The sequence below is a fragment of the Rhinolophus ferrumequinum genome, chromosome 16 (assembly GCF_004115265.2).
Source record: "Rhinolophus ferrumequinum isolate MPI-CBG mRhiFer1 chromosome 16, mRhiFer1_v1.p, whole genome shotgun sequence".
Taxonomy (NCBI): domain Eukaryota; kingdom Metazoa; phylum Chordata; class Mammalia; order Chiroptera; family Rhinolophidae; genus Rhinolophus; species Rhinolophus ferrumequinum.
The window spans coordinates 15,478,640-15,622,818 of NC_046299.1; the positions used below are offsets into that span (position 1 = coordinate 15,478,640).

The 144,179-nt window shown below is 43.1% G+C and overlaps 1 protein-coding gene across 6 annotated transcripts; it reads left to right on the top strand.

Annotated features, from left to right (window-relative positions):
• The first annotated feature begins 5,142 nt into the window (after nucleotides 1-5,142).
• Nucleotides 5,143-66,576, top strand: GPAM (glycerol-3-phosphate acyltransferase, mitochondrial). Of its 6 annotated transcripts, none has more exons than XM_033130244.1 (22): nucleotides 33,951-34,077; nucleotides 34,982-35,122; nucleotides 35,961-36,091; nucleotides 37,248-37,370; nucleotides 39,475-39,548; nucleotides 42,139-42,252; nucleotides 43,842-43,988; nucleotides 44,577-44,673; nucleotides 45,317-45,453; nucleotides 48,057-48,156; nucleotides 48,451-48,663; nucleotides 50,635-50,748; nucleotides 52,172-52,257; nucleotides 53,308-53,423; nucleotides 55,389-55,459; nucleotides 56,219-56,483; nucleotides 57,061-57,203; nucleotides 58,356-58,433; nucleotides 59,075-59,215; nucleotides 60,588-60,777; nucleotides 62,014-62,072; nucleotides 62,755-66,576. In XM_033130244.1, the coding sequence occupies exons 3-22, from the start codon at nucleotides 35,990-35,992 to the stop codon at nucleotides 62,869-62,871; spliced, it is 2,487 nt and encodes an 828-aa protein (XP_032986135.1). In that variant the 5' UTR covers nucleotides 33,951-34,077; nucleotides 34,982-35,122; nucleotides 35,961-35,989; the 3' UTR covers nucleotides 62,872-66,576. The 6 variants fall into 6 exon arrangements, with proteins under 6 accessions (XP_032986138.1, XP_032986137.1, XP_032986135.1 ...); XM_033130245.1 differs by lacking the exon at nucleotides 33,951-34,077 and adding an exon at nucleotides 34,162-34,482; XM_033130247.1 differs by lacking the exons at nucleotides 33,951-34,077; nucleotides 34,982-35,122 and adding an exon at nucleotides 5,143-5,362.
• Nucleotides 66,577-144,179: the final 77,603 nt, after the last annotated feature.

A 144,179-nucleotide genomic window follows, 5' to 3' on the forward strand; every position in this document is an offset into this window, starting at 1 on the left:
CTGTCATGATGACAATACTAATATAGCTATTCAGATATGCCAGGAGCTATTCTAAGAACTTCATGTATGTTAATTCACTTGATCCTCACAATAACTCTATGAGCAATATTATTATCCCATTTTACAGATGATAAAGCTGAGGCTCAGACGTCGAGTAATGTGACCATGGTCATACAGCCTGTAATTGGCAGAGCTGGGATTTGAAGACAGGTCATCTAGCTCCGGACTCTGGTTTCAGGGACCTGTTCCCAGTACCAGGACAAACAGGAGGCATGAAAAGTTCATATTAAAGGCAGGACCATTTGATTGATTCTTGAAATGAGAAGAGGCTAAAATCACAGTATAAACTCCTTGGTGGGAACAAACACCTTCACAAGGAGTTGTTTGGATCACACCTCCAGATGGATTCCTTGAGAAGAAGGGAGTCAGGACTTGCAGCTCAGTGGGTAAGAGACTTGCCAGGCATCCCCGGTGGGTGCTGAGTCTCAGAGGATATACTGCTAACATTTAATGTAAGCTTAGCACATGCCGTGCTCTGTTCTAAGAATTTGTATATCTTAGTCAATACTCAGAGTAACCCTATGCAGCAGACACTTTTCTCGTCTTTGGTTTAAAGATAAAGAAGTAAGGGGAGTGCTTAAACGACCAGTCCGAGGTCACACAGCTCACAGTGGCACAGGAAAGCACCATATCTGAGCCAGATTGTTGGAGTTTTAACCCCTTTCTGTAAAATAGAGTTGATGATTGGTGGCCCTGGAAGGTTTGTCTATAGAGAAAATAAATATGAAAGGACTTTGGAAAGCAGCTGGACCCACCCAGATGTGAAACGGTGTTTGTCTTTTGCTGCCTCCAGGCTTAGCTGGAAGTCCCAGAATCCTCTGGTCTCCTCTCACGTTTTGAAAATTCAGTTTTTGAGAACCTCAAGCCTGAGTGTCAGGTTCCAAGACCCTTAGGAATGCCCCCAGATGGTACAGGAAATATTTAGGCTGTTCATGGACAGTTATTTGGTCCAGGCTGGGCTCCAGGGGAAACTGACAGGTGGGCTGTGACTCAGGACAGCTGGGGCTGGGGCCAGAATCTCACACACCAACAGGTAGCCCCATTTCACCCCCACACATCCTCTGCCGTTGCTTAAGATGGTCATTTCATAAGGTTTCAAGGGCAGTGGGAAGGGGATAGGGAGAGGTGTGGCAGATACCTTCCCTACATCATAACTCACCCCTTCTCTTCCTTGCCCACCTCCATATTGAGGCTGGAAAAGTGAGGCACTCGTTGTGGCCAGCCTCCTCTCCAGCCATGGGGGGGTCATGCCATAGACTTACGGCTAATGAGATATAAGCAGAAATCTGCAGGCGGTGGTGGTGGTTGCGGTTGCTTTTGCTGATAAAAAAGACAGAAGCCTGGCACTGACTCTATTTACTCCTTTCCCCCCTTCCCCTGTTTTCCTTGAACGTGGCCGTGCTGTGTCAAAGGGTGGCAGCCATCGTGCAAGCATGAGGCAATGTAGGAGTCATTAGGGCTCGTTGCCAAATGCTTCCAATGGTCCTTCGTGAGAGCACATACTCGGGGTAGAATTGCCTTTTCCCACCCTTTCCCCACCCCCTTTGAAAACAGGCTTGGTCCTGTGATCTACTTTAGCTCAAAACTTTGTGTATCTGTTACGGGCAAAAGTCACATCCTTTTTTGTGCATCATTCACAAACTTTTCTCCCTGCCTCAGTAACTGTGGAACGTGACAAGCTGGGGCCTGCATCAGTCTAGATCTCTGAATAACTATTAATGAGCAGAGTTCTCTTCCATATCTGTGATGGATAAGTGGCATGTATGGGATCTTTCTTTAAACCTCTGAGATTTGGGTTATTACTGCAGCAAAACCTAGCTTGCCCTGACTATAAAGCAACACATCTGAGGACAGCAAGTCATCATACTAAGGACAGAAATTCAGAAAGTTGTTGGGTAACTAATCCAATGCCACTAATTGCTTCTAGACTGCCTGTTATGTGAAAAAAAATAACTCCATAATTATTTAAGCCAGTCATAGAAAGTGCTCACAAGTACGAATATTCTTCAATGATATGAAGGCCACTAAAAGGAAACTCTTATTTTCTCTCTACTCTCAATGCTTCAGTCACTAGATGTGTGTGTGTGTGTGTGTGTGTGTGTACGTGCTGTCCTCGGGGCAATGCAGATCAAGCCCAAATCAAAGAGAAAATATGATGGGCACCAGCAAATGTATCCAGCACTTGGCCTGTGGTAGGTGCCAATAGATATTATTTCTTGTCACGAAGCTGAACCGACTGAGAGGTACTTGCCTTGCTCTGCTTCCTGTTCCCAACACTCTTGGTGCTCTGAAGTGGGAGCAGGTGTGACCTACCCTTTCATTTTCCAGAAGTGGATCTTATAGATAGCTCAGCGATCCGAGGGACCTGGAACTAGCTTGGCAGTTCTTAGAGAGCTTTTTCTAACCAACTCTTCGGACAGTGGTTTGCCTGGTGTGCATTGAATTCTACAAATCATGGGCCCAACGAAACCACATGAATGAAGCTGGCATGCTATCAGTACAGTGAGTCAAGACCCAGGAGCCAAGAGGGGCCTGGCAGATTCCAGGGTACTCCCACGCCCCTGCTGTCCATCCTGTGATGCCGACTCCCAGGTGGGAAGCACTTTGCACTGGACTCTGCATCTCAGAGGTGAGCTGTGGCTGTATGTATCACCTTGGCTCACCTGGCCAGCTCCACCTCGTCTCTCCCTATGGAGAGCTTTGCCCTCCTGCTTCCAGGAGGATCCCTCTCGGTGCTGCTCCACCAAGGCTGTGCTCGTTGCTCGGGGCTGGACAGGTGATGAGAGGCTGGATGGACTTCCTAGCTCTGTCACCACACTTGTACCACCCTGGCTGATGTTTTTTCCACACCGTTCCACCCAGAACATCTGTTGCTATTGTTTATCAAGTAACCTCAAGGACTTGGGTGAAACATTCCTGGCCATGGGACAAACTGGGACCTTGGCCAGCCTTTCAATGGAACTCTCCCCACATTCTGTTTTCTTTCCTGCTCTTCTTCTCTTCGTGGTCATCTTTTCTGTGCCTCTTTAGACTTTCATGTTCCCTAATCTTCTTCCACAAACCCTGCTATACATGGTGTCTTCTTCATCCAGACCTACCTTTACCTGCAGTCTCCCCTCCAAAGTGACTCCCCTCTGAACAACCAAGATCTCTACTGCTCGTGGTTAGAGATCAGGAAGAAAGCAAGCTGATCTAGCCTGTGTTTGGGAATCACATATTATCTGCCTTTAAATCATCAATGGCTGCTTTACTAGCTCTATTCCTATAGATAAGGTATTTAATCTTTCTGAGCCTTGAATATAAATTTTTTAAACACAGGCAATAACAACTATGTGTTGCTCTCATGGCCGTTTTCTCCATAAATAATGACGAAGCTCTTTTTTATTTCTTGATTCTTTTCTCTCCTTGAACTACACATTCTAGAAGCTAAGACTGCGTATGTAAGAGAAGAATAAAGAGCTGTTTTGTGTGTGAGGAGCTGGAGTAGAAAGAACATAAGGCTTCATAATTCTGGCTTCAATTCTTGGTTGAGTGACTTCTGGCAAGTTACTCAAACTTTCTTATTCCTTGTGATCTCATCTTTCAAATGGCAATAAAAATAATATGTCTCTCATGCCTAGGGTCATGGGAGGATTACATGGAGTGAATGTATGATGGTGCTTTATGAATTCTGGAAGTCTGCGGACACCATGCTTAGCTACTGCTAGGATATTCTAACTTCTGGTGGAGAGAAGCACTTCAGAGGCTAGTTTTCTCATCTGCTTTGTTTCCTTCTTGTTTCTCTGCTATGGGGTTGTGAATCTGGATAAAAGGGAGTGGACACTTGTACACAAATGTCCGTAGCAGCATTATTTATAACAGCAAAAAAATGGAAATGATCCAAATGTTCAACAATGGATGAACAAATTGGAGTATATTCATACAATGGAATATTACTTAGCAATAAAAAGAAATGAAGTGAAACTTGAAAACATCCTAAGTGAAAGAAGCCACTCACAAAGATCACATACTATATAACTTCATTTGTATGAAATGTCCAGATTTGGCAAATTCATGGGAAACACAGAGCAGATTGTTGGTTGCCTAGAGCTGGGGAATGTGGGGATGATGGGGAATGGGGAATGACTACTGATGAGAAGGGCTTACTTTCTGGGGTAATGAAATGTCCTAAAATTGATTCTGCTGAGGGCTAGATTATTATTCTCATAACCAAGGGGATCCCCTCAATTTCCTTTAAGCATCGAGCTATAATATATCGATGCCATTTAAGGGTTTATTTATATCTCCTCAGGGCCTATAAGAACCTTATAGGAACCTAGCAGAGTTCTCCCATTTAATCATTGCAGCAACTTGGCAAGGAAGGGGCTAAGTGACATGTTCAAAGTCACAGAGCTGGAAATACGTCGGGCCATTATTCACTCCCGGACCTGTAGAGTCCCCAGAACCCACCCTCTACATGATACCTCTGTGGCCTAACAGAGCACTGATAACATTGGAAGGGGAGGGTGGCTAGAAAGGATGACAAACATAGAGAAGCTCCAAGTCACTGCTGATTAACGACCCATAGGAAATGCATGTTGAGCAGCTCCAACCTGTGAGAGCAAGACTAGGGTCTCCATAACCCCTTCGGGGACACATTCGATGAGTTGCACATCTGGTGTCAAATGTGTTCACCCCCTGGTGACCCAGTGCTGCTCAGCTCTGCTCAGGCCTGGTTTCCTGGTGGCAGCAGCAAGAACTCTGGACAATGTGGAAGCATCCAGGCGAGGAGCTGGGTGCCCCCTGTGATCACTCAGGATACTCAGCTATAGCCTCTGGGCCAGGCACCTCCCTTGAGAAGGAGGTTCCTGAGCTCAGAGCTCCACTCCCCTGTTAGAAACTCCCCATCAGGCACAGCTAAGAAGACACCATCGCAGCATCATTAAATTATAACAAGCCCTGAAACTCACTCCAGAAGCCTGGGTCTGTTTGTCCTTGCAGTTGGAAGGAAGCATGTGATTGGCTGGCCGAGCTCAGCCTAGCAGGCCTTATCTCTAGCTGGTTATTATTTGATTAAAGAGGCTTCCTCCTCCTAGAGTGTTTCAAAACTGTGCTGGGAGAGTTTGCTGCTGCCTGGGGAATTTTCTGGGGTTACTGCCGAGCACCCAAAGTCCTTCAGACTCTGGCCATACAAACAGGAACCCACTGGAACATTTTATTCACTCCCACGAAGGCTGGGACTGGCTTCTCCAGAGTCTTGATCAGCTTTGTTCATCAAGTGGTTGGAAATACTTCCTCAGACACTACAGAGTCAAGGATACAGGTATTAAAAAAAAAAAAAATTATTTTGGGGGAAACTAATTTCTTAGAATGTCATGACATTAGAAATAGGGATAACGTCGGGGGTGGCTGGGACAGCAAAGTGAAAAGCAGAGAGGCGGAGAAAGTGGAGGAAGGAAGTAGAAGAAAAGAGAATTCAGAATCTTGGAATTCTGCAGAAAGGCCAAGCCGAGACATGAGTTGTTTTCCACTGGAGCGAGGCATGAGCTCAGATTATGCTGTACCATTCATGTCTGCATGTTTTGCTGCCCATGTTTTGCTAATCCTTCCTGCGATCTAGCTCCTCTCTTGGCTTCCTCGTCACCTTTCCCTCTGGCTCAGAACCCCAAAGTCCTCAAAAGGGTTTGGACACTTTATGAGAAATCCAATTGCTTTAGCTTGAAACATCAAGTCTGATTTGCCAATGGGACACGGCCTTCAACGGCTCTGCGTGGTGGTACCAATCCTTGTGATGTTGGCTACAGAGAAAGAGGAGTAAGGCCGAGCACCTCATATCTGAGAGTTTGTTTCCCACTCTGAGATCTGGGTTTGGTGTGTGTCGTCCATTTTCGTTCCCATCAAACTCCCAACTCTGTGGTGTTTTCTGAGCTTGAGTCGGGCAGACAGAGCTTTATGTCGGAGGACTTTCTTGCTCTGGACGAAAGCTCGACTCCTTGTGGCACCAGCAGGAATTTGACCACCAGGAATTTAGATGAGAGACAGATGAAAGGGTGGCCTTCGTCCTCTCTAATTGTGAGGTTTGGCTGGAGGTGGCCGAGGAGGGGAGGATATGATACAAAACCAAGGAAAACAATGATTTTATTTTGGCATTATGGGGAAAATAATGTTTTTATGGCATTCTTTTCCACGTAATGCCAAAATAAATTTGTCATTCTGAAATTTATTTTAAAACTGATATTTTAAAAATAAGTTGTCTTAAAATTGATTTTTTAAAAATAAGTTTTTCTAAAACTGATTTCCCCCCCTATGCATTTAGGTTAAGAAATAACTATGCCGATTGCCTTTTCTTTCTCTAGTTTTGGTGGCTATCTTAATTCTCGAATGTTTCCATTCTTGTTGTCTTAATCCTAAAGTGTTTGTGGTTCCTGCCTTGTTAGCTGGGGGGGCAGGTGGGGAGCTGTTATCAAGGCTTTGTCCCACAGAGCTTCTCCACAGCAAAGAGGGTTCTTCTTCCTGCTGACCACTTTGTGGTTCCCCAGGGAGTTTTCTCTGCTGAGGCCCCACTGGATTTAGCTGAGACTAGTCAGAGTACTTGCTCTGAGAACTTCATTAAATCGAATCCTGCTTCCCCGCCATAATTTTAAGGGAAAAGTCAAGACGTGAGGGACAAGCCCCGTGCAGGGAGTTATACCTCCTCAACCCCACTCTTCTCTGCTCTTTATCCCTTCATCCCTCCCTTTACCATCATCTGGATGAATGGTCTGGGTCCTGCTTGTCTTTCCGGCCTCTTCTCTCATCACTCTCCCTCTCTGAACTGCCCTGTGGACACTCTTACCATGGTTGACCTTATTGCATGTTGTCCTTTCTGCCTGGAGCACTCTCCACCGTACGCTGCCCCCTGGTCTGGCCAAGTCAACAGATTCGGCAGGTCTCTGAGTAAAGCCACTTTCTCTGGTACTAAGTGAGGGATCCCTGGAATTCACCTTATTAGATCACTGATCATGTTGTCGTATTATCCTTGTTTCCAGCTCCATTGCCTCTACTAGACTTGCAGCTCTGTGTAGGCAGAGACCTTGCTCCCAGCCAGGTCCCCAGAGCCTAGCAATGTCTGGTGATCAGCAGACTATGACTGGTGATAACAGCTAACACTGATAGAGTGACTTCTACCTGCCTGGTACTGTTCTACGTGCTTCACAGTTATTCACTCAGTCCTCACAACAAGGCTGTGAGGTGAGTGACAACCCATTTAACAGCTGAGAAAACTGTACAATAACAATAACTGGTGGACTTCAGAGCCCGTGCTTTCACTCCTAGGCCGCCATGCCTCTTTGGTGCTGAATGAGTCAATGAAAAACAAATGAATGATATCAGGCTAACGGTCAGAATATGGCAACTCTCCCACCTGGTCTGTTGGACGCGTTCACTCGGCTGAGCCTATGGCACACGCACCACACTGCAGGTTGTGAGAAAGACGTTGACAACAGACTTAAGCAGGCACATACACTGGCTGGAGATGCTTTCGGTTCTGAGCTCCATCCTCTCCACCAGGACCTGCTTTCTCCATCGGCCTCTTGCCTACCTTTGTTGCCAGGTTTCCCATCTAAAGCCCGAAAGGGGCTCCAAATCAAGAACTTGGTTCAGCCTTGAAGGAAGTGCTTGAGGAGACTAACATTGGCTGGAAGCTCACAGTAGACCAGGCGCTTGCTAAGGGCTTTCCCTGGCATCTCATTTATCCTCCTAGTGGGGTAGTGGGGTTAGCATCATCGTGCTTTAGAGGAACAAACTAAGGCTTAGAGAACAGAACTAATCTGCCCAGCTGGTAAATGTGCGAGCTGAGACTCAATTGTTGACGTATCTAGGCTCAGAGCCTGCCCTTCCCACATATCAGGGCTTTCACAGACCCGTAGCTTTGCACTCACTGCCTCTTGGTGATTGGTCTTCTCTAATATTCCTGCTAGGCAGATATTCCTCTTTTGCTGTCTGTCTCCCCAGTTGCCGAGTGGGGGTCTCCTCACTGCTATGCAGTCCTCAGCTTCATCCTCCCTGTCTGGACCCGGTTCCAGCATCTGGCTTGACAAGACTGGGCACCTGCTTGAGAACCCGGGCTCTCAGCTGCCCTCAGTCCCTCTCCTCCTCTCTCGATGGGTGGTCTTGGGGTATCTATTCCTGGAACATCCTAGCCAGAAAAGCCTAAACCAAGGCCCCCGGCTTAAGGGAATCTCCCAAGTCTGATAATCTTCATTAGAACAGTAGTATAACATGGGAGAGAGTCATTCAGATCCTTTGCTGAATTTTGCATTTCCTACTTGTTATTTAAATTGTCTAAGTGCCAGTTTTCTCATCTCTAAAATGGGCATAAAACTTCTCTTACAGGATTACTTTGAGAATAGAGATTCTGAGTTTACTAAATCTCAGCATGTGCATACTGTGTGCCAGGCACTGGGATATAGCAAAGAATGAGGCAGAGAAATCTCCCTGCCCTCCTGCAAGTTATAGTTGAATGGGGATGGGGAGCAATAGGCATTTTAAAAAAATCACACAAATAAATAGGTCATTCTCATCTATGATGAGAAAAAGAACAAAGGACCTAATTTAGATGGGGGTGAGGAGCTAGTCAAGAAAGGCGTCTCCGAGGAAGCCAGCGCTTCTGAGCACCTAACGTGCCGCCTTGAGCAGAACGCAGTAGGTGCTCCGTACGTGTGACCCAAGCCAAGCGCCTGCCATTCCCTGGGACTCAGAGTCTGTGAGTATAAAGTGAGGGAGTGGACTGAATGATTCCTAGGACTGAGTTGCCCATCTCTGGCATTTAGGATTCTCTTGGCTTACAACAAGATAGAGCCAGATTAAACAAGGGCCTCCTGACTCCCTCTCCATTGCTCTTCTTCCCCAGCTGTCTCTGCTGCTGGCGAGAGGCTGGGTCCAACGTCAAAGATGTCAAGAGAAAGAATTGGCCAATTCTGTCTCCTAGAATCCCCTTTCTCTTGGCACCTCCTTCCTAGTCTTCAGCTGGAGGCCAGCATCCTCACTCCCCTGGGGTCATTCCTCCCAGATAAAAATCTCTAAGCCCCTTTCTAGGGACTTCGGACAGAAAATAGGTTCTGTGTGTCCTTCTCCCCTTCTTCCTACATGTCCAGCCTGGATGACTAATCCACCTGGGGCAGTCATCGGTTGTGAAATTTCAAGCACAGGCCAGCTGGGAGGGGCGCAAGGAGCTGAGGATCTGGGATGGACCCAATGTCTCCTTTGGCTGCCCATGAGTCTCCCACGGCTGCCCTCCTCCTCGCCCATTTGCCCCCTCCCCCCCCGCCAGGAGCACCATGTTCCTTGCTCACCATACACAGTCTTTTGTGAGCTCTCTGGCCAGGTCTTTAGTGACAGCTCTTGTGAAGCTGGCTAGCATTTTCCCTAGACAAAGCCAGACATTCTGGGAGGCAATGACAAGGCTAAGCTTTCAGAGACTGATGAAAGACAATGACTGACTTGAGAGAATGGTGATGTCAGCATCTTTAATTCTCTCCCATCTTCCCCTGTGGGCGACCCTGTCCCCTGGACCTCCAGAGGCAATACTCATTGTGTCTCCATCTCCTCTTCCTTCCCTGGGCTTGCTCTTGCCTTCAGCTGTCTGTTAGGCAATCCCCACCTATTGTTTGCTGGCCATGGCGCTTAGCAGAACCTCCCTGGGACATCAGTGCTTTAACCAATGATAACTGAAGGGAGCAATCGTGGTGGGAAGACAGGCAGTAGGATTACTTCGAGACACACAACTGTCTTCACTGGTATGCAGGATTTGAAAACCTGTTTGGTGGGGGAGTCATAGAGGATTGGATGCTGACAAAGGAACAGAGATGCCATGCAATAAATAATACACTAGACCAAGAGCATTTCCAAAGAGATTTTGAATAGCAAGTTGTAATCCAAGGCAAATGCTCCCCAAAAGGTCATAAGAGGAAAAAGGCAGGATATTTGCTATGGGAAACTCACCCTCACCATTCAGTTCCTAGAATTCAGTTCCAAGAACCAGCGCCTTGCTAATCCCACCAATGTAGGAGGAGCCAAGTGGCAGGAGCATTTCAGACATATAATGATGGCAAATAAAAGGCGCCATCATCACTCCTGGGCTCTTAAGCGGTGGGGGATGGGGGCAGGAACCCTCTCCCTGCCTGTCCCACCCCTGCCTCACTGCACTTGCTTAGTGAGTGCCCCATTGGGCGGGTGGAAAGTTTAGCTGAGGCTGGTTCTGTGCATTGGGCTTCAACATCCTGCCAGAAGTCGAGTTGGCTAAAAAACCACCCAAAATGAGTCTTGAAGGAAAGCAATATCTATTTCCCTGTGGGCTGGGCTTTCTCTACGGGAAAGGGGTAGTTGCTGTGGAGCTTAACCCTGGCGGCTGCTGCTAACAGTGTGGATGACGTTTTCTTTGAGTCGATTCCAGAAAGTGACTATGAGGAACGAGGGCCTGGGACAACTGAAAAACTTGGGATTGAGAGCTCTTCTTCAACTTGGCTGTGAGAAAACCAGGGGGACCAAGCCACTGGCAGGCCGGAGGTTGGCTGCTCCCCACCCATCCCTGCTCCTGCCCAGACGGCCATAGGGACCTTGGGAAAGGAGCTGAGCTTTTGCTCAATGGTCCCCTGGCACCTGCTTGGGGCAGCAGTAGTCCTGACCCCAATCATACTCTCCTTTGGGCACATTTTAGTTGTCTAGTGGGATGATGCTCAGGTAGGATGGAGGGGGGACCTCTTCCACTGCCCCAGTCAGAAATGGTACACATAATCGGGTAATAGAAAAGGTGCCCTCTCTTCCTCAGATGTTATGGGTCCGTGAAGCAGCACTGTGTGTCCCTGGCTTTGCCGTCACTCCTTCCACTGTCTGCTTCCTACCCCACCACCACTTCCCCACATCTAATTAGCTCCGTGACTCAGGGCAACAAGGTAGTCGCTACTCTCAAGGAACTCAAAGCCCAGTGGAAGAGACGGGTAATTAAACAAGCAAGTTAATGGAGCATTAGAGCGTGGAAAGCGCCACCAGAGAGCAGAGTGGCTTATTCTCAGGGCAGTTCCTGTCCCTCATGTTCCACCCCCACACCCATCCCTGTCCTTGCCCTGGGATACCTTCTGGGTCTCAATCCTAATTCTTTTCCAGGAGACTCCAGTGGTTACTCACAGCACTCACCTTCCTGACTGGAAAAAAGTGCTGGTCTATGACATTTTTTCCAGTCTAGGGTAATGTAAGAAGTAAGGACAAAGTAGCAAGTCTTTGTTTGTTTGTTTGTTTCAAGTGTACAAAGCAACATAGTGATTAGACATATACCCCACAAAGTGATAACCCCAATAAGTCTATTACCTATTTGATATTGTATATAGTTATTACAATATATTGACTACATTCCCTAAGCTGTACTTTATATCCCGTGACTATTTTTTAAATTATAGTTGACATTCAATAAAATTTTATATTAGTTTCAGATGTACAGCATAGTGGATAGACATTTATATAATAGCAAAGATACGGAAACAACCAAAATGCCCCTCAATAGACAATTGGATGAAGAAATTGTGGTACGTATATACAATGGATTATTACTCAGCCACAAAAAAGAATGAAATCTTACCATTTGCAACAGCATAGTCAAAAGTAGCAAGTCTTTAATACAGTTATCTGTATTAAGTCTGAGGAATTTCTCTTTGTTCTGAGAGTCTGTCCTTCCTGCTTGTTGAAATGTTCAAACATTCTTTTATCTAATGATGGTGTTTTTAGATAGTCAATTAATGTTTAGTTTGCATTCAACATCATGGCTGGGCAGAATTAAAAAGTTAGCATCCCTTAGTTTACTGCACTGTGATAGCTCAGAGTACGGGAAGCATTGCCCAACAAGTTGCTTGTCACGAGGTTAACACCCATGTCCAAACCAAGGGGGAGCCCCTGGGGTGTCTTTCTTGGTGTCTGATTTCCCAGTCTGTAGCAGAGTGGCAGAGCTGATATATTTAAATTCCACTCACTTCCCCAAGACACTTAGCTGACTGTGGCAGCCAAACCCTTAAATAGACACTACTGTTTTCTTGGCGTCCCAGGCTCCTGTATGTTTAATGCCTTGAGTATCTGATTTCTGGGCCAAACTCATGAAAATCTAAAGGGGAATTATCCGTCTCAGAAAGAAGTTGCAATGGAAATAAAAGCCATTAGTACCCAGTGTTATCAGGATGTTTAATTTTTCATTGAAATTTCAAGATAAAAGTCAATCTTCAGAGTTGTGTTAACCCAGATCTCCAGCTTCTACTTAGATGCACCTTAGAGACTGCTGGAAAAGACGCCAGTCCTCTCGTTTGGGATAGACTTTTTTGGGCCCTCCATCTGCCTGCTTCAGTTAGGGGATTTGGGGGTCAAAGGATCTGCTATAGTTCAATGAAGTCCCATATTGCATCTGGCTATCTTGTCATTTTAGATATGGTCCCGCTCACTGATGGATAGAAAAAAATGCCCATCAGGTGAGCCAAATCCCAACAACATAAGTGGTAAAGTCCAAAGTCTTGGGCTCTAGTTGAATGTTTCTGTGCTGACAGTTTTTTTAAAAAATAAGCAAGTTGTGCTAGGCTTAGCTATTTAGCTGTAAGGAGGGTTTTGTTTTACCGATTTCGCAGTGTTGGCTTTGCGCTGTGATGACGATTGCAAAGGAGGCTTTCATGTTTGGACTGAGTGCTTCTTGAGGTCAAGGGTTGGCCTTGCGTGTGATATCGATGGACACCTTCTTCTCCTGTCCATCTCTCCCCTGGGACCCAACACACCTCTTGGCACTTAGGAAGCCCAAGGGTTGTCATTAGTGACAATGATGGTGCAAATGACTGAAATGTCTTGGAGAGCATCAGTTGCTATCTTGACTTAATATGATCACATAATCATTCATATTTTTAACTTCACATATAATTATTAAAGGAACATTCTTCCTTTGACTTGATAATTGTGTGCTGATTTGCAACCCTGAGAAAAGGAAGGAGTGGGAGTTCAGTGAAGCTGGTGGGCACCCAAGGCCTCTAGATGAGCACTCTGTTCCTGGGCTTGGTCTCCTCGTTCTCTGGAACCTCCCCTGGCTGCTTGCAGAGATGATCCAGACTGCGGAACAGCAGGCTACATCTACTGTACTTTATCTAATTGTGTTTGGTTTGTCTGGGCTCTCAGGCCAACACAGCATTTCCCACTGAACCATTCTTCTCGTGGAGGCAGCCCTCTGGCTGGTCAGCAGCTTGAGGTCTGGCAAGAACATTGTAGAAAGCTTCCAGGGATATTTCTCATCACGGCTTTGCCATCAACCAGTTGTATGGGCCTGGGCAAGTCTCTTTATCTCTCTGGGTCATGGTTGCCTCATCTGTAGGACATGTTGGACCATATAGGAATTTCTCAACCTCAGAACTATTAACATTATGGGTGAGACCATTTTGTTGTGACACTGTCCTGTGCACTGTAGGATGTTTAGCAGGATCCTGGCCTAACCCACTAGATGCCACCATATTCCTCTCTTCTTTTATGATAACCAAAAATATCTCCAGACATTTCCAATGTCCCCAAAAGAGCAAAGTCACCCCCAGTTGGAAACTATTGGATCAGATGATACCAACCTCAGTTTGAGAAACCACATTAATAGTTGTTAATTCATCCTATTTTATTGAGCTCCTACTGTGTGCTAGACACTGTATTAAGTTTAGCGGTCTAAATATTTCTTCGATATTCTATTGAGAAATTGCCATCTACTTCATGGAATTAGAGTAGGTTGGTTTCTACACAGGCATTGAGGTAGAGTGAAAAAAAGATAGCATTTCTGTTTAGATTTTTACTAGCCTCATCTGTAAAAATGTCAACTTTTACATACTGTTTGCAGGACCTAATGCTCAGTGTGTGTAAAAGCACCTAGGTCATCGTAGGCATTCAACAGTTAAACTCATTCCCCCTCTCTCTTCCTCCACTCCAAAAGATCTGCACAAAACATTAACTTTACCAGTCTTGCTCTGCTATCTCTAGGAATCTACTCTTACCCCACTAAGTGTCCCCAGCCCCTTCCCTGGTCAGGCCAATACCGAGGTTTTCTTAAAAATCTCTGTTTCCTGGAGAGCCCCCACATCTCTTGTTATCACCAGATTGTTGACTTGGTCTGTCCTGAAAGGGATTGTCCCTCCCTAGCAAAGAAAAAGCTTCTCCAATAACCAGAGGTTTGCAGACATCATCGTTTCATGTTTGCTTGTAAACCAAAATGACAAGACGGCATCCAAGATGAGAGGAGCCTACGTACGTGAACCCTCAGCACTGCTCCTCCCGGGGCACTGATTGGGCCATGGGTTTGATCATCACTCCTGGGTTCTCAAGGGCAAAGACCATGCGTTGGACGTCCATGGCAGCTCCTGCACCATCTCCTCCAGGGAAAGTGTCTTGATATTTGGTAGCCTGACATGGTGAAAGGCATCATGGATTCAGGGCAAGGCATTTTCCTCTTGGGTCAGACATGGACCAGGGGCTACAGGGCACATGAAGACAGTGTAGTTCTGAAAAAGACAGAAAGAGAAAGAAGGAAAGGAAGAAAGAAAAGAAAGAAAGAAGGAAAGAAGGAAGGAAGGAAGGAAGGAAGGAAGGAAGGAAGGAAGGAAGGAAGGAAGGATGGAAGGAAGGAAGGAGAGAAAGAAAGAGAGAGAGAGAGAGATATAGAGAGAGAGATAGATAGAGATAGAGAAAGACTATCAATAAAGACATAAATAAAGAACAGAAAGAAGAAAGAAAGAAAGAAAGAAAGAAAGAAAGAAAAATAGTTTCAGGCTCAAATCCCAGCTCTGCCGCTTGATCTGCTTGACTCTGGGAGATTTATGTCACCTCCCTGAACCTCAGCTGTATGCAAAGTCAGTGATCACAGGGGTGCCTCCTCATAGGGAGATTGTGAGAATTAAATAATGGAACACATGGAAAGCATATGGCACAATCCTGGTAGATACTAAATGCTCAGTATAAATCCATTTTTATTAATACTATGAATCATGTAAAATAGTAGCTATAAACAATAATAAATATAGCAAATATTAAATAAACAACAAAGAGATCAATGTTTGGGTGGATGAAAAGGTATGAGATTGACTCATTCTGTTACTGATAAGAAAGAAGGCTCAGAAAGGGAAATGAGGGGAAGGGGTACCCAGGACGTCCCTGCTGGTTAATAGTGGTGCTGGGGCAGATCTTCCATCTCTAGATTCCCCTTCAGATGCTGGCTCTCCCATGCTGGGGCTGCTTTCCGTGTTGGAGAAAACAACAAAAACTTCAGCAATGCTTGTTAAATATGGTAAGGCAGACTATATACAGGATCCTTGAGATAGGTGTAGGGACCACCACCGTGGGATTGTACAGTGGGGGAGAGAGATTGGGCTCAATCTTAACAGAGCCCACGCCAGTGGGAATTTATGGCCAAGGAACAGGGGGGGTGGGGGGTCAGTGGATGGAAAATTACGAAGAGGAAAGAAACATCAAGGGTCAGTGGGATTTGGGCTGAACTGACTTACCAGGATTCTTTGCTGCAGACAGACCAGGGGGATCAGACATTCCCTGGGACTGGGGAGAGGATGAGGAACCTGATTAAATATCAAAGGTGGGACTTCTGGCTACACTGACTTAGCAGGGTTCTTGTTAAAACTGGATTTTACAAGTGCATAGTCCAAGCGCATAGATGGGCCTAGGAGAAGGGTGAGGAGCCTGACGAAAGTTAGAATCTTTGTCACCTGCTCAAACATTTAAAGCCTATGTTTAGAAAATTACATACAAATGAGAAAAATGCACCTTTTTGTGTACGAGCCACGTGCACAGAGGGAATCTTTCCTCAAGGTATGAGAGAAATAAATGTTTTGTCTAACGTATTTATAATCACCTAGGAGAGAAAAAGAGCGCTGACCCCTCATTCCTCAAGGCTCCAGCTCACACCAGCCTGTCACTTATGCACAGACAAGGGGTTTTTTATAGAAACCATCTCCTTTGTCCCTTGTCTTCCACTTTCTAAAGTTCAGACTTTGCCTCCCACCTCAGACCCAAGGGACTGGTGAGTTGATCTTTTGTTTTAGTGCTGATCTGCGGTCTGGGCAGATAACCTGAATGATGACACAGCGAACACCAATAAGGTTCACCTCCCAATGAGGCGGCAAGAGGTTGGTCCCTCTGGCTCAGACCTGGGATTCATATCTTGTCTTTCACCTCTTGCCAATAACTCATACACTTGCTTGAGAAGTAAAGACTGCACTTTTTAGGCTCACAGTTGGAGAGAGGAAGAGGTTGAATGGTCCGAGTGACCTGGAGTACTTTGTCCTTTGCGGACTGTTCTGGGCCTGCATGGGATGGAACTTTGTGTGGATCTATTCGGGTGTTGGCATGTGAAATCATGTATAATTACAATATGAATGGGACCTTGTTTAAAATGGAATACCTTATTTGAATTAAACTCTGTCATCTTAAGTGATGGTTATCATTCAATCGCGAAGCTGAATCAGTAGAGTCATAATTCCTACCAGAACTCTATTGCTGATTTTGCCTTTTTTAACCTAGTTTATGCACCTTCTGTCTTTATTTGAAGAGGGCTCACCATGCACTGAACTCACATTTTAATGCTTTTCTTTTCTTCTTCTTCTTCTTCTTCTCCTTCTCCTCCTCCTCCTCCTTCTTCTTCTTAAAAAAAACCCCTTATAGCATCATGTATAGCATAATGATGTAAAGGAGGGATCTGCAAATTACGGCCCCTGGGCCAAATCCTGCTCATCACTTGTTTTGTAAATAAAGTTTGATTGGCACACAACCACATCCATTTATTTATGTATTGTTTACAGTTGCTTTCCTAGTACAAGTGAGTTGAATATTTCTAACAGAGACCCTATGGCCTGAAAAGCCTTAAATATTTACTATCTAGCCCTTTACAGAAAAAGTGTGCTGACTCCTGATTTAGAGTATGAGTGGTGGAATCAAACATACCTAATTAGGTCTTGGTTACTTGCTAGCTTACAACAAGCTAGCTTTGACATTGGAAAAGCTGTATAATCCCTCTGCAACCTACTCTGTACCGTGGGGATAATAGATAAATACCTACGTTGGAGGGTCACTGTGAGAATTCAGTGAGATAGTATTTATAAAAACCTGCAGCCCTCTCCCTGGAACAGAGTAAGTGTTCCATAAATGGTAGCTATTATGCTGATCATTCATTCCTTTATCCAATAAATGTGTATCAGGTGCATTTTCTGTGCTAAGCCTGAGGGCTACAGCAGTGATCCAAATGTAGAAGGTGCCTGCTCCCATGAAGCTCACATTCTAATGAGGAAGATCGACAATATGAAGAAAACAAATGAGTAGATTCTTTTCAGATAATGATAAGTGCTATAAATAAAATAGGATGATACAGAAAAAAATGACAAGGCAGAGAACAGAAAGTTGATAACTGCTTTAGGACTGGAGCATAAGAATGAGTCAGCCATGCAAATGTCTAGAGAAAGAACGTTCCTGGCAGAGGGAACAATTACTACAGATCCTGTGCCAGGGATGCGCTTGGGATGATCTAAGATCAGAGAGATGGCCTTGGAGACTGGGGCAGAGTGAGGGACGGGAGATGGGAGAGGACGAGGGAGCAGAGGTCAGCATGGGGAAAAGCACGTGGACACTTGCAGACCCCTGAGAAGGTGTTTGGCTTTTAGAGGAAGGAGTGACATGTGAGACCATAATGGGGCAGAAATGTAACTGGGTCCTTGGCCTCTCTCTATGGCCTTTGTTGTACATATATTATTCTTCCTCTTTGGTCTCTGGCATTGGTTACTGTTGGAAACAGGAAATGAGTGGGGGCCTCGTGTGCCCTCGTGAAATGACAGCTTTGGTTGCGGCACGCTCATCACACTGCCCCGGCTGGACACGGCCACCTCACTTGGACTTTTCTCCTTACAGTACCCCGACTCACCCGAAAGATCTTCTGGCCAATGCCATTACTTCTCTGATATCATTCCTTATCAGGAGCCTCTATTGCTTCTCCAGGTGGAGCACTTAAGGTGAAAATCAGTTAATGTAATCTTAAAACACTCTAATAAATGTCCAGCAACATAAGACCACCAGATAATCATTTTTGTCCCTCGGGTCACTCAGAATCCACAGCTCAGTTCCCATCATTAGCATTTCTTTTGTGTTCGAATCCTTGAACAGGCGTGAAGAGCCCCAGTGATAATATTTTACCTGTTTGAGGTTTAAAAGAAAGCTGTAGATAGCATCAGTTACTCAAACTGTCTCCAGAGTTGCTAATAATAACAGCTAGACAGAACTTCCCAGTTGCAAAGCTTTGCTGCATACTTGGCTCACTCAAAGGTAAAAGTATACCTTTCGTTTACCTACCTTTATCCATTTTGAATGACTCCTCCGCCTCCTCCTCTTGTTCTCTTCATTTTCCTCCTCCGTCATCATGATGAAAACCCTTCATTGGAAAGTACCTTGCTGGCTAATTGTAATTAATACCTCGATTAGAACGTGTGAATGTGTGTTTCTGTCTCATCGTGCTTTAGACATTGTTAAAAGAACAAGATCCAAATTGGGCTACCTTCCAAATCATGCTTTCAAACACTGATTCTTAATCTAGGGTCCACGAATGACCTCAGAGGGTGTTATGAACCCTCTGAAATTGAATGTAAACTTTTACATGTACGTACCTTTTTTTCTCGGGAGAGAGTCTAGAGTTTCATGAGGTTCTCAAAGTGTTCCCTGAATCCAAAAAGTTAGGAGCTACTGCTATAAAGATTTTACTAAGTCCAAGTACAGTCGCTCCTCGACAAATGATGGGGTTACATTCTGACAAACCTATCGTAAGTCAAAATTGCATTTGATACACCTAACCTACTGAACTTCACAGTAGTGGCTTAGTAGCCTAGCTTACCTTAACTGTGTTCAGAATACAACATCCAAAAAAATGCTGGCAACACAGCACACTGGACAGTATTGGCTCTTTATCCTTGTGATCTCCTGACGGACGGGAAGTGGGGCTCACTACTACTGCCCAGCATATGAGAGAGTATCAGTCGTATCACAGATATTGCTAGGGGAAAGATCGACATTCAAAATTTGAAGTATGGTTTCTACTATATGCATATTGCTTTCACACCATCGTAAAGTCAAAAAATTGTAAGTTGAATCATTGTAAGTCGGGACCATCTGTAGAGTTATCAAAAGAAAACTATGCAAACTTGTAACTAGAAAAGGAAAGCTTGTTATAGTTGGATCTGGGGAAGCCTGTGATTCTAAAATAACACATTTATGGATTATGACCTGTGAAAGCAAGTGGGATTGATACCTGGATCAAAGGTAAGCCTTCTTTTTTGAGGACTAGACATTTTCCTGGGAACTCTTATAACTACATTTGCCCATCATTTGTAGTCCAGGGTTTCGTCTTATTTGCCCACCATGTGCCAAGTATGGTCCCAGTGCCTTGCATATTTTAACTCTTCATCCTTACAACAACCTTATAAAGTACGTATTATTACTAGCCTTGTTTTACAGGTGAGGAAGAGGAAGCACAAAGAGGTAAAACCATTGATTGAGTTTACATTCAACATTCCGAGACCCTTTACAGTTCTGGATAATGTAGTTTGTCAAGTTGTAATTAATGGTTCAGAATAATTACCATTTTAGATCCATGATTACAACATGGTGGCCTAATTAATAACAGGATCACTATATGTGTCACTTCTGGTTTTGTGAATAAGAACAGACTGCAGGTCACGTATAGAGGAGAGCTGGCTGACTCCTCTGCTTAATTAGAATTTGGCTAAGAGTTACTATGGTTTATAAAATGGGGTTACTGACCAAGTAGATGATTTTATTGTTCTAAAAATTATCACCACTAAAAAAAATCACTCTGTGTTTATAAGGCATGCCATAACCCTGTAGAGTTTAAAATTAACTAAATCTTATTTCTGGAAGATTAGAATTTCAGTAAGTCCAGGATTCAATCAATTGATGGGATTTTTAGATACCATGTTTCCCCGAAAATAAGACCTAGCCGGACCATCAGCTCTAATGCGTCTTTTGGAGCAAAAATTAATATAAGACCCAGTCTTATATTACATTATGTTAGATAAGACCCGGTCTTATATTATAGTGAAATAAGACCGGGTCTTATATTAATTTTTGCTCCGAAAGATGCATTAGAGCTTATGGTCTGTCTAGGTCTTATTTTCGGGGAAACATGGTATAATTCACCCTTTGCCTAGATTATATTTGTTCAATAATTAATGAACAGGAAACCTAGAAATTTAGATGGACTATCCTCTAAAAACATCACTTATGAATAATACAAAGAGAAACCAATATTGTGGATATTAAAAGTTCATTTAATCCCATCCATATCTATAGTGGTTACTAGGAATTCTATAATTCATGTATATGTGTTAAATTTACATATGTGTTCCAGTGATTTATGGGGGTGAAGTAGGAACCCTGGACTAGAACTGAAAGCCTCTGGAAAAAGTAACTAAAATAATTTGATAACGGGGGAAAATGTTTTGCCATCTAAGTAGAATTGGATGTGCAATAGGAATGAGTGAAGTATACATGTAAGTCACCCTGAGCGAAAGGTCTGGCTCAAAGACCCACCCAATCAGCTGTATAACAAAGAGGGGGTCGATGAAGGGATTATACCCTGTGATCCTGGATTATGGAAAACCTATTATCCAATGTCTTACTTTCATATTGGAGATCATCATTATAATAAATTCCAGATATTTTATGGAATAATATGACGACTGTCAGAAAAGATTTGGTTAAAGCCACAGTTAATTGGATTATGCTTATTCAGGTTTTGCTTTACAACAGGGAATTTAGATAAGTGGAAACTGGGTTGATAACATTCTTTACTTTGGAAACCTCTTCTTTTAGGAAATCTGTATGTTTAGAACATCTGAGACAGTCAATTTTCCAAGAGAAAACTGTGGAGCTTCTATGTCCCCAAAAGTAATAAAACTAAATTTCTTTAAAAGTATTCTAAAAACAAGTCTGAATTGAACTTACATTGATCTTCCTTCCAATTAGACTTAATAAGTAAGGTTCTAGCTAACTTTAAACTCATTAGAAAAAGAATAACCTCAATGCAAAGTACTTCTGCTTCTCTTATCCTCTTCATGAAACAAATTTTTTTTGACAAAGACCGATTCTGAGGGAGAGAAAATAAAAGTCAGTCAGTCTCCAGCCATGTCTAGCTTTCCCTTTCAAATGTTTTCAAATTCCTTCTCTCAAACGTGTTGGACATGTGTGTGTTTGCTTCCCACTCTCTGCTTTGCCTTGTTCTCAGTTGTGGCATTCTGTCCCACGGTGGGCCACCATGCCGTGTTGCTGGTCACCACTGGAGACCTTGGCCCCTATTCTCCCTCGTAGTTATGTCGCTCCCTCTACTCTGGCCCCGGGAGTGGCCTGGGGGAGGAATGGAAAATCTGCTTTTTATTTCTCTGTCAAACTTAGCTATAAGGCTTCCCCAAGACCTGTAGAGTCCTGAGCCCCCCAAACTCTGACTCATGTATTCCTCCTGGAATACTTCTATTCCTCGAGCTAATCTTGTCCAGGACTGTTGATAGTTGTAACAGCCATTTACACACTCTCCTTTATTAAATGGTTAACTAATTATGTCTTGTATTTAGACATTCAACAAATAGATCTGGGGCATCTGTTTTGTGCAAAGCACTGTTTGATGTTAGGAATACAGAGGAAGGGAATAGGAGAAGTCAAGAATGTCATTTAAGTGATAGAGGTATTAATAGATAGTTAATGATAATTCTATAAGTATTTAATTATAACTGTGTTAAGTCCCATGAGGGAGAAACATGACAAGGGGCCTGACTTAGGCTGAGGGTTAGTAAAGGTTTTTATGAGGAGGTGAGATTTAATTATGAAGCATGACTGGAAAGAAAGAGAGGATTGGGTGAGAGACCACTGCCAGCAGAAGAAGCATTTAGTGTAAGGGAAGAGTAGAGTCTGTCTTCCTTGAGGAACTGAAAGAAAGCTAGGGTGGCCAAAGTCGGAGAGAGAAAGGGCAAGTGGGAGGAGATGAGGGTAGTGAAGTTAGCAAGGACGGACTGTGCCAGGCATTAGGGGCCATGTTAAAGATGTTAGTCTTTGTCCTAAAAACTGGAGGGAATAATTGAAAGGATTTTAATCAATCGGAGTGGGGATCAGGCAGAGAAATAGGGGTGTTTGACATAGTCAGTGTTGCATTTTCAAATGTTCATTCAGGCCAATGTGTGGGATGCTTGGGAGGGTGGTGGGTGGGCAGCAAACATGACGAGTCCAGGTAGTAAATTGTTAATACTTCCTAGGGAAGATGGTGGCGGCCTGGATAAGGACAGTTCAGGCAGAGAGGGAGATAAAAGGATGATGGTTTAAAGCTACTTAGAAGGTAAAAATTGCTAGAAGTTGGTGTTGGATTGGAAGTGGGAAGAAGTTACAAATTACTCCTAGGTACCTGGTCTACTAAGGAGAGAGCATGGAGCAAGAATGAAAGAGGACCTTGAGTCAGCAAAAGATGTCAAGAGGAAAACATCCAGGTAGGTGGAAAGAAATGCAGGAGGGCATGGGCTTGTGAAAGCCAAGAAAGGGCCTCGTGCCTTACACCTAGAGCTTAAACTTGCTCAACAAGCCACCAGAACCCAACAATCTGACATCAGGTTATACAACAGTGGAAATTCTCTGGGTAAGTCTGGCCTTGCACAATCTAGTCCACGTTAGGCTCCCTCTTCCAGAAGACAAGGTGCTTTGTTTCCAGCCAGCATCACAGCTCCATAAACCATCTTGGACATTATCTTCCAAGAACCAACAGTGATTTTCAGGGAATTGGTCTTAAGCAATATTTAGGAACAAAAGTTTTTCCTAAAAGATATGTTGTCTTCAGACATGCAACTCTGGGCACAACCAACTTTAGTGACGCCATGTAGGGCATCAATAGAAGCAACTAAATCTCTTCATTCCAGATTGGGATCTTTGCTTTATCCAGCTCAACCAGCAGGTTCACTGAGGTTCTGGCAGTCATTGAGGGTTGTTCATAAATGTTTAGTCATCTTGTTGGGGCACCTAAGATTATCCTTCTTCACCTATTTGCTTCATATGATGCTTTAGCTAATGAAATGGGAGTGGAGGTGATGTACGGGTTAGGAGCCAGTCCACCGTTTCCTACCCTCTGTTCCCAGCCTCAGCAAGGAAGAAAGACAGGATATGATGGAACCTCCCTCAGTGAGCTTTATGAGCACAGATCTTAGAATAACCTGCATTTTACATGCACCACAGGCAAGAAAAAAACTTTATTATTTTAAGACAAAGTGACATTTGTTACTGTAGTATATCCTAGCCCATCTCACTGATGCAGAGACACTCTTCCCAGAGCAAAGCAACTTGAAGGGTTCATATGAGTTCCAAAGATGTTAGGACAAATCCTTTACCAGGATTCAAGTGCAAAGGTGTAGGATCTCTTTTTTGTCCCAGAGTCACTGCAAGAAGAGATTAACAACAATATAATAATAGCTACCATTTAGTAAATCTTAACATGTTGCAGGCACTGTGCTAATTATTTTGTATACATTATTCCATTTCACCTCAAAATAATGTAATAAGTAAGTGGACATTAGAACATCCACTTTAAAAATGAGAAATTAGGGCTCAGAGAGGTTAAATAATTTGCCCAGGGTCACACAGCTAGAATGTGACAGAACAAGATTAGAACCCAGGTTATTTGGCTCCAGACCCCTTGCAGAGCCCTCAGACATTCTGATATAAGGACTCAGGATTATCCACTGATATCCCCATGAGCAGCTCAGTTTTGAAGCCAACCAATTGGAGTATCTTTATAGAGTGAGGTTTAACATTAAGATATGCTTCTCATACCCAGGATCTGGTGGCCCAGTCCTAACTACCAGGCTTTCACTTAAACTGGCTGAAAAATATATCTGTTTTGTGTTTGGACTCTAGAGTCAGATAGATCTGAATTCAAATTGGGGTTCTGCCTCTCCCCTACCAGTGCCTCTCCCCATGCCTCAGTTTTCCCATATGAAAAATGGGATAATAATAGTCCCTAGTTCATAGGACTATTGGGAGGATGGGCCCCTCTTTTGTCTGTTCACCCTCAGATCCACTCCCATCCTTTCCTATTCTACTCTGTCTTGAGATGCGAGTGGGTGTGGCCTAACTCATTCTTTAGGCTATCTTGCTGTTTGCTTCAGCCAATCAAAGGGGCTGGCAGGTGATGGGAGGGCAGAACGATGGAAAAAGCTAAGGAGGATATCTCCTTCTTCTTCAGGTGACATCTCCAGCAGTGACAGTTTTAAAAAGCCCCTCCCTGCTTGGTCCAGCTGTCACCTAGGTGGCTCTGGCTCCTGGCTCTGTTCACAACATGATTTGTCACTCCTAGGGAGGGTAGTGATCGTCTCTTGTTGCTAATCTCTGGGCTGCCTCACCATCCCCTTTCGTCCTTTCAGCTCTTCCAAGACCTTTCTAAGTAGGTCTCAGTAATAAAGTCCCACTAGCAGCTGTCTGGCATGGACTGTGTTTTCCAGATTGTGCCAGTGCTGATACAGAGAGGATTGCTTGAGATAATGTCTATGAAGTATTTAGAACAGCACTGGGCATATAATATGTGCTCAATAAACGGTAGTTTACAAAATGGCTTACTTTCAACTTCCCGAGATTCTCTGCCGCCAATTTGTCCCAGGCAGGCCCCTGCCTACCTTAGCTCCTGTTCCTCCTCCCCGCTAACTCCACAGACCTGGGTTTCTGTTTTCACTCATCCTCCTCTAATACTCGTAGGGTGAAGGGCCTATGAATTCCTCCATGACATTTTTGTCCTCCATGTCACAATTTTATTTTTAATTTGATAAACTTCTTACTGTGGTTTCAAAAGCCCTGCTCTGTCTGGCCCCTCTGGCTTCCCAACCCCTCTCTCTGCCACGTCCCCCCTTCTTCCTCTCCAGCCCACACTGCTCGGTTCTCTCTGCTCTGGTCTCCTTCAGGGCTTTGGCAGGTATCGTTTCCTCTTCTTAGAAAGGTCTTTTCTGGGCTTTTTCCATGGCTGGTCCTTCTCACACCCCAGCCTCAGGGTAGCTGCTTCCCCCTTAGTGGGGTCCTCCTGCCCACCTTAGCTAATGCTGGTCACCGCTGTTATTCTCTGTGACACGTGCCCTTTGGATCTTCATTGTACTTTCCACAATGTGTTGTGATTTCATTTTGTCTGTGTTTACTTGTCTGTTACTTTTTCCCTACTGTCTCCCTCCCAACACGCCACAGGCCGTGAGACTGTTCATTCCACAAGTGCAGGATCTATGAGTGATATCTTCCTCTGTGTATTCTTAGTGCCTAACAAAGATGCTTGGCACAAAACGGGTTGTCAATCAATGTGTTCTGAATGAATGGATGTTCAATTAATCTCTCTAAATGGCTCATGTCAAGGGTCCCTAGAAGTCCAATGGTGATAATTTTTGGGGTTCTCCTCCTCTCCTTTATTCTGGCACTTATGCTGTGCAGGAAGCCTGAAAGCAGAGGCCCTGACTCGGTTCAGGCTGGTCTCCTTCATCATTGCTCCTTGTCCAGGCCCTGCATGGCTTATGGAGCTCCATTCCCTCCACAACACGCTCAGCTAGTGGGATGTTCACTGAGGCTCCCAAGATTCTAGACTCTTCCCAGTGCTCCTTCTCCCCACTCCTTCTGAAGACTTGCCACCTCCAAAGGTCTGCATGGGAGGAATCTCAAGTCAGACCCAGGATCAGAACCCTCACCTGAGGCCCCTTCTTGGTGCCTGGGCTGTTCTGGCCTCTAACCCCTTCTCAGGCAACCTCTTCTTGCACAGTCCAGCTGGTGTTCATGCAAAAAATGAAGGCCTGTGTAGGTTTTGTCTTCTTGGCAACCAACCTCAGTCAACAGTTTCTCTCTCTGTCTCTCTCTCTCTGTCTGCTTTCAGTAGCCAAAAGGCGATTAACTGCAATTACTCCCTCCCTCAAGGGCTAAGGCAACCTCAGCATTTAAACCACAGAGCCTGGCTGTACTCCTGGGAGAAGTGGCAAAACAAAACAAAACAAAACAAAAACAAAACACCCTACAAACATCCTTTATTTCTTAAGAATGAATTAACAATTGTAAAAATAAAATATATTGACTTAAGCTGATTTCCTAATGACCCAGCTATACCAGATATCCAACCCGGTGCCCCAGTTGTCCTCTAGAACCAGTGGCTGGAAGTCTGGAACCCTTCCTAGCTCCTGCTGGCCTTCCTTGGTGGAGTAGGGCTGAGGAGTAAGGGGGTGGACCCTTGTCACGTAGCCCCTCCCACAGGATCCCCCCAGAAGCCTGACTGTCTCCTGCTGGGATTATTTGAGATTTCTAGCTTAATCTATTGACAAAGTAGTTTTCAGTCAAACTGAAGTCCTTGTTCTGCCACAAATGTGGTAAAAGTGAGTCAGAGGGATTCCATTCTCTTCTTGCCCAAGGTACTTTCTAAATGGTAGGCTCTAAGGTCACATCCACCTCCAATCCCCCAGCATGACACACTGGCAGGGACTATTTCTCAACTCTCTCTTTTTTCCCCAATATGTTTATGTTACTCTAGAGGCCAGAACTGTGCTCAAAATTAAATGCATTTGCCTGGGAATAACAGAAAACAAGATTAGAGTGGCTTAAACACAGTGATTGAACAAAATCCAGAGTTGTGTGACTGGTGGTGTTGGGTTTGGAAATTAAGTTACGGAACACATAGAAGAAAAAAAAAGTGAAAAGAAGCCAGGACAGCTCTGTCTGCTTCCTTTTACTAGGAAGAAAAACTTCTCCAGAAATCCTTGTTTGACTTTCTCTTGGGTCTGATGGCCTAGAGTTAGGTCATACTGACCATTTTGGATGCAGGAACAGTTAGAATATTAGAGAACAAGATGATCATAATTAGCTTAGATATTTGATTCATTCTTTTTTCCAGGGCTGGGCAAAAGAACACCCTAAGCAAAACCAGGCTCCTGATAGCCAGAAGTGGGTGGCAATAGATATGGGACAGGCAGGTCTCAGTGCCTGCCCCAAATCAGCCAAGTGAATTCTAGAAGCTATATGTTGATGAACGTGATGATGAGTTTTGAAACTTTTTGCAAACAATTATTACTATTATCATTGTTGTTATTATATTAAAGAAGTAATTCAGTGGGAGGATCCCATCTTAGATACGGCAGCTACTTAAATTGGTGAATTTAATACAGGAGAACTGGTGAGGATAAGACCAAAACTAATTTCAAGTCATGCTACATCAATTTATGGTTATTAATGCATGTTTTACCAACTTGTTTATAATATTTGAAGGCCAAAAGGAAGTTTTGTTGTGAGAACAAAGCAAAAGTCACCTGTTTTTTCTTGTTTTTTTAAAGAGAAGTTTAACCTTAAGATTGTCCAAAAACCCTGTTTTTCTGGTTTCTCCCCCTCTTCCCCTCTGCAAATGTTTGGCAGTAGGGAGAATCAAGTCAGTGATGAATTTAAGACATGAATCTACCCTTATGAAGTCTTTATGACCTAATTACTATTACCTAATTATTAAGTTTATTAATTCACCCAAGCTCTGCCTTTCCAATATTAGGACATGCTTTGATTCATGTTGGGATGAGGTTTATTAGAAAGGCATAACAAATAGAGCTATACGATTATTACTTGGGAAATAAAACGAGCTAATAAGGAAATAGAGCCAGCAACTGGAATTTTGAGATAAAGTAAAGGAGGGTCAACAGACTGGAGCAAACAATTATTAAACAGGAGTTGTGTGAGTCTCCGAGACTGTAAGCTCTAAGGGAGGAGGTACTATGCTGGCTCCATCATCACTGTACATGTATCTACAGTAAGGTGCCTGGCACGCAGTAGGTGTTCTATACGTATTTATTGAATAGATGAATGAACAAAAGGAATCTGGAGGGAAGTAGATGATGAAAACAGCATGGATTCAATCAGAATAATTCCAGCCAAACTTACTTTATGTCCTTTAAAAGTTTTTGATAGAATAATTGTTATATTTGAGATCAGGGCTTGTCATAGTTTATCATTGCATTTCAGCAGTTCAGTTGACAATGTTCCTCCTATGAGTAATATGCTTGCAGAGAAATTCTTCTGTGCGTGGGTGGATGTGTAGCAGTGTATCCAGGTAAGTTTTGATCAACGAATCTGGGTCAGTCTGGAGGGAAGCCTGTTGAACAGGGACGAGTAAGGAGGCAGTGTGAGTTACTAGCCAGAAAAGAGGTTTTAGGAAGAGAAAAGCCTAGGTTCAAATCCCTTCTCTGCTACTTTCTACCTTACTTAATGGCAAATTACTTAATTTCTCTGAGCCTCATGTTTTTTATCTGTAAACTGAAGATCAGAGCATCTTGAAGGGTCATCATGGGAATGAGTCATGTTAAGATGTTAGCAGGTATGTAGGGTGGCAGAAAAAATGTAAAAATACCTTGAAAGACTGAAAAGTGGAACATGGACCAAAGAGAACAAAATGCAGGGTGCATACAGACAGATGTACATCACTTTCGCAAGTGCCAGATGGGGACAGCCTGTCCAGTGGGAACAGCTTTTTATGGGATCTAATCAGACACCCCTTATGAAGGTGGGGACTCTGCCATCCTGAAAAACCACCCTGAATAAAGAAAGGCAACTAGTTTCGGCAATGGAAAGACTGGATTACTACATATGCAAAACTTGTAGTGATGTCACTTTTTTCATCCCCGTTATGGGTAATGTTTGTCTTTTCTTTTTTTTATCTTATCGATCTGGCTAGAAGTTTATCAATTTTACTGATCTTTTCAGAGAACCAGCTTTCAGTTTCAATGATTTTTCTCTACGATTTTCTGTTTCATGTGTCATTGATTTCTGTCCTTTATTATTTCTTATATTTGTTTTGCCTACATTGGGTTCACTTTGCTCTTCTTTCTTAAGGTTGAAGCTGAGATCAATGATTTGAGGCCTTTCTTCTTTTCTAATATAGGTGTTTTATTGTTATACATTTGTCACTAAGCACAGCTTTAGCTATATCCCTCAATTTATGACATGTGTTTTCATTATCCTTCCATTCAAAGTACTTTCTAATTTCCATTTTTATTTCTCCTTTAAACTGTGGAATTTTTAGAAGCGTGTTAGTTTCCAAGTATCTTGGGATTTCCCAGACACCTGTAAGTTATTGATTTCTAATTCTGTTGTGCTCAGATTATATGTTTCATATGATTTGAATTCTTATAAATCAACTGAGACCTGTGTTATGGCCCAGAATATGGTCTGTCTTGGAAAATGTTCTGTGTGCACTTGAAAAGAAACACATTCTCCTATTGTTGGGTGTAGCATTCTTAGAAGGCAGCGTGCAGAGTGTATCGTGTAGTGTTCTTAACGTCAATTAGGCCAATTTGGTTGATGGTAGTTTGCAAGCCTTGTAGACATTTGCTGATTCTCTGTCTCCCTACTCTGTCAGTTATTGAGCTGGGGGTGTGGAAATTGCTGTTTATAATCGTGGATTTTTCTATTGCTCCTTGTAATACTGTTAGTTTTTGCTTCATATATATGGAAGTTCTGTATTAGATGCACAAATGTTTAGAATTGATTTTCCTCTAAGATTGACCTCTATCATTATGAAATGCTCCTCTTTATTTCTGGTAATATTGTTGTATTGAAATATACTTTGTCTGATAGTAATATAACCATCTGTATTTCTTTTGATGAGCATTAACCTGGTACAGTGTTTTTCAGTCTTTGATTTTTATTTGTCTTTACCTTTAAAGTGATCTTCTTATAAGTGGCATGTAGTTGGTTCATGATTTTTTCTCTACTCTGACAATCTGCCTTTAGTTGTGGTGATCACTTACCTGCTTGGATTTAAATCTACTATCTTGCTATGTGTTTTTTCTTTATCTTATCTATTCTTTTTTCCCTTTGTCTGCATTTACTGCCTTCTTTTTAGATTCACTGTTTTTAAAAATAATTCCACTTTATTTTCTTTGTTTTTCTGTTAGCAATAACCGTTTGTTTTGCTTTTACAGTAGCTGCTTTAGGAGTTAGAGTATACATCTTGACTTATCAGTTTACCTTCCAGTATATTACACCATTTTATGCTTGGCATAAGAAGATTACAACAGAGTACTTTCCCCTTTCTGGACATTGTGCTGTTGTCATATATTTTATTTCTACATATATTATAAACCCCACAAAATAATGTTTTTTATTTTTGCATGCAGCAATCATTTTTTAAAAGGGATTTTTAAGACAGGAAACCTTTATTTACCTACTTATGATTTCTTGAGATGTTAATTCCTTTGTATATATCCACATTTCCATTTGATTGTATTTTCTTTCTACCTGAAGGATTTTCTTTTAATATTTCTTATAGTAAGTGTCTGCTGGTGATGAATTCTTTCAGTTTTTTTTTTTTAATGTCACAACATGTCATTATTTTGTCTGGTTTTTGAAATATGTATATTTGGGGAAAGAATTCAGATTGACAGTATTTTTTTCAGTACTTTAAAGATGCCACTTCCTTGTCTTGTTGGCAAGTTTCTGACGAGAAGTTAGCTGTCATTCTCATCTTTGTTACCTTGCACAGCAATGTGTCTTTTTTTTTTTCCTCTCTCTGACTGCTTTTAAGATTTTCACATTATCACTGCTTTTAAGGAATTTAATTGTGATATTTTTTGGTGTAGGTTTCTTCATGTTTCTAGTTAGAGTTTATTGAGATTCTTGGATTTGTGAGTTTATAATTTTTATAAAATTTGGAAAGTTTTCAGCCATTATTTCTTGAAATATTTTTTTCGGTCCTGCCTGACCCCTCTTCATATTTCTCCTTTCCTTCAGGGACTCCAATTGCATGTATATTAAGCTCACTGATACTCTGTTTATTTTTATGTTCATTCTTTCTTTTCCCTCTGTGTTTCATTTTGGATTTTTTCTACTGTAATATGTTCAAGTTTTTAAATCTTTTTTTCCCCAGTAATGTTTAATCTGTTGTTAGTCACATACAAGTGGAGTTTGTGTGTGTTAAAAAATCTCAGATGATGGCTTTTATAATCTCTTTTTAAAGATTTTCCACATCTCTACTTAATATGCTCAATCTTTACTTTCTTGAACACATAGAATATAATTATAATTGTTTTCTTAATGTCCTTGTTTACTAATTCTATCATTTCTCTTTCAATTGATTGATTTTTCTCCTCATTAGGGGTGGTTCTTTCCTGCTTCTTTTTTTTGCATGCCTGATAATTTTTGATTGGATGTCAGACATTGTGAATTTCACCTTGTTGGGTGCTTGATATTTTTGATTTCCTTGTGTTTTGTTTCGTGACACTTTGTTCTTGAAAACAGTTTGATCCTTTTGGGGCTAGCTTTAAGATTTGTTAGGTAGAACCAAAGCAGCATTTACTCTAGGGTTAATTGTACACCACTCCTGAAACAGGACCTTTTGAGTTATGAATTCTGAGGCTTTGCAATCTGGGTGCCTGGATCAGGCCCTATTCCTGGTCTTGTATGATCATTCTGTACTTCCACTCTGTCCGGTACTTTCCACTCTGGCTTGTGCCAACAGGATAAATTCCCTGCCCTATACAAGCTTTGTATGAGTGCTTCTTTCCCTGGTGTGGAATACTTGACTCACACTCACGTCCTACTCAGCTGAAGACTGGAGCAAGAGCTTCTGCAGGTGTCCAGAGCTCCCTCTTTCTCTGGTACTCTACTCCCAGCTTCAGCTGCTTTGGCTTTTCTGGTCTCCCAGTTCTATCTCCTCAGCTCAAGGGGGTCTGCCTAGTTCTTCCTGGATTCCCCCACTCTTTACAGCAGCCTGGCCACTCTCTCTGGACAGTAAGCTGAACCATAGTGCTGACCTCATTTGTTTTCTCCCCTTATGGACGAGAGTCCTGCATTGCTGCCTGTTTCATTCATTTTGCCTGGTCTGGTTGTTTATTTATTTCAGTTGTAGCAGGAGAGAAAATTCAGTCCTTGTTCCTCCATTTTGGCTGCCTAGACTGGATTACTTTAAGTTACTGTGGTATTGTTGATAAAAGAGATTGCTAAGGGTGTCACTTGTTTCCAAAATAATTCTCATTAAGTAACCTGAAGATGTGCAATGTACATCTCCTGCAAGTACAGTAACTCTTGTGCAATGGGTGTTACAAAAGAGCTGCCTACAGATGAACTTGATGTATGACAATCTAGTTTTACCCCTGGTTTACCTTTTAAGTCCTGTGATGTTTTCTCTGCTTCATTTCTCCTTACTTTCTCTTTACCAGTGATTCAAACCACAAGGCTTTCCTCTTTTTTCTACCCCCACCCCGTTTTTTCTTTTTCTTTTTTTGGTCAGGGACCAGTAATCTGTCCATAAAATGTCATGTTTTGGGATTAAAATTTCTTATTCTAGTCAACGTAATCCTTGAGTATTTAGGTGTGTGCTTGGAGGTAAGGTGTCTGTAGGCTTGATAAAAACAGTGTCTTTAACTTCAAGAAGCTTTAAAAAAAAATTTAATAGAATAACCACTCCTACTGTTTTGGATTGTTTTAAAAGGGGGCCACATCTGTGTTTTGGGATGGATTTATAAACAAGAGTAGGAAGTTCCAGAGAAGAAATTCTTGTTTTTCTTCTTGTTCCTCAGCTTCAACAGGTATTTATTTGAATGTTTAATATAACAAAGCACTATAGGACTACCTCAGAGACTGAGGCAAGTCACTGACATTGATGATTAGTTCATTATGTTGTGGAAGAATGACACAATTTATAAAGACCCAAGGTGTGGTACCACAATCACTCTGTGAGATTTCACAGGAGGGTATGATTATTGAGGGCTGGAGACGTTAGGGAAGGCTTGGGGGTTTAGTTCAGGAAGGAACGATAGGACTTAGGGGAGAGTGGCATGGTCCAGCTACGAGTGTGAGTGTCCATGGTGTGGCTAGGGCCAACAGGAGAGGTTGAAGTAAGGCTCCTGCTGGAGCACAGTGGGAAGAGTGGAGGCTTATCTGTGGATGCCTCAAGTGCCAGGCTCAGGCATTTGGACTGTGGGGAGCTAAGGATGGCTTTTGATGGGTAGACATGGACAAAAATGTGTTTGGAAGACAGGATTCGGGTTAATGTGTGCAGAGATGAGGACTGGTGGCAGAGGTGTGAGGGCAGGGACTGTATCTTTATCATCTTTGTATTCTCAGCTGCTAGTCCATCCTTAATGCTGCTTAAGTGCAATGTGAAAGGTTTATCTTTTATCTTCCAAATGACTAATGCTCTGGATAACCACTGGCCTTGTCTCCAGCAGGACAAATATTGTGGAAAAAACCTGTTTGTGCCCAGTGTTACTTTGTTTGAAGGGTTAAAAGCAGGCAAATTTGGACTTAGACTTTTGGAAACCTTATTTCCTTTTGAGTTCCTCATTTTCTTCAAGGAAAAGGCACTCAGCCACTGTTATGGAAATTATAGAACAGGACCATTCCCAATCCCCACTTTCCGCATCCCTGATAAAGTCTAGTCTTCCAAACCTCATTAAAGAAGACCACACATATACACAGAAACCCAGACACCCCACAGCGCACACTCCCAACAGAGCCTGGTGGAGACAAAGTCCCAGGTGAGAGCTGACACAGTACAGACTTAGGTGCCGTCTCTGCCTCCCTCCCTCCCCCCCTCCCTCCCTCCCCCCCTCCCCCCCTCCCTCCCTCCCTCCCCCCCTCCCTCCCTCCCTCTCTCTCCCCCCCCTCCCCCCAGCCCCTAGGCAGAACAACCATTCGTTTAGGCACTCACACACCCTGCTTGGCCACAGACACACACACGTGTGTACTCACATTCGACCCTGAGATACACACACAGTGCGCAAAGCCACGTGCCGCCGGGAGCGGGCGGACTCGGGGCTGCTCCGTCACTGCCGGGCGCCCGTTGCGTCATTCGGGCGCGACATTGCAGCAGGCACCGGCGGAGCCTTGAAGTGCCGGCAGCTCGGCCCCCGAAGCCGGCTGAGCTGCGGGGCGAGGCGCCAGGCGGGAGCCGGCGGCGGGAGGCTGCTCCGTCCCGCAGCGCCGGGACAGGTGCGTGGTCACCCTGCGCTGGAGCCCGCGCGACTCCTGCAAGTTTCCGGGGCGGTCGGTGCCCCCCGGGTCCCCGCCCCCCGGGTCCCCGCCCCCCGAGTGCCGAGGTTCCCCCTGAGAAATGGGTTCCGGCTCGTGCCGTGGTGGGGGTCAGGCGTGGGCTCTCCCCGAGGGACCAGGTTCAGGCCGGGTTCCCGCGACGGACTGAGCACCCTACGCGCCTGAGTGGGACTGGGGGCACTGGCTTTGGCGTGGAGACAGCAGGCGTGCTCTGAGCGGAGCCGGTGAGGGGGACGTTCCGATGACAGATGACCACTGATTGCACCGAGCGCTCCCTGTGTGTCAGACACTGCACGGTGCTAGGCGCTTTGTATGTCTTTTCCAGCCCTCCCAGAACCCGAGGAGGTAAGAGCGAGCGTAGTATGCCCATTTTCCAGATGGGGAAACCAAGGCATAGAAGTTAACCAACTTGTCCAAAGTCCCACAGATGGGAAGCAGTGGGGGATTTGAACTCGGGTATGTTTGGCTTCGGAGCTGGCCTCCCTGCCTCCGTCCCTTTCGGAACCCACAATTGGGTCCCCTCCGCCCGTAGTCTGGCACCTCCGGATTATTTTTTTGGTAAATTTCGCGACCTTGGATGAACGCTGTGGGGAGGGAGCAGCGTAGTGTGGACTTCTTGTTGGCACCAGACTCTTTCTCCCTCCCCTGCTCTGCTGATCCCTGGGGCCAGACTCGTCTTCCTTTTCTCAGGCGGCAACCGGCTCTCCCTGTTGTAGCTACTTTCTGCACCTGAAACTGATAGCTAGTGTTACAATACCGAAGAGCTTTCATACCAGGTGCGGTGCTTTCCTATTCTCTCCTCTCGCCTGTTGTGTTACATTGTTACTTACGTTACATTGTAAAGGATGTGGAGTTGATGCTGAGCGCAACAGTTACCGCCGCACACCCATGTGGCGATCGTAAAGAAATCAGAGTATGTCCTCCAAGGAACACTGTTAACCTGGAATTGACCTGTCAAGGTTTTAAAGGAATAATTTAAGGCCAGGTGAGAAACAGCCAAAAGCTATTTCGAAATAATTTCAGAATTATGTTAGAAAGTTTTTATATTTTAGGTTAATGTCTACCAATTTTCTGTAGCAGTTCACTGTTAGTGAACACTTTCCCTTAGGGTAGGAAAAGGCATGTTGACAAGGATGAAAACTTATAAAACAGATATTTTAAATAGAGTGGTTTTGTTTTAGAGCTTTGTAGGTGTACTAAAAGGGCAAATATAATTTCGTTTAAGGCATCACAAGAAAATTAATAAGAGCTTAATTCAATTTAGGTGTGAAGCTTCAGAGGTTCTCTCATTACCAGCACCCATTTTACATTGCGTATTATGTATGACCCAAACTTCCCAGCACATAATTAAAAAAAAAAAAAAAGGTCTACTTGTGTGCATACATGTAACTTATATTTAATTAAACAAACACATGCCTTTGTCCTCCCAGGAACTATTCAGTTATTAGGTTGGTGCAAAAGTAATTGCGGTGTTTTGCAATTATTTTTAACCTTTTAAATCGCAATTACTTTTGCACCTACCTAATATTAACACAAATGAAATAGTTCTTGGTCTTGTACCTGAAATAAGCTCTTATTTACCCTTGCAAATTGATAGCTATTTTATTTAGGAAGTCTAAAGATACAAAGGTTGATTTTTTGTTTTAAATAAGTCAAGGCTGCCTGAGTTCAGATAAACATACCAAAGTCTGTTTTTGTACTTTGAACATGGTGGAAGTTCATTTGACATCCTATTATATAGATCATGTAGAAGTCAGAATTTTGAGTGCTGGTATTTACTCTCTGGAGTCCTCATTAACTTAAATGGTATATATATTTTACAGTACATGATTTGGGAGTTACGCTTTGTGACATGGACGAATCTGCACTGACCCTTGGCACGATAGATGTTTCTTATCTGCCAAATTCATCAGAATACAGTGTTGGCCAATGTAAGCATGCGAACGAGGAATGGGTAAGTTTAAGATACAAATTCAAAACATTCGACTTAAAGATGTTCATTTCAATATTGTTCACGAAGGTGGAAATGCTGGCGCCAACTTAATATCGAATAGAGGGTAATATAATAGCTACAGAAATGGCCTCCAGCTATTAGAAGGTATGTTTATGAAGGCTAATGTTTAAAAATTCTTATGGTATCATGTTGACTGGGAAGAAAATATTGGTAAGAAATTTAAGTACAGTAGTTGTGTTAAAAAGCCAAATACTTTTGCATAGAAAAAAACCTAGTAGTTGTTTTGGGTGGTGTAATTATAAATTAAAATTTTTAAAATCTGTTTTCCCTACTTATATCTAATTATAAATTTTGTGATGGAAATCAAGTTTATTTAAAAAATTGAAAATAGGAAATAAATTTTAGTATGACCCAATCCAAAAGGCACGCATTATCTTGTATTCCCTATTTCAGTGTAACATGGAATGTTTAAGATTGTTTTTAACACTATTTTATATAGAAATGATGATGGAGTGTTTTTTTGTTGTTGTTTATTTTTGAGAATGTTATATCAGTGGGATTTGAGCAACTGATGAACCCAAATTTGAGAGAAAAATGTTTAGAATAGAACAGCAGAGTTTGACCCTAATTGTATAGTACAGCTACAATTTCATGTTCCAGCCTTTAAACTCTCTTGTTAGGATGGAGGAATGTTATGTAAGTGTGCCTTGTTTTTCATTTAAAGTAAAATATTTTAAGCTGTATTGTATAAACTTGCTTACTATGTAAGGCCTTGGTAGCTCTTTTGTGGGAGTGTGTGATTTAAGAGGGAGTAAGATGAACTGTTGGCATAGTAGTCTGATTCTATTCATCCTGCTCCAGTCAGAGGCTTTTTGACCTTTTGCAACTTTGTTTTTAAACCTTGAATGCTGCTTTGAGTGTGCAGTAGTCTTTGCCAGCTATTGCTATTCTTAGGTGCTCAGCTTTTGCTCATGTTCCCAGTGTTGATCATGGAGGGAGTACCGTGAATGAATATCACTCGGAAAAACATAATACTACGAAAAGAAAAATATGGCATCAGTTTCCCTTCTATCTGAAACATCTTAGTTTTAGAGATCACGTGGACAAGTATAATTCCCTTCCACTCAGTGACCGTTTTTTCCTTAATATTTATTAGGGTGAGTGTGGTTTTAGACCTACTGTCTTCAGATCTGCCACCTTAAAATGGAAGGAAAGCCTAATGAGCCGAAAAAGGCCGTTTGTCGGAAGATGTTGTTATGCCTGTACTCCCCAGAGCTGGGTAAGAATGTTACTGCTTGTTGACCTTAAACACGTGAAATATGTGACACAGATTTCCAACTTTGTGTGACTTGGGTATTGAGTAGCCTTAATAGACTTGATTCATTTTTAGAATTTAGAGCCATGTTTATAAACCAAATATTCCAAGTAAAGATGTTGACTCAATTTTTATTTCCCTTCAGTCGTTCAGTAAATGTTGGTCCAATAGCTGATGCTAGGCAAGCTTTTGGTTTTTTAGTAGTTTTAGTATCACGTTAGGGGGGAAAGTAGATCTCACTTTCAGTTAACTCTTCCAAAGAAGTTGGTGGCAACTTTCATGTAACTTCTTGATGTTGAACTTCAGAACTGTGGCTTTGCTCTACTCCTGCTAAATTTCTATTTCAGGGGTGATGGGGGAAGGGTGTCTGTTGACTCTGTGATAGTGAAGAATGGCCACTAAAAGGTTAGGTGAAGATTTAAAAAAAGAGTGTGTATGTGCTTGTTTGTATTTTGGTGGAAAAAACACACGCCATGCAAAATCTTCCACATTACAGTGTTGGAGTCTGTATTGGAGGAGAGTCCATTGCATAAGAGGTATGCTTCTGACGCAGCGTTTGCCAGAGGGATGAGTTAGCACAGTACAGTTAGTCTAAGGTGGCTGTGTTCCAAAGCAGGAGAGTCAGCTATTAAAGGTATACCTGGATGTTAAGCTCTCTCTGGGATGGGCCACCTATCAGGACATAAAAATTCTGCCATTTAAGTGCCTGTCATTTATTGAGATTGCTTATAACCTGTGTGAATAACCAACTGTGTTGTGTGAATTTTCTACTCAGGATTGGCTTGGCAGGAAATAGAATTCTAAGTCTGGTGTAAAGGGATTTACTAACCTGGGAGAGATTTGTGTGGGACACAAGCAGTTTGTTAAATATTCAGGTCTGCTCCAGAATGTCTTGAAATAATATTGTTCCTTTGACATCACAAGTGCCATGTTGCATGAATTTGATAGCTCTGAAGGATTATGGAAACTTCTAGTCCAGAAATAAAGCCAGTTCAGATTAATAGGCCAATAGAAATAAAGATTTAAATAGAAGATCATGTGGCTTTTCTTTTTAGATCTGGCGTCTCATCTAATTTTGAACGCTTAAAAGACCAAAACAATACCTTAACTCTAATCTGGTCTTAAGTCAAAAGAGAGTATAGGCAATTATTTGGTAGTGGCAATGGTTGGGGTTGGGGGAGAGACAGGTGAGTGATATAACAAAGAAGAATTTTTGCTTAAATATAGTACCTGATGGAGCCAAACTTGATCTTAAAATTCTTCCATGGCATGTTTATTTAAAAGAGTTTTTGTTTGAAATATTCTATGGTAATTGTTTGATATTTGCTACCTTTTTTCTGAAATCGTATTTTCCTTTTCTCTAAAGAGATTTCAAATTAAGTATTTTTACATCTTTTGTTGGGGTACCTTCTGCTTTTTCAGCATTTATGTGTGCAAAGTGTACCTTTTGTCCACATTGATAAAGTTATAGACTTTTTCTATTCAGTAGAGTTATTTCTGGATTATTTTTCAAGGTTATCTGTAAAGAGGATGAGCTTTAACCATACATTCTCTCATTAAATGGAACAGTCATTTTAGGGGAATGAAAGACCATACTCTTTGGAACAAGATCTGGGATTGAATCCTAAACTTCTGCCAGCCTCAATTTTCCTGTCTATAAAATGGGGACAATAATTCTTATGTGTCGGGATTATTGAGAGATTTAGTAATCTAACAATAACTACATGGTACTTAGTATAATATTTTTGTATTTTGGGAACTCTGAAATCCCCAGTATTTCTGTCAATGACTAAAGCCATCGGAGCTTCAGTTCTTTTGGGATGAGGCAGGAAAAGCAGAGGCACTATTTTCTTTGCAAGGTATTAAGGATTAATTTTGAGTTTGTAACCTGAAAGGCCAAAAAGTACTTTTTAATAAAACATAAATTTTCTTCATCTCTTCGATTTTTGAAGCAATGCCTAACTTTATGCTTGAATTTTAGAAGTTGTCTTTTGAGTACTACTAATGCGAACACTTCACCAGCAAGCCAGTTGTATATTTATGTCTGTGCTTATTTTGTCTTATGTAGGATAAATTTTTCAACCCCAGTATCCCGTCTTTGGGTTTGCGGAATGTTATTTATATCAATGAAACTCACACAAGGTAAAAAGAAATTTCTTATACTTCTAATCTCAAAAGAAAAACTCCAGAATAATTAATTAATGTACTTTAAGGTGCATCTCACTATGTTTTTGAGAGTTCATAGAGTATGAGCTTCTGACACAAGACGCTTTGTCTAAAAATTGGAAATAGTACAACCACCTGAGAGACCTGTTAGTCTGCTGCTGTGTTTAATTATATAATAAATATTTTCTTGAGAGTGTAGATATTAGTTAGAGCTTTCTCTAACTTATGCACACATTGATTTTGCATCCGAAGTGTTCCAAATTGTGATGAAGATTTTTCTGAGGAGTGGTGTTTGAATGCCCTATGATCAGTTACTACTGTTTTAGATTTTAAAAAGTACAACTGAATGAAATGTGCCTAATCTATAGAATTTTAGAACATGTTTTTCTGTACTGAATAAATGTTCTTTGAATTATTATTAGCTTAAGACTTTTCTTAGAATTCTTACTTCCAAATTCCAGGCATATGGGGATAGGCTATTATTAGGTATCAGAGTGAGAGAAAAGAGGCTTTGTTTTTTTTTTTTTTTTTTGAGAATCTAGGCTGCGGATAAGGAAGGAGGCTTGGAAGGGTGTATGAATGTCTTTGAGACATGAGAGAAAAGGCAGCCAAAAATGATATCCAGTTCTTATAATTCTAAGAGTAAACACCTGGAGTAGGTAAGCAGTAAGCTCAGGTGATGAGAAATACTTGAATTTCTATGAAAAATTGATCCAAGAAGTCAAATACTTAAATTTTAAGTCTTTCTGATGATACTTCTCATATTTTGGTGATGAGATCATAAATAAACATGACAATACCTGCATATATACGAGTGTTAGTTAACTTTTTTTTTTTTTTTAAATAGAACTGAAGTCAAGGGACTATTTTTTTGCATTCCCAAGCTACACTTCCACATTTCTCCCTCCTTCCCTGCTCACCCTCTTAAGTTTAAAGGAGAGATGCTGGTCCATTATTTTATTTTATTTTTTCTTTTCCTTGGTTAACATGATTAAGATCCTAAGAAAAGAGATCTCCTAGGGTCTCTTCTTTATGTAAGTAGACATTCCATTTATAAAGCCAAAGGGTCCATTTGTTGTCCTCAGTTGGAGGCAGTTAAGAAAAAAATAAAGCATGTGCTATATTGATGAGGCACTATGGAACTATTCAATGTAATAAGCTGCCTGTGCAGTTGAGTTGGCTCTTTAGCTCTTCTGTGTGTTAATGAAGCAAAGCCTACACATTTTCTCTCTCTCTCTCTCTCTCTCTCTCTCTCTCTCTCTCTCTCTCTCTCTCTCTCACACACACACACACACACACACACACACACACACACAGCTTTCAGTCAACTGGAAAGGGATTTCATAGAGAGTTTGAATTTTGTACATTCCAGTAATAATTCTGAAAATTTTCATTGAAGGAAGTGTTTGGAATTAAACACTTAGCATAGTGGGCCAATTTTTCAGAGAACTGAGACAAAGGAAAGGAGGAAGTAAAAGAGAATGTCAGGCAGGAGAGACGAAGGAATATGTGATTCACACAGTGCTTCCTCAAATTACTTTTGCTCCATTGAGGCTTTTGGGATATTTTCAGAATTAGTGAATTTATAATTGAAATCTTCTACTGTTTATATGAATATCATTATCGAGGAAATGATAATAAGGCATTATATAATCATTACAAATGGGTTCCAGGCAATGCATAATGAAAGTCTGTAGTATTCTTATTCTGAGATTCCCTGTCCCCACCCCACCCCCACCTCGTTCAAATAACATTGAACGAGTAACGTTGTGACTAATAGGAATATGTCCTATCTGGTAGGTACGTTGAATGTATTAAAAAAATGAAAAAAGAGTAAGAGCTTCTGGCTTCTTGAACCCGGAGTATAACCTTAGAATAATTACTATAACCAAAAAAAGAAAAAAAAAATTAGCCCTTCATGGTAGAAAAAGACTTCCAAATTATCTTTTATAGCCCATAACCATAGCTTATAAGCTATATAGCATATATACCAGGGGTGCCAAAAAATATATACAAAGTGGACACTTTGGTCAATGTTGCTCAAGCAGTAGTTCGCCGTAATCAGAAATGTCTGGACGCTGATGGTAACCACTTTGAGCACCTCTTGCAATTGCAGAAGTCAAACGTGACTTGTATTCATCTTTTGTTATTGGTATATATTACTACAATTTTAATACAGTTTTCCTTTCTTAAAATGTGTATACATTTTTTTGGCACCCTCTGTATATAGCATTCAACATGTATGTGTCTTTTTATGGTATTAATAAAGATGTTTTTATTTCTTTTGGTTTTATATTTGAGTTATTATTGGCAGAGTAGCACTACTTAAGCATTAATACACGAATTCCAAGCTTAAATTTTAGCTAAGAGTACATGAAAGAAATTAGGAATGAAATTGTCTGCATAGCATCCTGAACTAAGGAGAATTTGCTATAGGAGAACCCCGATCTCAGGAATAGATGAAATGAGGCCTTGTGTTCACAGGAAGGAAACCACTGTACAATTGAAGCAACTTGTTCTAGGTATTCCTGGAGTACTTCTCTGCTAAATGATTTTCTCATTGCAGGCACCGAGGATGGCTTGCCCGCCGTCTTTCTTACGTGCTTTTTATTCAAGAGCGAGATGTCCATAAAGGCATGTTTGCCACCCACGTGACTGAAAATGTACTGAACAGCAGTAGGTAAGGGTGGGAATACTGTCGTAAAGGGGACAGGCAGGGATGGCTGGTGGGCATGGCGTGAGGAAGCGAGTTCCTTTATGAACCCCAGTTTCTCTGGGCCTCTTTCTCCAGGGGCATTTGCATTTCCAAGTTGAAGGTTAAGCTCCAAGGGAAGCCAGGGAAAGGCAGGAGAACATAGGGTTTTGGTGAGCAGTGCCCTGTGGGAATAAAAGTCTCGTTTTATGGGTGAACAAATGAACGGTTTTCTAATACGTGACAGGCAAGTGGCAGTCAGAGATGGCACAGATATTCTGCAAGATGAATGTTTGGGACATTACATCTTCTATTTATAGCCAAAAGAGAAGCAAGTTTGATTATCTCTGTCAAATCATTACTGTAACAGTTATTGAGTCATTTTGAAGTTCAGGCGTTAGAATACAGGAGTTTGGGTGAAGCTTGGTCTCTGTTCCAGCTCCTTGGTGTAGCCCATGTTCGATATCTACCTGGATTTGGGGAGCCAGAGATTGGGGTGGATTAAAAGATGCTTAGAAACGCCGGTCCTGTTGTGGGATTGTTAAGGCCTGAACGGTGGTGGCACATAATAGGAAGTCAGTAAATACTTACTTACTGAATGAATGAATAGTTGATCATGGAAATGTAATTAATCATGTCAATTACTTGTGAAAACATTCCTGGCCAGATTGAAATAAATGCTATCCAAAGAATAGATTTAGGGTGCGTCAGTGTCCTGTGGGATTGGTCTTTTTGTATTATTCATGGGGCTGTGTGGAGTTTTGCCATACACTCCTCTAAAATCAGTAGGAGAAAACACAAGTATTTTAAACTTCCTTGCATTATTATATATTCTATTTTGTAGGTAAAAAAAACCTTCAAGTATGTTTCATTCTATCCACATATTTTGACTAGTAACTGGAATGTTAGAAGTGATTTGAGGATGCTTAACCCCCTGCGTTCTTCCCTAAGTCGCATGGAAGACTTAACAAAACTGGATTGAATCTTCCCTTTTACCTCACCACTTATCGTTCTGCACTGTTGTAATCTTGAGCTCTGCCTTTTTTACATAACTGGATTGATTTGAAAACACTTGTAAATATTTATGTCCCCGTTTCATGCCTCTCAGGGAGTTTTATATACAGTTCTAATAGAGTTATAATATAAGTGAATAACTCGGTCTTCGAAAGGAAAATCAGACTTTACTTTGCCAGTGGGCTTTGGATACCTCTGAATTATGTGCCTAAATTATAATCTTTCCTTTTCTCTCCTCTGCTAAAGTGCAGCTTTGTGTGCCTCACAGCATAACTGGAACATTTCAAATTCACATAGTTGCTACACAGTGAGTTTGAATTAAATTCCTTAGTCAGCCTCCCAGAGTCCTCAGGGGTTCATTGCTTTAGGGGTACGATATCCTTTATATTTAATGGACAACCAAAGAAAGCACCTCTCAGTTGAGTTTATTCTCTCATGTTATATCACATATGAGAGAGAAAGTACATTTTATTTTGTGATTTATAGCTATGCTTTAGAAAATGCTGAATACAGAATATAGCACAGAACCAGTTACATTGTCTATTTTTCCATTTTCAAATCAGAGTGCAAGAGGCAATTGCAGAAGTGGCCGCTGAATTGAACCCTGATGGTTCTGCTCAGCAGCAATCGAAAGCCATCAGTAAAGTGAGAAAAAAAGCCAAAAGGATCCTTCAAGAAATGGTTGCCACCGTCTCACCAGCAATGATCAGGTATAAAAGGCGAGGCAAAGAGTTTTTGCCCAGCGCCGTCCTGTTTTGAGCAAACAGGACAGAACCGTTGGACTTTCCTAGCTCAGTGCTTTTGGTCCAAAGATGTCGTAACATATTCTGATGTTAAAACCAATTCCACTTTATATTCTTTATGTGCCGCTTCCATGGGGAGTAGCCTGGTAGCCTTAAGCCACCGTCATCTCTGTTAACTGACAGCAGCTATTGGGTTACTGCTGCTATTTGCTGTCTGGACTCGTTGTGAGCCGGCTTTCACGCCCATGTCTTAAAGGGAGTGGTTTTCTGTCGTTCTGCTCACCTAAACGTTCGCTTGGTCTTTTGCTTCTAAAGTGTAAAGTATATTATTAGAGTGAAATGTAAGATTTTGGTCCGCAATAAATGAATACTTCTGTAAGAAGTATATATGTAAAGTTAGCCGTTGAATTCCACAGTTCAGGGACATACACATACATATGCACACGCATTGCTAGGTTGTCGGTTCAGAAATATAAGTAGACAATGGGCAAATATATATGTGTGTGTATATACATGTATACATATTTCCTGTTTTTTTTTTTTTTTGACTTTCAGACTGACCGGGTGGGTGCTCTTAAAACTGTTCAACAGCTTCTTTTGGAACATTCAGATCCACAAGGGTCAACTTGAGATGGTCAAAGCTGCAACTGAGGCAAGAAATATGTGACCCTGTCATTCCTTTCTCCCCACGTTTGGAGAGTGAACTTAGAGTTCTTTTGGGAATGTTCTCGTGTATACTGTTGTGTATACTATTCCAACCCATTGGGAGATTTCCCTGTGGGAGATGACTGCAGAGTCCTGTGTGGGGAGGGCCGGTGGGGTCGAGGAGGACCCCCAGCGGCACGCAGGATTCCTTTAGTGAGTTACCTTGTGACAACTGCAAATCAGCCAGAACAATCCCGATTTTACAAATGAGGAAATCAAGGCTCAGATAGATTAAGACATGTTTCCAAGTCATGGCTAATAAGTGACTTGCTCAGGATGTCCAACCAAACCAGGCTTGACTCCAAAACTTCTTGCTCTGCTTACATGATCAGGGCGGCCTCTCGGGAAATACATAGGCTCAACATGAACTCTTGATTACTCTTCCCTGTCCCTGGTTATTTTCTGTGGTGGTAGTTGTTGTTTTCAGCTAGATAAATATTAAACTGAGAGAAGTTCATATTACTTGAAAACGTTTTTAGAGAATGAGTCACTGATTAGCCAATGTTTGAGTGACTCACCATATGTGAAGTTGCAAAGTGTGATTGAACTTGACATTTGAATTTTCAACTGGGCGTGTTTCCTTTTCCTAGACGAACGTGCCGCTTTTATTTCTGCCGGTTCATAGATCACACATTGACTATCTGCTGCTCACTTTCATTCTCTTCTGCCATAACATCAAAGCACCATACATCGCGTCAGGCAATAATCTCAACATCCCCATCTTCAGGTAAAATCAGCTTATTTGGAAGTGGGAGGCATGAAAAAGATTATATTTGGAACCTTTTTTTTTTTTTCATTATACCTTTTGACATGTGTTATTGTAAAGAGGATGATGTTAGCCTTTTTACTTTTATATAAGAGTAATGCATGTTCCTTGTGGAAAATTTGAAAAGTACACAAAAGCATTAAGACTATCACCATAATTTCTGTATCTTATACGGGATACTTGGTGAACTGTGACTACCTCAACTGTATGGGCAATACTTACCAAATGGATAAAAGGCAGTTAGAAAGACAAGATAGCAAATTACTGTGTCAGGCTTGGCAGTCGGGAGGTGGGCGCGGGGCAATAGGGTAGAAAGATAAGTGCAGAGAACCTTATGCTTGTTCACTTTGATCTCCTAATTTAGAAGAGCTAGAAACCTGTAACAATTACAGTACAACTAGGAGGTGTGCATTTTAGAGGTTTTCAGGAGAATGCACTGCATGCCATGCAAAGGCAATAGTATGTGAAAAGACAGATTAGAAAGCATGGTGTGGTCGGGAAACAGCAGACGATTCAGTAGGGTTAGACTGTCGGATGCACTGGGAAGGGCTCGAGGCTGGAGGTGGTGACTGCAGAGGTAGTGAGAGCTCGGTCACCACACTCCCTAAGCCAAGACTTCAGAATGCGTCCTGTACTTGAGGAATGACATGGTCAGATTTGCATTTGGAAAAGTCATTCTGGAGGAGAGGGAGTTAAAACAATTCCGGCTCCATTGCAGTAGTTCAGCCAAAAGATAATGAAGGCTTAGATTAAAAGCATAGTCGTGCTCTTGGAAGAGGAGAGCATAGATTGGAAAAGTGTATTGTAAGTTGGATTTACAAGGCCAAACGGTAGCCCAGGTGTGGGGCTCAACAGAGGGGGAGAGGCGGAGAGGAAGGAGGAAGACTCCGGTGTTTACCACCAGGAACTGGGTAGATCACCAGTGGGGAATTGGGGAGGACTACGTTTAGTCGGTTGGGGAAATTGCAGTTTCAAACTTCAAAGCATAAAGCACCTCTAAGGTCAGCTCAGTAGTAGCGTAAGAGGAGGATAAATTTAGAGTGACTGGAAGGGCAGAGGCTGGCAGGCTGTGCAGGTAGCAGCTCACAAAGGTGCAGTCACTACCTTTGCGTGCTGTGAAGTCTGAGCCTCAGCCTCACAGTCCCAGGAGCTGCTTTCTCAACGCTTGGCGCACAGTCCTTTGGCTAACCAGTCTCCTGTAAATGACTGAAGAGAAGCCATTCATTCATGCAGTCAGCTGATGCTTACCCAGCTCTGCTGTAGACTAGAGTGACCTTGCCTTCAAATAGCTCATAATCTACTGGGGAATATAGACAAACAGTGTGCTATTACCCTCTAGGGAAGGTGCGCTTTTTCAGGGGTGAGAATACCTTTGTTTACTCTTCTGGCTACCTCTTCCCACTATCACAGAACCTGGGGAGCTGAATTAGAAAGTCGTCAGAAAGCTGATGGTAGGCATAGACTTAGAGCAAAGCATGGGCTCTAGAGAAGCCTCTTTTGTAATCAGAAAAACTCATGTACTCATCGCCTCTACGTTCTCACTTGGACCTGTTGGAAGTGCTTGATAAACATTGATCCTATCTCATAATGCAACTGTCCTTTTCATGAATCCATGCCAGCCGTTGCTTAGCTTTCCCATTCCTTCAGAAATGACAGACTGTAGACAACCAGGCCTGTTTATTTGCAGCTTTTTTTTTGGTTACATGCCAGTCTACACATTCACAAACCACTTTTCAGGGTGGGTTACTTTTGTGGGTGGTTCGTCTCATTCTTTATGAACATATTCCGCAGAGTTTTACTCTCAAACTGTAATATTAAGCTCTGGGGACATCTTAACTGTTGCCTCTTTATACTGACGATAGAAGCTACCAAAAATATATATTGCTTATATTTATATTAATATCACTCTGTTTGAAAAGAATAGGAGGAGACTCTGAGTTTGGAAAGGGTGACTTAAGTATTAGAAAATTTCAAGTTCATATCAAAATCCATCAATGTTGTAGAAAGAGCCCTGGGGTTGTGAAAAGAATTGTTTTATCCCTATGTGTAGGCACCTGCAGCAAATGCTTGTTTCATGTTTTGGACAGATAGTTATGCTTGGTTTCAGTCTGATAAGATTATCCTTGTCTCACAGAGACACTCTCTGAGCAATACTTATTTGAGAAAATTTCTCCAAAGGAGCTTTTGTAACATCACATCATTTTGCAGTAAATGTGCACTAGGCAAATTTCGGGATGTCTAACCATCAATGTCTTGAGACCCTGGAAAGGGTTTTAAATCTGTAGCATCGCCTTTGCAGGGAAATATATCATGCAGACTGCTTTTGGAATAGATGTAATAGAACTTCAGAATATGAGGTGCTGCTGTAACAGCTCATGAATAATGTAAATGAGCGAAACGTCAATAATATGGAAAATGGGAAAATGTCCACATTCTCACTGTCAGCAGCTCTAACAGCACTTGTGGTTTGTATTCACAGGGCAAATGTTTTGAAGTGACTTGGCATTTGAGTATGCTTTTTACACTTGTCTTTATAACTGATTAATGCATTCCTGAATTTATAGTACCCTGATCCATAAGCTCGGAGGCTTTTTCATACGACGGAGGCTGGACGAAACGCCAGACGGACGGAAGGACATCCTCTACCGAGCTCTGCTCCATGGGGTGTGTGCTGTCTCTAATTATCCTTAGAGCCCTGGTGGCACTTATCACTGTAGAAGGACAAAGAGGTTTTTAAAACACTGTTGTCTGAGTAATTATTTGAGTGATCATTGCTTGGGTATGGGTTTGATGACAATTTTTTGTCATCCCCCAAATATAGCTGTCTTGTTATGATTTAGGTAAAATACTTTGTCAGTAGTGAAGTTACAGGCTTGGGGGCTTTTTTAAAAAATTTGCTGAGCTTTTTCTAAGTTGGGTGCTCTTGAATTGATGTTTTACTTTCTCCTTGTATCCCAGCATATAGTTGAACTACTTCGACAGCAGCAGTTCTTGGAGATTTTTCTGGAGGGCACACGCTCCAGGAGTGGGAAAACCTCCTGCGCTCGGGCGGGACTTCTGTCGGTTGTGGTCGATACTCTGTCTACCAACACCATCCCAGACATCTTGATCATACCTGTGGGAATCTCCTATGACCGTATCATCGAAGGTCACTACAATGGCGAACAGCTGGTAAGAGGACCCCGCCCGAAGGTCTGCTTCACTTTCAAGTCTTTTGCTTCTAGATAAGTGATTTGGGAATTAATTAGGAATACATATTTATTTTTACTTGTTTGTTTTTTTCTTTTTCAATTACAGTTGACATTGGATATTATTTTATATTAATTTCAGGTGTACAGCATAGTGGTTAGACATTTATATAATTTACCCCCGGTAAGTCTAGTACCCAACTGGGCCCATACATTGTTATTGCAATATTGTGGACTATATAGAGAGGGATATTTTTTGTACTCCCTAATTTTAAAGCGTTGTAGGAAACATGGTAGGGTGAGTAGCTGTCATCTCCTATGTCCGCCTGATTGGTAGTGCTCATGGGTGCTTCCCTGCACCTGGAGGAAGTGACATGATTAGATTTATCAGTGTCGGCCTTGGCCATAGGATTGGGAAATGAAAAAACCCTTGGCACTGAATTGCCATCCGTACTGTGGGGCGAGGGTGGTTGTGTGGTTTGTTCTCCCCAGGGCTTACTGTTTATGTGCAGATTTTAAGTTAAGCCTGAAGAATTGGGGGGAACATGTTGACAAAGCATATAAATTAATTTGAGAAGTGGCAGTAATATCTTTTGTAAGCTCTTTATTGAAGTAAGTATAATAGTTATAGAAGAATGCACATCTCATAGGCATGTAGTTTGAATTACACACGTCACCAGCGTCCAGATCGAGGAACCATATAATCATGACCCTAGGAACCTACCTTGTGCCGCTCTCATCGTGGTGTACCCTTTCTCTCCACTTCTGACAGAACAGAGTAGTTTTGCCTATTTTTCAACTCTGCATAAATGGAATTATGTCGTGTGTGGTCCTTTTGCTTCTGGTTTCCTTTGCTCAGTTAGGTGTCTGTGAGATTCACCCATGTTGTTGCATTTAGTTAGAATTTGTTCATTCTCACAGCTGCATAGTATTCCAATATATGAAGATACCACAATTTATTCTAATGTGGAGAAACAGTTTGGTTTCTAGTTCTTGACTATGATCATTCAGGTATATTTCTGTTAATGACCAAATGTACTCATTCTGTTGGATATACCTAAGAGTGTAATTGTTGGGTCAGCTTCAGTAAATACTGACAGTTTTCCAAAATGCTTTTACTGACTTACAATTTCTACCAGTATTGTAAGATTTCCAGAGGAATTCATTTTTGTTCTTATTTAGTGTGGAAGTCTTGGATGAATTACTCGCTTTAAGCCTCCTGCCCAAAACACATCAGAAGCTCAAGGACACTTGATAACTAGAAACTTTAAAAATTAAGTGACAGTCTGGATTCTTACCTGTATGTCCCTTAGGAGACTCCTCCTTGTGTTGTATGTGTCTGCCCTAAAGGTGTGCCCAACTTGCCCTGATTGTCACTGTCAGATGTGAGGCTTGTGTCCATTATATGGCCATTGTCATGCCTTATGTATGTCACATATTCAGTCAATGCTTACTAAATGAATAATCAGCTTAAAGGCCACTGTGGGGCTGGATTGGACATTCAATTGCCTAATGTTAGATATTTGGACTCTGGTGATCATTGGACCCCAGGTAAGTGGCCTCTTTGACATCTTATTTTTATCCAAGAACTGCAGACCAGTTTTTCAGCCTGTTATGGCATGTTTATTCTTCATTAGTTTACATTTGTATTTTTGTGAATGATGTAAACAGGGTACTAAGTGAATTAGTGTTGAAGGTTCTGTTTTTCATTGACCAAATTATCTCTCCCGAAGACATGATTACATCTGTTAGAATCTTTGAAAGCTAAACGTTGTCTGACAGGTCCATGAATATTTACTTTCCTTCTTCACTGATCATTGTCTTTTTCAATGCAAACCTCTAGTTTCCATAACAACCAAAAACTAACAAAAAAACTTTATTCTTTGGATAACAAAATATTTTCATGTGTCAGCTTTATTTCTTACGATGTTATTCTTTCAAAATTGTAATTTAGGGAAAACCTAAGAAGAATGAGAGTCTTTGGAGCGTAGCTAGAGGCGTTATCAGGATGTTACGAAAAAACTATGGGTGTGTCAGAGTGGACTTTGCACAACCATTTTCCTTAAAGGTGAGTGTCTGTTGGAATGAAGCTGTATTAAAGTGTTGGTGTAGCTCAGTGTCGGAAGATCTGGGCTCCAGTTCTGTCTCTGTCTCCTCCTCTCCATGTGACTATGGCCTCAGTTTCCTCTCTCGTAAAATGAGGACTATGTCAAGAATGGCATTTCCTGGATTTGTCCTACCGAAGTATGCCTGTTGAAAAAGGACAATAGATGTCTAACTTTGGGAGAAAGCAGGTTCAACATTTATTGTTATTTTTTAGTTCATGAGATTTTTTCATGTTGCTTTATCCTATATATTGGTATTTTATCTTACGTATTAAAATTGCCTTTAGAGGAGTTTTTTCCAAACATGACCCCTAAGAGCTGGGTAAAATTGACAACCTAGGGAGGGAGAGGTCGGCCCCTGGAAAAGCTGGCAGAGAGTGCTTGAGCATGCTTCCCAAAGTCATGGCAGTTCAGGGTACAGTGTTAGGTGCCCGGAAGGTGTGGGGATCTGGGAGAATATGTCAGGTGGGAGGTTGGGGCAGGAAGTGGGACAGTGGGAGAGGCAGGGCTTTGGTGTACTGTAAGGGGCGGGGCCTGCGGGGAGTGGAAGAATTAAATAAAACTGGGCGTACCCTAAACAGAAAAAAAAAAAATGACAACCTAGCCTGCTCTGGCCTACTGAGTGGAATCCAGGACCCACATATTCCAATAGCCAGTGACATCCTCCTGGAGAAGCCTGGGACTAGTGGGTCCCTGAGGTCTTGGCAGTTTTAAATCCTTAAGATTTTCGAATTGGTAAAGGAGAAAAGGAAGGATGGACAAGGGCGTCAGGAACCTAGGGATACTGAATAGAGGTCCTGCTTCTCCTTCTGTTCCATTTCTTGGTTTTACTTTAAAAGATTCTAACTGCTGTGCTAGATGCTTTCTGGTCATAAGTGCTTTCAACTTTTAAGAACCTTGTCATTTCTTTCTTAAAAAAAAAACAACAAAAAATACCCTCAAAATATTGGACAGCTTCTCTATCTTGTTATGGTTTGCTGTTGGATTGAGATTCTTTTGAATACTATGTGGCCCTCAGGTTGTCAGATTTCCTTTTTAAAAGCATGGTGATGTCAATTATCACTAATAATAATATTGGGAATGTCAAATAATTTCGTGAAGGTGTGACAGAAGTTAAATATTTTTCTTAATTTTTACATGATTTTGCTTAAGCATCGTTCTGTTCTTTGCATTTTCAGTTCTTAGATTTCATGCCTGACAACATTCTATGAGTCATTGCAGACTTCTGAAGCTAGACTAGGTATACGAAGCACTTCTCATGCTCTGTAGCCTGGCTCATTTTATAAAACAACTCCCTTTTCACTTTTTGAAGATCAAGTATATTTTATATATGTTTATGTAAATGAGACAATAGGAGTAAATGATTGTTTTCTGTTTTTTTTCTAGGAATATTTAGAAAGTCAAAGTCAGAAGCCTGTGTCTGCTCCCCTTTCTTTGGAGCAAGCACTGTTACCAGCTATACTTCCTTCACGGTAAGATCTGTGGAACTTTCTTATACTAGCTAAACGACCGAATATCTATTGTTTCGTATATTGCATAGATAAATAGGTTCACTTTAAGAAGAACGTGCATGTTCTTGTTTTCACTTTCTCACACGAGTAACTTTTCTCTTGGTCTTGAAGTGATGTGTTTTCATAGTTTCGGAGGTTTTTGATTATTTGAATTATAAATTCTCTTTGATTTTGTGAATCATTTAGTTCTTATTTGATTTATGCTTTTGAATGTTTGAACTGAATTATTCTTGATAGTAGCTTAGGTTATGCATGTTGTACATAAATGTAATGTATAATAGAGTTTTTCTGTGTGAATTGTTCAGAATTCAAATTGTAACTTAGCAAATTGAATAATAAGTCATTCTTTAATGGGTTCAAGTGTCATATTTTCATGACTGGATTAAAATGAGGTATCTTGCTTTATGCATGTTTTTTGGCCAGTGGGTTTTGGAAGTGATGTACCAACAGGCTATTTAGTTATAACTAAATAACACATTTTCACATTTTGGCCAGGAGAGTGTATTAAACATAATAAAGTGTATTATGGAGGAAAACAACCAATAGAAATAATCTATTTATGGTTTAAATTTAGAATATGTAGTAATATAAAGTATCTAATACATTTATACCTTAGGCCCATATACCATGTTTCCCCGAAAATAAGACCTAGCTGGTCCATCAGCTCTAATGCGTCTTTTGGAGCAAAAATTAATATAAGACCGGGTCTTATATTATATAATATTAGACCTGGTATTATATTATATTATACCCAGTATTATATTATATTATACCCAGTATATTACATTATATTATATTATATTATATTATATTTTATATTACATTATATCATATTATATTATACATGGTCTTATATTAAAATAAGTCTGGGTCTTATACTAATTTTTGCTCCAAAAGATGCATTAGAGCTGATGGTCTGGCTAGGTCTTATTTTCAAGGAAACATGGTAGTTTGCTTTGTAAAAGAGTGGGGTTGTAGAAGTCTAATTTAAAAAAAACACAAACTTTTCAGACCCAATGATGCTGCTGATGGAGGTACAGACACGTCCGCTAATGAGTCCACAAATGTAACAGATGAGTCCTTCCGAAGAAGACTGATTGCAAATCTGGCTGAGCACATTCTCTTCAGTAAGTAGAACAGCAAACTTTCTAGCCTCACAATTCAGGTTTGGCATGGTGTCATGCCAACCATACAGGTTTTGGAATCTGCTCTAGTCCAGCCCCTCTTCTGGTTCTATCATATTACCTGATACACAGGTGGTGATAAGTCAGTTTTTAGCAAGAAGGTGAGGCTGTGGGGGTCTGAGGTAATTGAGGAAAACAGTTCACTCAGTGCCCGACAATCAGTAGATGCTCATGTGGTAGTTCTTACTCTTTGAAAAAAATAGTTTTGCTCAAGTGATTTGTTGCCTCTTTTGCTCATGAATTTGTTTCCTTGAACTAACTTACAGTACAGCATTTAGGTTTATAGTTGCATGTTCCTTTTCCCTCTGACGCCATGATTATTTTTACTCAGCAGATGCTGAAAGGCTATTATATGTAAAGCTTTGTTTTAGCTGTGGGCAGTACATATTAGCTAATGGTTCTGCACTAGAGCTTATGCTCTTCTCAGGGATAATGGTAGGGATACATAATCTCAGTGGGCGTGACCCAGAGCCGAGTGAGTTGAGGGCAGCGTTAGCCTTCCTTCAGTTCCAGAAAGCAGTGTTGTGTTGTTGTGGAGGCCCCTTCATCATGCCATGGCAGCAGCGGAGTCCCTCGGTGCACAGCCTGCTGAGATCACCTCGCCATTTCCTGTGCCCCATCCCCAGTCAGGTCTCAGCACTTCCTGCTGACACTGTTGTGGAGTTTCCTCACCTCTTCTCACTCCTTCCACTCCAGCTGCGTCTACTCCTGCTTTCCTCTGGGCCAGAACATTCTTTCTTCAGCACATCTGATTGTGTCTCTTGTTCATGCTTCACTTCTGGATGCTAAAAATAATACATCCTTGATGTTGAAAAGTTGGAAAATAAAGATAAAACCCACTAACCAACTAACCAGGAGTGTTGCTGTCTAGTCTTAAAAATAATTTTTACAGTTTTATATCATGCTGTTTTCCATTGGTAACACAAATATTTATTCACATTTTTAAAAGACTCTATACATTTTCTTTTTAGTGACTACATATATGGCACTGGGTACTGTTTTGTTTTTTAAACACTGGAGACAACATCAATTGTGAATGAAGTATTCATGAATTCACTATCATCTCAGAAAACTCACATGGTGCCTTTATTCCAGATTATTTCATAGATGTTCTCATGTTTTATTTATGTGATTATAATTTTCTACAAATTCAGAGTACTGGGTTATGGACTATAGTCATTCTCAAATGTATTTCTGTCCCCTTCCTTTTTACATCTGACCTACCTCTGGGCCAAGTTGAAAAGAGGAAATAAAAATATATTGAGTACCATTACTAGGGGTCCTGTGGCAGGCTAATGCATTTCATTTTCACACAGCCCAATAAAACTACCATAGGCGGTATTCTCATTTTACCAGTGAGGAAGCTGCGGCTTGGGAATTTAAGTAATTTCCTCCAAGTCATGAAATTAGTCCATGCAGAAGTTAGATTTTGAGCCCAGATTTTCTGACTTGGAATCCACTCCTTCCTACCCTCTGCGGCTTTGTTTTAACTTGGGGAATAGCTGTGGGAGGAGCATAGAATGTGCAGCTACAGTACACTGCACCCAGGAACAAGTGAAGAAACACAGTGGGACACCCTATAGAGCGTGTAGAACAGGCTTAGACTGTAGGTCTTGGTTGTTCCAGAAAGGTGTCTCTTGGTCATTCAGTAACTAAACTCCATTGGCCCGGATTGAAGGTGGACCTACCGTAGAATGAATTCTGTTATATGATGAATAGTGATCGCTAATGAGGTTCCACTGGCCCAGAACGTGGTACAGTGTTGTGACTTCCCTTTGGTAAATCACAGTTATGTGAAACGTAGAGGACTTTTATAGTTTTAAGTACTCCTATTTAAGATTTAGGTACTTTAAAAGTTTCAACTATATTTTCAAAATGTACAACTAAAGCTTTGTGTTTGTCTTTCAGCTGCTAGTAAATCCTGTGCCATTATGTCAACACACATCGTGGCCTGCCTGCTTCTCTACAGACACAGGCAGGTATGTCTGCAGTGTCTCCTGGAGTTAAATAGTAAGCATGAAAATGCTTTGTCAGCTGGTTCGATACTTACTCACTGAGATATTTGGCCCACTCCTGGCCAGTACTGTGAGATAAACAGTAATATAAGCTAAACACTCTGAGCACAGGAGCTTACAAACCTGATGGAAGAAGATATCTGTGTGAAAAAAAAATACCTTAGAGACCTTATTGAGTAATACAGTTAACATAAATAAGGCGTATTTCATTGACATGCAGTATGTATTCTGATAGCTCATGGTTCCTAAGCTATTAGACTTGTGTTTAGGACCACATTCCACTTTCCCACAATGCACTTGTCTAAGTGCTATGATGGGAGACGCCAAGTCTGTCTCACTCACAGCCATATTCTCAACACCAAACAGTGCCAGTAAATATTTGTCAGATAAGTATTATATGAGAGAAATTCTTGCTAAAAATAAATGCTTCTTAGTTTAAGATGATGGCTTCTTCCCTTTGTGATCTTACATGCTCATATCACGTGTTAAAGCTAGAGTCTTCTCTGGATGTGGAATATCAGTATCTTGACATTCCTGGGGGACCAGCCTTTTAACCATTTTTTTTCACTTTCTCTGCATTAGCGTTCTGCCCCTTTTTCTTTATGTGCTGACAGGGAGCTGCAGGAAAGCCAGGGGAAAACAAAAATAAGTCCTTGGACTGGCCTCTGGGCCTTTGGGAAGTAAGTTTTCCATTGTCACAAGACCATTTCTGTCTTTCTCTAGGGAATTGATCTCTCCACATTGGTGGAGGACTTCTTTGTGATGAAGGAGGAAGTCCTGGCTCGCGATTTTGACCTGGGTTTCTCTGGAAATTCAGAAGATGTAGTCATGCATGCCATACAGCTGCTGGGAAATTGCGTCACAATCACCCACACCAGCAGGAATGACGAGTTTTTTATTACTCCCAGCACAACTGTCCCATCAGTCTTTGAACTTAACTTTTACAGCAACGGGGTGCTCCATGTTTTTATCATGGAGGCCATCATAGGTATGTTGGGCCCTGAAATATTTCCATAGAAAATAAAGGGGCCTTAAACATATAGTGGTGTCTACTTCAGTTTGGATGACAGGCCATTGTTTAAGGGAATGTGTTGCTACATTTTTAGTTTTCAAGTAGGAATATAATCTGCTGTATCATTATTTAAAGCTTATTTTTACAACAGTAATTCAACAAGTAGTTACTGAATTACTGTACGCACAGTATTATACTTATGACTAAGGAGGAAGGTGAACTGTGTTGCTATCCAGGAGCTGAAAATCTAAGTGAGACGAGGTGTACACATGGCAGTGAAGTGCGTGGAGGGGGCTCATTTGTGATCAAGAGGGAACAGAGGAGAAGGAGCAGAGGGCATTGGAGCCCCTGAGGAAGGTGTTTGATGGAGCTGGGATCACATGGCCTCATGAAAAGTGAATGCTGAGGGGTTCACTTAAATTCTCCAGTGAATGCACATAATTATTTTTGTTGTATTAACAATCTGTTAAGGTAACCCAAGTTATCTGAGCCAGTGGATGTTTTTATTGGAGTTCTGAGGCTCCCAACTTCATTGGTGCTTTTATTTTCTCAGCCTGCAGCCTTTATGCAGTTCTGAACAAGAGGGGTGCTGGGGGGCCTGCCGGCGTGTCCCCCAGCTTGATCAGCCAGGAGCAGCTGGTGCGAAAGGCTGCTAGCCTGTGCTATCTACTCTCCAACGAAGGTACCATCTCTCTCGTAAGTAACAACTCTTTGGTGTTGCCTGTTCTCTTTTTCTTGAACATTGTTAGGAAAACAAACCACCTTTGTTTTTCTCTTAGAGAGTTTTTGGTCCATTGTTGAAGCTTTACATTCTGCTCCTGGGTCTCAGTGACCCCCAAACCAATATGTTGCTTACTCTCTGGGTTTGCTCTCAGAGTCACTGCTCCAGTGAACCCTTCATGCAACTAAGAGGTGTGCTAGGACAGATTGCTCAATGTTCTTCGTGAGTCAGATCCAAGGTTATGGAACTCTTATTGCACATAAAGCACTGGGTCAGAAGTTTGTAAATAATTGAGACGCCCACTCATGGATGATAGAACCACAGAAGATAAGGGTCAGAGATGGTCTTAAAAATCATCTGCTCAACCTTTCTCACTTTATAAACAGGGAAACTAAGGTCCAGCAGTACTAATGAGCATTTATGTTATATTCAAGTATTTGTGGACATTTATAATGAGGCATATAAATCAGTAGAAACATGTTTTAGTCTCAAAATCATCAGTGAATCAAATTCATATTTAAAGTCTAGTATTCTCTTCCACTTACATGACTGTGTCCCAGGACATTTATGAGCACATGTTTTGTGAGCACAGCCCTCCTCCGTGGAGCTCTTTGCAGATGGCATGTTGGTGGCTCTGTTGGGGAATCTGTTTTGCATGAATCTTGGGGTTCAGAGTGGGAGGGGATAGGGTAGATAAGGCTCCCAGATTGCCTTTTTCCTTTTCCTGGGTCTTTATTGAGTTATTTGAATATTGTGTTTCCTCATTCACCACTTTTATGTACAATATTTACTATACATTAGCTTTTGCGGAGAAATTGTCTTATAGAGAGAAAGAAACAGGTTGTGGGGCCTGATAGGCAGCCCTTCCGAGGCCTTGCTCCACTGAGGGAATGACTGAGCTCAGGAGCCCCCTTGCAGGTGGTTCTGCCAGTCAGGTGAACAAGGTCTCTTCTATGGCTGTGCCCATGACTATGCATACTGATCAAGAGGGTGGGCCCTGGAAATTGCAGGAGTGAGGTGGGTGATATTATGGAGGTATTTGGTAGCTACCGTGTACCGTGTTTTCTGTTTGTTAAAAAAGAAGTGTAGGATAGTGATATTGACTTTTAAATGTCTTGTCTTTTCAGCCCTGCCAGACATTTTACCAAATTTGCCACGAAACTGTAGGAAGGTTTATCCAGTATGGCATTCTCATAGTGGCAGAGGTAAGAGGAATAGATCTCCTTTATTTGCCTTTGTTTAGTTTCTTGCTCTTCATTTCCTTTTGTTTTCTGCCAATTGTTTTAACCAATAATTACATTTGATATATAGTTAAGTCCAAATGAAGAGAAGAGAAAAAGCAGAGTGGGGAGAGTAAACATCTTTTGGGATTGTTTAATATTCAGGTTCCTTTCGTGTAACAGGTGTCCTCTGAGACATAGCTGGACTTAATTCCATGGCATCCAGAAGTAGGCCTTCTAAGATGAGATGTTTTACCTCTCCGTGTGCTTGTAGCTTGCACACATGCACTTCTCACTTTAGAGGTTTTGTTTTAAATTTGGTAGATTTTGGTATAGAGGGTGTGGCCTGGGAAAGCAGATATCAACTTAGGGGAGTTGAGGGAAGATATTTTTATTTGCTGTGTCTGGTAGCTCTTCTCCTCGCACCCTTTTCTTTCCTTTTTTCCTTCCCTGCTGTCTCCTGAGTGATTTTGGGTTTAGAAAAGGAAGTGGATTGACATTGTAAATGGCTAGACAGAGAAGAGTGGGGCAGGGAAGGAAAGAAAACGGCCCTGGCTGGGGTCCAGCTGGCAGGTGTTCGTGCGCCTGTGCATGTTTGTTTACTGTTCGTCATCTCCTTGGCATAGCAAGATGATCAGGAAGATGTTAGTCCTGGTCTTGCTGAGCAGCAGTGGGACAAGAAGCTTCCTGAACCTTTGTCTTGGAGAAGTGATGAAGAAGATGAAGACAGTGATTTTGGTGAGGAGCAGCGAGATTGCTACCTGAAGGTACTGTGGTGAAGAATTCCGGTGGCCGTTAACAGTGACGCGTGGAGGTTTATGTTGCCACAGAGATGAGGTTAACGAGCCTCTGCTAAGCCGGTTCTTGGTGACGTAGTCATAGCTGAGCAGCCACACACCAGCTGGGGGGCTCTCTACCTCGTGAGTAAAGACACACTGTCTGAGCTGAATTAGCGCCTTAAACTGTAGGCTGAGTGTCAATGAATGGCACAGGAAATGAGTCTGAGGCTTGAGGAAGGAGAGTGTTCTGGGTGGCACCTTGTGTGACCCTCATCAGAAGGCACAGCTACGAGCCTGTGTGCCCACACCTGCACTCACGCCTACATGGGCAGTATTTTTGTTCAGTCATCACCAAAGCAAGGCAGTAGCACACGAGCTATGGCAGAGAAATTAATATTGAGCTGTCATTGTTCTGGTGGCTCTTTTTGAGTCGTCCTCAGTCTCGCCATCCCTCCCCAAATTTCATACATTGAGAATTCTTTGCCTTCAATTACAACAAATCCTAGCACAGGGGAAAATTGGGGTTTTTAAAAGTTCGAATGTCCCTGATTTAGAAAAATCAGTTTTGTCTAATTTGTAATTTTACAAGTTAGTAATAATGACCCATCTTTTCTGAATGCCCTAAGTGGATTACTTTCTCTGCAGTGGGATAACACGCCTAGTTTACACAGACACACACAGACACACACACACACACAGAGTCAGGAGGTATAGCTTCTGGAGATTCCAAATGACATTTTGAAGTTTTTCTATCTTGGGTCTTACTGGTTCCGAGATGGGGCAGTGATCTTCCTTCCCCTGTCCACAGGGGCTGATCTGAATATGTATGTTTTGAGTGGGTACAGTGAGACCCCTGCCACAAAGCACTCCATCACTCCCACCATCACTCCCTACTCTGCCGGACTGTGGGCGGAAGGACATGTGGGGTGGCAGGAAGTGGGGACTGGGAAGGGCTGAGATGATTGGTGCTCTTGCCATGTGACTTTTTTGCACACTTGAGTGCTTTGAGCCAGCCTTCAAACCGTGGAAGGTCTAACCTCGGGACCAGCTATTTTCAGTGATGACAACATGTCCTAATTATGCCATTCTAGTACGACAGTTTCTTCTGGGCAGCTGCGCGATGAACACAAACCTCAAATACTGTACAAGTCAGTGATTACAGTAAAGAATGCATTTTGAAACCAGCAGTCGTTTTCAGCAGAGATCCCGTGCACACAGAGCCGTAGGCGGCTCCTGTGTAGTGACAGTCAGTGGGAGGCCATCTTCTCAAGCTGCTGTTCTCCCGAGGAAGCTCCTCTGTCAGCACTTTGTTTCTTCTGGCCCTTCTCCGTGACTTTGCCTCCCGCTCTTGCTCTCCCAGGTGAGCCAATCCAAGGAGCACCAGCAGTTCATCACCTTCTTGCAGAGGCTCCTGGGCCCTTTGCTGGAGGCCTATAGCTCTGCTGCTGTCTTCATTCACAACTTCAGTGGCCCTGTTCCGGAGCCGGAATACCTGCAGAAGCTGCACAAATACCTGCTAAGCAGGACAGAAAGAAGTGTTGCAGTGTATGGTATGTAATGTCACTAGTTGGCTTCTTTGAAAAGCTATGACTCTTTCGGTTACAGGAATCTGCTAATTGTAGAAAATCGGGGGGGGGGGGGGAGAAAATTGCAAAATTATCCTGACCACCTCTCACTCTATAGATTCCTACTATTACCTGTGTGCGTATGTTACATAAATTGAGTGATACCGCTAAATACTCTTATATTTAGCTTTTTCCATTTACCATGATTTGTGAGAATCATGGGCGTTGTATGTAGTTGTTTGTTTATCCTTGCTGCTTGGTAGTCATCCATTGTATAAATATTTACCACATTTTATTTATTTGTCCTGCTATTGATGGATACTTGGGTTGTTTGCAGTTCAGAGCTCCTATGAATAGTGCTGCTATGAACACTGAATATGTCTTTGGGTGAACACATGTACTCGTCATGTTGGGTGTACACCTATTAGAGAATTGCCCAGTCACAGGGCACGGTATATGCGGCTTTGGTAGGCACTGCCAAGTGGCTCCTAAGTGGTCCATTTCCACCTGCAGCGTCAGTTTCAGTCCCTCCACGTCCTGGCTGGCACTTGGTGTTATCTGTTCTTTACGCGTAAGAGTGTGATTGGGGCGGGAGTAGCATTTTATACAGTTATGGTTTAGGTCTGAAACTACTTTGAATCAATAATTTTGACATACGTAAGGGATCTAGAGATGACCTCCCTCTAGAGATATACACAGATCTGCTCTAGATCGACGCTGAAAGGTAACGTCATCTCACTCTATAAATGAGGAAACTGTCCCAGGTCACACAGCTAGTTATTGGACAAACCTGGGCTTAGAACTCTTCTTTTCTGGCCTCTAGACTTGTGCTCTTTCTGGTTCCACTGCTGTAGAAATCTTGTGTGCTTCACTCTGTGGTTTAAAAGAATTTTTACACACGCTTTCATTTGATTCTCACGAAAACCCTTCAAGATGGATGTTTTAAGTATTCCACCCCCTCTTTCCCCCCAACCCTCTTTCTATCTCTCTCCTTATCCTTTTCTTCTTCTCTCCCTTTTGTTTCTTTTTTCATAAAAGATAACAAAGTAGGTTTAAAGAAACAGCAAATCATTTCACACCTCACGGGTCATCAGAAATGGAGCTCGACCCCAGTCTGCTGACGTGCTCTAATTCTCTTCTCAGTGTCCACACTCCCTTACTGGGGATATTGGGGCTTTGCTGGGTCTAAATACTTGACAGGGTCTTATTCTTTCTCTGCAGCTGAGAGTGCCACATACTGTCTTGTGAAGAATGCTGTGAAAGTGTTTAAGGATATTGGGGTAAGTGTCCACTACCTGTGGTATAAACATTCACTTCTGTTCTCTTTCTGTTTAGATCTAGTCACCTGAGCCACCTGTGTGTTGGGGTGGACCCTGAGAGAAGCAGTTTCTGCTGGATTAATCGTGAACAAATTTCTGGGGGTGGGTGGGGCATGTTGAAGGTGAGGCCCATCTGAATAGATTTACTTGAATGTTCCAGAATTTTCCTGGTATTCATCTTCATTCCAAAACTGTTTATATATAATAGGTGTCAATGTGTTTCAAGTTGCTGCTGCAGTTTGGCAGGGATGTTAATTATGCCATATGATTTTTAGTTATTTTCTTGTGTTTTTACTGATACTGTTAGAAGTATCCTCAGGTACCCTTTACTTTCATGTAGCATGTGGGACATGACTTCCATGGAGGTACTGGTGGTCTTTGTATGGGACTATTTGTAACTTTATACTAACATAAATTTTAATGTGTAGTATACTGGTTGAACTCCACCCTGAGAAAGCCCACACCTGCACCCATAACTTCTCCACGCTGCACTCAGACACCCACATGGAGGTGTACTTAAAGCCACGCTATCGTTTTATATGCCTTACTGCTTCTTGGGGTCTAGGACACAGGTCAGGGTTGGTGACAGAAATGTCCTTTTCTTTCTGGTTTGTGTTTAATTTAATCTAAACTTTCTCTCTAGGTTTTCAAAGAGACCAAACAAAAGCGAGTGTCTGTTTTAGAGCTCAGCAGCACTTTCCTACCTCAGTGCAACCGGCAAAAACTCCTAGAATATATTCTGAGTTTTGTGGTGCTGTAGGTGATGTGTGGCACCTCTGGCAAGTGAAGGGCACGGGACGGGTCCCTCGGGGGCCATCCTCGGGCTCGAGAGTTGAAGGTGCCATTGTGTGGTCAGGCCAGACCTGTCCTGATGTGACCTCCTGGAAGACAAGTGCCTTCTCCCCTCCATGGATCTGTGATCATCCCAACTCTGAGATGACACAGCAGCCTACAGAGAACCCTGTGGGGGGACCTCAGCCTCCGTTTGCAATGCCTAATCAATAGATTACAAAATGAAATCTCAAAAAATTATTTTCGAGTTTATTAAAAATTTACCTTTTAAGTATAACTGTTAAGGACTAATTACTGTGAAGGACACAGAAATGTCATTAGTTGTATTCCAGAACTGAATCTTGTATAGTGTACTTAGTGCAGTCGGGGAATTCATTGGTATGTTTTCTGATTAACAGTTAATGCTTCCTTTAAAAATAATTGAGTCATCCATTTGCTGTGTTTTTTATTTTTTATTTTTTTTCCAGTTTTATCTTTGTCAATAGTAGCTAACTTTTAAATGGGAACACCTTTCATCCCAAAGTGCTTTACAAAAGAATGGGCTGGTGCATCACAGCCAGGTATCACTGTGCTGTCCTTTCAAGTCAGACTTAGAAAGCGTGTTAAGCGCTACATGAAAACACAACATTAGTTTAGGTCAGGAATAGAGATAATGGGATCAAACAGCTAACACCAGGAATTAAATTTGGCTGGCAGAACTCAAGCTAAACTTGGCCAGAAAACCGACTTTGAAACAGTTTGCTCATACAAAAAAGTGCCATTGAGTTTTAAATGACCAGCAAGTACTTAAAAACAACTTCTGTTTTATGTCTGTACCTCTCCCCCCCCCCTTGTATGGTACCTGCCTCTCACAGGTACAGCCGTTTCTTGGAGATTCTCCAACCAAATAGCCACTGTCCTAGCTTGGTTCGCTTGGCCTTAGACTGTTAGCAGAAAGTGCTCTGGCTGCAGGCTTCTGACCCCAGGATGTCATGTACTGCGTCCAGGTTGTGCACTGCACCTAGTCCAGGTGACTGGTACCCACTTGAGTTGTGCAGTGTACAACCTGTGCAATGCCTGGGGTGGCCCTACTGACTGGTAAATGGTCGGAGGCGTGGATATTTAGCTTTGAGGGAAAAACATGGTTCTTTACAAATTTCATGGGTATTATGCCTAAACCCTGATGCTATGTAGCAGCAGATAATTATGAAAACTTGTCTGTCCATAAGGGTAGGTGCCTTTCTGTGAGCAGGGAGCATACGTGTTAGTCAATTGTGATCATTGTGATTTCTTACAGATCATGCAATAGTAAAACATTTTTCTAACAGCTCATTGTTCCTTCTCTCCATGATCTTATGGAATGAGGGATTTTTCCTGATGAATATTGCAATAGTCCTTGAATTTAATATAAAAGTACTGAGAATTAAGTATGTACTTTCATAAGCTTGGATTTCAAACACTAGTAGTATCTCATGAATACCGTGTGTGTTCGGAGAGGGAAGGCTGCTGATTGATGTTTCACGTTGGATGAAACGTCTCGTTGGAAACTCAGAGCAGTGATGCCGTGCGGTCGTGATGTCCCACTCCTCCTGTTCCCCATTGAAAATACGTTCTTTCTTCCTAGGAACTCGCACCATTAAGCCGTTGTCTGTGTTGGAGTGGCTCTGAGGTTGAGTGGGACCCTCACCTTGGAGCGGTCCTTTTTACTAACTCGGGTGGAAGAACTTTGCTTCTTCTGGCTGCAGCTCTGTGTTTGGGAGGCTCATTTTTCCCCTTGTTGTTCCTTATCTAGGCCAGCAAGCATTTCACTAGTCTCTTTTGTGCATCCTCTAAATGAAAGATCAAGGATTACTCCAGCTCTGTGTAATGATCTGGAACGTCAAGGTCGAGCTGACGTCCTAGTGGGTACTGCCGCCTGGCTCACAACTTCTGCTTTGCCAGCCTGAGCAGGGAGCAGTGGCTGCGCTGGCTTTATTTTCCTTTCCGTTGGTTTGTTTTCTAGAAATCTAATCAGATGCTTTGAGGAATGCAATGTATGGTTCACGAGCTCTCTCGCCACGTAACTCACTGTGAGAATAAATATGCATGCTTTTTGTAATTAACTGGTGCTTTGAAAACCTTTTCTAAGGAAGAAAAATCTGAACCAAAGTTATGCTCATCCAGACAAGCTGACTCTTGAGTTCATTCTAACACAACTCTTTCTTTAGTGCCTCGTTGCTGAAAACAACATTCGTCATCACAATAAAGCTTCCAGATAGCACTGTTTTGCTTAAAGATTTGTTCTCATTGTTTTCCAAAAGCGAATGGCTTCCATGTAAGATTAAACAACCTAGGTGCTTGTAAATAATTTATTACAGTTTACTCTATTGCATTTCTCTAAAACTGAGGTGCATGCCCTCCAGGGAAAGACTGTGAGTCAAGTTAAAAAAACAAACAAAAAACCCAATAATAAGCAATATGAAACTGCACTCTTTCCAAATGAGAATCTCTGAAGTAATTCAGAAGAGGGAAAGGGATTTTTGCTCTTTTAAATTTTAAGAAAAAGGGAAAAAAGACCTAGTGTGAAATGTGTAGAACTAGTAATGGAGAAAGTACTATGAGTTTTCCTTCTCAGCTCTATGAAGTCTCTTGAAGTCATGGGCGTGAGTGGAGAAAATACTTGGGGGATTGCAATGAATGTAAGCTCAGAGGCAGGATTTCCAGTCACTCGAAGGGGAAACGCATTTCCCAGAGTTCTCCATGTAATCGGAGTGCTCTGTGAGATGTTCATAGTTGTTTTGTAGGAAAAGTGTTGCTGGCGAAGTAAATTTGGATGTGGATCCTCTTTCCTAGAAACTCACAGTGCACTTTAGGTCAATAAGGATTCAGTACTAAGGCCGTTTAACCCAGCATTTCCAAACATGCGACCTGGGGACCTTTTCCCCTTTGGGACATCTATGAACCTTTCATAGTAGTATCCCATAAAGTACATTTTGGGAAACACTAGGTAGTTCTTTAAGGGGACAAAACAATAACAGATGGCACTGAGGCAGAATTTGTATGCATTTTGTACAATCATGTTATATTCAATGGATGTATATTTTCTCCCCAGGAGACATTAAGCACAGAAAACTGTAATATAGGTGGTCAGAGCTCTTTCCATTGATGGAAAGATCAGCTGTCGACGATCCTGGGTTTTTCACTGAAAGTAGCAAAATTAACACAAAGATTAACTGGGGTAAATAATTAAGATTTTTAATTCCAATCGAGAAGAAAAAGTTTGCACAGTTGAATGTAGATTTTTATCCACAGATAGTTCTAGTGTTTAGAAATGACAGGACTGATCATTGAAGATTGTAAGACTTAATTGGGATGTAAGTCTGTTTTTTAAAACACTTTTTTTTGGAAACTTGAGACTTGGCATTTGGCATTTTAGTTTAATACAAACTAATGATTGCATTTGAAAGAGACTTGTGATTTGATTTCTAAACACCTAAAGCTCTGAAATGTCTTGATGGAAGGTGTTAAACTATTTGCCCGTTGTACAAAGAAACATTAAATTGTTGTAAGAAGAATTAGTATAAAGTACTGTGAAATAACAGTGTGTGATTTTGTGAGTGACACTTATTTGGAAACATTGATTGATTTTCATGCCTGTTAATGTATTGTAAGAAGCACAGAAATGTAGTTTTGTTTTAATAAACCAAAAAATGAATATGTTTTTGATGTCTTGCATTTGTAGTTAAAAGTTCCCTGCATAATTCATTATACAAATAATTGTGCGTGCTTGACTTCCCATAGAACATTATTAAAATGCATATAAGAAATAGTCTTACATAAATTTATGAACCTGCAGTGCATGATTTTATTATTGACTCAGAGCTCTTCAAATTTGCTCAAGCATTTGGAGATGTAGATATCTCTATCTTAGCTATTGTTCTTCTTAGTAAATAGTAACATTAGTCATATTCTTTGGGCCCCTTCAAACTTGGAGCTTCTGTCATATTTTTATATATTTAAGTTTATAAAAGTATGTACTGAAGTGTTGGGTTTTTCCTACTAGTTCATAATAATTGCTCAAAAGATTTATGAATCTTACTTTGTTGAGAAGTAAGACAAGTATATGATGAGAGCACTATTTTCTGTGTCCTTCAAAAGCGTCCCAATGCAGCTTTCTCGCAAGGACGTGCTCTCTGGAAAGGGTGGTGAACACGTGCCCGGCGATGCCCTCCGTGCCCTTTGTGTGCACGAACTGGCTGTGAAGCCGGCACCCAAGACCGTCCCCTCGGTTCCCTGCTCTAACCCCTCTGATCTCCTCGGGGATGTTGTTGCCATGACCGTGCCATTCGTCCTTTCTTTTGCTTGAGCAGCTCTCTTGCTGCCCCCACACGTGAGCTGACCTCACCACAGCAAAATTCAAACTTTTATAGACACTCACTCTCTTTAAGTGGGTATTGATTTTGAAGCCTAATCTCTTACTGCTCAGTCCTGTACTCCCTAATTTTAGTCCTATTCATTCCCTTTTTTAACACTTGCAGTCTGTCTTCTACATGTATATCTCGTAAAATTCTAACATACTTGCTTGACAGAAACAGAGATATTTTCTTAACTGTTGGCCACAATGTCCGTGATGTCTGCACCACGGCCTGGCCTCACCTGAGATGCTGCTGTAGCACCTTTAGTTCCCACAGCCGACCTGCCTCCTCTTCTGTCCTTCATGACTCCATTCTTCTCAACTCTTCCTTGCCTCCCTTCCTTTACACACGGGCAGGCCTAGTGTCGGATCCTCTGAGTGAAAAACAAAAATGTCAATTTTTGTCTGAAATAATTATTTTTTCCTATGAAAACACCAATTTTCACATGTTGGGACAACAACCTATGGATCGTATAAACTGCCTCTCTGGGCCATTTCTGTCGTGTCAGCTGCCAGTTCATGTGTTCTGACCGAGGATAAAGAAGGTAATGAAAGGACCTGTTCCCGGTACTCCTTCCTGGAGCCAGAGGCACCACATTGTGGGGAGAAGGTTGACCTTGGTCCTCTGAGTTAAGCCCGGATGAAATCTTGCAGCAAGGCTGTGATGAGGACCGTGGGGCAATGGGTGTCTGAGGCAGCCCTGGATGTCAGGTTCGTTGCCATATCCATAGTAAGGAAAGCAGACAGCAAAACAAGCCGGCGTTGCCACTGTCAGTGGCTTGATACTGTGTAAAAGCTCCTTGTGACACGAAGGGGTTGGAATAAACGAGGGAGCAAAGTCAATGCCCAGCCTCATGGGAACACATCTTGCCATTTTATATTGCAGGTTGGCTGAAAATTAGAAGGAAAAGACCTCAGACAGACAGACACACCCTCAAATTCCTGCTGAAAGTCCTGAACTTACAAAGCTAAGATACAGAACTTTGTAGACGCGAGGTGGCTGCATAAGGCCAGAGCGATGTAGATAACCTTTCTCCTTGTTTCTTTCTGGGGTCTTTGTTGGTGGGGTGATCCTATACCTAGACCCTCGTTTGCCTGCAACCGTCCCTTCATAATTAACAATGCCCCCTTGGACTCTCCGAAGAGTCTAGGTTTGGACCATAGTTTATATGGTCACTGTATTCAGGGAAGAATGAAGGGACAGGGAGCGTCTTGCTGGAGTTGACCAAGAAGCTAATTCATATATTCAGGTGTTTATCACCTGAAAACTTACACCATCTTCAAATTTACTTGTAAAAAAGTTTTATAAATATCTTAAGTGCTGCTTCTTGAACCATGTAGGAGAAGACAGCAGAGAAACCCTCAGAGGTCCCCCATGTAATCTGTCTTAGCCTTTCAGTATCCCACAAAGCTCACTTCTATTACTTGTGGATGATTTGAGGCCAGATTCACATGCTTCATTATGTCTCTGTTGAGATGGCGAGCAGCACGTCCCCACTTCTATTTGTAGGATTCTGGGTGTGCGTGGTGGGGAAGAGAGACACCTGTCTCCCTTCACCTCATAAAAAGAAAGGAGAACAAGACTTCAGGGAGGGATTGAACATGGCTACTGCCTGTAGCCAGTGGCTCCCAAGTGTGATTGCCAGCCCAGCAAGCTTCAGCGCTATCTGGGAACTTGTTGGAAAAGCAAATACTTTGGGCCTCACCTCAGTGCCCAGCAATCTGTTTTAATAAGCCCCTAGCGATTCTAGTGCATATAAAGTTTGAGAACCCCTGCTCTAGACACATTGCCTTGGCAAAAATTGGAGTTTCACAGTTCTGCACAGTGTATTCAGAAAAACCAGGGAGCGGGGAGGGCAATCAACACCCTTTCCAAATGGCTTCCTCTCAGAGAAGTAGTAAAGCCGTCAAGGTAACTGGACCGAAGTGGTCTTTAAGATAATGGTGCGTGGGCCCTCTATGCATGTTGAGATGCTTCTACGTTGGGACATGGTAGTCTTGAGCCTTGTCATTGATGACCCATCTCTAGATGATACCACAGCTCCTGCATGGTGTCACTTGTCATCTGGATGCATCTCAGTCCTTGATCTATGAAAAGGAAGGCTTGCACAAGATTTGTTCTGTGGGTTTTATGTAGCCTTGCAAACCAGTTTTTATTATTTTTAATAAAAGGAATAAAACAGATAGAGCATAGGGTTGGGGAACAGTAAAGCTAGGATTGAGTCCGGCTCTCTTGTGCGTGTCTAGGAAGTCTGAGCTAGTCCCATCAATCACCTCAGTGCACATGGCTGTCCTTTGTACTGTATGGGGATAGGCTCACCATGGGTTTTTGAAGAGAAATTAGGTGGAATGAATGTATTTCGTAAGCTTGAAAGAGTTGCAACTGTGCAGTACTCGGTTTTCTCTGTTTCCTATTTAGGACAGAAAATTGAAAGGAAAATTAGGAGACACCTAGTATTCTGTCCTCGGGTTTTGCAGAAGAGAAAATCACCCGTGCTTGCACAGGAAGTTGATAATAGTCTAGAACAGAAATAGGATCCTTTGATTTTTCAGTCCCATGACCACCAGCCAAATGGAATGTGAACAAGTAAGCAGAATGATGAAGCTCTCAGCCAGTGAGGTAGAGATAATCCATATGTTTGATGTGGAAAATTACATAGTGATTGGAAACTGGAAGGAAGTTAATTGGCTCCTGCAAAAACGACGTGTGAGACATACTCATACCTGGGATGTACGCGCGCGTTTGTGCGTAGAGAGTCAGGCACTGTGCTAAGCACTTTATGTGCCTCATCTCAGTCCTTCGGGGTAGCTGCTGTCAGCCCCATCCTACCAATGATGAAACAGGCTCAGGGAGAAGTCATTTGCTGAAGACTTCTGCCAAGGCAGAGGTCAAACTTGCTCCTGACCATGGTGACACACTTCTTCCTGCGGTTTGCACACTCTGCCTTCTTCCTGAAACAATCGACAGAGGTATGGGGGAATAGGGCAGAAAGCAGTATGTCTTGTCGGGATAGGGGCAGAAGAATGTAAGGATTCTTGCCCTTCATTCCACCTGTTTTCTTCTTCAAGAATCCATTGTGAGGCTGTCCCCGTAGAATACAGAGGACAACCATGGTCGTTGAGGCGCTATGACCAGCTCAAAGGATTTCACAGAATTCCTCTCAGACTGTGCTCTTTGCACAGGGTTGAGCAGGAGAGCCTCTGAGGTTGAAGGTGGCTAGAATTTGCTACCATTTATTGCATATCAAGTGCAGAGCCAAAACTCAGCAGTGATTAGCATATGTGTTGAAGGAAGTCGTGGAAAGGACGAGACTACCACTTGACTAGAGAGCTGGATCCTGCAACGGGAAATACCTCACCCCCTCCCTGTCCTTGCAATGTAGTCGTTCATTCTGGCTACTATTCCTGCACTAGCAGCTGTTCCAAAAACACAGCCTTGAGAGAGTAAGGTGTTGCTGAGACCATCTATCCGGACTGTGTAGTGACTGAACCCAGTTAAGGCCTCTATCTAAACGTTTAAGGTTCTGGCAGGTGCGAGGTGCGTGTGAAGATCAGCTCATGTTGTGGCTGCCCAGGTCAAGCCCCGTGCTTACTAAGCCCCTTGCTTATTCAGACTGCCGCCTACCCATCTGCAGCGGGCTACTGCTTGCTTCCTTCTCTCTTTGCTCTCCATGTCTGAGGGCCAGCTTAAGACCCAGCAATATGATAATATTTTTATTATTGTACGTGCCAGGCCCCATGCTAACCCCTTGGCGGTGGTCCTAAAGACCCTAAGAGAAACCTGAAGTTAAGCAATTACTCAAGGTCACGTTGCTGGCAAGCTGTAGGGCTGGCTTTTAGACGTGATCTCCAACACTCTGTTTCATGAACGCTCAGTGGAGGCACTCAGCGTCCCCGGTGGGTTCATGTCTGGAAGAGAGAACAAATAACCCTGAAACAGAATCTGCAGATGGCATTTATTTGGGAGGCGGTTTGAGCACAAGGCAGGCTTCAGTCGGGCTTGCTTTGAATTCTCCTATTGTATTCACTGGGTTGGAAAGTCTGCCTCTTGTGCAGAGGGAAGAGAGACACCACCTTGTTCCCGGTCCTCCCACACTCGGGCTGTGGTCCAGTCCCCTCCCACTGGGGTCAGGAGGGATCCCATCCCCTCCAAGGCACGGAATAAAGCACTTCTAAATCATAAGCCTGGAACCATAAGGTATTAACCATAAGGTCTGCTTCAAGGCTCTGAACTTCAAGTCATTTTGTAGAGAAAGTTTGTTCCATGTCTGGATGGGGAATTCTTACAGAATCTGTTCTGTTGGCGCTTTCCAGCCTCATCAATGCTTCCTCACAGAAGTTTCCTCTCTGTGCAGGCTCAGAGCAAGCAGATTAATTTGGAAAGTATGTCTAAAATGGGCACTGGAACCCAGCCATTATCTTTGATCAGAATAAAACTTATGTTTATTGGCAACAAACTTGCCTTGAGGTCATTCTCCATGAAGACTCATTGTGTTTCTTGAATCTATTGAACCGGGAGGGTCAGCTTAAATGGTGTGTCCATGGTTGCTGTTTTAATTTGATTTTTATTAATAATAAAATCTTCTCAGTGCCCAGAAAATAATTTCACATTAAAAAAAAAAAAGGTGAAATGTAGAGGTTGAAAGAGGAGGGATTATTAGAAGGGGCATTTGGGCATCACGACACTGTGAGGGGCCGGGAGGTGGCAGCCACTGACCATGGGGTCACTGCAGCAAAGCCGACCACACCAGCGCACGGACAGGCAACACCAAGAACCAGATGAATGCCTGAGAAGACGTACGGAAATGAACTTTGAAAAGTACAAAATACTTTTAAAGGAAGACATGCTTTGTTAATGAAAGTAAGCCCCTGGGGCAAGGTCTTTGGTAATACGAAGTTCATGAAGTTATATGACTTTGGGCAAACAATTCATTTCCCCCATTTGTAAATTAGGACAAAGGATAAGGACCCCATGTCTGTCACAGGACTGTTGGGAAACCTGAACTGAGCCAGTGGGCGGTGCTTTGAAAGTGTAATTTATTCTCTAAGTGTAAAGACAGGTTTCTGTCAGGGTAGTGGGTTTTCCAGGGGCAGAGTTCTTGCAGAAGATACTGTAAGATCCTGCCTATGTCCCCTTGTCCCCCCTGGGGGTCACCTGAGGATGTGCCTGCACCGCTTGTCTGCCTGGACCTCCCTGCTGAGGGCGTTCTCTGACTTGGGAGCAGGTGGGGTCTACAGAGCATGCCAGAAGCGCTGGGGAGATAACGCCCCAGGAATGACCTTGAACCAGTGAGAGGTGGAAACTGGAAGATAAACAAGCTGGTTTCTTTGCCCCTCATTGGAACAACCATGTTTCCCTGAAAATAAGATCTAGCCGGACAATCAGCTCTCATGCGTCTTTTGAAGCAAAATTTAATATAAGACTTGGTCTTATATTATGTTAGATTGAGACCGGTCTTATATCATAGTAAAATAAGACCACCCTTTCACCCTTTCCTTGGATTGTCCCCTTCTATGTCTCCCTTTGCTTATCCCTTACTGCTGTTTCCTGGGATCAGTTCACACACCCAGGACTTGTAACCAAATTCTTGTCTTAGGAGCTGCTTTTCACAGAACCCACACTAAGACAGTCTTCTTGACTACTCATTGAACTGCAAAGTGATGTCAAAGACTGTTAAGTTAGATTTACCAATGAGCACTGTCATACCAAGTGGCCGAACAATTAGAGAGAGAGAGGAAACCTGACATTTCTAATTCCCAGTTTGAGATCCACGTGCAAAGATGGTGATGAGGAATGATCGGGAAACCTTGTCTCCTTTGCTGGTTGCCAGTGAGAAAGATGAACAGGATGGCTCGAGAGATTAGAATTCAGGATGGTAGACGTTCAGGGAGTGTTCCTGTTATCAGTAAACAACTGACAGAGGCTGCGTGAGGCAGGGGAGAGGAGACAAAGGGTAAAGCGTGGTGATCGTCCTGGGGCAGCTCGCAGTCTCCTAGGGGACACAGGATTTTACCCCAGAAAAGCCCCCTAATTAGATTACAGTTGATAGAGGCAAAGGCAGAACTTGCTGTGGAAGCTCCTGGTGGTGACAGAGAGGACGCAAGGCAGAGCCGGCCTTTCACTAGATCTGGAGGGAGGGGTGAGAACCAGCTTGTGGACTCCCTTCAAAATTTCACCTGATAATTAAATTTGAGTAAACTATCAAGGGCTCATGTGCCAGAGCTGTGCACACTGGTGATCCGTTAGCTCACCTCTGCCCACAGACCTGCCGCTTTTGTAATTTTGAATGATCAAAGAAGTGAAGTCAGCGCACAAGATGTCAGAAGGTGTTTCTAAAATCTACAGTTCTAGTAAAAGTCTAGCTTTTGTTAAAACCATTAGAAGATCTGGCAGCACTGGGTCTGCATTCCACAAGGAAAAATGGATTGAGCTGAAGCTGAACAATAATGAATGTCAGCTACAATTATATATATGGTTACAAGAAGCGGAGTACAGCATTAGGAATAGAGGCAGTGGAAATGTAGTGGCTGTGTGCGATGGCAGAGGGGTAGTGGATGGGGGGTGGGGTGTTACAGTGTGTGAGGGATAGAAATGATAAATGTCTAACTAGTACATTGTTTTGTGCACCTGAAACTAATAAAAAAATAATTTAAAAAAGTGTGAAAAAAAGAACAGGCCATTTAGATGGGACGTGGACCTTGAAGTTTGCTGTGGTTTCCCCTGCCTCGCTGTCCCCTAGCACCAAGGCTAAGGGTCGGGGGGTCATTGAAACATTGGGCGTACATAGTTTTATTGCTTCATGTTTTTTTGTTTTTGTGTTTTTTAATCAAAATAGAGAGCAATGTTTCTAAATGCATGTCTTTGTTTAAAATGGGGGGGCGCGATTTGAGTCTGCAGATGGGCAATGTGCTGTTTCAGGGGAGAATGAAGTCGCACATACTGAGTGCGAACTAATTGCTAGCGGCTGAGCTAACAGCTTTGCAGGCACCACCAGCCACTCCCCGGTTCACAGAGGAGGGAGCGAGGTGTGAAAGGCTTGGGAAATGCCTCAAGTTTCTTAAGGGAAGCGTGGTCAGCCTGGTGCTCAAACCCCTGCTCTTTGCACTGGACCCGGGGGTTTCCTTGGCTGTGAGCGTCTTCCTGAGTGCTTGGATTTCATGATCTACGTGTGTTAAGACCCATCGTCACCAATTTGGGGGACATAGGACTGAAGGTGGAGGGAGGGAGAAAGGGGGTGATGTCCTAGGATTTGGGGCTTTATGATTACCCCCATCATTTAAAGCCTGCCTCCCAGACCCTACGTATCTGTCTCAGGAGATAAATGCCCAATCCTTGATGAAGAGGCCACACCTGTTATAAGAGGGGAAGAGCGGGCTGACTTTGAGCGTGATGGATGGGCCAATCCCATGACTGGGCTTCTGGATGATGAAAGGAAGGCCATGCCCAGAAGTCAGGGGTAAGTCCATTTATGCAGTTTTCTTTGGGTACAGAGCCCCAAACTGTCAACACACGAGAGTTTTAAACAGGTAGGGTCCTATGCAGGAGTCTGGGGGCTTTTGGGTTAACTGTCTTTGTGACATGACTGCAGCCGAGGTGTTTGTTGCTTTGTGATTCAGTGCCTAGAATCTGGCTGAGGCAGCCTGGGTTCAAATCCCAGCTTTGCACTCGCGAGCTAAGCGATCTTGTGCCTCTGTTTCTTGATTAACCATCTCCACCACCTAATAGGGAATACAGTGAAGTAATGAATGTTCAGGAAAGACTTAGCACTAAGCTTGGCATGTAGTAAATGCTTTATAAATGTTAGCTCTGTTAAGGTTTGCCCCTTTCTGGTGACTCAGAAAACTTTCGCAGGATGCTCTGCTTTTTATGCCCCCACCTGCCCACTTGGTCCCTCGGCCTGGGTTTCTGGAATACTCTGACCGACGTTATACAAGCCACCGTGTAGACAGGGGCAGCCGTGTTCAGGATTAGTGCTTTGTGCTTCCCCAGCCTGCTCAGCCTGCCTAAGGTCAGGAAGTCGCCGAGGCAGGCGTGCTTCAATCCGGCCCCACCTGCAGGGTGTGGCCACGCCGCGCTTTCCAGCTTTGTCCACGAGGTGGCGCTAGAACTCCATCTAGGGCTCCTAGACCCAAGGCTGAAAACAGTGGCCAAGCTCAGACCAGAGGGCTGCAATGTGTGCTTCCTAGGAGGGCCTTGGGGTGCTCCTTAGCAACGGGGCCTCTCGCTGACAAATGAGACCTCACGTTGGATCCTCCAAGTGGGGGAAAGGGAAGAGAAGAGACAAAAGTGGGGAGGCTGGGATACCAGGGGCAGCAGTGAAGCCCCAGGTCTCCTTTCTCCATCGCCGTGGTCTCCATTTCCTGTCTGCGGTCCTGCTGGAACAAGGATGTGAATTGATAGGGCAGTTCTGCCTCTGTCCGGGTCTCATTTCTGTGGCCTTGTCCTGCCCATCGCACTTGTGCTGATCCAGGCTCTGGCCACCCTGTCACACTCTCTGGGATGACATTAACTCCTCTGCAGTCCCCCACTCACCTCTGCCTGCTCCTCTGTTAATTGCACCCAGAGGCCCCTGAGATACCTTCTTTATTTGCCCTCACTCTTCACTACAGTCAGACCTGACCTGCCCAGGTTTCCTTACCCTCCTCTCCATCCTCTGAGCCTTTGCTTCTCAGTCTCTGTCCCCACCTCCGCATGACCAAATCGTATTATTTTTTGGCCTTGAGTCATCTGGAAATGATTGTTCTGTTTTATGAACTCTCATTTCGTCTCTCTTATGACCCTGGACCCGGTCATTCATTCATTCCAGTATTCATTGCGCACCTACTGTACGCAGCAGATACAATGGTGTATGCTGGAGGTACAGTGACGAATGACGTCTGGCTGCTCGTGCAGCTCCCATGCCGGTTGGTGAGATGGGTCTAAACGGAGCAAACAGGAGCATCCACAGAGGACTAACTGCCATGAGCGCGGTGACTGAAACCAGTGGGGAGCTGTGGGAGGGGGTGACTGAGGCGTGTGGGCTGGGGGAGGCTCCTCCGAACAAGTTCACATTTAAGCGGAGAGCCTGAGGCTGAGAAGAGCCAGCCTGGCGCGTGGGGGCCCGGGAATGGGGCGTTCCAGCAGAGGGAACTGCACGGGAATTGACTCACGACAGGGAAGAGACTGGACAGCAGAGAAGCTGAAAGGAGGCGGCAACGCAGAGATGGAGCTGAGCGGGTGTCAGTGCACAAGGCAGGGAGCCATGGAAGGGACCTCGTCAAGGTCTCAGCCTTTTAAAGGGTGGTGTTGCTGATCTGTGTACAGTGCTCTGGGGAGGGGAAGAAAAGGAAGCGCCGTGCAGAGAGAAAGGGGGGTCTGGGACAAGGTTGAGGGGGTGGGGCAGTGGGTGGACTTACGTGTGTTACAGAGATTGGTGGGCAGGCCTTCTCTACCGCAAAATGTCCAGTTGACTACCAACTCCAATGGCTGGGGTGGGGTGGGAGTGGGGTCACTGTCTCCTGGAGTGCTGTGCGGGTGGGGTTCAAGTCCTAGTGCAGTCGGAGAGGTAAAGAGTGCCTGATTGAGCAGCCAGCGCTGTGGGCACAGGAGGGACAGTGTGGCGTGGACAATTGATTTTCCATTGGCTTAATGGACTCAAAACTCCTTGAGGGCAGGGACTGTGCTTGGTTAATTGTTGTGTCCCTAAAAAGGATTTCCTGGGCGGCTCCCTTTGGCAAAACAAGCATAAAGATTTGATGCTATTGGAAGTATGATGCCAGAGATACTGAAGCAGCCTCCTGCCGCCCCCTGCTGTCTGAGGAGCCCGTATGCATGCTTGCAGTGGCTGCCGAGGGCGGTAAGGCCAGAGCAGGCCACTGCCTTTGTCCTTTGCTCTGTGCCCGGGGACTGGAGGCCCATTGGCCCTCACTGCTGCTGCTGAAGCAGTCAGCGCTGGGTCCCTCTTACTGCCCTTTGTGGTCTACCTGTGTACTTCTTCACCTCCGAAAAGTGAGGTACTGATAGTTTCAGGAGTCCTATAGTTCAGCTTGCCTCGCAGGAGGGGAGGGTGGGCGCCTCCCACGGTCACCCAGAAATGCCCCCTGTAAGCCGGAATCATAGTGAACCTCACGCCTAACAAAGGCTTTGCCAGCTGTAAACTGACTTCCTTCTGATAAGGCTACCACAGGAAGCCTTGTTCACAGTGTAAAATTTACGCCTCAGTAAAGCTGAGATCCACAGAGCAAGCTGGGAAGGGCGGTAGGGAGAACATATAACTGTTGTCTGGGATCTAGGGGGAAATGGGGAAACGCTTAGGAGGGGCAGCGCCTCGCTGGGGACTAACAGTCCTCCCTGGGCTCTGGGCTTTGGGAGGAAGAAGGTCCTAAAGCTGAAAGCTCCACGTGGAGACTAAGACCAAAGACCCTTCCACCCGCTAGAGGGCGCCTGCACCCTCCTGGGCGGCCTGGATTTGCTGGTGCCGGTTTCAAAGGAGCTGATAATGGGAGAGATTTGGGGTGTCTCAGGAACTGCTGCCTCACACACCCTGGACCCCCTCCTCAAATGTGGCAGCTGTTTTCTTGGGCATCTCACAGATCAGCTCTGGCGCCGCCACTGCAGGCGTGACCCTGGGAAGGGGGGAGTGGGCCTAGGGGCTTTGGGCTGCTGGGATGAATGAACATCAGAGGGTCTCCCTGAGCTGGCCCCAGTGTGTGTAGTCCGGTCGCCTGCAGAGGAGCCTGTGTGTACCTACGGCCTCCTCCCTAGACGGTGAGTTTCCTGGGGAAGAGAATCTGTCTTTGGCATATTTGTCCCTGTCCCTCTGCCCTTCAGGGCCTAGCTGGATCCTGCACTCACGGGAGCTCATCACACCCACTGGACATCCACTGGACCTGTGTGCCTACTGGGTATCGGCTCTCGCTGAGCTGCAGATAGGGTGGTGGTGGTGCCCTGGGAAACAATGAGTGGGTGAGAAGGCGGTGTAGACTGGGCTCAATCTGGGGATACCGCCTGAGGCGAGGAGGGAGGCCAGCAGGAGGAAGAGGAAGGGGAGGAGGAGGAGGAGGAAGAGAAAGAGGAGGAGGTGGAGGAGGAAGAGGAAGGGGAGGAGGTGGAGGAAGAAGAGGAAGAGGAGGAGGAGGAGGAGGGCAGTGAGCTGCTCTTGGAAGCACGGAGAAGGATTTAGACAGGCAGAAGTTTTGGCCCAATGGCCACCTGGGCCTGCCACTGCTCTAGGACCAGGAAACCAGCCCACGCTGCCAGTTCTGCTCCCGGCTTCTACCGCCCTGTCCTCTAGGCTTCTCCAGGCCAGGGAACCAATGGTGAAGGTTTTCCTCATTTTGCCCTGACCTTCAGCCTTCGGGCCAAGCTCTCTGGAGGAGCCAGGGCTCCTCTGCCATCTGGGTTGTGGGGGGCCTGTGTATCCCCAGGGTCCATAGAGGCCCCCACAGCTGCAGGCACAGGGGTTCCTGTCTGCATGGTTTCGGTTAGTTTGAATCTTTGAATGCTACCAGCATCTCTGAACACTACCAACCTGGGCATGGGGCTCTGGGCAGTCCTGCTGTGGCTTTTCCACCTCAATGACATGGATATAAGTGCATGTTGCTACATTTTCTCCTCTCAGCAGATTCAGCTGCCATTCTGTCCCCAAGGCCACTGCTTGTTTGCTGGTCAGCAGCCGCCATTGTTGTATGAAATAATCTCACATTCGGTTTGTTGTGTAAGGGGCTTGTTTTTTTTTCCCTCCCTTCTTCAGCCTCCCTCCTGCTGGCCTCCCTCCTCACCCTCCTCCTTCACCCGCCCCCACTCTGGTTGAAGCCGTTGTTCAAGCCGTTGTTTCTCAGTCTAGTTGTGTAGGACACAGCTCCCTGGCCCATGCTGGTATTATGAGCCTTGCGCTTCCCCCGGGCTGAGGCAGTCGGTTGCTGGTTGTCAGTTGACCACTTACAATGGCTGCCGGACACTCACGCTGGCCGATCGTGGCAGTACATGGTGGCCCATAGCAGCACTCAGCAGCCCTCAGCAGCCCAGCTCCAGGGAGAGCTGTTGTTCACAATTTTAGCTGTAGAGGGCTCTCAGCTCACTGGCCCATGTGGGAATCGAACTGCTGACCTTAGGAGCATAGCGCTCCAACCACCTGAGCCACCGGGCTGGCCCAATATATTTGGTTTTAAATGTCGCTTGTGGATGATTTCCATCATCACAAGAGCCTTAGTGATGGAAATTGTCCAGAGCCTGAGTACTCATGCAGAGACTGTGTGGAACATGAGGGAGTCTCATGGAGCAGGAGACTGGTGGGTTGGAGGTGGCAATTAATGCCTCTGAAGGCAAGGATGGATAGAGGGGTTGTGTTGTAAATGCAGGTTCATCAGAAACCAGGAGGCTGTGGGCAACAGCCAGATTTCCATCCATTCTGTGTTGCAGTGTGGCTGAAGTGTGGATTTATAGAGGAGGAAAAGTCTCAGAGAGGTTGAGATTCTTGCCCAGGGTCACACAGCAGAGACAGAACAAGGCTGAGAAGGCAGAATTCTGCATCCCGATTTTCAGGATTCTTTCTGCAAAATGGGACACTGCAGGGTTGACGGCCCAGAGTTCATTTATTCAGTTGGTCAAATAATCTTCACTGAGTGCTGAGGGTAGTTCAGAGTCAAATGGGAGATGCAGGCAAGAGGCTGTTATGACATAAGGGTAGTGAGCCCTTGCAGAGTGTGGAGGTGACTCAGAGGAGGGACTCACTTTGGCTGAGTGGGGGGTCGAACAAGACTTCTTAGAGGAAGTGAGCCCTTATTGGAGGATAATCCAGTAATTCGATGCCTTGTTGAGAATGTCCCAAAAGAAACAGACAGTAAACACTAACAAACAAACAAATAACAGAAATAACTGACATAAGTGACGGTGCCCTTATTAGACACCAGTCCCCGTGAGGCAGGAATCCTACTCAGAGGAGACTGTGGCTGGGGAACAGCCAGAAGCCCGCTGGGCCAGAGGGCCCCAGCTGGTCTGGCAGAGCTAGGAGTCTGCTGGCCAGAGGTCTTTTTTTTTTTTTTTTTTTTTTTTTTTTTAATTCCTGTTCATCATGGAAAATTTCGAACACGTACAGAAGTGGAGACAATAGTGTAACAAAACCCCATGCTCCCATCATCCAGCTTCAACAATTGCCAACTCAGGGCCAATTCTGTTTCATCTCTATCCTTTCCACTCCCTATCTCTGGATGATTTCAAAGCAAGTCCCTGGCATTGTAGCATTTCGTCCAGGGATATTTCAGCAGGCAGCTCTAAAGAATAATGACTCTTTTTGAAAAATCACTATACCATTATCACACCCGAACACATCAGCTATCATTCGAGTCCGTGTTCAATGTTCAAGTGCCTCAGTTGTTGTTGTTTTTTTTTTTTTTTGTCAGTTGGTTTATTCGAGTCAGGATCCAAGTAAGAGCCACACATTGCCAGTGGTTAGTCTTTTAAGTTTCTTTTGAGCTGTAGTTTTTCTCCCCCTCTTTTTTTCACCTTGCAATGTATTTGTTTAAGAAATCTGGTGAGTTCTTCTGTGGTTTCCCACCTCAGGCTCTTGTTTTGGCACCCTCAGGGTCCTCCGATGTGACACGTTCCTCTGTCCCCTGCAACTTCCTGTCAGCTGGAACTTGGATCTGGAGGTTTGATCCGATTCAGTTTTGTAGAGCCAGTATTCTTAAAGCACAAAATCAAAACGCAGCCTGCTGGGTAACGGGTGCACGTGCGTGTGTGTGTGCACGCCCATGTGTACACGCACATGTGCATATATGCCTATGGACTATTCTCTTTCCCCTTCGACCAATTCCCAGAAGCCACTGCTCTCCAATGGCCACCAGCTCCTCTCAAGGTTACAACACTGCACCAAGGCTACTTGCCGAAGAGCAGGCAAGGAACAAATAGAAAGTGTCACCTTCTCAAATCCAGTCCCCTGGATGCTGCCTCAGAGAAGCCTTCCAGAGTGCAGACAGAATTCTTTTTGATGTCTGCACCCCAGTTTCCTCTTGCTGCCTCCTTCTGTGGCCCATGTTTTGACGTAGGGTCTTTCCCGAGGACCCAGCACTCTCCTCCAGCTCCCTCCCATCGTTCGGTGCCAGTTCTCTGCCAAATCTGAGAAGTTAGGCGTGATCTCCGCCTCTGCCTCGAAGGTCTGGTGGGCTGATGGAGCAGACTGACGTGAAAACTGCAGTGACAACAGCTCAGCCAAACGCCCAGCCAGGGGTCCCCTCCGATGCCCTGGAAACACAGGAGGTGTCCTTATAAGAGGAGAGAACACATAGAAACACATAGAGAGAAGCACGCCACATGGAGACAGAGGCACACGGGGGGCAGGGAGGAGGCACAGAAGCCAAGGAACAGCAAGGACTGCCAGGCGCGAGGAGGAAGCATGGACATTTTCTTCTCTGGAGCCTTCAGAGGGAGCCCGGCCCTGCCAACACCTCATTACAGATTTTACCCTGTGAGAGAATATGTTTTTATTGTTTTGAAACCCCTCAGTTTGTGGCTCTTCGTTATGGCCATCCTAGGAAACTAATACAGGCCCTTAATAAATGGCATTCAAAATTGTACTTAGAATTAAATCCCAAACCATTAGCACGTCCCGCCAGGTCCGGCATGGTCTGGCCCCCTCCCTTCTGCCATCCCAGCCTGGGCCCTCTCCATGCCTCACCTTCTACCCGTCCTCCTGATCATCCCAAGGCCTCATCTCCCATGTCGGTTCCGGAGGGGCCTTCCCGGAACAGCCCTCCACCTTTGACCCTGCTCTAATCAAAACTAGGCCTCCCTGTCAGTCTCTCCCCTGTCACTCTGTTTTTAACTTCCGTCGTAGTACTTAGTACAAGTTGAAATAGGCTATGATGCTGATGCTTACCAGACATTGGGCTCCTGGTGGGCCCATGTGTCTGTCTTGTTTGTCCTGGATCCCCAGCTCTTAATACTGCGTCTGAAGACACCTTGTAGTTGCTTCAGAAATATTTGCTAGGAACCCAGCATATATGAGTGAAAATATGTCCTGGGCTGAGGCTGTACAGAGGGTCAAATCAGAGTACATGGGGCGTGGAGAGGAGGGGAAGCCTGTGAGTTTGGGGGAGATCAAAAATGACCCAAAGACCATCCCTGGGGTAGGGCTGATTGATGACGGAGGGTCAGTACCAGCTCTCTCTCTATTTCATTGTAAACTCGGGGGTGACACATGCTGTCACCATGTGCCAGGCTCCTCTGCCAAACAGACAGAATTTGGCTCTGCTTGCCGGTGATGAGTGCCCTGGGTTACAGCAGAAAAGACCTTCCGTCTCTCTGTGTGGTGACTTATGGGTCCCAGACAGAGGGCAGGTGATCGGCCTTTACACGAGCCACAGACCCTTTGGGCCAGTGACTATGGTGAATTACATCACCCCACAGAGGATATTTATGCACAGGCAGGACGCCAGGGCCTTGCGGAGCACCTGCCCCAAATCCAAGTTTGCAGACAGGTCCAACGAGGCCCCGACAGGGCATGTGACTTGCTCAGGGCCCACCGTCGGCGTCCTCTCTGGGGCGGCATGGGATGGAATCCGGGCCTCGCTGGGCTGTCCCCGAGGCTTTTCCTCCGAGTAAAACCAAGCAGAGAACCCCGTTCATGCTCTGTGGAGGGCTGGCATTTTCATCTCTTGATCTGACCCAGCTATTACATAAAGATAATAAAGGTGACACTGCTATTTTATTTCAAGTTAAACTTTTCAAAACTTCCCAGCTTTTCCACCAACATAGCCTATGCTGATAGGTCAGTCCTGTCCTTTTGCAGCCTCTACCTTCACTGCCCTTTTCATTCTTTAGTGTCTGGGGACCTGAGATGGATGGGGGTAGTGGGAGCACAGAGCTGCATGGGCACAGAGGAGGCCGGGACCTCATTCACCTGTCCTGACTGCTCATTCGACTGCCCCTCCCCCATCCAGATGGGACCTAAAATCCTGGCTTTGTGCTGGGCACACAGTTGGTGCCTGCCTAAGCTGGCTGAGGCAGTGAACAGCCAGGGATGGCATGAGCGCCTGCAAGTGAGATGATCCTTTGTGACTTACCCTCCCCCTGTGTCACCGTAGTCTCCCTCATTTACAGAAATGTGGCATCTCAGAGCTAAGAGGACCCTGGCACCCATCCCCACGCACCTGCTCAGGTGAGAAACCTGGCAATCCTTGACTCTTTCCTTTCTTCCCCTCCACATGCAATCCATCTGCAAGAGCCTGGGCTTTCTCTCTGTAATGCGTCTGAATGCCCCTCAGCTCTCTATCGTCATGGCCACCGCCTCGGTGCCGGCCCACCACCACCTGGCTCCTGAAAAAGCCTTTTTACTGGTCCTTGCTGCCACCCTTGCCTCCCGTACAGTCCACGCTTCACAAAGCAGCTGTAAAAGGGGCAATGCTTTCAAGATGAAAGTCTCTCAAATCATAGCAGTTCTCTACTTAAAACTGTCAATCGGTTTCCGTTGCATTTGGAATAAAATTCCAACTCCTTGTACAGCTCACAGGCAGGGCCCGCGTGCGGGGGTCTGAGTAAATCATTACCGGTCACAGGAGGCATTTTGGATTCCCATTAACTTCTTGCCCCAAACACACGGACACAGGTGGGACACGTGAATGCCGACGGTGTATTTATGTCACTTTTTGCTCATGGCAGTCACACCTGCGCACAGGCTCTTCTCGCTCTCTCCCAACCCTATTGACCTCGTAGATACGTTTTGGGAATGAATGGGTTGCAAATAATAAAAAGTAGATAAAACTTCTCCCTTGCCAGGAGTAGACAGAATGGAGAAGAGGCAACAGGCTGGTTTCTGGAAGAAGGAACCTGAGCCAGGTGTGAGGTTTTAGTCTTGATGTCATGATAATTGTTAATTTGGAAGTAGGTGGATTATCAGTTATAACTAACTAACTAACTAACTAACTAGGCATGTTCTGCCAGGGCCATAGAGTACACAATTAACTACTTTATTTCCAGGAGTTTTTGCTAGTCAGCTTTCCCATGCGACACTGGGTGATTCTGATTCATAGCCAGACCCATTGGATTAAAGGTGTCTGGTTCTCCTATATCGCATGTTCTTGATGTTAATTTCTGATTCAAGTGCTTTTCATAAGCATTTACTCTGTGTCTTTGGGTAAGATGCCACACGTCTCTGAGCCTGTCTCTTAACCTGTGGTAGGATCATATTTTGAAAATACTAACTAAGGGTTATTTCTTTTTCCTTCTTTGCCCTCCCTTCCATTTTTCAGTGGGAGTCCTGTCTATCTCTCTATCCCTCCCTGTCATAGCAGAAAGGAGAAAAAAGGAACTCTTGTCCTGGCTTTTGTCCTGGACCCTTTGGGGAACAGAAAGGACTCACACCAGAGGAAAACTATTTAGAAGCAAATAAGGCATATGAGAGCAAGGCATTCTTTCCATCCCTATCTCTGACCAGAAAAAGACTCTTGGGGCTGCAGGTAGGGAGGTGACTTGGAGGGGATGCAGGAAGGTATAGACGTGAAGCGACCCCATGAGGGACTTGGCTTCCTGCTCTCCAGGCTGAGCTCTGGAGAAGTAGCAACACTGCCAGATGTGTCTGTGGGAGCTGAGGGCAGAGGAGACGTGTGTCTGTTTGCCAGGGAGGCAGCAGGACCTCAGGCGAGAATGGCTTCCTAATGAGTCTTGATAAAGAACGCCCTGGATACCCTCAGTCTATCCTCAACCTGAAATGAAAAAGGAGCAGTCGATGATTCTCGAGGGGTCATGAGACCCACAGGGGCCTCAGGGGCTGAGGTGGGGATGACCTGCACGGGCAGATGACATCGACGTCCAGAGGCCCTTTCCTTCTCTCTCCCCACCAAACCTCAGCATTGCAGTGGCCTTCCCGAACCTTCTGTGCGACTTCAGGGAAAAAGGAGGGTGAGCCTGAACTAGCGGATATTCTTCCACTCCTCTAAGTAGACAGAAAAGAGAATTTTCACCCCCTGGTTGATGCAAATTCAGGGTTGGGCTTGAAAACGGGGACAAAATGGGGTATGAGGTTTTGAACTGATTAGAAAGTTGACTTGGAATAAAAATGCCGAGAGGGAGAGAGAGAGAGGGGGAGAGAGAGAGAGAGAGAGAGAGAGAGAGAGAGAGAGAGAGAGAGAGAGAGAGAGAATGAGTAATGAAAAATCAACCCCCAGCCGGCAGTAGCCCAGCTGCTGCGCAGCAGATGGGAAAATGAGATGTACAGAAGATCAGGTCCTGTTAACAACGTTGATGGCAACCATGAGAAACCACCTGCAGCTGGCTTTGCACAAACTCTGGCACCTGAACATGGGGCTTCAACTAATCCATCTTGGGAAACACTGAACCATGAACTTGTTAAATGATATCCACTGGAGACCTGTTCGGCTTACACACAGCTGCAAACAGTGGTGGGATCTCTGCCCCTGGAAGGCCAGATGGCGCAAATGGTGGCGGTGGCTCTACGGTCCCATTGCAGCGAGCACGCACTGCAGCAGATGCCTGGGTTGGCACCTCCTGGGGCAGCTGAACTCACGTGGCTGGCACTCCAACAGCATTCAAGAGGCGCATCTGTTCCCTTTCATTCTCTGTGTGTCGTTTTCTTCTTTCCAATATCTGCATTGCTCTGGCCAGCATCTGCCCTTCTGCTCTGATGGAGCCTGGGGTTCCTGCTTAACTCTACCTGTAAGGATCGGGCTGGTCCCCACCTGGAATCGAGGCTGTTGCAACCTGCAGGGTATAGAGAGTGGAGCGGAGTGGATGCAAGAGCTCTGGGCTCTGAAAGGCGTGGACCCCAGTCCTGGCTTCACTCCTATTTGTGGGACTAGGGACAAGTGACTCAAACCACTTCAAGCCTCAGTTTCCTCCTCTGCCAAAGGGGGGTACCTGCCTCATTGAGTGGATGCAATGATTAAACGGGGTAATATAAACAGAGTGCTTGGTTCAGTACCTGGCACCTATGTAGTACCTAGTACCTACTCAGTAAGTGTAACTTCCAGACCACGACCAACCACACCGATGAGTGGCTTACGTAACTCTTGACATAGTAGCAGCCCCTGGAGCACTGGCACAGAACAAGAGTCCCCACAGCGCCGGCGTCCAGCATGCAGCTTTCCTGGGGGGACCATTACTCTCCCAGACCTCAATGATCTTGTCTTTCTAGCCTGTTTTCCCCACTCCTTCTGGAATGTACTCTGTTTTCCTTTTCCCCAGGGCAAGCCTTGAGAGAGTCCCAGCTGCACGTGATGGTGGAAGCTGACTCTTCCCAGGGAAAATTGTATTAGAGGTTTCTATTTCCTGAAACCCTGCCCATCGGATATAGCCTGTTTCCAATTACTATACCTACCCATAATTAGATGAGTACAAAGGGAAAAAAATGGCTTTCATGGGAGCCACTGACACTGGATTGGCTTTGAGGCTTGAAACCTCATTATTCATAATAAACATTTTGGTGATGAACTTTTGACCACGCACTCATCAAACATCCTTTCCTCATCTTCACTGGAGAGGCAGTGTGTGTGGTGGAAGGGGACTGCCGGGTAGTCGGAGGGTTGGAATTCAGGTCCTTGGTTATGCTTGAGAATTCAGTTCCTCTCTCTGTGCCTCAGTTTCCTCATCCATAAAATGAGAGCATTAGACCCTATGACGTCTGGGGTCTCTTTTACTGTTCTTTTGAACTTGAATGCTTCAGGAAAAGAAATTAAACCAGCAACATCTAGAGAGAATAGCTCAGAGTGGCACTGACCAATCAGTGCCTTTGGGTTTTTAAAATTACTTTTCAGGGAATGGACCTTTCGTGGGTCCTGTTAGGAGGGAGATGGTGAGAAATGACTCCTTGGGTTGACACGGTTTTTTTAGGAATATCTTTTCATTCCAAGGGTGTTCTGGATTAGATTTAGTTGCATCTTTCTAAGTTCTTGACCTTGACTTTTCATTAGAGTTATCTGGGGGAGCATTGAACGATTTTGATGCCCAGACCACACCTAGAAACAATATAGCAGAACCTATGGGCATGGGATGAAGCCTCAATAGTTTGTAACAATTGCTCATGTGAGTCCAATGTGCTGGCACGTTTGAGGATCACCATGCAAGAACAAACTTTCCCGAGTACAAGAATCACTGGGGATTTTGCTAAACTGCAGATTCTGATTGAGTAGGGCTGCAGTGGGACCCGAGAGTCTGCATGTCTAACCAGCTCCCAGATGCTGCTGCTGGTTCCAGGATCACACTTTGTGTGGCAAGACTTGGAAGGCTATGCTGTCTGGCTGTGTGGTCAGAAACCACAAAGACGTGAGAAACTCAGGCTGCAGACATCCATTGGGGAAACTTCTCTGCCCATCCTCATCAGCAGAATGAGATAGAAATGTGTGGGTGCCCCTGTCAGGCTCATAATTTGGCCTCACGTCAAATGGATAGCTTTAAATATTTGTTCAACATTTTTTTTTTTTTTTTTTTTTTTTTTTTTTTTTTTTTTTTAGTGGGATGGCATTGGTATTGGAAAGGATTTTTAAAAATTGTAACTTGAATGTTCTGTCTGCTTCAGAGGATGTGGGCATTTACCACTTTTAGAGCTGGACAGCGTCAGAAGTTTCTTCTTGTGCTTGCAGATACACTCACTGTATATCTCACTAGGCAGCTTTACTGCCAGTCATGGAAGCTGATGTGTCCAGATGATATCCTGCCCCAGGGAAGCCTGGGAAGGGCCTTAGCTTTAGCTTAGAAAATTGGATGCTTCTGCCTAAGACTTTGATTTGAGCAAGGAAATGCCTCAAAGATGCAAGAACAGTTAGAGCTGACTTAGGTAGAAGTGAGTGTATCCAGGGTGAGAGGTCCAGGGGTGGTGGTGACAATGATGGTGACCCATGTCCAGCAGTGGTGGCAGTTGTTCTTAGCCAGGCCCTAGCTGGGATTCTGGACATCCAGTCTTGCTTGGTTGCAGGTGTCCCGATGATTTTGTGAGCTACCCGATACCCTTTCAATAAATGTATTTTCTGCTTAAACAGGCTTGATTTCTATTGTGTGAAATCAAGATCCCAGATTGGCACATAGGGTTTGTGGGATTAAATGAGATAATCCATGTACCGTGTTTCCCCGGAAATAAGACCTAACTGGACAATCAGCTTTAATGCGTCTTTTGGAGCAAAAATTAATATAAGACCCGGTCTTATTTTACTATAATATAAGACCAGGTCTCATCTAACATAATATAATATAAGACCCGGTCTTATTTTACTATAATATAAGACCAGGTCTCATCTAACATAATATAATATAAGACCCGGTCTTATTTTACTATAATATAAGACCAGGTCTCATCTAACATAACATAATAAGACCGGGTCTTATATTAATTTTTGCTCCAAAAGACGCATTAAAGCTGATTGTCCAGTTAGGTCTTATTTTCGGGGAAACACGGCAGTAACCTTAGAGTTCCACCCAACAGATAGGAAACAACCAATCAATGTTAGTTATGTTGATGGACAAGAAGAGGAAGAGGAAAGTATTAGGGAAGGGGTGGAGGAGGAGAAAACAAGTCTGTAGGAGGTGAGGGGTACGATAGTGAAGGGACTTGCTTTCAGTAGAGAGGTCAAGAAGAGCCCTCCAAGGACATGCCACAAGAGTGGAGACCTGAAAATGAAAAGGCACCAACCATGTGAAGAGCACGGTCAACACAGGAACCAGCATGTGTGCAAGCCCTGAGGAAGTGCTGAGACCAGGACGTTCCAGGAATTGTTGGAAGGTTGCTGGGGGTGGGGTCGTGGTGACCGAGGGGTGTAGGCATGCATTGCAGCCCTGAGTAACAGGTTTTCTGGGTCATAGTCAGGAACTAGCATTTCACATTTAGTCCTAAGAACATTGGCAAAGCATTGCCAATCCCTGTCCCTCTTCCCAGCACTTCAGAAATTTGAGGTAGAGCCTTGGAGATGAGATGAACAACCCCTCAACAAAACTGGGACGTGGGTGAAGTTTGTTTTTGGGGTGGAACATCTACCTCCTTGTAGGGGTTCCCCTTCATGCAGGCTCACGTGCTCACTGCATTCATCAGCCCAGCTGTGGAAGTCTTTCTTCAGAAGACCTCTCTATTAGTCAATATGGGATTGGCTATGCTGTGCTAACAAATACTCCCTCAAACTCCGTGGCTTAACATAGCAGATGTGAGTCTAGTAACTCTGCAAGGCAGCTGTTCTCCACCGTGCAGTAATTCAGTGATTCTGGCTGCTTTCATCTGCTGGTGCCGTCATCACTTCATGAGGCCGCTTGGTTGTCGTGGTGTGACATGAGAGAGTTGGAGGGTCCAAGACCAGCTCTTTCATGTTAGTCACAGCTCATTGGTCAGCACTGGCCGTAGCCTTACTCAAATGCAAGAGGGCTGGGAGACATAGGTGAGCACGTAGAATGTTCTGCGCGTGTGACCATTTCTGCCATAACCTCCAACCTAATCCAGTTGAGTTTCTTTCCTTAAGAAGAACTGGCATTAAAGGCCAACACTCTACTCATGTTGCTTTATCTCCATTAAACCTCACCACAACCGTCTGAGATTCAAACTATTATCTCCATTATAATAGGAAGAAACAGAGGCTGGAGAGGATATTACTTAGGATTCGTGGTTGCAAATGTTAAGAATCCAGATCCACCTGGCATAGGCAAATAGGGAGAAATTAATTCATGTCCGTAGAAATTCTAAGGCTTCAGGCACAGCTGGATCTAGGGTCTTAATGATAACATTGGGACTCCATTTCATTCCCTTAGTTCTACTTTCTGCTGTGTTGGCAGGTTTTCTTGATGTGGCAGCCCGAGCAGATTCAGGTTTACGTCTTCTCAGATCCAAAGAGAGTAAAAAGAGAGCTTTTCCTTCTCTTTTTTTGGAATTCAGAGGTCCGAACTCCAAATTCCAGAATTGGGTCTCCGTGATCTAACTTGGGTCATGAGCCATGCTGGTTCGATCGCTGTGGCTGAGGGGCTGAAATACGCTGACCTCCTGGGGTATGTACCCACCTCCAGATCTAGGGATGGGATTGTTAGCTACCTTCCGTCTGAAGGAAAATTGTGGTTTTGTTACCAGGAGAAGAAGCAATAGATGTGGCATAGGCAAACCAAGAAAGTAGGCATCTATTTCAATGGATTTCAATAACGTGCATACATTTTTGTAGCTCTTAAGTGGCAGCGACAGAGTTTAAACCAGATTCTGTCTGCGTCTGAAGCCGTGGCCTTTCCAGTTGCTGCTCTGGCACCATATGCCCTCCTGGGAACACAGTCAACCTGCTGGAGCCAAGGTGCTTCCAGGGACAGGGAGGGCAGTGACACCCCCGGATCACCCTGGTCCACTTTCGCAGAACGCTCTTAAGGGGAACACATGTCAGTCCAATATTTCCTTCCTTGGGTGATTACAGTGGAATCCTAGCTCTCATTTTCCCAGCATACAAGGAAGGTCCCCGCTCTCCATTAAGGAATTTGGCACAGCGGTGTGGAGACCAGGGCAGAGGATTCCCTGAGATTATAGCATGTCAGTGTCTCCTTACTGCGCCTCAGGTAGGAAGCTCTGGGATTCCTTTTGAAGTCCAGACTGGGGTCAGGAAGGCGGGGGAAGGCGGGGGAAGGCAGGGAGGTGTGAACAGAAACAAACGGTAGTCCCTCTTACACACTGACCCGGAAATGTCGTATCCAGCTTTGCTTCATTTGCTTGACCCATATGTCTATTTTGGAGGCTGCCTTTTCCCTCTTCCCAGATTTAAAATCCCTTGAGGGCAGGGACTGCGGTTTCTATTTCCAGCACATCTTGTGGGTTGCTTTAGAGATGCCATTTCTGAAAGCTCCTTGAGCAGATAGGCCTAGAGGAGGAGGAAAGTAGGTGTTGTGCTCTGTCTGTGCGCTGTCCTTACCAAGCTGGCATGTGTATGCACATGTGTATGTATTTGTGTCTCCGTGTACGCATATGTTGTGTGTATGTGTGTACGTGTGCATGTATGTCTATGTATGTATGTGTCTGGGGGGTGTTGTGTGTGTTTGTATAAATTTCTTGCCTGGATGGTGGTCTTGCTAAATAAAAAATGTGAAAGATGTCTGCCTTTTTATGTGACAATCCAAGGCTGATAACACTCTTGCTTCTCCTTTTTATGAGGAAGATTAGAGAATATATAGCCAATGATATTTTCCTAGTTGTTCATAGCTGATGGCCTTGTCAGCTGGAGTCACCTCAGGCCTGTGGACAATGCAGGAGCCACAGGTGCTTTGAGATGACAGAGGATGGGGTCAGTGTCTTCCATTTACTGGCTGGGAGCTCGGAGCCTAAAACCTGTTTTCTTGCGCCCGCCTCTCCCAGTCCGAAAGAACATACATTCTCACCTTTCCAGCTGCCAGGCTTCTCACCTTTCCACCTCCTTCCAGGCAGCTTTTCTTCTCCCACTTCCTTTATATATCATTTTGATTGAGATGGAAAATAAAATAAGACAAAAAGTAACAGTGACCAACTCTGGAATTTTACCAAGCATGGATTTTTTCCCCCTCTTAATGATGTCAGTTTCCTCCTCTGCAAAAAGAAGAGGTTCGATTGAGTGATCTCACTGCTCCCTTCCGGCTTTCACCGTCTCCTCCCCTGACTCACCACCCTCAAATCCTCTGTGCACACCCTGGACCTCGGCGGAGAGATGTGCCGGTCCCTAAAGCAGCTCCCACTATTAATCCTCTGCGATCTCCCTGGTCAGAGGTCTGGTCTCCATCCGTCAGAGAACAGCGAGACAGGAGGAGGCCCCATGAAGGCAAATCATATGGAAGGACTCCCGTTAAACTGTGGTCCTCCTGAGGACCAGTGGGGACCCCCAGAGAGTCTGTGTTTTGGGGTTCAGCTCTAAACTGTGAATTTCTAACCCATTCCCCAGGCTAATTCTGGTACAGGTAGCCTGACAACCAAACTTCAAGAGAAGTAGCCATAGACCAGAGTTATGTAAGCTCAGTGCCATTGACATTGGTCCAGGTGATTCTTAGTTGTGTCTTTTCCCAACAACCGTATGATGTGGCTTCTATTGTTGTCGCTATTAAACAAATGAGAAAAGTGTGTTATGTAGTGCGTCTGAATGGTTGACCTGGGATTTAAACTCGGACAATCTGATTGCAGAGACCACATTGTAAACCACAATGTGTGGTCTGTGTATGTATATGCATGTGCCGTGTATATGTATATGCATGTCTCCATGTCCTGGAAAATACACCTCGGTCTTGCCCAAACACAAGGAAAATGTGATTTTAGGTGAAAACACATTACAGTAAAATTTAAGAGATGCTTTTTGTACTAAGTCTTCCTGACTGAGAAGACCGGGATACATCATCAGCCTGGGCAGTGTGCTGCTCCCTGGGGAGCAGCATAGGAAGACAACCCCCCCCCAGGGCGTGTGATCTCCTTTTGTCCATGTTCCTGCCTTTTTGAAGTTTTGGTGTGTCTGGGAGTGAAGAGGAGCAGCATAGGAGGTGGGGGTGGAGGTGACATGCAGGAAGACATTGAGTGGGCTTCAGGACATCTGTATGAAATCGGACGAGTGTGCGAACTTGTTGCAATGATGTCGCTAACCTTGTCTGATATCAGAGGGATTACTCATTATGCCTTTGTACCAACTGGACAAACAGTTAACCAAGTTTACTATTTGCAAGTGCTGAAAAGGCTGCATGAAAAAGTTAGACGACCTGAACTTTTCTCCAACAATTCATGGCTCTTGCATCACGACAATGCACCAGCTCACATGGCACTGTCTGTGAGGGAGTTTTCAGGCAGTAAACAAATAACTGTATTGGAGCACCCTCCCTACTCACCTGATCTGGCCCCCAATGACTTCTTTCTTTACCTGAAGATAAAGGAAATATCAAAAGGAAGACATTTTGATGATATTCAGGACATCAAGGGTAATAGGACAACAGCTTTGATGGCCATTTCAGACAAAGAGTTCCAAAATTGCTTTGAAGGGTGGACTAGGTGCTGGCATCAGTGCAGAGCTTCCCAAGGGGAGTACTTCAAAGGTTACCATAATGATATTCAGCAATGAGGTATGTAGCACTTTTTCTAGGATGAGTTTGCGAACTTAGTTGTCCGACCTCATACAACTCCATGAATATACCAAAGACCATTGAATTGCACACTTTATATGGGTAAATTGTATATTATGTGAATTATATTTCAATAAAATGGACATATATGCAGAGAGAGAGAGAGAGAGAGAGAGAGAGGACTTCTGGTCATGTGTCATGTGTTAGGTCTCTGATTCTTTATACTAATTCATGGCAGTTCTTTGAGTAGAAAGGTTTAAAATTCTCAATTTCCAAGACAAATATGTAATTCTTCACTCTGATGGTGTCGTTCCATGAGATTGTGTTTGCTGTGGGAAATGGACAGTGCCTTTTGATTATGAAGAGCTGGGGAAGCATGTCACAGCTCAAAATGCAAGAGGACAAATGAGACTCTTAAAGAAAGTCCAATTTCTCTCTCACATAAGAATCGAAATGCTGTCATGTATAAGAGCAATTCAAAGTGTTTTATTAATCTCGGCTCTCGCCTAGCGTGATGACTTATGGGAGCTCCACTCTCCCAGAGCTGTGCTGTCTTTGGCTTTAGTGTTAGGGCCAGACCGAGAGGGGCACTTCTGAGGCTGGTGCAGGGGCCAGAGGGAGTTTCTTTCAACACAGTCAGAATCGATGTCCTTAGCTAATCTAGAGGACAGTACCGTCTATAAGCAACTTGATGTTAGGGGCTGGGTGCCATCTAGCTGGATATACTTAGGATCCAGCATGGTGTCTGACAATTGGTAGGCATTTAATATTATTATTTTTTGAATGTTAAATGTGAAGTTGGATGCAAGGGTGACACAAAACAGACGGAGACCCTTATAGAAATCGTAAGGGAGATGCTAATCAAGTAATCACATACAGACGCCATTATAAACTGTAAATTACCTTAGGGTATAAATATGTGGGGGCATGTGGAATTATTGATGACTGAATGGCCACATGAATCCCCTGTGAACTTGAACTCTGGAACAAGTTAGGTCTCTGTAACGGGATGTGTGTAGACAGAGGAGACAGTCGTTCACCTTAGAGGTCACAGGGCTCAGATGGTCAGGACTAATTTGCTGAGAGGAAAACTGCTTATCCCAGCCTGCCTCCTTGTTCAAGGAGGGAAGGTCAAATAGACAGGGCCTTCTTGGGAACAATCTTGTAGGTGGATATTTGTATTCTGTGCCACCAATTAAGGACTGAATACAACCAAAGAGCAGAAGAGCAGCTGATCTGTGAGGAGGGGACTCTGTGCTGCCCCCGTGTGGTGAAAGGGGAGCATGCTCGTTCCGCTGCCTCTGGAGTTTCAACGTGTTCTTCAGTTAGTGATATATACCACAGTCCTTTTCTGTTGCTTATTACCTTTGTTGTTTTGATATGTGCTTCTTATATGGTGCTCTGACACCATATTCATCAGCCTATTGGATATGCTTCTTCTTAGAAGCTCCCTAGGAACCTGGTATTTAAAATATCTGAAAATGAACTCCTTACCTTTCTCTTCTACCTCCCCCAGCTGTGTCTCCTACACCCTCTAACCTAGTAAATAACATCATTCAGTGCCCTGGGCTGGAATCCGAGTGGCTTCCGTACCATCTCCCTCTCCCTGTCTTCCCAGGGCTAATCAATCACGTTCCTGTTTGCCACAACTCTGTATTTCATTGAATTGATCCTTTTTCTATCCCCAGTGCTGCTGTGTTAGTGACTTTTCCGCCCCCATATCAATGCACTTATTTACTACCTGGTCTTCTTGCCTTCTACCTAGTATCTTTCCAATCCACCTTCCACTGTATCACCAGATCATCCTAAAATGCTAATGGGACCACATTAATGCACCCACTTAAAACCCTTTGGTAGCTTCCTACTGCACATGGATCGACTTCAAGGTTGTCACACTGCCTGGCACTGTGGTGATGGCTCCAGTGCATTGCTTGCCATCTCCCTAGCCCTCGCCCTGCAATTCCCTGAGGGCTAGGATGTTTACACCTCCTTCTTGCTCATGCTGCCCTCTCCTGGTCTGCCTACCAGTGTACACCTCATCATTTCGACTTGGCTCAAGTGTCACCTCCTCTATGAAGCCTTTCCTGCTTTCTTCTCCCAGTCCCCATCGAAGATGAAACTCACCACTCCCACTTCGTGGGATTTATCTTGCAGAGAAGTCCAGAGCAGAGGGTATGGAGGTAGAAAATCCTAGTCCACATGCTGGTATCACTGTTTCTTTTCCCTGTGACCCAGGAGAGGTGATCAAATTTCTTTAAACCTCAATTTCTCCCTCTTCAATATGTAGAGATTACAACACCCTGCTCATAAAGTTCTTTTCTGGATTAAATGAAATAATCCATGTAAAGTGCCTGGCACATAGGAAGCCCTCAGTAAACGTTCCCTATGATTTCAACCCCCAAGGTATTGTGAGCAAGTTTTCATCCTAGGAAGGTAATGCCTTAGTGTATCCTTACTTATGTTTGTGCATCCACAAGATCAAGTCTGATGAAGACAGGTTGATTTTGTTTCCTTAGTTTCTAGAACAGTGCTGGGGCAATAACAGACTCTTAACAGTAGACATTTGGTCACTGTTTAAGGAACAAATGGATCTAAAGTTGCAAAGGAAGGTGGGAATGATTTCATAGCTTCCTGTTGTATCTGGATGTGTCAGGAAATCAATTAGCTACAGTCTGTTAATGGTATGATTGAGAGTGGATCTTCTAAGTGGAGACCTGGGGCTTGGGACAAAGAGGAAGAAGAAAGCACAATGAGTCCTGTGTGCTCCCTAATTCCCAATTTTTCAGGCTGACGTGCCAGATGTAGTTACTTTCTTTCTTTCTTTTTTTTTTAAGAATGGGAACATATCTCACATAATGAAATTGTACATTTAAAGAAACCAAACCTTTACCAAACTAAGTTGTTTGTTCAAAAACCATATGCAGAGTTTATAGACTTGTTGTTTTGTTAAAAGATGATTTGATTTGCTGTTTGCTGGGATAATCTTTATTATCCATAACAGAAACTTTCCTAAGAATAAGGGACATTGGCCTGTTTCACTGGAAATGGGCCCCTTTCCAGGAACATTACCCGTTATCTGCTTCATTTAGCTGTAAATAAAAAAGAAACAAAATGACCCCACATTTATTCATTTTCTGATGGAGCTGTAAATTTAATCAGAAAAAGACAAAATACTTCATTGTCTGGAAATTATAGTATGTACCTGCTGTAAATGTCATCTGCATCTGTCTTTGAGTTTAGAGGAGCATTTATTAAGGTAAAGCAAACAGTGCAGATGCACCTCTTGCAGAAATCCATAGCTAAGTGGTGTTTTCCTGATTGGAGCTTTAAGTCACCATTTGTCATATAAATCATTCACTAATCAATTGATTGGTAAAAAAATGACAACGAAGCCATTCTTATGAAATATTTATTATATGTTTATTTCTTGCCTGGAGACAATTTTATTGTATCAGTTATGATATCATAATCTATGATCCTAATAGTGATTTGACCCTTTTTAACTCTCAGGTGTGTGTCACTTGAATAGAAAAGATGGGCTGTGATAGGCAGTGACATTTATTTCACCGAAGGAGTTTGGCTTATGAGTGAATATAAATCACTGTATTACTAAAAGGTTTCTACTGTTTTGATTTGACAAAGAATTGTAATGCAAAAATAAGAATCAGTCTTTCTTTGGATGAAAATATTACAAATTCTTTGTATTTCCATTGCCTGGGCACTATTCTTTGCCCTGTTTCATTTAATCTTAGATATCCAATGTCATGGAATCATAGAATGTTTGTTCAGCATACTAATTTGAGACTATCCTCAAATGGAAGCTTCTGGAAAGATTCACAGTCTATTTTGATCTTCTGTGTTTGAAGTTGGAAGTAAATTAACCTAACTTTGGCCCACAAAGTCAAATGCATTCTTTCCTTCTTTTTCTTTGACACTCCCCTACCTTTCTTATATAAGCAACACGAAAGGAATTATTGGTCATTTCTCACTTGTTTTGCCAGTGGCCTTCACCGGGAGTCACAGTCATGAATTGTGCTGAGACACACTGTATTTCCCAGGTTTCTCTAGTAAACAGTGCTCCGTGTATGTGATGAACTGAAGCCAATGAATTATCTGCTGGCATAAAGCTGACAACATTGAACTAGTTTTATTTTATTGAATTATCTGTACTGCTCGGCATAATAAGTTGTGTTGAAATATTTCCCAGTTCTCTGCCTGCTTTTTATGGTTTGAAATTTGGGTCTTTTAAAAAAACTGTTGTTGGTGCTTAGAATAGGTTTTAATATGATGTGCAATTATCTCTCTGTCACGTTCATTTTGGTTTAATTGCCTATTCTGTACCATAATGGGGTGCAGATGAAGATCACGTCCTTTGCTTGGGAATATTATGTTAAGGTATCTTGCATAACTTCATAAATGATTTGAAATTGCAGGCAACATTGAAAGTACAAACTTCACACGCTAAGTCCTTTCCCATTCCCCTTGAAATTATTTAAAAACCTAATTTCTCTCCACATGACAAAACAGCCTCTGCTGTTTGGTTCAATTTTTATTTTGCTCATTTTGACCATTGCTTTGCTGCGTCATGTAACTCTGAGTTTTGCCTTGGCATTTCCATCTTCTAAATGCAGTCGATCCTTGGCACTTTCAGATTTCCAAACTCATGGTTTGACTATATTTTAGAGGCTCTGAAGTTATTGTTTTGTAAAGACAAGAATTAGAATTGCATATACTGTAGGCTGGTGTTCTAGAGAGAGGTCCTTTGCTAATAAAAGCATCTGACTGACTGACCCCAACCTTTAGCATGGAATCACTCCTCCATTAATGGAAGGTTCTAGCTGCCTCTGGGTAACTTAATATTTATTCATGCTCAGGTACATATCTATGGACTAAATTATAGATTATAGAGGTATATGTGAATTGGTGTTTTTGTGATGGCTTAGGACACTGTTTCTCAACCTTTTAAAAAATTGCACATGCCTGGGAAATACCCTTAGAAATTCTGATTCATTTGGTCTGGGGTAAGGCCTAACGATGTGTATTTTTCCCCAGGCAGTTTTCATGTGTAAACAGGGTTGAGACGAGTATGTCAATCCTTCATAACCCCCTAGCTCCAGTTTGAAAGACGTGACTGATTTCCCATTGCCATTAAGAGAAAGACCAGCCTTCTTAATACCCCCTAAATGAAAGTTTCTCATGCTCTGGACTGGACATTCCACGTTAGCCTCTTCTGGTGCTGCTTTCTTTTTCTTTGTACACATCGCAGCCTCTAGTATGTACCACACCCCTTCTCCCATGACCTTGGGATGTGTTCTTTCCTTTGCTGGAAAGCTGTTTTCACCTCCCATGCCCTAGTGAACTCCTATGAATCCTGCAGATCTTAGCCCAACCACTGTTTCCTCTAGAAAGCTGCTCGTGACACACCCCGGACACACACACAACTAGGTGAAATCCGCCATGAACCCTTCATGACGTTGTTTGCAGTGCGATTTCACCCTGACGTAGGTGAGTCTTCGCGCCCATCTCTCCAACAACCCTGTCAGCTCCTTGAGGGCAGGGACCGCATCTTTTTTGCTCTAAATCCCTCTTCCCAGCAGGATGCTTGCATATAGTTGGAATCTAAGGCAGTTGTTGAGCGACTGAATAAAAGGTTTCCAGCGTTCCTACACCTGTCACACTGACCTCTCCACCATCAGAGTAGAAAAGGATTTTCATTCAGTTAGAACTAAATGAATTGTATTAATTGCCGACTCAATATTGTGCAGACATTGTTCTAAGCTGGGGTTTCTCAACCTGGGCACTATTGACATTTTGGGGTGGATAATTCTTTGCTGTGGGGTGTCTGTCCGGTGCCTTGCAAGATATTGAACAGCTTTCCTGACCTCTGTCCACTCGAGACCACTACCACCCTCCCCCCTCAGTTATGCAAAACAAAAATGTCTCTAGATACTGCCACATGTCCCCTGGGGTCCAAATTAACCTTGGTTGTTCTAGGCAATGTAGAGAGAGAGAGATATCCAGGAGTTATCGTGACTACCCATGGTGTGTGTGGCGGGGACTCCATCCCAGTCATCTGTTACACTTTGAACTTCTGGGGAAGGAGGAACTTGGTCATTGCTCAGTTCATCACAGACAAATTCCTGAGGAAAAAAAAAAGAATTTGAAAATGTTCAGTCCTATCGGGGGGGATTTCTTCTATGGGCCCCTGACAATTTTGGATCTAAGATAAAAAAAAAAATAAGGATGGTGGCCATTGATCATGACTGTGTTTGGTGGGCCAGCAACATCCTCATAATGAATTCTGGGGGCAGCAGTAGGTGCATGAGGCAAGTGTGCCCCTTAGCGCCCTGCTGAGTCATAGTCTGCGTTTCTGGTCTTTTTGTCATTGGGTGGTTCCTCACAGGTTTGCTGCTTCATGTGTTTCCACACTTGGCCAATTATCAAAATGATAAGGAGAGCCTTTAAAAGTATTGGTACCCAGCTCTCTTCCATGGAGATTCTGATGAGTTAGGACAGGAATCTGAACTTGTGAGGGGCTGCTCAATGATGTTGACGATCCTGTACGTTTGGCGGACACTGACCTGAACCACAAACACCCCCTGCAGAGCTGTGAGCAGGTCCTTGAACAGCCACCCCAATTAGCATCAGTGAGTCAGTAGGTGTCAGCTCTGTGCTGAAGAGTCAGGGTTTGGGGTGATGTGTTTAGGGGTTCCCTAAAGGCTATGGGTCCAGCTAGCCAACATTCTGTAAAAAAGCACTTGGATATGCAAATACCTAAAAGATATTTAGATCAGAGACAACACCTGTGACCTTTGTTATTGAAATCCATTTGGATTTTTCTGGCTGCCAAAAGAGGTTCTCATTTTTAGCCTATTTGTCTCTCTCTCTCTTTTCCCCCCACCCCCATGTGTGTGTATTTTCTTAATGTTTTTATTTGGGGGGAAAAAGAAGGAAGATATGAGAAAGACAATCTAGGACCAGGCAAAATTTCCCTCCACTTTGAAGACTTTGAAAAGTCTTGGCAGCACCCACCAAAGAGCGTTCTACTGGCATCTTGACCATTTGGGGCCATGATAGTGGGTGTGGAGCTGTGCGTTAGGGCTCTGAGTATGTCCAGCTTTGCCCTGGAACTTCAGGATGGTCAAAGAGGGGAGGGGGCAGAGTGGGGGCGAAAGCTCATATTCTCGGTGAGCTACTAGATTTACACAGCGAAGATTTCTTCCCACCTTTCAAGTAGTACTTACAGACTGTGTAGCAAGTTCAATCTGTAAGAATCTGCTTAAAAGATGGCAATACACACATCCAAAAGAAAAAAAGAATTCTCACAGAGAAGGAGTTCGTCATGTTGCTTATTGCAGACAATTTGGAGGAATGGGGTTTGGATTACAGGACATGAGTACAATACAAACGTAATTGTTTGTAGGCAATTCGAAGAAAACCAAAGTGCGCTTGTACTGGGATTCCAGGACATCACACAGTCTTTTTATGATGGAGAGTGACGTGAAAGCTCTCTTGGAAATTACAGTGAGTCCTGAACTGTCAGTCCAGAGACAGGGTCTTTCCTTCTGGGTGAACGCTCTGCTCTCCAGGGAGAAAGCCGCTATTCTCACAATCCCTCACCACTCCAGGATTTCTCTTGCAGTTTTATGTAAATGAGCCACTGTATTTCTTAGCACTTCATTTTACCACAGCGCGTAATTCTGTGGGCGTTGTTGATGGTCTTGCAGGTGCTTGAGGTTTCAGCACCAACAATGTTTCGCTGGGTGGATTTCAGCTTGGCTTTAAAAGATTTACATATTTCCCCTTGTGAACATATGCTTGCCTAACTCGTAGGAAGTTTCACTTGAAAGGAAAATACTTGGGGAGCTCAAACCAGAACCACTGAACCTGGGTATTTGGGAAGCTACTTAACCATTCAGCGGATTAGAACACTACCCAGGTTCTTATCAAGTTCCATCACGTTTGGCTGTGGGAGAGTCACAGTCTTCCCCAAGTCCATGCCCTTTGTGATGTGTCTTTGCTCCTCCCTTTAAGGGGTGGAGTCTGTTTTCCTACCCCATGAACATGGGGTAGCCTTGAGCTGCCCCAGTCACCAGCATGCAGGGAAAGTGGTTGTGTGTCAGTTCCAAGGCTAGGCCTCAACAGTTGTTCCATCCACGTTACCTCAAATGGTGAGATTTCATTCTTTTTTATGGCCGAGTAATATTCCATTGTATAGATGAACCACATCGTCTTTATCCAGTTGTCTATTGATGGACACTCAGGTTGCTTCCATATCTTGGCTATTGTAGCAGCCAGACATCCACATAATTTAAGAATTGATCCCCCTGATTAGTTTAGTACCCACCTGACACCACACAAAATTAGTACCATATTATTGACTGTATTCCCTATGCTGTACTTTACATCCCCGTGACTATTTTGTAACTACCGATTTGTACTTCTTAGTCCCTTCACCTTTTTCACCCAGTCCCCCAACCCTCCCTCCCTTCTGGTAACCACCAGTTAGTTCTCTGTACCTGAGTCTGTTTCTGTTTCGTTTATTTGTTTTGTTCTTTAGAGTCCACATAATAAATGGGATCATATGGCATTTGTCTTTCTCTCACTTATTTCACTTAGCAGAATGCTCTCTAGGTACGCCTGAAACTGATATAATGTTGGATTTCAACTGTAATTGGAAAAAAAGTTTTTACCTACTTCCACTTTCATTCAGAACACCGCTTCTGCTCTGTAGACAGGCCAGAATTAGCCTGCTGGAGTATGAGTGACCCCATGGAAGCTATGGCCCACAGCCAGCCCACATCCAGAAACAGAGATGCCTAGAAACATCCAGAAACATCAACCTGCAGTTGATGGCAGAAGCAGAAGGAACCTAGCTAAGAAGAGAAAACAATGCACAGTTGAGCCCAGCTTAAATTTTGGGGGGATTTTTGTAACTCTGCAATAGCTGAGTGATATATTAGTGATGTCATCATGGATGCATTGCTTAATTTTTCTGTACCTATTCCCTCAACTGTAGAATAAGTGCATAATGTTACCTAATAGCAATGCCTGGGAAGCTCTTAGCTCAGTGTCTTGTGTATAGTGTGTGGTAAGAGACATCAGTTGTTACTCTTAAGGACAGATTTACAGTAAGGCTCAGTCTGAGCTTCCTTTGAGAGTGCTGGTAGCTGGTGACAGCTGTAGAGAGCTTCAGCCTCTGACTGCATTACTCTGTGGGGTGGAATTCAGATGGGTAAGGGAGAGGAAATGTGGGCAGGTGGGTGGAGGCCAGGCCTTTTTCTCCGAACTCTAGGAAAATAGGAAGAAGAGGCAAGTTTTACCTTTGGAGGGAGCTCTGCCCCAGCTCCTAGAGGTGGAGGCTCCTAGGTCAGTGGAGTGGGGATAGGGGAGCTAGTTCAGGTCCAATCTATTTGCTCTTACAGCCCACGGCTGTCACTTACTGTATATAAACCAAGCTTTTGGCATCAAGTAAAACAGTCATTTATTTGATGGAATTGGATGCTTTAAAGTAAATGAGCACCTGGTTGGTGTTTATTCTATGTTAAATGGTGACAATATTGGTGAATCCCACTCTCTTACGCTTCAGCAGACTCAGACGTAGAAAAAGATCTGCCCAGACCTGTCCCAGATGACTTCCCAGGCCTGGGAAGGGCTGAGGGCTTGTGTACTGAAGGCATAGAGAAGGAAGCTGGGTGTCAGGGAGTGAAGGGCACACTGAGCATCAAAGGACATGGACATCTGGCCGCGCGGCTTCGGACCCCTTCCCAAGGCCCCTGCTACTGGTCACAACTAATCTCCTTTCACAAAGCAACTCAGTGTTTCCTCCATGAGGAAATATACCTCCAGAGAGATGAGCCCATGTTATATGTTTTATAGATTATAGTTTGCCAAATTATGGAAGAGCCTGTTTGCATACTAGGCCCGATGTTTGGGGTTTACAGGCCATCAAATATTAGAAAGATGCAGTTCCTATACTTAGGAAGCTTATATCCTGTGGTGTGGTGTGTCATGCTGTGTGTATTATAATTATCTAGGAGTTTTAAAAAAGCAATGTCTGGGCTCCAACTCAATCTGATTAAACCAGTATCTCGGGGGTAGAACTGGGGCCGTGGCATGTTTCAGATGTTCCCCAGCTTTTCCTAATGTTCAATCAGGGCTGAGAATTGCTGACTTGAATAGCAGTTATTTTTCACATCTCAAATAATAGTAATAATAAAGCAGAGTGGTTCCAGAGTTGGTTAATTTATGGCTCAATTATTTCAAGAACCCATGTTATTTCCATATTTCTTCTCTGCCAACTTCACTATGTTGGTTTTTGCCTCAGCCTCATGGTTGCATAATGGCTGCAGAGGTGCCAAATATCACTTCCACAGCCATTGAATCTTGAGATATAAAAGGAATGACTTCTCCACATATATTTGTTTTTAAGAGTGCATAAGGCCTTTCCCAGAGTTCCTCTGGAGATTTTCCTTATAACTTCTTGTCCAGAACAGTGTCACGTGGCCAAACCTAAACTAGTCTCTGACAAGGCCAAAAAAAAAAAACCATTGTGATCGGCTGAGATCAGTTCCCCTGGGGTCATCCTCCTGAGGACAGAGAAGCAGTCACTCTGAGCATGAGACCAAGCAGAAAGTGAACCATGGATGATATTGTGGATTTTTCCAGGAAGAAATGAGAGAGTAGGAATGACTGATGGATAGTATCTGGCAGGATAGGACAGGCTGTGCTGTGATGGCTAGTAGACCCGAGCATCCCAGTGGCTTAGCACAAAAAAAGCTTACTTCACAATCATAAAGTCTGATGAAAGTTGGATACAGTGCTTCATCTGGTGACTTGGATCCATGCGCCCATGGTCCTCATCTTGTGTGGCCTCCATCTCACCACATTGCCTCCAGAGTTGCTGTGACAAGGGAGAAAGCAAAGGCAGAGGCGCTTATTTTAACTTCCTCAACCCAGAAGTGACACCCTTTACTTCTGCTCATTGTCCATTGACGAGAACGCAGCTGGCCCTGCATCCAGGGGAGTCTGGGAAGCGTTGGAGGACACATGGAGAATTTCATGACCACTGTCTTTGCCATAGCTGACAATAAATCTGAAGTAGAGGCAGAAAATGTAAATTGACTCCAGAGGAAGAAGAGGATACTGGGTCAAAACGTGCATGTTGTGTGTACAGTTTTCACTTCCGATCTTGTTGGACTCTCATTATCTTGACTACAGAAATGGAAATACCAGTCACCACTTGGCACTGATGCAACAGGGAGATTTTTTTTTTTTTTTTTAAATACACAGCTTTAAAAAATTGTAAAGAGCCTCTGAGCACATCAGGAGGAGGAAAAGGTAAATATTTGACATCATTGCCATGCTATTTCATGGCCCTGGAAGCTCCAGTCATTACTCAGCTGTGTGTCTGCATTCTGACATGACAAAAAGTGGAAATACTTATATTTAGAGAGAAAAATGATACTCTATAATATGGCTCAGCTTCCTCGTGCCTTGGTTTGGTAGCCCTAAAAACCCCTTTCTCAACACAATTAGTCATTTTCCAAGTCCTTGAATTATTTTCAGAGAGCCATTATATTGACTCATCTGCTTTTCCAGAGGTGAGTCTTATTTGTTCGTGAATGCAAGTGTGTTTGTACATTTGTGGAGCTGTGAATTGAATTTTGGGGGTTCAGAGCTTTTGATATAAATATCTTGTTATGAAAAGCAATATAAATGCTCCAGAGGAAAAAAAGTATGACTTACCCTCTCTGTAGTACTACCTAGCATGGTCTTGAGTTTACAATAAGAGCTCTGTAAATCCAATTTGACAGGAAATAGGTGGACGGTAGCATCTCTAGGGCTGGAATGCACGCAATTCCTGGAGGACTTTTGGCAATATACAGAAAATGTCAATTTTACTTTGTCGGTGAGTGGGTTATCTGTTTTATGTTTCTTCTAGGCAAAGTATTTTTCTCAGGATGGCATCTTTCCCCCAGGCTGACATCGCTAAATAGCAGTTTACAGATACTCAGAAGATAGGAAGTGTTTTAAAACAATGTTGTTTCACTTAGCCGAAGGTCATGAATCTGGCAACATCAACCATGAAAAAGCAGCTAAGACATAAGGAGTAAGCAATGAAAGACTTTTGGAGCAGATGGAAGACGTAGACAATTCTTTCATTAAATTTCCTCATATCAGAGTTTCGTAGAGTCTTACTTACCGATCAGTGACGCCTATTTTACCCAAAGTTCTGAAAGAAATGATCGTCTGGTCTCATAGAATGTTATAGCAACAGTCAATACAAGCCTGGTTAAAGAAATGATTTCCGTGCAATGGAATGCAGTCATTTAGAATGACACTATAGCTCTCTCTTACTTAACATGGAACTATGTCCACTGTCTATAGTTGAGGACCAAAGCAATTGATAGAACAGCATGTAGAGTTGTCCCTTGGTTAGACAGAGAGTGGGTATGGATTGGGCACTTATTAGAGCAGTGAATTGGGTAGAAGTGGCCCCAGCCCTCACAGAGCTTACAGTGTGGTGGAAGAAAGAGAAGGATCAAAAGTAATTGCACCATCACAGGGTGAACAGTACTGTGGTTAGTGCTGTGCGAGTACAAGGGTTGAACAACTACCCCAGCCTCGGACAGTCCTGGAGGAAATGATGTCCAGTTATTATTATGTTGTATTGTATTCTGTTGCAGTGTATTTTACTGAATTTTATTGCATGGCATCACACCATCAACATCATTAATTAATAACTAATTATAGATGATGATGATGTTGATGTTTAAAATGGGACCAAGGAAGGAGGTTGAAGACAGGGGTTTGGAGGAAGGAAGAAATTCTTTTAGACAAAGGGGTCTGATTTTGAAAAGCTTTGAGAGAGGCCGTGATTGGAGGAACCGAACAGAGTTCTGCCTTGCTTGCTGTTTTAAAGAAAGTAACGCGAGTACTTATGGGTGTTTAATTTTTGAGTTTTATTTATTTTGTTCTGTATGCATATCTTTATTTTTCTGAATATGTATAATGAGAACATTTTATTTTCCAATGGGAAAGGTCCTATAATTTTTTTGTTTTGTTTTGAAAATAAAGGAAGACATGTTTGTTGTCTGGAACATTTACTTAGGTGATTCAGAGTTTGTGTTCTGAAAATGGCATGTGAATCTTACTGAAGCACTATGAATCAAACATAATGAGGAAATTACGAAATTATCCAAGGCTTTATGTAGATTGCCAAAGGAAGATGCTTCCTTGCATTGTGTGTTATTTTTGGATTGCCCAACGGAATGCTTCATTTTAATATCAGGAAGGCCCTAGCAAGGACCAATTGTATGGACTCATTCTGCCTTTTCCTATTCATGAAAATATGAGATCTGCATTGTTTGTCAAGGATCTGTCTTCCCCGCTTGGTGGAAGCTGATGAGGTCTAGGAATTCATGGGAGGTCTCTGGGACCCAAACCCGCAAGGATGAAATGTGACTAAACATTCCATTAACTTCTTCCTAACAGTGGGTACAGCTCCGGTTCCTGGATCACTAAAGACTGGCTAGGCTGGGCATATCCTGCGCAAATGATGGTGAAATGGAAACTGGGGCGAACCGAGGAAATGGATGGGAAGTGCCTTTGTGTGTCCTGTAGCCTTGACAGTTGTAGTAGACACATCCAAAAGAACCCGCCAAGAAGGAGACTGTTCTCTGGGGACTATAGTGTCTACACCTCATGCGTGAACACAACTCACTTGAATCAATTTTTCCTGTCTTCTTGCTCTGTCATATATTCTAAGATCCACTGAAAATGCACAAATATGATATTGTGTGATTAAGTGCTGTGATTGGGGAGTGACAAGGGGCTATGAGAGCATGCAAGAGGGAAAGGAGATGGAGGCTCAGTCATTCCAAAAAAAAAAAAAAGCCAAAAAACAAACAAACAAGCTAAAAAAAAAAAAAAAAAACAAGAGCCAAACTTACTTTATTTGGTCCTTTTTTTCCAAGGAATTGCAATTAATTCAAATAGATCAGATTTATTTTTAAAGAGTGAGTGATTCAGAAAATTGTTGACAGTAATAAAGGGGCCTTTTCTAGATACCACAAGATACCCTGGCGATGGCTAAGCAGTTCTAGGGATTGGTCTGGCACAAAACAGGTGCTGAGTTCCCATTGTCACTGTCCCTGTCCTGGGATCCCAGCCTATCAGGCAGTGCTTCCTCTGGGGCTTTGGAGTCACTGCAGTCAACCCTCGGATCCATTTATGCCTCAAGAATTGCTATGAGGCTGAGTAAGCACATGTTTAGCACACAGGTAGGAATCTGAAAAGTCATGTGATAAAGACAATACAAATTCATTGATAAGGGTAATGCCGAGTAGTAATTTTTGTGGATTTCCTCAATCCAACAAAGTTAGAAGCATAATTACCATTAGGTGAGGGCTCCAAGAAGTATTTAGTTATTAAAAAAACCCTCATACTCAAAAGGTTGAGAAGCACGTTTTGGAGGGACCCATGAGACATAGCCTCAGCCTATGTCTGGCCCTGACTGAGTACAGATTTGGCTCCAACCCAAGCAGGTGGATTTAAGTGGGCTTCCGTGAAGACGAGGGACATAGTGGGTGAATAGACTCAAGGTTCAAATGTCTTATTCCTTTGATTGTTCCTGCCTCTCCTTTTCTAACTTAGCACTGGCATTTCCTCTCCTTGCAAAGTGTGTGCGATCCTTACAGATGGCATATGTGACTTTGCCTAATTAGGACTTCAGCTGGAGTTGCCGACATCCCGATACAATTTCACAGCAAAGCTGTAAAATCTCCCAATTTGATTTGATCATGATGTTAACAACCGTAACTAATACAGAAACACTGTGAATAATGAGAAGCTTGATGCTTATGGAGCCTCGGAAAAGGAGCCTTTGCCAGCCCTGCCCAGTGGGTCCTGCAGGGGCTGAATATATAGTTGAAGTGCAGATGGAGACACCCATGTGCAAGGAAGCAAGACAGGATGGGAGAAGAAAGTAGACGTAGTTCTATCTTGAAGCAAATGGCGGCATTTTGTACCCCAAGGCAGTACTTCTTAATAGTAGCCGACTGTAGAATCACCTAACAGTTTCTAAATGCAGATGTCTAGGCATCTGTGATTTAACTGTGACTTATCTAAGGGGTGGGAAGATATATCAATCACTGTATGATCAATTAGAGACCTTCTCTGTGACTGATATATGAACATAAAGAAGAAGCTTCTGTCTGTTGGCTTTGCAAAGTTGAGTTTGCAGGCAGCCAAGTTTCCATCACATAGAAATGGCCTGCTAGGAGCAGAAAGACCAAGCTGACATGTAAGGTGGAGGAGAAATGAACAGGGATAAGAAAAAGATACACAGACCCAGTACATACCCAGTGTTGAATGATTGGTTCTGCGTCTTGCATCTTCTTTCATTTTTTGAGTGGTATTCCCAATGACGAAGGCTAATAAATCCTCCCCATACTTGATTGAGCTTGATTAATAACTGAGGTCCCCAACTGATACAATGTGTGGCTTGGGAATCTCAGAAGACAGAGAAGGAACCCAGAGGACTAAAAGTGAAGACCCGCAAAAGATGGCCGTGCGTTCTCCTGGAAGGGCAACCCGTGAGAAGGCATCCCCTTGAAGAATGCACATCCCCTCCAGGCTGAACTGGAAACCTGAGAAGAGAATCCTGGTCCTTCACAGCCATGGGCAGGTTATGGGACCTCCAGTTTCTTTATCTGTAAAATGAGGGGGCTGCAAAGCTCGATGTTTATCAACGTACATTCCGGGTCTTGTTAGTAACGCTGTACCTCCCTTTTCTTTAAGGAATGGGCAGTGGAGTTTGCTGTCCCTTATGTTATGGGCTGAAACCTGGGTGCGAACCTTTCCTTTTTTCCCCTTGCCTCTGCCTCTAACATCTGTTCTCTCCAGTTCGTCCTTATTCTGCTGCTGCCGCCTTCTAAACAACCCAGCGCATGACTCAGCTCCACTCACAAATCTTCAGTGGCGCTCCATCAGCTACAGAGAGAAGCCTCTGTTCTTAACCTTGACATTGGAGGCTCTCTAATTCTAGACTCATCCACCCTCTTCCCAGCCTCATGGAATTACAGAGCTGCTGAGACCTTAGGGTTATTTAATCTTACTCTTTTACCCCGATGGAACTGCCTGCCTCAAAGAACTTGCCTTCTCCTAGTGGGTCAAGTTCACTTATCCCTGAGCCTTTGCTTCCATCATCCCTTGCTTGGCATACCCTCTTTTTACATCTGAACTCTTGGAAGCACTACTTCCCAAAGCGGTTAAGATGTTAAGAGCAACCTTCCATGTCCCAGGCTCTCAGCAGGATAAACTGCTCTCTCCTTGTTAGGCCCCTCGTGCTCTGTGTCACTCCAGGAGGCTTTATTTTATTTTTCTCTGGGTTATATAGGTTTGTCTCTTGTTTTAAAAGCATGGGAAACCCCCTCCAGGGCAGACATCTGTACCAGCCATCTCTAAAACCTGCATGTTTACCACAGTGTACTCACTAAGAAACAATTGATGGACCCACAAGGTTTGCTGAGGTTCCCTATCAAGACTGAGGTTCCCAGTCTTCATGTTGAAAGCGTCTCCCACACAAGTCTTCTTGGAAGCACAACATAATTGGGATGGACTCTCCCAAGAATGCTAATATTTTTGATGCATTTAGCCTCGTTCAGGTCAATATTTTTGAAACTCATCAAACCTTGAAAAGTACAATGGGCTGAAATTACATGATTTAATTAGCCTTTATAGTCTAATACAATACATTCTGATGACACATAGTTTATCTTGTGGGGAGGCGGCTGGATGAGGGTATGGAGGAGGGTGAGGAATGATTTGTCCGGAAGCCTGAGTGCTCATAAGGTTGTATTATGTACATTAGAAGAGAAAACAGGGACAATGCTTGACATGTTTTCATGCTGTGTCTTTTCCTCCATCTGAGCCAGGATTGTGCTAAAAGCAGTTATATTTGCCTTAAAATTAAGCCACAGGGTTGCTGAAACCAGAGGCTGGATTTCCTTGACATGCATTGAAGCAGCACTTGTTTTTTGGGCTTGCAAGGGGGTGGAGGAGGCAGGTATGTGTCGTGGCCACCAGGGCTGTGCTGAGGGCTCCCTGTTCCCTATCTGCGACTACTCACACTCCCAGTTTTTCTAGACCCCTGCACTTTGAGGTTGGCGTTGTGAGCATGTCCCATCACTGCCAAAGGGACCGTCAGTAAGACCTTTTCCCATCTACTGCATGTGTCTTCGTTACCAAGACGAAAGCTGAGTACCCAAGGGTGAGGGAATATGTGCACACCGCTCACATCCATCACCCTCTCCTCCTTCCACAGAGCCTACCTTGTACCCCAATTAAGCCGCCTGTTCCCCAAGGGAATTCATTTTCAGGGCAGGAGAGAATCTCTGTTTTTGCTTTCCATGTTGGGGCTCCCAAGGGTTTCACGCCTTGGGAAGTAAAGTGGAAACAGATGAGGGAGACATCGCGGGAGACGAATGACTTCTTCTGGAGGTCAGTGAGCATGCAGTGGGGAGACAGAATGAAGAACTGGGCACCAGGGAGGTCATAGGCAAGAGACTGTCGGCTAGGAAGATGAGTCAGGTTATTTCTAACTTTGCAAAGCCAAGGGCTGAGAGCTTCAAGATGCATCTGTTCCTGTTTTCCATCATTAAACAAAAATTTTCCATTTGAAATAAAATTAGCCAGATCATGAACCTCTTTGGGTCCTGCAAATGCTCCCTACTTAGTGATGGTCAAGGAAATTCTGCAAGGTTCTTTTGAGGAGTGAAGGTTGAATGAGATGGAAGAGGAACGTTTTGATTTCTTTTCTTTTTTTTTAACAAGTAGTTTAACTTTCTTAGTTATTCCAGGCCGCCTTCACTAAGGCACCCCACCACCTGCTTTATTCCCTTTAATGACACAAACCTATTTCCAACCGCTGCTCAAATGTGAACGCTGAAAACTGAAACTTGTAAATAATTATGTGGGAGCCCCATCAGCCACCAACAACGTGAGGGATGTGTAATCTTGGCATTGCGCATAAATGGGGAAGAATAAGCAGTTTCCTCCCATAAAGGATGAAGCATGAGGGTTTATATTAGAGGAAGAGGGATTCACGAAAGACATTTGGAATTCAAATGTAACTTGTTTTATAAATAGTAGTCTTAAAAATCCTAATTAGAAATGCGGGAAACTGCCGAGTAGCAAATCCAACCTTTTCTACAATTTATAACAAAAAGAGGCAGTCCTGTGTCATACTTCTCTCTACCTCTGACCTGTCTTCCTAGAAGCAACGATAGTTAGTTATTTACTGGTTTCACCCTAATCACTCTTATATTTCTAAGTTCCCTGTATGAATAGTTATTTTTGATTTTTCGTTGTTAGATATTGACTATTGGCTTCCTACCATTGAAGACAATGCTTTACTCTTTTAGTGTGTGATTTCCCCTCTACTCTGTCTCTCAATAATTAATGTTTTTTTATTATTCAACATCCAGTGTTTACCTTATTGTGACTATATACAGCCCAACTGATGAGTCATACGTGCACACGTGTGTACAGATTTCATCATTCTAGAATCTCTCTCCTTCACCATTTTATTGGTTCCCTCTTTCTGTCTTCCATTTTGGATCCCCCATTTCCTAGCTCCCATGACTGCCCATCTGTTAATTTTGTTTTTTTTTTGTCTGGGTAAGGATTTTTCTCTTGTAGTTTCCTGATAAAAGATGTGTGGTAAATATACCTTTGAGAACGTGTATGACTGAAAATATATTATTCTAGCTTACACTTGATTTATAGTTTGACTTGGTTTAGAATTCTGGGTAGTCGATAATATCCCTCAGGATTTTAAAGACACTTTTTCCTTCTTATTCCCTTCATTGTCGCTATTGAGAAAAGTAATTCAATTCTGACTCTTAAGCCTATGATTAATCTGCTTTTCCTTTCTGGAAGTACGTAGAATCCACATTTATTCACAATGTTGTAAAACATCACAGAGATGTGTCGTGGTGTGAGTCATTTTTCTTTATTAGAAGTGTACTGAGTGGGCCTTTTTATATGGAACTCAATCCTCTGATTCTGGAACATTTCTTTAATTAATTTTTTGGTGATTTTCTCTCTTCCTGTCTTCTTGCTTTCTCTTTCTGGAGCTCCTATTAGTTGGTTTTCCGGGATCTATATGCTGATTTTTTAAATATTTTTTTTTTCTTTACTCTCTTATTTACCACCTTTTTAAGCTTTCCCTTTTGGGAGATTTTATTAATTTTGTTTTCTAGAACTGCATTGAAATTTTTATTTCTGCTATCATATTTTAAAATTTCTAATATTTTTTTTATATTTGCATGTTCCTTTAAAAAAATAACATCATGTTCTTGTTTCATGGTTGTGCTATCTTTTCTTATCACTCTGAGAATATTAATTATAGTTTACTTTGGATGTTTCTTTCCTGTTCCTTAGACACTATTTTCTCAGAGCTTCTTTTTCTGTTTATTATTTTGATTTCTACCTTTCATAGTAGACACTTTTCTCAGATGTTTTAGGATCCTTGGCTCTCTGCTTTTTGTTTTTTATTCGAAGCAGACAAGAGTGGCTGAAAGTTATGTGCATTGTTAGGACCTGCCAATGGTGGCCTTCACTTTGGGGGACTGTGGAGGTCAGTTTCAAGGGGGAACTACCTACTGTTTCAATATCCATAGGTCATTTTTCTTGGGGTTTTGATTTTTCCCAGGAAAAAAAAAAAATTCAATTTTCTGCCTGGAGAGTAGAGACCTAACAGCACTTCCAGAGGGAGTTGAGACCTTCACCATGTCCTACGTGAACTTTGACCTAAGGCTTCTATTTTCAGGAGTGCACTCTCAGCCACACAGGGTGCCTGGAGTCCCTGGGTGTACAGTCTTTTTGGTTCTAACCACTTGACTTTCCAGTTTTTTGCTGGAATGGAATAGGGGTGTTGGCCAGTGTGGACTAGGGTGGAATGGAGATTTGTGAGTCTAATTATTCCTTAGACCGTCAGCCTATCCAGCCTCAACCATGTCCTCATGTTTGGAGGCACTTTGGCCTCCAGTTGCTAAGCTTTCCTGGCCATCTGCAGAGTAATCTTTATTTAGTTTTGGTGTCTCTCACTTTCAGCTTAGCTTTTAGGTTTGGTTTTTTGTTTTTGTTTTTTTCCTTTTCTGTCCACAAGTTTATTACCATGATTCCTTTTTATTTTTCTTTCTAAATTTTGTTGCTGTCCTCTCCCCATTCTCTGTGCCATATTGGGTTATTGAACTCTCTTTTAAACGTATTTACTGAAATTTTAGAGGATTTTTTTTTTTTTTTTTAAAACAAAGCACAGGTAAATACATATAATACGTATGTTTGGTTTGCCATGTTTAACAGAAGGATCTCCTCTCCCTTCATTTTATAATGGAGAAAAAGACCCAGAGAGAGTAAAACAATTGTGTAAGATCATATGTACATTTAGAGAAAGAGTTCTCATTGCAAATCATTCAGCTTAATTCAGGACTATTTTAATTTACCTCCTATGTTCCCGAGACATTTTGCCTAAGTCTTATTGAAACTATATGAGCCCTATTTTAAAGGCATTAGTGGGGGGCATCACCAAAGTTGTCACCAAAAAAACATTTCTTGATTTTATCCATTTAACAAGATTTTACTGAGCACTATGATAGGCCAATAAAATGGCACATAGTCCAACATATGGTCTTGCACAACCATGAGCCCAAAAGACACTATTCTTTTCCTAGTAGAGGTTACTGCCTAGTGGGAAAAGATAGGAGTCAAATAATCGAACTCGGTGGAATTTCACCTTCTAGCTCTGTGACCACATAGATGTTATTAAACCTCTCCAAGCCCAAGTTCTTTGTCTGTGAAACAGTTTTACTAAAATGTGAGGATAAAAATGAGAGTATGCATTGAAGGGTCTTAACATAGTGAGTGAACCACTGTAGGTTCTTGATTATGTTTAGCTATTTCATTTTCTTTATTACTAGCTATGAATAAAAAATGAACAGCGTTATCAAAGATTACAAGTGGTGCACATTTGTGCACAAGTGTGGGCATGTGTGTTGTTCTAATCTAGGAATCATCCACTATGTGTGGGACTCTACTAGTTGCTGAAGGCACTTGGTCAAATGTTTACAAAAACAAAAATGCTTTAGTATAAAATTTTCCCACCGAGAATAAGTACCTTTGAGTTATTGGTTGCATAAATTGATTTATCATGGAACATGTTTGTTTCTATTTGTGTTTGGAAGTTGAGTGAGTGCCTCTAAATAACCATGATAAATTATGGAATGCCAAAAGGGATGTAGACCCATGAAATGAAACTCTGTGGGTTAGAGCAATGTGGCAATTAGAAAAAATACTGAGACTGAAGAAAGTGGAAAATGGAAGGCGTAGAGATGTTGTGTGCTGTATTTTTACATTAGTCAAACTGCTAGGTAAAATATTATAAACTGTTTCAGAGCAGGAGGAAAGAGGGAGTATCTGTTCAATAGAAGGAAAGGAGTTATCTGATTTTTGAGTCCACTACAATGAAAAACAAAACAAAACAAAAACAAAAAACTTGAGGCTCTTGAGTTAGATCATGAGAGTAGGGCAACCAAGGACATGAATAAAGCAAAAGATCAGAGAGGATCAGTCAGGATCTTGGGGCACAAATATTTCCTGGAATGGTGGGATCGAAGGCATCATGAAAATGAAAGTGAGGTGTCAAGGAGAGGTAGAGAATGCATGTCTGAATCCTGTTTTGTCTACAAGTCATGGAGACATGAAGAATTTTAAATTTGTAGAAATGTTTCTTGCTTATTAGGGAAAGAATTATGAATATGTAAACATGGAAATAACTTTCAAATATAAAATGTAAACAAATAATCCTGGGATATAGGTGTCCTAACTTGGCATTTCCCTAGAAGGAGAAATATGTGAGACAATAAAAGATTGGAAGAACTTTCTAGAAGAGTACTAAGAAATGAAGCATCACCAGTACTAAGAAGTGAAGCATCCCACATCCTCCTCCTTGGTGTGACTGGAATGTGGCTGGGTGATTATTTTATATAGATTTTAAGCCTGACTATCATGGCCACTCTTCTTAAGCCTCTTCCTGGGCTGCACTTTTCCTTTGCATAAACTTTGCCAAGGCTTCAATCTATTAAAGTGAAGATTTCTTGGCAAATATAAGTGCTGAAACTTAAAAAGAAAAGTAGGGAAAGATCTGCACACAATTCAGGATCATGGTTCCTTTTGGAGAAGGGAGGAAGGGAAATGGAGATGGAGAGAGAGAGAGAGAGAGAGAGAGAGAGAGAGAGAGAGAGAGAGAGAGAGAGAGAGAGAGAGAGAGGTGCTTTGGGCCAGGAGAGGACAAGGATTGGGCTCTACAGAAATGCTCCCTCCCCAAACCCCTCAAACTTTTCCTCCTGGAGGAGCTACTTTCTACTTGTTGTAGGAAATGTCTTGAGCACCTTCAAAACTTCTGTAGATTGACCACTGATGTGCTTTTCCAAGAGATGCATTTTTTACTTGTTTGTTTTGCCAGTCTTGCCTCACATGCTATCAAAGCCCAGATCTGAACTCCTAGGCTTCTAGCTCTAGATCTCATTGGTGATGGCCCCAATGCTTGGGACATGTCTGGGTGAAATTGTGGTCTCGGGTTCTAGTTCCTTGTCTCTCAGAAACAAGGATGATGACATTTAAAACCATGGACTTTGGAGTCAGAGAGTTTGGGACTCAAATTTCAGTTGAGCTACTTCTTGAACTGTCATTGGGACAATTAACCAATCAGGGCCTGATTTAACTCATTGGTACAATAGGCACAATAATACCTAACCTGGAGGGATGTTCTGAGCATTAGAGATAAGTAGTGTTCAATCATCACTATGAGTAAAACTCGTAACTTGTTCTGATACCTGGCTTTGCTTGAGAAGCAGTAGCTATCATGAAATAACTGATTCCTGATAAGACTCAACATGATTTAGTACACAGAGCTGCCCTTGTGAGAAGCAGTTCATTTATAGATCACTATCTTCGATTTGGGGCATCCACCCAAGAGACCTTCAGTGTATTTTTCTTTCCCCTGCATCTTAATATTTGTGGTTTGTATTTCTTCATGAACAGTCCTTTTACTGCTTCCCCATTTCAGCTGTGAAATGCAGAGCTGAATATAAGTGTATATATATATATATATATATATATCCTCTGTTTTAAGTTAGATTGTCTCAAATATGTCCTCCAAGTTTGTAGAAAATCAGTCGAGTAATTTTTTTCATTTGATGCCATAACAGATATAGATAGAAATCTGATTTTATTCCTACAGATGAGGTAGATTATAACAATAACATCTGCATCCATCTGTGTCCTTCTCAGGATTTGGAGAGTTCCTTAATGTCAGGGACTCCAACTTTACAGTTTCTTAGGTTCCCAGTGCCCAGCATGGTGATGTCCTGACTTGAATGATTGAGTCATTTATTCAGCAAAGCATATTCAGGGCTATTCAATGCTAGGTATGTAGGGGATGCTTGGATCTGGCACAGAAAAAGACAAATGTGAACTTATCATCTAGAGAGAGATGGACAGTAAATAATTGTGCAAATAATCAATTACGATGGATATACAGTGACGGAAAAGGACAGAGTACCATGAAAATAAAATGGAGTCTGAAAATGGCAGGGTATTTCTGGTGACTCGGAGGCTGGAAGAGTTGCTAGGTCAACCTGACCACAGTGTGTCTCCTGCTCTGTGTTGAATTTAGGGGGTCCCTTATTACCTGCCTGGTCTAGATACCCAAGTCCAGTGCTTCAGCGAATGTCCATGCCCTAGATGATAAGGAGGTTGCTCTCCTCTCCCGTGACATGTTTGAAGTGCTTACTCTGTGCCTTGGGCTTCCATACATGTTGCCTCATTTAGTCCTCGAAACAACCCAGTGTGTTAGGCGTAAGCCATATGTCTACCTGAATGTTCAGAAAAATTACAGTTTGTCTCGTTTCCCACAGGCAATAATTGGCTGAGCCTGGCAAATATCTCATCTTCTGAGTGCACGCAGCCTTTTGTCTACAGTGGTTTTCTTTTCTTTAAAGTTTTTTTTAGTAACAGGACCTTTTTCTCAAGCAAAGCCCAACACATAAAGCTTTCCAAAGGGAGCTGCCCTGGTTGATTTGCTGAAGGGGGATCACATCACCACCAGCTAGTTTTCCCTTTGTCCCCCAGGCAGCCTCGAAATTGCCTTGAGAGGACATAAGAATTGTGTGAGGCTTAGTTTTAAAACCATTATTCTATACCATATTGTACTTGTCAGCTCACAAAATCTGCAGCTTAGTTACTATTGGATGAGCACAATTAAATGCCAGCAATCATTAGAGCTCCATAATTGTAATGGAGACCTCTCTAAACCCAGTGAATGAGTCATACCTGCTAAATATTCATGAGCATTCATATTGGCCAAGTCTTTCTAATTTCAGGCTTGCTTGGATTTTCACCTGTGATGCTTCTGTGTAAACAAATGGTCTCCCTGACTGAAATGGTCAGGGAGAAGGGCTTTGCCTCCAGCAGGTGTGCAGTAAGTATTTATTGATTAGATTTCATAGATTAGCCCTGGGGGAGGACATATTTGAGTGCCTACGATGCAGACCATGCTCCTCCCTCTGGGAATAGCAAACATGTAGCCTTGAAGCCTTCGCAGTCCAGTAACAGACAGCACATGTGTGGTGAAACCATTAGACAGCCCTCTAAGCTGGCAAGTCATCAAATGCTAAATGTGCTATTGCAGCTACTGGTGCTGTGAGAGGTCAGAGGAGAAAGAGATTAATGAGAGGGAAACGGAGTAATGGGGGTTAACTGTGGAGCCAAGTGGTCCTCTTGCTAGGCCTGCATAAATTGGGAGGAATTAGAGAGTTTGAGAGAAAGGAGAGGGTATTCAAGACAGGGGCAGCTGCAGAAGTAAAGACATGGAGGCAGGAACTGGCAGGGCTGTGCAGAGGACAGAGAGGGAAGGGATTTGAGTGACTGGGAAACATGTTGGGAGAGGGGTAATGGCAAACGATATTAGGGGGTCAGTTGGGGAATTAGTAAAGAAGATACACCCCTTAATGCAGGACACACAATCACAGGAACTGAAAAGAATAGAATCAGAGCTCTAATGACTTGGCCCCAGCTCTTGTGAGTATTCACAGTGGATAGGGTAGAACCAGGGTACAGAAAAAGGAGCTGCCACTTGATCTTATGGACAAGAGGGAGCCATTGTAGGCTCTTGGAAGAGGGACTCATATTTTGGAAAGGTTGGTCTTCCAGGAAGCTTTTGAAAGATCAAAAGGATGCTACCTCTCTTTGCACACAAACTTGAGTCTTCAGATGCTTGCAAGCTCCCAATGATGACCCAACTTGGGTGTAGTTTTGTAAAATTCATATTAATTACTTCTAGTTAGTTTCAGTTCGAATAAACAGTAAATGTTAATCAATCCAAATGCTCTTTTGGACAATAATTTGGTAAACAGACACAGTTAATGAAGTGCTAACAATGAAGAGCCTCACTTAGGTAAACTATTAGAATATCGTCGTTCCTCTGACGATATTCCTGCATTTTTGCCAACACAGAAAGTACATTCAATACATCCAACTGTTATATCATTCAAGTATCAAGGCTGACCTCTAACAATGATGTCATTGGTGTGTTGATTTCTTTGAGTCAAGAACTAAAATTTATTTTATGACCTGCATGCTGGGTCTCCACAATTCAGAGGGATGACAAAACTTGGTCCCTCAGATCAAAGTACAGCGAGCGATTGGAAACTAGACAGTGATTGGGTGCTTCAGAATTGGCCAATCACTGTGTTTAAATGATAATGATGAAGATATACCATTTATCAATGCTCAACACTGGGTGAATGAAAACATTTTATATTATTCATTAAATCTCAAAACGCTCCATTCATGTATTCATTTTTATTACCTCTGTTTTCTAGTAGTAGCAACCAGGGCTTGGAAATTAAGCAACTCATTAGTATACAGAGAGGGAACTGTAGGGCTACAGATAATGAATCTATATCTTCCTGACCAGATTCTACTCTTTTAACCACTTCATTATCCTCCTTCTCCATTATGTTGACGAAGATGGAGATTATCATTTCTGTGGCAGACATTTTTAGTTGTCTACCAATAGCTAATCTTGCTTTCTCCATTCCCAATAGATTTTGTTTGAGTAGGCAATTCACCCAGCTAAAAGATTTATCCAGACTCCCTTGCACCAAAGGGTGGCCATGTTATACAATTCTGGCCAATGAGATATCAGCTGAAGGCCCTTGCTGATTTCCCTGTAAAGGCACTGATTTTTCAAGCAATTCCCTGACTCCTATTCCTGTCTTGAATGTGGACGTAATGACTTGAGCTGTAACAGCCATCTCACAACCACATGGGCAAAAGCCAGATGCTAAGATAGTGGAGCAGGACTGTACAGATAACTTGACTCTTTGATGACTCTCTTGAGCAGCTGCATGAGTCTTGACCTGCTTACATCCTAACTACTTATTATGTGATGAAAACAAATCCTTTACTATTTAATCCTCTTCTATTACTTTCAGCTTAATGCAATGCTAATCAGTAAAACCATTATGCCTTTGTAGTTCTAGACATTGGGGGTTTTTCAACTGTGATACTTATTGACATTTTGGGGCTGAATAATTCTTTGTGGTTGGGGTTGTTCTGTGTATTGAAGGAGGTTTAGCAGATCCCTGGCCTCTCCACCCAGCAGTTGTGACAACCAAAAATGTCTCCAGACATTACCAAATGTCCCCTGGTGCTTTCATTACCAAATGAAAGTAGCCGAGTTGAGAATCATTGTCATAACTCATCTTATTCTTCCTTCTCAATGGTTTTGGAGGTAGGTAGAAATGTTTAATTGATTTAAAAGATGAGGAAACTAGACTCTAAGATATTAAGTGAACTGCCAAGAGCTACATTAGTAAGTGAACTGGAACCCAGGACTTTTCGCTCCAGGTTCAATGAATCTTCCATTGCAGTGCTTGGGTTATTGTTTTGGTTAAGGTCACCGATCTAATTAGTTGAATGGATTTTAGATGCTGCCTGATTGTTGTAAAGAAGTATTGTAGCTGGATAAGGCAGTGCTCCCTGAGCAGAAGACAATCAGTATAAATTACCTGCCTTGCCCCCTTGAACAGAAATGTGTTACTTAGTGTTTCAACAGGCAGTCCACAAGTCAGGGCTTCTTGCATTGTCCTGGCTCCAGTTGGATTGCCTTCTCTTATTTTCCAAAGAATAGTGGTATAAGCAAGCCAATTCCAAAAATTTCCTGTTTTTTTTCTATGCTCCAACAATACCTTGTCCTATCAACTTTGGGGAAAAAGTTGAAAAGATTACATTTGATTTCTTTCTGCTCCCTCCTTCACTTATTATGAAAGCAACCTATGGCAAACACCAGTACATATGTACTTAGGCCCCTCTTTGAGTTCAATGCCTCATCTGGCTTCTCTAACGTTTCTGGATTTCTCAACTGCGATTGCCCATGGGGTGTGATCAAAATAGCACCATCATGAGTTCTGATTCTGGGCATGTAAGTGAAAGAACACAGACTCTCTTAGCCCATTAATAACTGCCAAGACATCTGTTCTACAGTGGACATATGAAGCAGGGCGTGCCTCTTGAGGGAGGAGGGTATCTTCAAGGGAGTAGTGCTTTATCGATCCACTGCAGCTTTAACCTTTGGCTCCTCCTCTTTTTTTTTTTTTTTAAATGCTTTCAGACTAAAAGCTGTTTTATGTTTAAGTACATCTCTGTCTGGTGTCTTCAGAGAATTCCTGCAAAGTCTGCTAGACTTGCTAATAGCTACCAAGGCTGAATTATGTTACTTTACTTTCTACCAGCTTCTGTCAACATTGAGCTTATACTGAGAAGTTATTGGGCTGTTTATGAATATATTGTGAAATGTTCTTCTTGAAAAGTTGTTCGCCATGCTATCTTGACACTAAGGTAGACAGATGAGCACTCCTGATAAGAATATTATAAGAAAAGTAAAAATTTATTGGTGGCTTTGCCGCATTTTTCTTCTTTATTTTTAAATAGATTTTTATTTTACTGTTTGGTATGCTCTCTTAAATTCTTTTTTCTTTTTTTGTATAAGGGCATAATTAAATAAATAGCAAATTTATGAACCCAGTTTTGTGAAACATGAACCCGTCACATTGATAGAGAATTAAAAAATGATTTAAAGACACAATTACGCATAAAGATATATGTTACCCCGATGTTCATTGCAGCATTTTTCGTGGTGGCCAAGACATGGCAACAACCAAAGTGTCCTTTGATAGATGATTGGATAAAGAAGAGGTGGTACAGATATACAATGGAATATTACTCTGCCATAAGAAAAGATGAAATACTGCCATTTGCATGGATGGATCTTGAGATTATCATGCTAAGCAAAACAAGTCAGATAGAAAAAGTCAAGAACCATATGACTTTACTCATATGTGAGACACAAAACTGAAAGTGAGAAATGAATAAGACAAACAACAAAAACTCATAGACACAGACAATAGTTTAGTGGTTACCAGAGGGTAAAGGGGCATCATCAAATACATGGTGATGGAAGGAGAACTGACTTTGGGGGGTGAGCACACAACGTGAGATATGGATGATGTACAAGTATTATAGAATTATATACTTGAAACTTATATAATTTCACTAACCAATGTCACCACAATAAATTTTATAAAAATTAAAAAAAAAGACACAGTCTGGATCTAGTTTAACCTGTTAGCAGACAGGTAAACAGAAAAGATGAAAAAGACGTAAAATGATTCATTAATATGAATATACTTTGGAATCAGAAGACCACCCATTCCCTGGATTTTTGATGTTAATATACCAATTGAATCCATTCTTTTATTGACTGAACAGCTATTTCTTTCAGGCCTACTGTGCAGTATACATAGTACTAGACATGAGTAGTTCAGGTTAAATTAAAACTGATTTTTGTTTGAAGAAATTCAGTCAGATAAAAATAACTAATCCAGCAATGTAATGTAAAAGTGTATACAGCATACTATAGGAACAGTATTGAAAAGGTGATATGAAAATGGCAACTTAAACATCTGTGTGGCACACTCATTGTGAGGGACACTTCTGGTTCCCTCCAAGTGACAGGAAAATGCTGAAGGGGACATTGTCTCCATTCCCTATTCACTTTCCTGAAAGGAGAATGACTTTCCACTTGATTCTAAAGAGCTTTGTGTCTGTTGGATCACATTTTCCCCTCAGAGTGCATGGTCACTGCATTGAAAAGGTAAAAAGGTCCATCTCCAATTCTCTCAGGTTCTCAGTCTGCTGGGTCTGGGTTTTAGAGAAAGGCTGATCTGGCCTTTAACGTGACCTGAGAGTGTATTTGCAGAATTGGCCACTGGCAGATCCCTAGCCTAGATGTGGGGAGGGACATTAGTAAGAACCCCTCACCCCAATGTTAGTTGGCCTTGGGTCCAAATAACATTCTGCGATGCCTCTTTACTAGGAGACCCTTGTTAGATGATGGTTAACAAAGCTGATCCTCTGATCTCCGTTGGGCTTTGGATATTTATCTCCACTGGTTAGAACTCAGAAGGCAGGAGAGATGAGATATTAGCACCCCTTATATTCAACAATCTCATTTGATAATCACAACAAGCTTATGAGGAGGTTATATGGGGATTACTTTTCTTGTTTTGCATGTGAAGAGATTGAAGTTACGTGGTATAATAGAGTGCCAGCATCACAGACAAGGGTTCAAATCCCAGTGCTGCCACCTCTGAGTGGGCTGACCTGGGGATAAGTTCCTTAATTTGACGAGCCTCAATTTCCTCCTCTATACAACAGAGAGAGCATCACCACCTTTGTAAGTTGTTGTGAGAACTAGGCATTGTGTACTGCGTTTCCCTAAAAATAAGACCGGGTCTTATATTAATTTTTGCTCCAAAAGATACATTAGGGCTTATGTTCAGGGGGTGTCATCCTGAAAAATCATGCTAGGGCTTATTTTCCGGTTAGGTCTTATTTTCAGGGAAACACGGTATATAGAAGACAAAGCACAATGCCTGATGCATAGCAGGTACTCAATGGATATTTCACCTGAGTTGGAGTTGAGTGATGAAGCCAAAACAGAGAATTGGGGGATCCAGGAAAGCTGAGACCACTGAGTGAGCAAATGGAAGGTCATCTGGAGGAATTCCAAAATGGAGAGCAAATACGTAGGGCAGCCTTATTGGGGTACCTACATTACCTAACGTGGGAATATTGATTTCATTTATAGAAGCTAAAATAAGATGAGTATTATAAGTCTTAGACTATGTTAAACTGGCTGAGAAGCAGCTTGTTTCTCAGGAGAGATTCTGTTGTTATTATTATTATTATTATTAATTTTAAAAATTATTTTATTTAGTGTGTGTGTGTGTGTGTGTGTGTGTGTGTGTGTGTAGCCATTAGTTGAGGGGTGAACTGTGTGACATAGATACAATGTGATCCAGGAGGGGAGCTGACCAGCCTGTCTTTTTCTCCATGGTACTTTGACTGCCTAGAACATAGCTCATTGCTCAATAAATATTTGGTGAACCAGTGAATAAATGAACTTAGAGGTAGGCGTGTGCTGTGAGCTTAAATCAGTGGAGAAGACGTTTTATAAAAGGTGGCACCTGAGAAAGACCTGGAAGAATGAGTAGACTTTGAGGCAAAGGGGAAGTGAACACTTTGGAAGGGTTAACAACTTCAGAAAACATATATATTTTTTTATGTATACTGAAGGACTAGGAGAGAGCTGATTATTTACATGGGTAATCTTATGGCCTACCATGAATTACAACATAATGTATTCAGCAGTGACATTTGTATCTCTTAGGAAGATGGTGGAGATAACTGGATTGGCTCTGCAATTTGTTGATTGGCCATAAAAGTCATATTTTACATTGGGGATTTTCCAGGTTGCTGAGGGCAATATTTCTTTAAAGCATGCTATTTAGAGTTACCTCATCCTTTCTGGGGAAGGGTGGTGGGGGGAAGGATGGTGGAAGGAAAAATGGCAAAATAAAGGACACGCTTTGATGTATACAACCCCCTCTACAAATGCGTCTGAGTCATAACTGAGCAGTCATGACACCCATCATTAATTTAATGAAATTAATTTTTTCATATGCCACTTTCAATGTACAAAGTGCTTTACAATGAGAGGCAAAATGAGATGAGATAATGTTTTATGGAACCATGGAACACCAAGTTTCCTATCATTAGCAAGGCAGAAGAATACATTGAAAATGGCATGGATAGAAGAAAACTCCAAAATAGCAACCAGAGAAGAATGGGCAGAAGTGATTTGTGGCTTGCAGGGCTCTTTATTCTTTGCTGTAAAAATAGCTCAATATATGGCAGGATTCAGAGTGAGCCTAGGGCAAGAGAGCCTATGGGTTGAGCACTTGCCCTTTCTTTAGAAGTTAGTCCAAAGAAAATGTATTTGTCATTTCTAATTGCTCGTTCATGAGCTATCCTGCTGTAGTAGAAAGATTATGATACTTGGAGTCAGTCAAATCTGAATTTGGATTCAGTTCTACCACTCACTGGCTTCCTGCTTTGGCCACTGTATGACTCAGTTTTGTCATCCATAAAATGGGTATAAATCCTGTCTCATAGAGTTCCATGAAAATTAGGTTTGTAAATTGCTTTAGCATATTGGTCAGCATGTAGTAGATGCTTAATAAACACCACTTTCATCTCTGCTTTTGTTAGTAACAATAACACCAGGTCAGATTACCACATGATTTGCATCTTTTTTACTATAGCTGTGTGTGTGTGTGTGTGTGTGTGTGTGTGTGTGTGTGTGTGTGTTGTAGTGACGGTGGTGGGAAGTGCGGAGGTGGGGAGGGTTCACCAGATGATATGGGTTGCCTATCCAACACCTCTTGTTCCCATGTTTTGTGTTGGCAGAGTGATAGCTTTGTTCCATCCTTCTGGAAGTGACTTGGACACACTTGGATTGGTCTAAGCCAATAATAATGGTCTCATTTTCTTGACAATTATTGGTTTAAAGGTGGGCATTGTGCCCCCATTCTGTTCATTGAGACAAAAGAATTTTGCTAGGGGAATTTTGCTGGGAGATTTTTTGGGGAAATTTATTTGCTCTTCAAAAGGGATGTGTGCAGAAGAAATGGTTCTTTTTCTTGTACTGGATATTACTTATACAGGATGGGTGAAACTGCAGCCATTCTCATGGACCAGGAGTGAAACTGGTCCCAAGTCTCTCTCCAGGAGAACCTGGGTGTTCCATGGTGGTGTTATCTGCTAAATGATCCACCTCTGTGGCGGCATAGCGTTGGAAATGTATTAGGGAGTGAATTCACCCCTTTATTGTTTTAGCAATGTCCATGTGGGTTTTCTGTTATTTGTAGTAGAAGACATCCTAATTGATACAAGAGGCTGTCAGGTGGGGATCTAGAGTTTGAACTTGAGTTTAGTTTCTTTTTAAATATAGAGGAAGACCCTTATGTTCTCACCGGTAATAGTAGAATAAAAGTAGAATACAGAAATACGTTTCCTTGTCAGCCTGTCCTAAGCCACTGTCTGGGGAAACATTTTGAAGCCAGCCCCTGTCCTGTTTATTCACAGAGAGATATCTGACTGGGTCCAGGGGAATCATGAACTGTTCAGCCTAGAAGAGAGAAAGGGCAGCTACACCCTCATTCTATATATCCATTCTACATTCTAGATGCTTCACGTGTATTTTAAACCCCACAATGAAAGTTTAAAAGGATGTATGTTGTGCTATCATCATTTAAAGATGAGGACATTGAGGCTCAGGAAGGTTAAACAATTTGCCAAGATCAGTCAGAGCCAGTATAAAAATACTAGATGCCAGGTGCTATTTCCTAGATGAAGAGGTGGAAATCCAAAGGGCCAAGTGAGTTAATTGTCAAAATTGCTCTAGAATCCAGGTTTCTTGATGTCTTGTCTTGATTTTCTTAAAATTATTGTCTCTAACCAAGACTTGCCATTGAGTTCCTTCTTTCATTCAGCAAGTGTTTATTGTGCAGCTGCCCAATACCCAGGACTGTGCTAGGCATTGGCCCACAGTGGTAGACAACAAGGCTGGGTCCCTGCTGCTCACTTCCTTAGTTGGGGCTGCTCCTCTGGGTGTGTCATGAGGGACACACTCATGTGACCGAGAGGGTTGGAGAGTGGCCTGAGGAGGCCAGAGCCTCCTTTGCAGGGGATGCAGAGAAGAGCAGGACTTGGCAGGAAAACCAGGGCTCTCGGGAGTGGGGCCTGTGAGAAACTCCAGGGTGGGTGAGAGGGATGCTTTGGGACCTCAGCACATGCTGCTTCTGTTGACAGCCAACACTTGTGCTTCAGGGTAGAGTGGGGAAGGGCGACGGCTGAGGACTTAGAAAACCCCGGGTCCCAGGAATAGTCTGCTGGGTGGGTCTGAGCTCTCCAGGAAGCATTTAGGTGTGGCCCTGGTGTTTAGTGGAAAGCTTCTGGAAGGTAGCAGCTGCTTTTTTGCTTTCATTGTAAAAGTGCTTTGCTGATGCTTGGTAGGCCAGGACATCTTGTTATGTGGCCACAGGAAGACTGAGAAAGAGGTGTGGTGTGCCGGTGAGTGTTAACAACCGGCTCTCTGGGACAGGAGAAAAGTCCCGGCTTGTTGCATTTGCTACTTTCACCATGGTAAATATTTTCACCATGGCTGATTTCAAGCTACCAGTGTGATGTCAGCCAATTCCCCAAATTCCTGAATATTTAACATTCGGCTCTAGGAGCCAATACCAGGTGGCTGTAAGCACAGCCCTGGAAAGAGGCATGCTGGACTAACCATGAAGTGGTCAGCTCCTAAGGTATCTGGAAGGGAGAGTATGAGGACTACAGGTGATTTCCAGGTGATGGGGCCAGTATCAGCATGGACGCTTTCTCCTAACCCCTGAATTTACTTTCTCTACCTTTGAAGCACAGACCAATTTGTGGCCATTTTCCCTTTTCCTCCACTCCCCTTTTGTAGTATTTTTTTTCTTTTACCTCTGATTTAAAAAAAAAAAAAAACTTAAGAAAGATCTAGAACAAAAATCTTGCTTTCTGTTTAGACAAGAGATATTTTTTGTGTTTCGTATGTTTTTTCTGTTATTTCCATAATGCATCAAGTTAGAAAGAAGACATTGGTTTTATTTTTCCTTCAAGGAAGAACAAATACCCTATGGGATTTTCCTAATAGTGCAAACCCATGCCTTGTGCATATAATATTGTATACCAACTGTACTTACATTAAAAAAATGAAAATAAAGAAAGGAAGTGAAATGTCATGTACCAGGATCACGGGGCTGCCTGATGAGGGTCTCCTGTTTTCAACAGACTCTGATTTTCAGAGCTGTTCCCTTCCTCAATGCAATTTAGAATTTTAGTTGTTTAGCCTGTAAAGTAAAGCTGCGAATATTATGGACTCGAGATGTGAATCCTATTAATGAAACAGCATTTAGAAATGAGAGCATCGCTATTTTTTCTATTACATTGTCTGTAGATGTTATCATCTTCTAAGGAAACTGTCTGATCAGAATCTTATTTTAAATAGCAAATTTCATTTAACGAAAGAATGCAATTATTGGTTGCTATCTTCAGAGGACAGTTACAGAGCGGATAAAAATACGAACCATTTTTTTTAAGGCAATTAAGTGGGTGGGAGGCAAATTCTGAAGCTAGCAAGAGGCAAAGAAAAAATAATGAACTGAACTAGAATGGGATCTGAAAAGTAAAATGCCAGTTAATGTGTCATTGTTGGGTAGAAAAGCCCCCAGTGGGGAGGTGATTACCTGGGCTGAACTTGTAAGGTTTATAGGCCATGCATTGTGGACGGGTGTCTCTTCCTTGTGTCTTGTCTTGACTAAACCAGAAGCGTGTATTTGAAATCAGAGTAGTGAAGGGTGAGAAGTTGCCTCCTTACTTCACGGATGTAGGAAATCTTTGCTAATAACCATACTTGCCTAAACGATGTTGGCAAAAAACATCTTAGGAAGAAAGGCAAGGGCAAGCCACTTGTTAGAATGAACAGGAAAGAGAGGACAGGTGAGAAAGAAGACAGATGTGGCAACATTCATCTCTAGAACAAGGCTCTCCAGTGGGTGTAGCACAGAGACGCCAGGTCTGGAGTCAGACAGACCTGGATGTGAATCTTGTCCTTCCTGTTCCTTAGCTGTGTGACTGTGGGCAAGTTTCTTAACATCTCTGAGTTTTAATTTCCCCATCTGAACAATGGGACACATGTACCAGGATTGTTGTGAAAATGAAATGAGGAAGTAATAGAACACACAATACACATTCAGTAAACGTCTTTCTCTTCTCAGGGGCTTGGCCAATCTCTAAGCCAAAATATAGTTACAGTGATATGATTCATGGTGAACAGCCCCGTTTTTACTGTATTTCCTGACACAGTCTGATGGGATTCTGTGGGCCAAGCCTGATGGCGTTTGGGTGGATAGGTGGGCCTCAGAGGCTGTGCCGGCCCTGCCAGATTCCTGGTGCAGGTGAAAGGGGACCCATGGGTCCCAGAAATGCTGCCTGGGGACAGCAGGTAGACTGTGGAGAGCAAGGATCAGGTTCCTGATGAATCCTGGCTACCAACTGTCCTCACCATGAGCTGGTCCCAGTCTGCAAACAGGGGGTAGGAGGAGTGGCAGGGTCATTCATTTTACTTTTGAGAGTTATTAGTTTATTATTTTCTCTATAAATGTGGTACTGACTCATGTCAGGAAAAAAAAAATCAGCAAACCCAAAGAAGCCCAAAGAAGAAACTATAAAATACCTATAATTTTCCCACTCGTGTTAAGATAGTGTAGTGCGTGTCAAACTTTTTATTCTTACTGAATGAATTTGTTCCCTTAGAAATGCATTCCACTTCTTATTATAAACCTACATTGGTTTCAATGTAAGCATCATGCTTTAAAGTAAATTACTTAATATCCCTCCCTCCCAGGTCCTTGAGTAAAACTGATTGGGGTGACTACTCCGTGGCCAGTCCTCCGGCTTCCTCTAACAGTAGGCGCACCAACACATGCTCTGGGGTATATTTTTCCAGGCCATTTCCTCATTTTTGGTACTTACAGACACTGCAAGGCTTGTAGCTATTTGCTGTGGATAGTTAACATCATGGGTACTTCAAAAATTTAATATTTTGCTTGTCTATTTTTGCTTATTTTTTGTAATGAACTTATATTGCTTTTAAAACAACCAGTTTACTTTTATATAAAACTTTATAGATAATGTATTGAAAGCAGCTTGGCAATTGGGAACTGTCTATACAGAAATATATTAAGGACATGATATACATATATTATATAGCCATATATTTAGCTGTCTAAATATGTTTTTAAATCTGTATATTTATATGTGTTTATACAAAGGGTACCAAAAAAATGTACACATGTTTTAAGAAAGGAAAAAACTGTATTAAAGTGACGCTGATGGTAACCACTTTGAGCCCCTCTTGCAATTGCAGAAGTCAAACGTGACCTGTATTCATCTTTTGTTATTGCTATATATTGAGTATTACAATTTTAATACCGTTTTTTTTCCTTTCTTAAAATGTATATACATTTTTCTCACACCCTCTGTGTATATGTATATGTGTATGGTTTTGTGTGGCAATATATCATGAACATTTTCTCATATATACATATATAAATGTTTCTCATATGTAACATTTTCTCATATATCATGTCCATTTTCATGAACATTTTCTCATATCAAATATACCTTACCATATCATATTATTGGTTGCATAGTAATCAATAGTATAGCTATAACAGAGCTATCCAATATATAATAACAATATATATCGCATAGCTATACAATAGTATAGCTATAACTTAATGAAGTCTATATTGTTGAGTATTTGTTTGTTTCTTTCTTTCAATTTTTTTACTTTTACAAATGACGATCTGCTGAATATCCTACTATACATCCTTAAATATTTGACATGTTATATTTTAAAAGTCAGCTAGTAAGTTTGTACTAACGGCAAATGTGTTCCACGTTTCAATGTTATGACCAATGTTTAGGTTCCCAGGTTAGCGCAGAACAGTTCGTTTACTATTCAGTGTGACAATACTAAGATGCTGTCACTATTGGACTGTAGTGGGTTGAACGGCATTCTCCCTTCTCCCCACAAAATATTCAATCTTAAACCTTGGGACCTATGGATGGGACTTTATTTAGAAAAACGGTTTTGCCAGTGTACTAAGGTAAGATAAGTCATAGTGGATTAGGGTGAGCCTGGTGTCTTTATAAGAGAAAGGTGTAGAGCCTACATCACTGGTGTCTTTATAAGAGAAACGAGAAGGAGATTGGACTCAGTGTCAGAGTGAAGAAAGTTATGTGACGACAGAGGCAGACATTAGAGTTATGTTGTCACAAATCAAGGAATGCCAGGAGCCACCAGACACTGGAAGAGCCAAGGAAGGATTTTCCCCTAGAGCCTTTTGAGGGAGGGTGGCACTGCTGACACCTCAATTTCAAAATTCTGGCCTCCAGAATTGTGAGAGAATAATTTTTTTAAAAGCCACTTAGTTTGTGGTATTTTGTTACAGCAGCTCTAGGAAACTAATACATATATACCTGATTATCTTTTGGAACCTAGTTTTCCATAGAATGGATGTTATAAAGGGTGGTTAGATTCCAGGTCTAGCTTACAAAAATATTTAAATACATAATATAGTCAAAACATAGCAGTATCCTATTTTGTATCATTTAAAGCTGCTTTTCTATAAGAAAGCCCAACCTATACAACTAGTAGGAGGAACTCTGCCTTCCTGGCAACTAGCAGGAGGAATTCTGCCTTCCCTGGCCTCTGCAGACATGAGACAGAGCCCTTTTCTGCCACAAGGTGGCATTTTTGGCAGGCGGTTCCAAGATGGGGCATTCTATGAGAACTCAGCCAACACTTAACCAGCACCTATAGCACTGGTATACAGTGCTGAACCAGACAGAGTCCAGTCCTGCACGGAATTTACAGTCTAGTGGAGGACCGGGGCAAGAAGAGCTTTGGCAGGATGTGAAAAGTGAAATCCGGAGAATCTGGTGGGATTGGTGAGGTTGGCTGGGGGCCTCTGATGGAAGATGCCAGGGTTGGGGAGGTTTGCTGAGATCAGCTTTCATGGGCAGTACCAGCCATGTGGAACCTCCCTTGAAAGGAAGTAGGGATAATGGGGAGGGATGCGAAGAGGACGGTAAGGATGCCAGTGTCTGTTAGAAAGAGAAGATCTAGAAAGTTAAGTTGTAGTTTGTGTAAACATGAGAAATTCTCCTAAGAAGGAGGTTAGCATGTCTCTTTCAGATTCATCTTAGATGCTAGCCACTTCTGTATCAATTTTAGTGCTCGCTCCACCTACTTCTTATTTGTTTCAGGCCACGGAAAACAATCTGACTTCAATTTGATTACCATAGATTTGTAGGCTTGGTAGGATTGTGTTCTTGAATCCATGTAATTGGCCTAATCCATTCAAACACAATCACTGAGCACCAGCAAAAATAAGTCCCAAGCTAATGGCAATGGCTTCCTTTCTCGTAGGAAGATTGCTTCAATGCGGTGAATCGATGTTTTAGAGTCATCGGTTAATTTCCTTTTATGTCTGTCCCACATGTTAATTACCAGAGGAAACAACTTCATACCTAACTGAAAAGGATGAAACACGATGTTGTTGCTCATGTCAAATTCCTTGAAACGAGCAAATCTGGAAAAGCCACAGATGGGCACTGCCCCTGTGTGGTCCAACAGGAATAACTTGAATCCGTCTGTGTAACAATAAGGCAGATAGATGTCTGCCTAGTGTCTCCAAGGGTAGGATATTGATGTTCCAAGGTCATGTGATATAGACATTTCCAAGGCAACGAGGAGAATGATCACAGCTGCTGTGTTATATGGTTTACCTGTGGAGGGATGAAATATTAGATTTCTCAAACTTGATGATAGCCAAAGCTGACTTCATTATTTTTATTATAAAGTTACCTCAAGACATGTAAACATAAAACTTTGGATAAGCCCTTTTATAGCTACTAGACAGCTATGGAACCCTATAACATTTACACATTAAATAACGGCATTTTATTTTATTTGAATTTTATGGAGTTTACAGTTTTATTTGTATTTAATATGTCGGGTGATGTTGGTTCCCTGAAACTAAATCATCACTCTCAACATGAATTTTGGGTTCTCTGTGCCACTGCCACAGTGTCCCTTTGTTCTCTTCGCTCATGTCTCAAGTGTTTTCTCATTCATTTGTGAGTCTTTATCATTTTTAAATATTTGAATTATATGTTGTGGTGGCTGTATGTATACAACTTTTTGTATTTTAGGTTGTTTGCATATTAATGAGAAGTGATGTTCAAACTTAGAATTAAAACCTGCAAATTTCTTTGAAGATCTATGCGAAATGTCTCACCCGAAGTTTGGGAAATTCCAGGTTTTTGAAGAACCTGTAACACATTTAGTGGTGTTTGAAATCAAGCCTACTAGAGGCCCTTAACCCTTTACAGATGCCAGGAGCCTTGGCTAGTTAGACTCAGCTTGCCTTAGAGTACTGCTCCTTTCCTAGCACAGCAGATGGTAAGGACAGGGCACGAGAGAGCCAAGGGTAGAAAGGAGGGCGTGTAGTGAGGCTAGAAAGCAAGGATGCTACGTCATGCTATCTGTGTGGCCCTCCTCTCCGAGGTATGAGTCATGCCAGGACTATCACTTTGACCTTGCTAGCACAACTAACTATCCAGTGTGATGTAGCTGTAAAGGACAGAAAGGTACATGTGAGACAGCCTGGGTCTAAGTCCTAGCTCTGTTGCTTGCGGCTGACTGACCTTGGGCACAATTTTGAAAACAGAAGTTAGGCTGCCGGGACCAGAGGTCCCAAATACAGTGGCTTAAGTAAGGTGGGCATTAGAATTGTCCCTTGCATAACAGTCTGGGTGGGGAGTCCAGGGTTGGGATTGTGGCTTGACAACATTGGAGAAGGAACTGCTTTCTTCCATCTTGTTCCTCTGTCAGCATCGTGTTTGTCTGTGTGGTCAAAGATGGTCAGCTGCTATGTTCGCATTTCAGCCAAGTCAGAGGGAAAGAGAGGGTGAAGGGCACACTTGCTTTATTTTATTATCTGGAAGTCGCACCATCATTTCTGCTCACACATCATCATCTAGAATCTATTCATATGGTCATGAGTGCTGCCATGGAAGCCATGTATCCAGCCAGACAAATACCCCTAGGGAAGAAGAAAGGGATTTGGGGTGTGTGTGTTGGGTGGGGGGATGAGAGGGTGACGAGCAATCTGTACCCCAGCTCCCTAAATCCTGGTTTCCCCATATTTCAAATGGGGATGATGCTAGTCCACTTTAGAGGGTGGTTGTTTTGAGTATTAAATTGGAGTTCCTTGGTGTAGCACCTGACGTCTAGCAAGTGCGAAGTGAGATGAGCTGTTGGCCATAGCATGGGCGATACCACCCATGGCAGGGACTCCCCTTCACATCAAATGACATAAAGTGCTCTGCATGTTCAAATTCTGATGATGGTAACTGTGATGATTGGCAGGGGTGCTACTTTGAAGTCGTGCTGTGCAGGATGCTTTCTGGTCCACCCCGAGTCATCACAGGCTGCAAAGCAAAGTGGTTAGCGCCTGGCTTCTAGAGCCAGACTGTGTGGGTTAGAAGCCCGGTTCTGCCCCTTAGCGCTGTGCCGTTCGGGGTGAGTTACTTCACTGCTCTACCTTTCAGTTGCCTCATCTCTAAAATGGAGATAACAACAGCATCTATCTCAGTGGGTTGTTACATGACTTAAACAGACTATTATTTGTGAAGTGCTTCTAAACAGCACACAGCACAAAGAAATTGCTATGTAAGTTAGTGTATATTAAATAAATAAAATGATTGCAGATACGCTCTTTAGACCTGACATTATGAAGCTGCCCCTCTACTAGGTCCATCAAAAAGGGGTTTTTGCTCCCTAGAATAGAAACGCCATTAATGGAGGACTTTGTCTTTTTTTTTCCTGCTGGAAGCCCAGGGCCTAGAAAAATACCTGACCCTTTGTAGGCACTTAATGGATGACTGGATCCTAGAGGCTTGGTGTTCCTAAGGGAAATAACATGTGTCAAAACTGACCTGCCATCGAGTTTCTTATGTTGTCTTCTGGTACTAAGGAGATAATTTTCCAACAAGACGAACAAGTCATGATCTTCAGGGGAAGTCCTGGAAGCCAAACCTCTGGGTATGAAGCAGTAGAAAGAATACTGACGCTGGGGTGCAAAGCCTGCATTCAAGACTTGATTCTGCCCTTAACTACCTGTAGGATTTTGTGGGAGGTAGGGGGTAGCAAAGCCTTAGTTTCTTCATCTGTGAAATGGGAATCATATTGACTTTATTGGGCATTTGAGAAACGTGTGTCAATTGATTCAAAGCACAGGGTGTGTCGTCTTATGTGCCTGATGTAGTATACACAGCATGTCCATGTATTGTGAAGGGGCCTTGCTAAATGTGGAGGACTCCACCTGGGAGGAAATGTGATCCACAACATGAAGTAATGTGGTCCAGATAAGGCTGCCCTTGAAAGCCGAGGAAGACCTGGAGTTGGGCATTTGACCCAGGGACATCAAATACCCTCTAACTTGTTTCCTCTGAGAGAAAGGTTGCTTTTTGTGATGTGAAATCATTTTAACATTTAGGCACAGCATTTGCTTCCAATTGAAATGTTTTCTTTTCCAACACAGGAAGATTGTGTACACTATTTTGAGAAGCCAGGCAGATCCTTTCTGAAGGGATTGTAATGTGATTTGCTGCCGACATCAGAGTGTGAGGTAGCTGTATGCTTCTTGTGCAGCAGGCAGCTTTGATTTCAAACTCTCGCGGCAAGAGACAAATAAAGGAACCCTGGGAAACAAATATGAAAAACCTGAGGAAACATGGAAATGAAAAAAGGGGAACGGGAATGAGCTCAAAGATGGGACACAGCGGGCCAACAAAAGGGCTTGATTTTGCAGCCTTACCTTTTACGTACTTAAAATGAGCTTGGATGGCACCTTCCCTGACTATTGTTCTGGTGAGATTTGCCTCACCTTGGGGACGCAAAGCCAAAAGGTTCCCTCAATAAGACACACAGTAAAGAAATCTTGTTCATTACAAATGGCAGTGGGAACAGCAGAGTCTTTGATGTCCCTAAAATGAATTCAGCAGAGATTGTCCCAGGTGGGCGTTAAGGACCATAAGGAACGGAGAAAAGGCAAAAGTCTATTTATGCAGGCGGGAAGCCTTAGATACAGAGAAGTGGTATGCAAGCTGTACTTTGAGACCCGTGCCTGCCAAAATGTCCCTGGGCCAGGGTCAGCATCACTTCCAAGACCAGGGCCTTGTTTCTCCCAATAAAAGACTCTCTGGGTTCACCATTCATCCACAGTGGGTCTCTGTTTGCCAAGGTCTACAAACCAATCTGCACATTTAATTCATGCTAAGTAGGAGTGACTCTTTCATGCAAGTGACTTCTGGTCTTACCATCCAAATATTATAAGAATGGTCCTCTGGAACATTTGTCGTGGGAATTCTTATGATGTCATTTCCAACTCGGTTGGAGAGGTATTTTGGTGACTGGACAGGCTCAGGTGCGAAGGGGGGATACTTTGAGCCATCTCTAAAACTATGCTAGGCAGGCGTCTGATGACTTCATCATCAACAGGATAAGCGCTATGTCCAAGAAACCATTGTCAATCATGGTGAAAAGTAAGACATTGCGCATACACAAAAAGCGGCCTTAGAAGAAAAGCAAAGCTCCCTAAATCTGGGAGACAGGGGAGGGGATACACTAGTGTTGGAACAATGGAATTTGTTTAGGCACTTTTGTTGAGATAACGTGTCTAGGATTATGTAAAGAATGGATATTCATTTGTTCATTCATTCAGTCATTCGAAAGGCATTTACTGAGTACTTTCTATGTGCCAACAACTATGCGAGGGCCTGGGATTTCAAAGATATATCTTACAAATAGTTCCCGCCACTGGAAACTCTAGCTGGAGGGGAAACAGACAAGCAAAGAAATATTTGCTGTAAAAGAATGGGGTTATGTACCAGAGAGAAGGAGTAAATCTTCTGGGAAAAAGGGAGGAAGTTTGGAAAAAGTTTCCCAGAGGAGGGAGGGGGCTTCTACTTTCTCTCTGGAATAATCATGATCATGTCATCCTAGCAAGGTTGATAGGAACACACACACACACACACACACACACACACACACACACACACACTTCATTCTATCTGTAAATGCCAAGTGGTTGCAGGAGTCAGTAGTCTGGGTTCTAGAATTCTCTTAATACTGGGGGCAAATAACTAGGCACTTAAGAAATGCTTCTAACGATCATGAGAATGAGTCACCTAGATGGAGGGATTTGTTTATTCTGAGAAAAACAATGAAGATACTCTTTCTTCCTATGGAAAGTTTGGGACGATGGGACAGAAGAGATGAAAAGGATTTAAGGCAGTGGAAACAGATACAATTTTTAATAAGCTTATTTTAAAAAAAGGAATGGAGAGAGCCATTGTTAGGGAAGTATGTGGAGATTTTAAATGACAGTTTTATTCTTTCAGTCTCTTCTAACCTAGGCATCTGGTCTCAGTGATTTCTGTGTGTTCTTTTCCTAGTATAGGCCATGAAGTCCAGCTTTCTGTTAGCAATCCCCTGAGCCCTGGCCCCAACCTTTGTAACAGAATGACACGGGCCCAGAGGACAAAGTGGCTCAGAGGAAGCTGCATCTGCAGTTACACAGGAAGTGAACGGGAAGCCCGAGATGTTGGAGAACAGATGTGGACGGCAGTGTGGGAAGCAGTGGGCTGTGGGCTGCAGAGCCTGCGTTCCCCTCCCTGCCTCTCTTTTCCAGAGAAGACACCCCAACAGGCAACACGGAGATAGGGGACTCTCTGCAGCATGGCTAAGGGCTTCTCTGTCCATCGCAGTTGTCCATCAAACCTTCTGTCAGAGTCCATTTTGGGAGACGTCTTCCTCAAGGTCTGTTGTGAGAAAAACACGTAGGATGGTGCCTGCTGGCACATGGAAAGTGCTACATAAGTGTTGCTGTTATCTCAGAGGCTGAGGAATGTCATATACGAAGGTCAGACAATTAAGTTCGTGAACTCATCCTAGAAAAAGTGCTACATACCTCATTGCTGAATATCACCATGGTCACCTTCGAAGTACTCCCCTTGGGAATCTATGCACTGACACCAGCGCCTAGTACACCCTTCAAAGCAAATTTGGAACTCTTTCTGGAAAGGCCATCAGAGCTGTTGTCGTATTACCCTTGATGTCCTGAATGTCATCAAAATGTCTTCCTTTCAATATTTCCTTTATCTTTGGGTAAAGAAAGAAGTCATTGGGGGCCAGATCAAGTGAGTAGACAGGGTGTTCCAATACAGTTATTTGTTTACTGGATGAAAACTCCCCCACAGACAGTGCCGTGTGAGCTGGTACATTGTCGTGATGCAAGAGCCATGAATTGTTGGTGAAAAGTTCAGGTCGTCTGACTTTTTCACGCAGTCTTTTTAGCACTTCCAAATAGCAAACTTGGTTAACTGTTTGGATGGTTGGTACAAATTCATAATGAATAAAACCTCTGATGTCAAAGAAAGGTTAGAAACATTATTGCAACAAGTTTCTGAACTTAATTGTCAGGCCTTGTGGTGTGTATGTGTGTGTGTGTGTGTGTAGACGAAACCTTACGAACTTCAAAAGTGTACATATTTTAAATGCAAAACTGAGTCCCAAAGGGAAGGGGGATGCGTGCCTGGGCACACATATGCATTTGAGTTGGGAATGTTTGAGAAAAAAAGAACTTAATGCCTTTGAGAGCTTTCTAGACAAATTAATAAGCAATTGTAATCACATCAGAGTGCTTCCTCCCATCTGGAGGCAAAGAAATTTCAATGTTTGGTTTATAAATATTGAGGTCCTGGTCCTAGGATGTTAAAACTGGGATGAACCTGAGGTGTCTCCTACCGACTGCTGGCTTTTATTGATGAGAAAACACACTCAGAAAGCAAAGCTTACCCAAGACCAGAATGCTCGAAAGAGGCTGAAGCAGATACAGATTCTATGCAACTGAGACGAAGTGGGAAGAGGAGGACGCTGGGTCCCCTTCAAGTCCCACTCACTCCACAGGCAGCAGGTGACCTTTTGAACTATGTCAGGACGAGGGCTGGCTAAGCTCATAGCAGCTCAGAATGGGGGATAAACATGACCTTGAGCAGAGGGAAGGAGACATGGAGACCCTCCTGAGCTTTCTTATGCTTCCATTGTCTTGCCTTTGTCCTGACGGCATCTCTGCTAACCACATAACTGGACAGCTTGGGCAGGTGCCATTGGTCAGAGTGCTGCACATCCAGTGGCCTTGTCTGTCCTGCGGTTCAGTCAGGGACAGACTGGTGTGCGTGTGTGTGCGTGTGTGTGTGTGTGTGTGTGAGAGAGAGAGAGAGAGAGAGAGAAAGGAAGGAAGGAAGGAAAGAAGGGCAGAAGGGAACGAAGGAAGGAAGGAGGAAGGAAGGAAGGAAGGAAGGAAGGAAGGAAGGAAGGAAGAAGAAAGAAAGGAAGAAAGGAAGAAAGAAAGAAAGAAAAAGAAAGAAAAGTCCAAATAAAACCTTACTCTTAAACGTTTATACAGGGCTTGCAGGGTATCCTAAATGTCTCAATGCTTGCTTAGAACGGTTGAGGTGGACAGGCTGGGGAACCTGCTGCCCATGGAGGGGCGGGGTGGCCACATACCTCAGGGCTGAGACCGGAGGAAGGGCATTTGGGGGCGGTGGGCTGGATAAGGTGGGAACATGTGGCAGACACTGTGCAGTGAAGTGGTTAGACAGAGGTGCTCGGCTCAAGTGGGTTTTTGTGGGAATTGGTAGGAGGCAGAATGGAGATGCTAGGTGCTGGCGAAAGATCAGGGGTGGAGGGACCAGGAGGAAGTGAGCCTAGGAATTCACAGAAAGGGGGTAGCAGTGCTTTTCGAATCCTCATGCTAAGGATGTAGAGTTCAAGCCAAGTTCAGCTTGATCGTTGAGGGACAAGGAGCCGCAGTTGATATCTGTGTTACATAAATAATGCAAGTATTAGCTGTCTAGGAATGTACCTCCGGAGAACTGATGGGGTCATCCTGCCTTTTAATATTTAAAAGGCGATTAAAAAAAAAAAGAAAAAGCTTGCATTCCGAGTCTCACATACAGTGGAAGTCCAGGCCCAATCTTACTATCTTCACGAATGCCTAGAAGCTTACATTTTCTTTCTCACCTCTCTCTTCAATTTCTTGTCACTGACTATGTTTTTGTCTTGACCTAGGTTCACCTGCTCTGACTGTTCTTTCCATTTTACCCCATGCTCACCTGTATGAGCCACAAACCGTTTTTAAAAATGTCCCGAATGCATCCAACCCAAGACAGTGGATGTTGAGGAGGAGTCACAGCACAGTCCAGGCAGACAGCCTGAGTCACTTATTGGACTTTTCTGGCTATAAGTCTCCCTCGGCTTTTCCCCACCTCTAGGAACGTCTCACTGGCTCTGTTCTCTGCTTGAGCTCTAGTCTCCATCCATTTTGCTGGGCCCTTCTTCCTTTTTTGGGGGACCAATTGATGTCAATTTTTACCTGGATGCTTTCTCCTTTCTCCTGGAATGTTAAGTACATGTTACTTTACTTTGCTGATCGACGTACATTTTATCTCCTCCATCTTCCATATCATGGCTAGCACCCATCTTTTCACAACCAGAATGGCCGTTCAAGAAGTTTTCCTAAATAACAGTTTTCGCCCTTATAGGAATTCTGCCATCGACTTTTAAAATAACACATCCCCACCCCTACATCATTAAAGCATTCTAATTTCTTAATTTAAGAAGAAGGAAGGAAAGAGATGAATACTTCCTGAGAACTTATTAAAATCTGCCCCTGGCCTAGTGCTTTTTATGAAGCATTTTATTTAATGCTCATAAAAGCCCTGTGTGTGTGTGTGGGGGGGGGGAGCGGGGTGTCATCACGCTGCTTCACAGATGAGGACGTGAGTCTCAGGAATATAAGGATACTCCAGGTGACATTGGTGGAGAATGATGGACTGTGAGTTCAAGCCAGAGACTTTGGACTCCAGAATGTGTGCTGTTTCTATCACGCATCTTGCCTTTGAACAGAGCAGATGATCATGGAAATCTCATCTGTAGACACTCTCTTTCCTTGATCAACTGCTCTTCTCCCTCAATCCAGGCTTTCCCACTTCCTCCAGGGGCAGCTCTGGTTCTCTTCTCCCTCTTCTCCTGCTCTCCTCCAAGACTACTTGGTCCTGGCTTCTGTCAATTCCAACTCCAGCTTGGCTCCTGACGCTGTTCTTTCCTGCTCTCGGTCCAACCCTAAGTCCTGTCCAGAGAACTCCTGGAGTAGACTCCTCAGCATCTACTCCTCATCCATCCTGGACTTCTGGCCGATAGACTCGTGCCCGTGCCCCGTGATGGATGCATGGTTAAGGACCTGGGACAGGAGTCAGAGAGATGTGTGCCCGGAGTGTACCATTGAGCTCAATCGTGTGACCTCAAGCAAACCGAACAATTTACTTTAGTTTTTTCTTCTTTAAAATGGGGACAATGAGCGCACCCAACTCAGAAGGCCTCTGTAGGGTTCAGTGACATGCTGTAGCTAAGGAGATCAGCACGGGGCTGGTAAAGAATAAGGGCTCATCAATGGTAGCAATCGGTGTGGATATTGACATAGCGGTCTAGTTATCACTCTCCTCTTCAAGTCCCTCAGAAACACCCATTGTTGGCCAGCTCAGGCTGCTTGGCCTGGCAGTCAAGTCCCCGGCATCTATAATCCAGCCCGAGCCCACCTTTCTAGCCTCGTATGTTGTGCTTTAATGATGGTGAACCACACACCATGCCCTGGTTGCAGCCCCTGGTTTTGAGCCTGGGATAACCACCTCTACCAAGAGATAGTCTGACCATGTTTTCAGGCCTGGCTCAGGCATTTCCTCTAAAAACTATTTTCTGACCTTGTCCCTTGTCTTGGGAAGTGAGCTGACCCTAGCCTTTATTTGATGATGTACAAATAAAATCTTTACAGAAGACTGCTTTTTACATTCCTATTTATGTAAAAGGTACAAAATTCTATGTTTAGCAGTCACTTTAAAAATAATTTTTATTGAAAAATACAAAAAATGAATTGGAATTGTTCTAGAAGATTTAGGGCTATGTACTTTCTTAGGCTCAATTATGACCGTGCTAGAGAATAAAGGGTGTTTCCTGACTCTGGGTTTAGAGTATTTTGCTGTGTTCTTGCTTCACTGGAGTCCCTCCCTATCTACACATTGCTTTAGGGGACAAATCACAATCTAAAACCCCGACAATATTTCCTCATTTCCTGTTTGCCCCAGGGTGTCTGAACTCATCATTACAGTGACTCAACAGCTTAAAAGAGAAGGCAGAGTCTGACTCTACAGCTTTGCTTCACTCTCAGATTCAAAGACAACAGGAGATTTTCCTCTTGCACTTTGGGGAGGGAGAGAGCCTCACTGGCAAACTCAAAACTACTGGTGAAAAAAAGAAGGCCTCAGGACACCATTGCCAGCTTCTTGGACCATCATCTTAGATAAGGTTTTGTTTTGAAACATAAAGAGGCTTGTTTTAGTTTCAAGAAAGAGAGAACACTTTGTTTCCTCTCATCTTGGGCCAGTTTCTGTAGAGTAGGTCATTGACCCAATATTTCTTAGGAGCGGAGATGTAGGATTCCCTTTGAAAGTTCAAGCTTGGCCCAAGTTCGCAGAGAGCTAAGATTTCCTGTCTTCAGCTTTGTCTGTTGAGTTTCTTCTCTATTTAAAATGCTTTGCATGGGAGATGGTCATGGTTCCTGGATAGGTTGGGGATGGTATGGTCTCTGGCAGGTCTCAGTTTCCAGGAACCTCTGTTATACCCTCTGTCAAAGGTCCTTTCCCCAAATCCCTGTTTTACCCAGTCTGCCACTGCTTTTCATGGTCGCAATACAGTGTTCTGCTGGTGGAGGAGCTGGTTCTTTCCACAATGATTTCATTTATCCTTACACATTCCTCCAATTTCTGATGGTCCCAGCAGCTTTCCCATGTGTTGTCTTCTCATTCATCCGTTGATAGGAAAGCAGCTCTCTTATCCTAAACGTGGGACATGGAATGTATTAGAGAACATCACTTCAGGGTTTTAGATGGTCCTGTTTTAATAATATTAATGGGGGCCTATGTTAACTGGACCCTTAGTACTGTCAGGCCCTGTGCGAAGCATGTCATATTCATGAACTTGTCTATTCCTGAAAGTGATCCTAAAGGTAGACATGTATGATCCCTATTTTATATGGGAGAAAGCGGAGCTTAAGCAGCATTCCCAAGGCCACAGACCTTGGAAGTTCTGGAGCCACAATTCTGCCGGCTACCCAAGTCATGCTTCAGCCTTCTCTCTGTATCTTCTACTTTGCTTAAAAAGTCTTCATTTCCCCACTGCTCGGCAGTTAGCAGTGTGTTTGTTAAAAACAAAGCCCTAGATCTTTTCAGCTCATCTAGCATGACTTCCCTTGAGCATTTTGTTTTCAGGCTAAAAATTCTGAACATGAGCATCTCAATTAAAGTGCCTTTGAAAAGATTTATTAGCAGATTGCTTTCATCTTGACCATAACTAATCCTAGAAAAGGGAAAACAAGACAAGTGGCCAGAAGTACTCTTTGAAACACTGCGTTTGGTGAACTGGCACAGAGTAGCTTTTAAGAATACATTCAGTTCTCCCAAGTCTGCCTGGGGTCAAAGTGAAACCAATGTGCAACCCAATAAAGAAGATGTCTATAAAAGCATCATGCCATGGAGATGGGGGAAACTGCCAGAGGAAAATCACCACATTCTGTAGTCCAGCCTCTAGAAATACATGCAGTCACCTGATGCTGAACTTAAGGTGGTGGTCTCATGTTCAAAGACTCCCTCCCGCTTTCCTTCCTTTATGTCCTGACTCAAACATTTGTTGAGCTCACACTGCATGCTAATCACTAGGTGCTGTGGGCAGAATCCCTGCCCACACGGGGCTAGTGCAAGTAGGAAAGATAATAACAAATAAATTAATACAAACGTAATAGGCCAAGTAGTGATAATAACTATGATGAAAAAGTAACGTGAGGTAAGTGGCTGGAAAGTGATGGCACATCCCTTTTTAGATAAGAATGGGCCATGAAGGCCTCTATGAGGAGATAATATTTGAGCAGATACTAAGAGAATTAAGGGACTAAACCACCTGGATTTGTGAAGAAAGGGTACTCCACAAAAGGGGCACAGCAAGTGCAAAGGCCCTGAGGCAGGAGCGTGCTTGTCATTTCGAGGAACTGCAAAAAGACAAGTGCAGCCAGAGTGATGCGGTGAGTGAGGGGAAGCGTGGAGGAAATGAGGGTGTAGAGCTGGCCATGGTGAAATCGAGACCAGGGTAAAGAGTTTGCTCTTTATTTTAGGTATCACGGGTGGCCATTAGAAGGTTTGAAGCAAGGATGTGACATCACCTGACTTGCTTTTTTAAAAGACACAGTGGGGAGAGTAGACACAAAGTAGAAGCAGGGATACCAGTAAGGAGATTGCTACTGTCATCTTGGCAAGACTCGGGAGCTTGCCCAACACTGGGACTCTCCAGTGTTCGTGGTGTAGGACTGGCCTAATCTATGTGCTAAGCATTTGGCCCGTTAGCTCCTTTTACCCTCTCAACCAGGTTCATAGTCGAAAGATGGCTGCTAGAAATTCTTCTCCATTTCGCACACTCCTGTGGCTCCTTTGCATCAAGAGTCTCTTTGCCCTGCTCTTGAATGTGGAGTGGCTTTGTGACTCGCTTTGGCGAAGAGAATGTGGCAGACACAATGCGGTGCCATTTCCAGGCCTGTTCTTTCAGAAG

What these genes read in the sequence shown, in the direction of transcription:
- GPAM (XM_033130243.1), top strand. Translation starts at nt 34,386, where the DNA reads ATGACCACTGATTGCACCGAGCGCTCCCTGTGTGTCAGACACTGCACG. An exon ending in CCTGTACTCCCCAGAGCTGG is followed by an intron (nt 37,371 to 39,474) that starts GTAAGAATGTTA and finishes TGTCTTATGTAG; the next exon opens with GATAAATTTTTCAACCCCAG. An exon ending in AATGTACTGAACAGCAGTAG is followed by an intron (nt 42,253 to 43,841) that starts GTAAGGGTGGGA and finishes TTTTCAAATCAG; the next exon opens with AGTGCAAGAGGCAATTGCAG.